General features: G+C 36.9%; 6 protein-coding genes and 1 pseudogene across 11 annotated transcripts in view; 3 read left to right on the forward strand and 4 right to left on the reverse strand.

The window, feature by feature from the left end:
• Positions 1 to 5,622: 5,622 nt before the first annotated feature.
• LOC120414398 (uncharacterized) lies at positions 5,623 to 6,955 on the reverse strand (annotated as a pseudogene).
• LOC120414399 (mitosis initiation protein fs(1)Ya) lies at positions 6,691 to 16,008 on the reverse strand. The gene is made up of 4 exons (XM_052709965.1): positions 15,859 to 16,008; positions 15,581 to 15,802; positions 14,880 to 15,515; positions 6,691 to 8,141 (listed from the first exon to the last, which is right to left on the reverse strand). The coding sequence occupies exons 1-4, from the start codon at positions 15,874 to 15,876 to the stop codon at positions 6,960 to 6,962; spliced, it is 2,058 nt and encodes a 685-aa protein (XP_052565925.1). The 5' UTR covers positions 15,877 to 16,008; the 3' UTR covers positions 6,691 to 6,959.
• LOC120414400 (RNA-binding protein 48) lies at positions 15,913 to 24,133 on the reverse strand. Its single transcript, XM_039575577.1, has 3 exons — positions 24,014 to 24,133; positions 23,794 to 23,944; positions 15,913 to 16,178 (listed from the first exon to the last, which is right to left on the reverse strand). The coding sequence occupies exons 1-3, from the start codon at positions 24,131 to 24,133 to the stop codon at positions 15,913 to 15,915; spliced, it is 537 nt and encodes a 178-aa protein (XP_039431511.1).
• A 4,771-nt stretch (positions 24,134 to 28,904) lies between these two features.
• Positions 28,905 to 39,300, forward strand: LOC120414405 (regulator of chromosome condensation). The gene is made up of 3 exons (XM_039575584.2): positions 28,905 to 29,279; positions 36,358 to 36,734; positions 37,695 to 39,300. The coding sequence occupies exons 1-3, from the start codon at positions 29,195 to 29,197 to the stop codon at positions 38,736 to 38,738; spliced, it is 1,506 nt and encodes a 501-aa protein (XP_039431518.1). The 5' UTR covers positions 28,905 to 29,194; the 3' UTR covers positions 38,739 to 39,300.
• A 7,285-nt stretch (positions 39,301 to 46,585) lies between these two features.
• On the forward strand, positions 46,586 to 58,758 carry LOC120414428 (basic helix-loop-helix transcription factor amos). 4 transcript variants are annotated; one of them, XM_039575609.2, is made up of 6 exons: positions 46,586 to 46,780; positions 47,053 to 47,228; positions 57,650 to 57,797; positions 57,929 to 57,955; positions 58,070 to 58,281; positions 58,345 to 58,758. In XM_039575609.2, exons 1-6 carry the CDS (start codon positions 46,725 to 46,727, stop codon positions 58,479 to 58,481), a joined length of 756 nt encoding a protein of 251 aa, XP_039431543.1. In that variant the 5' UTR covers positions 46,586 to 46,724; the 3' UTR covers positions 58,482 to 58,758. The 4 variants fall into 4 exon arrangements, with proteins under 4 accessions (XP_039431543.1, XP_039431544.1, XP_039431546.1 ...); XM_039575610.2 differs by having other exon boundaries at positions 58,073 to 58,281; XM_039575612.2 differs by lacking the exon at positions 57,929 to 57,955 and having other exon boundaries at positions 58,073 to 58,281; positions 58,345 to 58,756.
• A 4,028-nt stretch (positions 58,759 to 62,786) lies between these two features.
• LOC120414402 (uncharacterized) lies at positions 62,787 to 107,190 on the forward strand. The gene is made up of 5 exons (XM_039575579.2): positions 62,787 to 63,374; positions 79,747 to 80,205; positions 100,880 to 101,310; positions 101,369 to 103,079; positions 106,475 to 107,190. The coding sequence occupies exons 2-5, from the start codon at positions 80,097 to 80,099 to the stop codon at positions 107,149 to 107,151; spliced, it is 2,928 nt and encodes a 975-aa protein (XP_039431513.1). The 5' UTR covers positions 62,787 to 63,374; positions 79,747 to 80,096; the 3' UTR covers positions 107,152 to 107,190.
• A 33,968-nt stretch (positions 107,191 to 141,158) lies between these two features.
• Positions 141,159 to 144,179, reverse strand: part of LOC120414376 (ataxin-2 homolog) — a 60,872-nt gene continuing 57,851 nt past the window's right edge. For all 3 annotated transcript variants that reach the window (XM_039575546.2, XM_039575545.2, XM_039575547.2), the window contains exon 5: positions 141,159 to 142,376. In XM_039575546.2, the coding sequence (XP_039431480.1) occupies positions 141,910 to 142,376 (467 nt within the window). In that variant the 3' untranslated portion in view covers positions 141,159 to 141,909. The remainder of the gene's footprint in view (positions 142,377 to 144,179) is intronic.

Below are 144,179 nucleotides of genomic sequence, written 5' to 3' on the forward strand. Positions count from 1 at the left end.
CGAAAAATTACATGTGGTACCAGCAGCTTAATTAACACGCAAAAGGGTAACCTAGCCTAGAAAATGTTGAAAAACGTTGAATTATAATATATGTCAACTTAAAAATGTCGTGATCGGGGACTTTCTTTTATAACAAAAACACAGATATTTTGCAATGAACAAACAACACGTCTTATTCCACACAAATTAACCACAAAACTGATTTGACAATCTTCATTCTCTCTTTTGCCGGCCGCACGCATCTCGTTGTTTTCTCGCTCGTTGTTCTCTCTCGCAGCTCGCTAGCGCGCTCTCGCACTCAACCCGCAATCTGTCAGCTAACAAGGCAATATTCATGAAGGTGCGCACTTTTTGTTGCGCTCTAAACTCTTATTTATGAATAATTCAATCTTATAATAAATACTCATTTTATAATTTATTACATATTCAATCCCGCAATCCATAATCCCTACAAAAAATAATAATACCATGGAGTTTCTGTTTGTAAATATTATTTTGTTTGATAATTTTTGAGGGTCGTAGCCAAACAAATTATTAATTCTAAATCGATAAAAAAAAGTTTCAAGGTACCGATTTGTTTACATTTGTATGGCACTGCTGCCAAAGTTTATAAATTTTTGTTTGGACTAATGATGCAAAAAGAATTTTTTCACATAATTTCAGCAAAAAAAAAAAAAATCAAAGAACTTGCTAATTCTTGGAAGTATTGTTTTTTTTTTTAATTCACAAAACCTTTTTTTGAAGAAAATTAACGAGCATTTACGTAAATGTTGATAACAATGTATTTTTTGCAAATTAGATGCATTCAAAGCTTCCTTGAGGAATTCAAACTTTGAATCAAATGTATGCGTTGAAAAAGTTTGTTGATACTAACGTTAGCCTAAAAAACATAGTAATTTGGTTTTAAAAAAAAAATCCGCAAAATTCCTTTTGGTGTCGGGAGAAAACCGGGAAATTAAAAATCGAAATCTTGTGGCCACCCTGTTAAATAGAAGGCGCGGCAGTTCAGCCGTTCAGAAGCAACTAACGCTATTGAGGGAGTGGTGTTTATATTTCTAGCAAAGCAATGCCAAAGGGCCGTTGTGGGTTTGTAATTTTATACCAAAACCGTCGGCCGCGCTGCTTCTGTGATTTTCCCCTCTCCTTGGGGAAATCGTTTCATTCTTCGGTGTTTCTTTTTGCTTCGCGAAATTTTGGATTGCCGTATACCCCGTATAGAGCCAAAAAAATGTGATTTCGACGGCAACATTTCTGAAGAAATACCGAATCGAAGAAGCCTGGAATATTTGAAGATTGAAGACAATCGAAGTTACCTTTTAACTATTTGGGAAACGAAATACATTCTGGACTGAACATTCAAACTGAACAGTCGCATTTTAACTACACTCTGCTAAGAGGTTATGGGCCTGCCCTAACCCAGAGATTGAAGAAGTTTCAAGAAGTTTAACGAAGTTCAAGAGATGTCTTTGAGAAGAACTCCGAACCGGGAACTTGAAGACCAGAACGGTGTTGCTGGAAATCAAGCCGGCAGAGGCGGACGAAACTACGGTGGTTCAATCTCGCTTCCTGCAATTGAGAAGTTGCGAGGCCGTGAGAACTACACTACCTGGTCGTTCGCGATGAAGATGTCGCTGATTCGTGAGGGAACCTGGTCCGCGGTCAAGCCGCGGGAAGGTCAAGCTGTAGATGAAGATATGTCTTTGCGTGCGTTGTCAGCAATCTGCCTCAGTCTTGAGACCTACAACTACAGTCATGTGGTGGATGCGGGCACCGCCGCAAAGGCATGGGAGAATCTTGAGAACGCTTTTCAAGATAACGGTTCAACCCGAAGAATCGGTCTGCTGCGACAGTTCACATCCGTGAGACTGGTCAACTGTGCCAGCGTCGAGGCCTACGTCGATGAAGTGATGTCGGCGAGTCAACGTTTGGCGGCGATCGGATTCAAGGTTGACGATTCTTGGCTGGCGGGTATCCTGCTGATGGGGCTGCCGGAGCATTACGAGCCAATGATCATGGGACTCGAGGCGTCCGGGAAGGCGATGTCGGCGGATGCTGTCAAGGCGAAAATCCTTCAGGACGTGAAGGTCGAACGGGGTCCGAGATGCTCGAACGAGGGCGGAGCTTTCTACAGCTCGTCGAGGAATTTCCGGGCCAAGGACGATGCCAGGAAATCGAAAGGATCAAAAGCTTGCTTTAAGTGCAACAAGGTGGGACACTTCGCTAACAAGTGTCCAGAGAACGTGAACCAGAAAGGACGGAAGCAGAAAGGGCTGTGCTGTATTTTTGCCATGGGTGACGTGATGGATGACGAAGGAGTGGTACTTTGACTCGGGTGCAACTAGTCATATGGCACGGTCGGACCAAAATTTTTCGAATGAGGTGCCGATGAACCATGGAGTTGGAACAGCGAACAGCAGCAGTATGATGACCGTAGCGAAAGGGTCGGTTCTACTGAATACAAGCGAAGGTGAGGTCAATGTTGACGAAGTTCTGAAGATCCCGGAACTTGCAACAAATTTGTTGTCGGTAAGCGCAATTTGTAAAAGAGGGAACAAAATGGTGTTCACGGCGGACAAGTGCGAAGTCTGGTCGACGGACGGTGAGCTGGTGGTCACTGGAGTCGAAGACGGTGGGCTGTACCGGTTGGACAGACCGGAGAAATCGTTGCTGGTGAGCAAGATGGAGCTGTGGCACAAACGACTTGGCCATTTGAACGTGGGAAGCCTGCGGAAACTGAAGAAAATGGCTGACGGAATCGAGTTCCAGGACGGCGAGCTGCCAGATTGTGTCCCGTGTCTGGAAGGCAAACAAACTCGACAACCTTTTTCGTGTAACAGTTCAAGGGCCACCGAACTACTGGAGCTGGTTCATTCTGACTTGTGTGGACCGATGGAAGTGTCTTCGCTTGGAGGAAGCCGTTACTTCATGACGTTCTTGGATGACGCTAGCCGGAGGGTCAAGGTCTACTTACTGGAAAGGAAAAGCCAGGCGTTAGATGCGTTCAAGAAATTCAAGGCATTGTCTGAGCGGCAAACGGGTAAGAAGTTGCGTATCTTGCGTACGGACAACGGAAGGGAGTACGTAAACGCAGACTTCCGTAAGGTGCTGGAGCAGTTTGGGATTCGGCATCAAATTACGTGCCCATACACTCCGGAGCGTCGGAGCGGTTCAATCGTTCGGCGGTTGAGAAGGCTCGGTGCATGTTGAACGAGGCCAAGCTGGGCAAGGAGTTCTGGGCGGAGGCAATCTCGACTGCAACTTATCTGATGAATCGATGTCCTACACGAGCACTTGGAAAGATTGTTCCGGAAGAAGCATGGTCTGGAAGAAAGCCGAATCTGAAGCATTTGAAGGTATTTGGCTCTAGTGTCATGGTCCACATCCCTAAGGTGAGACGCCACAAGTTCGATCCAAAATCACGCAAGGGAATTTTCGTCGGATACTGTGAGGACACAAAGGGGTATCGAGTGTACGATCGAGAGACGAACGATTTCTTGATCAGCCGAGATGTCATCGTTGTCGGCGAGGGCGCACCGAGATCGAACGGGACCTGCGAACTCGTGAAAAAACCGGTTGAGTTCATGGAACTGCAGTTTGGACCAATCGAAGTCACAGACGAACCAGTTGCACGGATGGAGTTCGTGCGTGACGATGTGGAAGTTCTAGATGAGAACGCTCCACTGGCGGCACCTGTTGAAGCCTTGGTGGACCACATCGAAGTTGCGCTCCCACCGCAACTAAACAGACCAGCTGTTGAGCAGCAAGAGTCGAGGCGCAGCGGTCGGGAGCGCCATGTCCCAGGCAAGTACCAAGATTTTGAGTGTTACAATACGAATTCTGGCCGTGTTGTTTTCCCTCAGCCTTCCAACAACGTCGCGGAACTGGATAACCCAACCACATACGAGGAGGTGTCAGAAGTTTGGAACTGACTACGACGAGGTATTCGCTCCCGTGGCAAAGCAGACGACGCTTCGAACTCTCCTGACTGTGGCTGCACGTAGGAAGATGGACGTTAAGCAGATCGACATTAAGACGGCATACCTATACGGAGAACTAGACGAGATCATATATATGCGTCAACCGAAGGGCTACGAGAACGGGAATCCTGAGGATGTGTGCCGCTTGAGGAGGAGCCTGTATGGACTGAAACAGGCAGGTAGGATCTGGAACAAGAAAATTACCGAGGTGTTGCAGACACTCGGTTACAAGTCGGCAGTAGCCGATGCATGCCTGTTTGTGCGAGACGATGGTGGAGATCCACGTGTTCGTGTTGAGTGTTCGGTAGCATCTATCGGAGAATTTCAAAGTGACCTGCCTCGGTGACGTGAAGCACTACCTGGGACTACAGGTCGAACGCAACAAGGATGGAACATTTATGTTGAACCAGTCCTGCTACATCAAAAAGATCGCTGACCGTTTTGGTCAACAGAATGCAAAACCGTCTGCAATTCCGATGGATCCTGGGTACCCAAACATGTCGCAAAAGGAGGAGAAACCGATGAAGAACAACGAGAAGTACCATAGTCTCGTAGGTGCTTTGCTCTATGTTGCAGTATGTACCAGGCCGGACATCGCGATCACGACTTCCATACTCGGTCGTAAAGTAAGCAACCCAACAGAAGCTGACTGGACTGAGGCCAAAAGAACTCTGCGGTACCTGATCACAACCACGGAGATGAAATTGAAGCTTGGTGGAGATGGAAATCTGATCGGTTTTGCAGATGCTGACTGGGCTGGCGACAAGTCGGACAGGAAATCCAACTCAGGCTTCATCTTCCAGTTGGGGACTGGAACTATCAGCTGGACGTCACGGAAGCAGCAGTGTGTCACGCTGTCATCAACGGAAGCGGAATACGTGGCACTTGCGGAGGCGTGCAAGGAACTGCAGTGGTTGCTGAAGCTGATGGCTGATGTTGGAGAGGAGGTCAAGGTTCCGGTTGTCATTAACGAAGATAATCAAAGCTGTATCAGCATACTACACAAGGAAGGTGAGAACAGACGAACCAAACACATCGACACCAGATACAACTACGTTCGAGACCTGAATGCCAATGGAACGATTTGTGTACGGTACTGTCCCACGGATTCGATGGTGGCTGATGCGCTGACGAAACCATTAACCCGCGTGAAGCTGGAGAAGCTGAGAGCTGCGTTGGGACTAGGATTCTTCGAGTTCGAGGAGGAGTGAAGAAATACCGAATCGAAGAAGCCTGGAATATTTGAAGATTGAAGACAATCGAAGTTACCTTTTAACTATTTGGGAAACGAAATACATTCTGGACTGAACATTCAAACTGAACAGTCGCATTTTAACTACACTCTGCTAAGAATTTCAAAAGACATCATGTACATTTTGTCACTTTCTGGATTATTGCATATTGTGAAAGTACTCTTAAAAAGCTACCTCTCCACCAAAAATGAGCCAAAGTTACTTCAGTTAAGTCAGTTTAATAATGATTATTGATAAAGTAACATAAACAAATCTCTGGCATCAGCAGTGCCTGTTTATATCGTTTATATAGCCCTGTCAAATAAAAGACTACATGTCGAAAAAAAAGCTTGTTTTTCTTAAATATATTGACGGAAATAATGTTTTATTGAATATAGACGATCAAGTAGCAATAAAAGCAACGTTATTCATCGTTTGTTATCATTGGAACATCTTCTTTTGCTTTTATAATTAAAATAGGAATTGAAAAATGATGCTCAACATTCAAACGCGTTTTTCACAAAACGCATGGTTAGTATTCATGATGCTTTTTGACATGTTGGCGTCGATTTGGCCATATTTCATTTGATTGGCTTGTTTTTTTTTTTTGATTGATTTAATTTTATTGCATTTCACTGTTTCATTTTAATCTGATTCGGCTTCAATCTTGCAATCGTACATATTCAGGTCATCATTATGGCCCCGTGAATACAAGAACAACATTCTGCAACTCCATTCGGCAGCGCAACTTTTGGTCGGGGGTCAGTTTTCTCAAATGCGGTAGAAGGCTTTCGAGGATCGTTTCATCTTCGTCCCGTTCCTTGTGGGTCATTTCCTTCTCCATAAGTTGAAGTTTCTTGTTCTCGATATCTAGAAGTCGTTCAGCATGGTTGTTTTTCGTCGTTTTCTTTTTTTTCTCGGGAGGGCGCGCACTTTCGTCAAACGTCATCAAGGTACTCTTCATTGGTGCTTCCGTCTTCCTGGTGAATCGGTTGAAAGTTGACCGTCCATTTTCTTGGTCGCATTTGATCACGTACAAACGTCATGCGGGCGAAATGGGCCCATGTTGTGAGGTTTTCCTCAGACTCGTTAGCGGCATCTCCAGATCGTTAAACCGGAATTTTCTGCAATTCTCGCCGGTAGGTGTCCCGCAAAGCCTTCCACTTTTTTTATTCGGAAAAGTGCAACAGAATCTTTAAAAAAGATATAGAAAAGTTGTTGTTGTTAGATTAAAAAAAATAAATTCTATCTATATAATTAAACTAACTCATAATTTCGGTTCAAATATAAAACTTAAACAATCAGGTGGGTCTAGGAGGTCAAATTAAGAAGTTATTGATTTTATTGCCTTTCCTCAGTAAGGTGAGAAAGGCAAAATCCCTTATATGTACAGCTTGGGAAAAGAAAGAACCCACTAAATCATCACCAAATAAGCCCAAAATTCGAACTTCTTAAATTGCGACCAAACCAAGACAAATAAATTCTCAATTCGTTAATACGTTTATTCATCAAATATATGGGACACAATATGGCACAGCTTAAAACTACTTACAAAAGATTTACTTTACTTCTTATTAGTTTTGCATTCCTTTCCTTCGATGGTAAAATAAACAATTCAAACGCGATCATCAAAAAACTGAAAGAAAGGAACACTCGTTCACCGTTCATTGCTTCTTCCGCTTCTTCTCCCTAATATTGCCCATTTTCCCGATTCCGTCCACAATCCGTCGTCACCGTCGTTGTCATCCATTCAAAAATCACTCCCACTTTCACTGCGACTTTCATTCCTCATCCGCTCGATCGGCTTCCGTCCCTGAATGCGCTTCCGCTTGGGCAGCGGACTCGAGCTGGTCCGGTACACCGGTGCCACCGTCGGATTGTTTCCACGCGATTCGTACGGCCGCGCCATCGACCGACGTCTCTTGATGCCACCGCTCGGGGATATCGCGGAGAATTCGTCCGATCCGGAGGAGGAGCGCAGGTTCGGGCGGCTCGCTCCGGGGAACTTGTTTTTGAGGAAGCCGGCGAAGGAGGCGGCTTTCTGGGCTAGCGTTGAGGTCAGTTTGGTGGAATCGTTGGTGGTCAGGTCGTCTTGGATGTCTTGGCGAGAGGCCAGCCGGATCACGCTGGACACGATGGTCCACAGCTTGCCGGTGCTGGGCGCGCCCGGGGAGTCTAGATTGAGTTGCTTGCAGGATTTGGACTTGGTCGGGGAAAGTGGGTTGGCTGGCGGAAGGAACACATCGTCGTCGGTTTCCTCCGAACGGCCCAGGTCTTTGAGGGCTGAGCAGCTGAAGCTGCGAGGTGGCGGAATGGCACCGCACGGAGTGGACCAAACGTCGTCGTCACCTTCGTCTTCCGATTCCGGCCGGGGTACGACGCCGAGTCGGGTCACGTCCGGACTCGTGAACGCAATGACCTTCTTGAGCATTCCTCCGGCTACTCTCGGAGTTTCCTGGTAGGAACTCGCCATAGGTTTCAAGAATTGAATCACCACGGGTTCGACCTCCTCCACCTTCTCCAAGTTCTCCTGATCCGCGGTACTGTTCAGCGAGTCCACATTCTGGTGCGTTTCATAATACTCGGAACCCGCCTCAACGCTACGATCCTCCAACGTGCTCGCATTGCTGCTGTCCTCACTTCGCGATTTAACCCCCAGCCGAACCATCTTGGCAGTTCTGTGATGTCCGGAAGATGCGCTCGAGCAGCGCTTCAGCACCGGCGTCGTTCGCAGATCCAACGCACTCCGCGCAGGGCTTCCGCTGATGCTGCTTCCGCCCGTTGAGTTGAAGCTCATCTTGCGTTGCGTTCCCGGTGCCACCAGCTTGGAGTAGCCGTGCTGGGCGATCGCTCGCTGGATGCTCTTGGACATGACCTGGCGCAGCGGAGTGGCGGCCACGGCCTTCGAGCGGCTGCGGATGATGGCGCGGACCTGGGAGTGAGAGAAAAATAGTATTATGTTTTAAAAGACACTGTAAAAACTTCAAATAACAAAAATTCAAATCTAAAGTTCTAAAAAAATACCGAAGGAGTTTGAAAGACATTCAATGTGAAAAATCAATAAAGTTTAAAAATTCAAAACTTATAAGGTTCTATAAAATTTAATTCTTTACATTCAAATTAGAATTAAAATTTCAGTAATTAAAATATGTAAAAACTAAATAATACAAATTTTAAATATTTAAAAATATTTTTCTTTTCATTTTCCTCACGAAAATTTCCTGGCATCACTGACTCACTCCAACAGGCGCTGCTGGTGGCCACCCTTTGTTCTTTATATGCCTTCGCTTCTCGCTCGGTTTTCTTCAGCCTTCGATTGGAATGGGTCGTCAAAAGTCCCGTTTGTTTTTTTGATGGCGCTTGCTAATTATTTACATGTTTCGGGATTATTTTTCAAGTGAGTGACTAAGTAACGGTCAAAAGAACATGTAGCCGGTAGTTGGAAGCAATTTTATATCTTAAAAGCGCTTTGAAATCGTTAGCGCAAATGAAAAGATATTGATGGCGACTTTCGTTAAGCAGTTAACCTCTGATCTTGCGTGTGGATGTGTGTGCCACCAAAATGATGAGAAATGGTCTCGACAAATAGAAATTATGATCAAAGTGCATTAAATTTGATCCTTTTGGTCAGTAAATTGCATAAATTGCGTGCTTACTTGAGGCGGTGCTGTTGCTGGAAGTTTATAGCCTTAATAGTATTTTTGACCTTTGATTGAGCACCAAACTCTTCATATGACGAAGATTAGTGTTTGACTAGAAAGGGTATGTTTCCCCTACAAAAATTCTTAGAAATCAAAATTACAAAACTCAAAAAAAAAATCAGGTATAACAAAATCTTTTTTTTCCAATTTCAAGTTGAAACCATAAACCCATGTTGGAATTCGACTGAAAAGAAAAACAAAAGCTTTGCTAACTCGCCGACTAGGGAGAAAACTTGTAGTCCTTTCCTCTTCTCGCTCGCGCTCTCGCTCTCGCCACGAGGGCCTCGTGCTATCCGTTCGCTGGGACTCGCGGTGAGAACTCGTGAGAGAGGAATTAATCTCGCGAGAGCGCAAGAATTCCAACACTGCTAAAAAAACAAGAATATGAAGTTCTTAAATCAAAATCCTAAAAATAAAAAAATAAAACTGAATAAAAATTAACCTAAAAATTTCATCATTCATTAATAAAACAATTAAAAACATAAGAAATTCAGAATTAAGGAAATGTCAAAACCTTGAAATACATCACTTAGAAAATTCAAAAATTGAAAGAAGAAAAACCAAATTTATTTACATTCTAAAATCCCAAAATTTGCAGGCCAAGGATTGATACCTAAGAGTATGCAATGGCACTGACCTTGTTGCGTGCTCTTCGGTTGACGTCCACGTAAGGAACATCCTGGAAGGAGCGTAACTAACTACATCCGTAGTTCTGTTAGATCATCCGAATTATCTTTATCAGAACAGTATAGCTCTGGTTCCTTGCAAGTGTCCTATTTTCTTACAGTGAGTCAAATATTTGTCCGTACCCCCCCGTACGGGAAATGTTTGTGATATAAAAGTACATAAAATTCGACTAAAGTGCCATGTTTTATACATCAATCGACGCGGCAAAATGTCCTCTTTAAGACATTGTCATTGGATTTGCAAAAATTGTTTACTGAAAAAAGTCAAAAAAAGAGGTCAAATAATTGTCCGTACCCCCTAGTAAAAGTACAAAATCTGATCGATTTAAGTGAATTCATTTATGAAATGTTGTTTCAGTGTCAAATACTAGTACCTTTAGCCAGTTTGTGACAACTTTGAACTTCTGATAAGTTTGTTTAGTTAATTTATATTAAAAATTGGATTAAATTTAGTTTTTTAAAGTAAAACTTATCAAAACATTAGTTTATAAACAACTATTTTTATAAAATTGCTATTTTGTGTTGTAAGAGTCTCTATTGAACAAGTTTCAACAATATTTGTTCAAAATATACATTGTTTTCATCTTTTTTATTGACATTTTTCGACCAAAAATACTGTCGAACCCCTCGGAGGGAAATTTTGTGGTGATCAGATAGAGGACAAAAAAACCCACCTCTTGCAATTTGAAGCATCCAATTTCGTCCACTACAGCCCGATTACGAGTCCCTAGTCTGAAATTTGAAATTTTCACTTTCCGTGCTGAGAATTTCTGTACCGTTCTGGGTCAGAATGTTTTGCTTGGGGAATTTGAAAATTTCAAATTTCAGACTAGGGACTCGTAATCGGGCTGTAGTGGACGAAATTGGATGCTTCAAATTGCAAGAGGTGGGTTTTTTTGTCCTCTATCTGATCACCACAAAATTTCCCTCCGAGGGGTTGAACCGGTTCCGGGACAATCCGGATTGTTTAACGGTATTGTTCCGAAACAGTATTTTTGGTCGAAAAATGTCAATAAAAAAGATGAAATCAATGTATATTTTGAACAAATATTGTTGAAACTTGTTCAATAGAGACTCTTACAACACAAAATAGCAATTTTATAAAAATAGTTGTTTATAAACTAATGTTTTGACAAGTTTTACTTTAAAAAACTAAATTTAATCCAATTTTTAATATAAATTAACTAAACAAACTTATCAGAAGTTCAAAGTTGTCACAAACTGGCTAAAGGTACTAGTATTTGACACTGAAACAACATTTCATAAATGAATTCACTTAAATCGATCAGATTTTGTACTTTTACTAGGGGTACGGACAATTATTTGACCTCTTTTTTTGACTTTTTTCAGTAAACAATTTTTGTATTTTTCAAGAAAAAGTTTTTTGCAAATCCTATGACAGTGTCTTAAAGAGGACATTCTGCCGCGTCGATTGATGTATAAAACATGGCACTTTAGTCGAATTTTATGTACTTTTATATCACAAACATTTCCCGTACGGGGGGGTACGGACAAATATTTGACTCACTGTACCTCCACGTTGGCTTGGTTTTCATGATGACCTAGCTGGTGGCCTGTGGAAACGGATCGTAAACCTTTGACCACCGCGGGTCAGAGTCGAGACGGCTAAAAGAAAGGGGCGCGACAATGTGGGAAAGGGAAGTAATTTGTGATTGTAGACGGTATTGTTTTGATTCGCAGTATGTTGAGTCAACTGCTGTGGATGTACCTGGAACATCGCACAACGGGGTTTCTCTTCTCTTCATTCTCAGCTACCACCTATCTCCTATTTTTATTTTGCTCTTCTGATTCCCAATTCTTCATTGATTCTTCTATTTAATATCCAACATTTGATTTTAATTTTATTAACTTTTGATTCTCTTATCTCTCAAAGCTTTTCCACTCTTTTCTATCAATTGATACTGCTGTAACAAACTTTGTTTTGTTTTTTTTTTCCTTAAAAATATACTTTTCCTTAATGTACTAGTAATATCAAGTCTATTTATCATTCGCCTAATCATTTTTGATTTTATTGCGAATTTATTTATTTGAATAATTCTTTATCTGTCCTATAAATTATCATTACTATAATCTAAGCTTATAAATAAATAAAATAAATAAATAAATACGCTCATCATTCTCTTACTATTGATACTTGATTTTTATAAAATAAATTCTCTTTTACTGTCTATTGTTTTCAATCTTCACCCTTTTTGCCTTCCTCACTTTACTGAGGAAAGGCTATAAAATCACTCGAAAAATGAACTTCTTAATTTGACCTCGTAGACCCACCTTCACGTATACCTATCGACTCAGAATCATGTTCTGAACAAATGTCTGTGTGGATGTGTGTAGGTGGGTGGACAAAAAAATTGTCACTCGATTATCTCCGGACTGGATGAACGGATAATGACCGTATTAGTCTCATTCGATCCGTCTTGGGGTCCCATAGGTATCTATTTAAAATCAGCAAGTTTAGTTAAGTACTTCAAAAGTTATGCTAAAAGGATCAAGGATCTAACAACCCTATTAAAAGTTATTGGCACTTAAGTGTTATTTAAACATTTTTAGAGGTTGGATTTCAGATATTGTGAATATTGTGATAAAAATATTGTCTGAATCTTCCATGCGAACTATCGTTGGATAGGTTTTTTTATCAGACCTTGCCGATGAGCCAGAAATATTGATGGTCTGCGAACCATATCAAAAGAAATGAGTAATAAAGTTGATTTGTTAAACATGTTAAGGGGGAATGTTGCTATTTTTACAGAATGTATTGACTTTATGAATATGAGGAAGGCACCAACCACCTAAAGGTGGATTAAGTAACGTTTTTTCAAACAAGTTAGGTTTGAGCCCTTACTCAATTTATGGAATGGTTAAAGGATTAACACAAATATTACTATTTGATAAACTTTTATAACATGCTCAGGACCAAAAATTGTAACAAAACACCGCGACAAAAGAAATAGCAACAGATAAACAGACTCAACAATAGGGAAGATTTCAGGAGAAAACAATACACAGTAAATAACAATAAGTTTTTGAATTCAAACTAAAAATAAAACAGTGTTTGCTTCAATAAAAGTTGATAGGCACACTTTTAATGGTTAGGCGCTTATTCTTGCATCAAACCCTACGTAATGTACCACCCCCGGCCGAGTTAAAATGCGTAACCGGAAAAGAAGGTGTGCATGCCTGGCACGAACACTCAAAGCGTGTTCTAGCGTGCTGCTCGTACTGACTCAGAGCAAGGGTGAGATGTAGGTGTAAGGGCAGTGCGTGTTCGTCGGGAAACTAGTGCATAAGATCGGTCAAGGCCCGTTCTTACACTGAAAATTGCGAATTGCGAATTCTAAAATCCCAAAATTTCAAAGAATCTAAAATTTCTTTAAAAAACATAAAAGTAACACACCGGAATTACTAAATTTTCAGCTTTAGGCACATACAAATTTGAAAAATGTAGCATTAAAAAAAGGAAACATAATATATTTAAAATTAAATAAATCTTAAAATTTAAGTTTAATTATAGGTTTAAAAATAATTGAATCATCAAATATATAATTTTTGCGCATATTTCAGGATTCCACATTTTTTTAAACTCAATAATAATAAAAAAATAAAAAAAACGAAAATTTTAAATAAATTTAAAACAAATATTCATAAAATTTTTAAAACACAAAATTTAATTTTTTTGATCCTAAAATTTTAAACACCTTAAACCTTAATTGATTCAAAAATAACAAACTTCAAAACACAAAAAAAGTAAGGCCTCGGCAAATATTTTTCAAATTTTATGCCAAGCCTCCCCTCCCTTCAAAATTGCATGGAAAATTATGCAAATAATCTAAATTTTAATAGATATAGAAGACTCGTTTTTGTGAAATTCCGAGTTTTTTTTTTGCGAAAAACATTTTTTTCAATGCTTGGATATTTTAAAAACTAATAATTTCAAAACAACTGGGCAGGTCTAAAATGCATTTTGAAAAACTTTGTTCATTCAAATGTGAATACCATGGCCTGTTATTTAAATTTTAATTTTTTTTTTTATTTTTTGGCAAAAACTTCAAAAAATATTTTCGTCAGTCTAAAAGTCAAAATAAAATTAAAAAAAAAGAAACGCAAAAATATAAATTCAGCAAGTAAAAAGAAATAATTAAACAATTTCTTACCTATAAAATTGACAAAAAGTCCAAATTTTAAAACATTAAAAACAAAACAATCTTGCACCTTGGAATTAAAATATCATACAAAAGTGAGGCAAATTTAAAATATCTAAAAATTTTAAATCTTACTGTAAGAAAAATAGAAAAAAATACGCACACAAATTCTTAAATTTTGGAATACAGAAAAAAATTCTAAAACTCTACAATTGGGTCCTAAAATGAAGCTTAGATTGCTGATATTATTGTTTACAGCGATAAAGCTTATTTTTCTGAGTACAATGACCCTATGGACAACCACAAAGAGTTTAAAATGGATTTTTAAATCAATTTTGAAAAATTCATCTCGCAGTCCTTCTTGACAGAAAAGCTCCTACTTGACAGCTCGTTCCAAGGGGGCCATAGTTAACCCATCGAAAAAATGTTGTCTTGTTAATTTTTGTTGCATTTAAATGAAAAAAGTGATCAGAAATGGTTTTTTATCGTGTTTTTTTTTACCGTTGTACATAAAAATTGACATAGGGCTTTTAAATTAGTACCCAATTGAACAATTAAAAATTTCTAGCATTCTAACATAAAAAACCTAAATTAAAAAAAGAAAATTTTAGGTTTTAAAATAAAAATTATGAAATCCTAAAATTTAAAAAATCTTAAACTCAAAGTTTGAAAATAAATAAGATTAATCATAAATTACAAGAATAAAAAAATTAAAACCTCAAAAAAATTAGGAACTCAAAAAATTCAAAGCACGAAAATCAAAAAAAGAAATGCTCTAAAAATTATAAAAAAAGAACAACAATTTGAAAAATAAAAAAAAATCTCTAATCATGCAATTTAAAAAATCTTAAGTTTTAATCTGCTTTTTAAAATCTAAAAAATAAAATGTGAAAATCATTAGATTTTTTATAATTTTTAAATTCAAAAACTCAAAAATTTAAAATGCAAAATTCTAGTGCTCTAGATTTCTAAAATCCTAAATTCATAATTCCAAATTAAACTTCTAATTCTTGACCGCGTTCCCTTCGAGCTCCGTACACAGCTACAAACAGAAAACAATCGAACAACACTAACCTTATGAATCTCATAATTCGTCGGCGAAGCCGGCGTCGCTGCCACTGGCCCTTGCTGCTAGCTGCTGCTGCTGCTGCTGCTCACTGGTACTGTTCGCGTGAATGCTCGACATCTGTCCCATCGCACTGCTGTACGACTCGTTGTAGCTGGTCATCTTGTGGTGATGGTGATGATGCGGCAAACACCCGTGCATCATCGGCGTCGACGTCGTCCGGACGAGCTTCTTGGCGGGGCTGGACGGGGGGACCAGCATCGCCCCTTCCGAAGCGTTCACCGCCGAGATGTTGTTGGTGGTCGAGAGCATACTGTCGAAGCTTTGGCGACTTTTGCGCTTCCAGCGCAAGTTGATCATCGACAGGGGCGTCAGCATGGCTTCGTTCACGGGTTCGATGTCCTCGGGGGGGTCGGTGATGGCACGTAGTTCTTTGGATATTTGGGGCGTGTTGGCGGCGGTTAGCTTCACCTTGATGGCCGTTTGGGGGGCCGAGTTGTGGGTTGATCGTTCCGAGGAGGTGGCCGAGTTGTTTTCATCAATATTTTCTTTGTTTTCTCCTTCCGCGGCGACATTCTCCAAGATCGTTGGGATGTGCTGGCTGTGCTCGAGGTGGCAGGCTTGATCCGATGCTGGACCGTGTGCGGTGAGGCAGCGAGCGATCGACTTGAAGTCGGCGGCTGTGTGGAAGACCTGCAGGGAGAGAACCACACTTTTATAACCTGCAAAACCTTTTGAGAGTTGACCCGCGAACCTACCTTGGCACACCGATTGCACCGCAGCGGCAAATGTTCCCGCAGGATGTGCTCCACCAGCACGTTACTCCCGCTGATCTTCGTGTCGACTCGCAACGGGAACGGTCTATTGTTGCAGATGTAGCAAATCTGCCGGATCGCCTTCACGTCCTGGTGCTGGACGTCCTCGTGCTTCTGACGACACTTGCCACAGCAAAACACCTGCGCACAGGTACGGCACTGAACCTGCAAACAAAATCCGGTCAAAATCCGTCCAAATTGCTTCAAATAAATGCGCTTACCTCTTTGGGGATCTTCATGTTTGACGCGACGATCACAATGGACGAACGCTGTTGTTAACACTTCTTCACTCTCTTTGGCTGTGGCTCGTCCCCTCTCGCTACCGTAGGCTTCTGCTTCTTTGGAACTCGAAAGGCGACCTCGCGCCGACGTTGCGCTAACTTTTGGCGCAACTCCTCGATGGATTCGCGTTCCGGGGCGTACGACAGGTGCAGGATGCCGCCGTAAAAGTTTTTCGCGTCCAGCAGCTTCTTGGCACGCCGGGCACGCTCGAGCTTTTCGAAGCGCACGTGGAACACGTCGGTGAAGGGTTCGACCTCGACTGGAAAGAGGGGGATGGAATTGGAAATGAGCGGTAGTCGATTAGTTAGGGAGTGATACAGACATCCCACAAATTTAGGAAATAAATTAACCTTCAACCTTCATTTGAAAAAAAAATGCTTGAGATCTTTCTCTTGTTTAAAAGACCAACTGCAAACTTTAAAGTTTTGTATGAAAATTTTGAAGAATAATCTAGCCCCTTTAAATTCACAAGTTCGGGACATTTTTTCTAATCTAATCTAGTCACACCCTAGCGCACAGCACAGTTGCGATTAGTAGGTAACAGCCATTGGTCACCAACGGCGCCCGCCCTGTCAGTTTGTAGATCTCGATGTTAACCCTCTACAACCTAACCAAAAAATATTTTTTGAAAATTTTAGATTTGAAAGTTGAACTTGATTTATGTGACTTTGACAAAGTTTAAAAAGCAATTTTTTTAGAGGTCAACTTTGGCTGTATTTTTTACTAACATTTCCTATATTTTAGGTAAAAAGAAGTATGCAGTAATTTTTGTAGTGTGTATTAGGCCGATGCAAATATTAAAAAAAGTTTTTGTCCCTCGGCCCTGGCCGAGGTCAAGGGGGGGGCAAAAAAATAAAAAAATATAAAAATTTTAATAACAAGCCATAATCTTCACATTTAAATGAAAAAAGTGTTTTAAAATGCATTTTACACTAGTTCAGTTGTTTTGCAATCATTAGTTTTCAAAAAATCTAAAATCTCACAAAAACAAAAATTGTATCGAAAAAAAAGATTTTGCATCGAAAATTTTCAAAAAATCTTAAGATTTTTTAATAAATCCAAACATGCTAAAAATGATTTTAAACGCAGGAGAATGTATTTTAATTTGATTTCAGCTGGTTGCACTTGAATTTTCATTGAAATGTTGAAGTTTATTGTAAAAATATTTTTTTGCCCCCTGATTTTTCGGGCCAATTTTGAAGGGGGGGGTGACAAAAACTTTTAAAAATATTTGTACCAGCCTTATGAAAAAAAAAAATTGTAGCGTCCCAGACTATTCTCTACGAAATCGGTCTTTTTTCTTCAATTTTATTTTTTTTTAATCCGGCTGAAACTTTTTTGGTGCCTTCGGTATGCCCAAAGAAGCCATTTTGCATCATTAGTTTGTCCATATAAATTTTCATACAAATTTGGCAGCTGTCCAGCCAAAAATGATGTATGAAAATTCAAAAATCTGTATCTTTTGAAGGAATTTTTGATCGATTTGGTGTCTTCGGCGATGTTGTAGGTATGGATAAGGACTACACTGGAAAAAAATTATTCACGGTAAAAAAAATTGGTGATTTTTTATTTAACTTTTTGTCACTAAAACTTGATTTGAAAAAAAAAATATATGTTTTGAAGGACATCAAATGCCAACTTTTCAGAAATTTCCAGGTTGTGCAAACAATCTTTGGCCGAGGTATAAATTTTTGAATCAATACTGATTTTTTTTTTTAATCGAAATATTGGTTGCAAACATTTTTCAACTTCATTTTCCGATGTAAAATCAAATTTGCAATCAAAAAGTATTCTAGTGAAATTTTGGTAAAGTGCATCGTTTTCAAGTTAAATCCATTTTTAGGTAACTTTTTTTTTAAATAGTCGCAGTTTTAATTTTTTTAAATTAGTGCACATGTTTGCCCACTTTTGAAAAAAATATTTTTTAAATGCTGAGAATTCTCAGCTCTCTATGTTTTGCTTTTTTGAACTTTGTTTATACGACCCTTAGTTGTTGAGATATTGGCATCTCTCTAATGTGACAATTTTTTAGCAAATTTTCTGAACTTAAAAAAAATATTGCTAGAAATGGTCACTCATAGTCACTATTTTTAAAAATCGAAAAACTGCAAATATGTATTTCGCTAAAATCAAACTTTTGGTGGCTATTCCTTGAAAACGGAGCCCTTCATAAAAAATCTGTGAAGTACCTAATTTTTGATTGAAAATTTAATTTTACGTAAACAAATCGGGTCAATTTTTTTTGTATAAAATTTCGTTTTTTTTCCAAAATCACTATTTATTAAAAAAAACATAACTCGGCGGCAGATTTTTTGACCATCCCCGCTCAAAAGTTGCGGGTTTTTGTTCCCTAAAACATATAAAAAATCTCGAAAATCAAAAAATACTTATTATAGAAAATTAAGTTTTTGTGAAAAAAATTTATTTAAAAAATCGTGAATTTTTTTTCCGTGTACCTATTTTATTCTCAATAGAGCAGTTCTCTAGGATTTCGGTCATTCGATTTTTTTTGTATTTTTTAATCCGACTGAAACTTTTTTGGTGCCTTCGGTATGCCCAAAGAAGCCATTTTGCATCATTAGTTTGTCCATATAATTTTCCATACAAATTTGGCAGCTGTCCATACAAAAATGATGTATGAAAATTCAAGAATCTGTATCTTTTGAAGGAATTTTTTGATCGATTTGGTGTCTTCGGCAAAGTTGTAGGTATGGATACGGACTACACTGAAAAAAAATAATACACGGTAAAAAAAATTTGGTGATTTTTTTATTTAACTTTTTATCACTAAAACTTGATTTACAAAAAAACACTATTTTTAATTTTTTTTATTTTTTGATATGTTTTAGGGGACATAAAATGCCAACTTTTCAGAAATTTCCAGGTTGTGCAAAAAATCATTGACCGAGTTATGAATTTTTTAATCAATACTGATTTTTTCAAAAAATCGAAATTTTGGTCGTAAAAATTTTTCAACTTCATTTTTCGATGTAAAATCAAATTTGCAATAAAAAAGTACTTTAGTGAAATTTTGATAAAGTGCACCGTTTTCAAGTTATAGCCATATTTAAGTGACTTTTTTGAAAATAGTCGCAGTTTTTCATTTTTTAAAATTAGTGCACATGTTTGCCAAGTTTTGAAAAAAATATTTTTGAAAAGCTGAGAAAATTCTCTATATTTTGCTTATTCGGACTTTGTTGATACGACCTTTAGTTGCTGAGATATTGCAATGCAAAGGTTTAAAAACAGGAAAATTGATGTTTTCTAAGTTTCACCCAAACAACCCACCATTTTCTATCTTCAATATCTTAGCAACTTATGGTCCGATTTTCAATGTTAATATATGAAACATTTGTGAAATTTTTCGATCTTTTCGAAAAAAATATTTTCAGAATTTTCAAATCAAGACTAACATTTCACAAAGGCCAAACATTCAATATTACGCCCTTTTAAAATGTTAGTCTTGATTTGAAAATTTTGAAAATATTTTTTTCGAAAAGATCGGAAAATTTCACAAATGTTTCATATATTAACATTGAAAATCGGACCATAAGTTGCTAAGATATTGAAGATAGAAAATGGTGGGTTGTTTGGGTGAAACTTAGAAAACATCAATTTTCCTGTTTTTAAACCTTTGCATTGCAATATCTCAGCAACTAAAGGTCGTATCAACAAAGTCCGAATAAGCAAAATATAGAGAATTTTCACAGCTTTTCAAAAATATTTTTTTCAGAACTGTGCAAACATGTGCACTAATTTTAAAAAATGAAAAACTGCGACTAATTTCAAAAAAGTCACTTAAATATGGCTATAACTTGAAAACGGTGCACTTCATCAAAATTTCACTAAAGTACTTTTTTATTGCAAATTTGATTTTACATCGAAAAATGAAGTTGAAAAATTTTTACGACCAAAATTTCGATTTTTTGAAAAAATCAGTATTGTTTAAAAAATTCATAACTCGGTCAATGATTTTTTGCACAACCTGGAAATTTCTGAAAAGTTGGCATTTTATGTCCCCTAAAACATATCAAAAAATAAAAAAAATTAAAAATAGTGTTTTTTTGTAAATCAAGTTTTAGTGATAAAAAGTTAAATAAAAAAATCACCAAATTTTTTTTACCGTGTATTATTTTTTTTCAGTGTAGTCCGTATCCATACCTACAACTTTGCCGAAGACACCAAATCGATCAAAAAATTCCTTCAAAAGATACAGATTTTTGAATTTTCATACATCATTTTTGTATGGACAGCTGCCAAATTTGTATGGAAAATTATATGGACATACTAATGATGCAAAATGGCTTCTTTGGGCATACCGAAGGCACCAAAAAAGTTTCAGTCGGATTAAAAAATACAAAAATTAAAATTGAAGAAAAAAGACCGATTTCGTAGAGAATTGCTCAATAGTCGTCAACAATACCCACAACTTTGCCGAAGTCACCAAGTTGATCAGAAAATTCACTCTAAAGTTACAGATTTACGTACCATATTTGTATGGACAGCTGCCAAAATTGCATGGAGACTTGTATGGGTGAACCAATGACACAAAATAGCTTCTTTGGTCATAGGGAAGGCCCCCACAAATCAAAAAATACAAATAAAATCCATTTCCGGGTTTGATAGAGAATTGCTCAACAGATTTGTAATGTTATAAATTTGAATCTCTTCGATGGTTGGGATGAAATTGTTTCCCAGACACGAACTATTAAACTCACGAGATTTTAGAAAAACAAATGCATATTACAGAAAATTGAATAAATCCACTAAAAAAATGATTTGTAATCACTCCTGAAAGTTTCATGAATAAAGTTAGTAACGAGACGATTTAAGCTTGACATTTTGCTATGCGCTGAGCGAACTGTCTAACTTTTTGAGCGTTTTTCTCGAAACACCGATTCACTTTACGGGTGCCACGATACCTCAATTTGGGGTTAAGACCGTTAAGACACTCAAGACATATCCCGTGTGCATAACAAAGTTCGGTTTATAAATGTTGTTTTTTTAAATAATACAAAAATCAAAAATTGACGATATTTTGTTTGAAAAACGTTAAAAAAACGCTAATTTTTATCTTTTGTAAAAATTTACTTTTTGACCCCGTTTACTCTTTTAACGAGCCTTCACACAAATTTTGAGCCGATTTGGTCAAGGCAGTATTGAGATATCGTGGCTGGTACCTATCTGAAACTGCTTTCTTAAAATAGATATATCTCGGAAATAGTACAACCAAATGTCTAATAGTTGAACATATACATTTTATTGCCTTGAAAAAAGATTTACTAAAAGCTCAAGTATGTATTATACCAACTCTTTGCATTTTTGCCTCAAGGTGTAGGACTCAGAACTGACAAAATCAGGGTTGTTACGGGAGAGTCCAAAAAAATCCGCGCCAAATCCGCGCCGATCTAAAATCCGAAACCGCGCAAAATCCACGCCATATAAAAAAATATCGCGAAAAACATTTAAGAAATTTTATTTTTTAATGAAGAAAAACTAATTCAGAAAGTATTTGATTTAAAAAAAAACTCGTTTTATGTTTAAAGGCTCCAAAAGAATGAAAGCAATAAATCCATTTAAAAAAAATCCTCAAGAGACGGTCAAGGCAAGGGCCATGCAAAAAAAATCTTCAAAATAGAAAATACAATATTTAAAAACCTAAAAATTTAACTTCAAAAATATAACCTCAAAATTAAATCAAAATCTAAAATTATAATATGATAAAATTTTAAATTTCGAAAGTCTAAATATTCAAAATCTAAGAATTTTTATACAGTTTGTAATCCAAAATCCTCGCTAAAATTTCACTCCGAAAGAAATTTAATTTCCGATATTTAAAATAATGTCTTCTCATAATTTCAAAATCTCTTACATAAAATAGGACTTCAAAAATTGTGGAATTCAAGAATTTAAGAATTTAAGAACTAAGAATTTAAAAATAAAAACATTTAAGAATTTACGAATTTAAGAATTTTAGAATTTAAGAATTTAAGAATTTAAGAATTTAAGAATTTAAGAATTTAAGAATTTAATAATTTAAGAATTTAAGAATTTAAGAATTTAAGAATTTAAGAATTTAAGAATTTAAGAATTTAAGAATTTAAGAATTTAAGAATTTAGGAAATTAAAAATTTAAGAATTTAAGAATTTAAGAATTTAGGAGTTTAAGAATTTAAGAATTTAGGAGTTTAGAATTTAAGAATTTATAAGCTTAAGGATACTGAAATCATTTTAGATTTGAGAATTTTTTTCTATATTGTTTTGAATTTGATATTTGAGACCGGCCCGTGGCTTAATGGCTACGGCTCCCGCCTCATAAGCGGAAGGTTTAGGGTTCGTTTCCCGACCGGTCTCCTTGAAATTTTTGGACAGTAAATGAGTTTTAAGAACAAAAAACGCATAGAATCAGGTGGGATTCGAACTCACACCTTTGGATTGGAAGTCGGATGCTCTAGCGATTCGGCCACCAAGGGATTAATACTCCTTGAGTGAATTAATCCGTAGTGGTGAAATAATGTCACAAGGTCATTTACTACATAATACAACAATCCCTTCCCCAACGATTCCCCTACACACCACACACCAATATAATCTATAAATAACTCGAACCGGTTGGTACGGTATGTCCCCGGCTTCTTCTTCTTCCCCTGATGGTTCTATGACATGTGGGATCCGTTCATAGAATCTGTCTCATGCGGTTAATGCAACGCAGTAGGCCTGGGCCGCTTCAATGAGTGTAATACACTTCGGGGGTTCTCGAAAGTATTGCAATCATTAGTAATGACAAGAAGGAACTTGAGGCGTAATCTAACCATAAGTTCTTCCCGGATGCTTTCTTCGGACTGGCTGCGCTTGTGTTCGATTAGATTAGATTAGATTAGATATTGTTTTGAATTTGATATTTTTTAGTTTTTAAATTTTGACTTTTTAATTTTGATTTCTTTTAAATCTTCAAATTTTGGATTACCCAAATTTTTGGTATTTTGAATTTCAAATTGCTAAAGTTTTGAATTTCGAAATTTCAGATTTTTTAAATTATTTTAATTGAAAATTAATATGTATTTTGATTTATTATTTTTTAGTATTTTTTAACCGATTAAATTCCATTCCAAAATTCGAAAGTGGAGGCCAGTTTCTGTTACGTACAATCAAGCTCATATTTGGCGCACACCAGAACAAGCCCCAATAATAGTTTTTGTTACACATTCTAATTCCTATATCTTCGGAAAGTCATTTCTAAAAACTCAAAAGAAATTAAATATTCAGTGCCGGAGATGTTAAGAAATGACAAGAAACATATAAAAAATAATTTCTACATAATCTTTATTGTCATTCGCGCGAAATCCGCGCCTGAGCAAAATTAGCCAGCAAATCCGCGCCAGATCCGCGCCGTCCGTAACAACCCTGCAAAATGCAAAAATCATCGGTTTTACTTGTAAAATCACATTTGAATTTCCGAGGTGGAGCACCAGTTCCTGCCGTAACCAATCCGTCTCATGTTTAAGGGAAACATGCCCTAAAATAACTTATTTCGTTAAATCCTAATGAAACACTTTTGGGTACTTTGCTAAAATAAATCATAAGGCTACTTTTTAAAGGACCATTCCATTACGTGAAAAACTTTGTTAAAAGGAATAAGGCAAAAAGGATTGTGTTATGTATTAATTGTTTTTTTTGTGATATTTTCCAACATTGCATGAAGTCAAACTGTTACAAATTTTTGGGATCACTGTGTTTTAAAGTAAATTTCCCCCTTACGTTTCTGCAACCACAGACAAAGAGCACCTGATAAAGGCAATAAATAAATAAGACTATTTATTGCACTTATTGCATAAACACCGCACGATAAAGCAGTGCTCCTTCCCTCCACTCACCACTTCCGGTAGCCTTGACCGCTTCGGTCACGTTTTGCACCAGCTGGACCGTGCCGTACCGCCGGAATTCGACCTTGAGCTCCCGGAGCAGATCGATCTGGGGCACTCCGAAGACGAGCAAATGTCGAGACTCGCTGGCAACTGAGTAGGCCTATACCAAAAAGGAGATTAAAATTTCATGACCAATGAAACGCAATTAAAGTAGGCTGGGCACGCTCACCTTGACGGCGGTCTGTTTCCGGGAGGCACGATACGAGGGCCGATTGTGGCAGTACTCGTGGCGAACGTGATGGCTCAAATCGTTGTTGTTTGGTGCGTTTGGTTCCGGATCGCTGCTCATCTTATGGCAACATTCTGGTTTTTTTTATTGCACTAAAAATTTCGATAGCGCGAGACAATCACACGGTGTGCGGCGCCGAAGGACTTTTTTTGTTTACCTTGTTGGTGCGCGTGACACTTGCGCGATTCGTGTGTGTGTGCGGCAGATGGTTGTCATTATGAAGCCCGCCCTGCAAGGGTCAAATTCGGGGGGAACTGACAGCATCTACAGATTTACACAAAAATTGTATATATTTTACAAAGTTTTCAACCTCGGCTGAACTCAAAATGCCGGTCTTACCTCAAAATCAAAATTATCCCTCAAAAAGGGTTTTATCTACACTCAAAGTAAAATGTATCCTTTTTTCAAATCACCCGTCGTCACCCTTTAAAAGGGTATCGAAAATGTACTGAATTTGACATACCCTTTTAAAAGGGTGACGCCGGGTGAACTTTAAAAAGGATAGAAAGTATCCTTTTTGAGGATTGAAAGTACCCTTTTGAGGGATACTTCTGACTTTGAGTGTACCCTTTATCTGCCAACACAAGGAAAACAAATCCTTTTTGAGGGTTACTTCCACTCGACTCGAAGTTATAGGTGTCGGAAGGCTTGAAACGCTGAGGCAATCCAACCCTCTTTTCACACCTAAGCTCCCATCTGCCTCGGAATCCGAAACTTTGGATTGTTAGTCCAATAGCCAACCAGCGGCTCGACCGAGACAGAACCCAGGGAGAAGACTTCTACTACTCTTTTGAGCTAAAGACCTAACCGCTAGGTTAGATCTGGGCAAATATTTACTTCCCCATCCGATGGAAGGCGTAATCAGACCAATTTAGCCTCGAAAAATGCCACCGGGGCCGGCTGGGACCGAACCCAGGTCAACTGGGGTGAAAAGCAACCATGCCACACGAAGAAAAAAAAACTCTAAATTTAAAAAGATCGTTCGTTGGATTAAAAGTTCGCATTGGTAAATATTCGTAGAAAGTTCTAACTTTTTAATTTAAAAGTTGAAAAGTTTTTGATACTACCATGCATTTATGGAACAAAACCATTATATCGGTAAAAGTTTTTTACTTTTGATTGGAAAAGAAACCTTTTATGGCAAAAATAATACATACCATACCAATCAGCATAGCGCACCAGGTATGCGTGCTGGCAAAATGGCAAAAATAAACTACATTTAATACTACAGTGATAATTTCAGAAAAATTTGCTTGATTTTTATATTTATTTTTAAAAGTTTAAAACAGCATGCTAAAAAAACACTTTTTTGTATTTAACGCTTCTGCTCAATGTTGGCCAAAATCATAGTCCAAGCTGTACCGATTCTCACGGTACGCCACCGGTCACTTCCGAAGACCCCAGTCTGGACGGTTCCGGATGGACGTTTCGACGCGCGACAGCAAAGTAGAGAACAGGATGGTCACGTTGCCGGCCTTCATCAGGAGAGTCTTAGAGGAGTTGGCCGTTATTGTTCAGGAAGGCGGATCGACGTTTCCCGACTGGGAAGTGAAGTGCCTGAACGCCATTCAGGTTCCCGATCCTGGAAGCGCATCCGTAACATGGGGTTGATGAGGTCTTCATCCTCCTTCGAGAATGACAGATTTTCCGGCTCGTGGTCCAGGTTCATTCGGCTGGATCTGCGCCATGGGGAAGTGAGCGTTTGTGGGTGGAAAGTTGCTGAAAGAGATGGAAGTAAGTGAAGTTGGCTAATCACTGTACACATTCTCAATACTCACCGTTGTTGTAATACGCCGGCACCAAGTGCAACATCTGCGCTGACCACCTCCGATTATTTCGCTTCTCGTCGTCCTCCTCTTAGTCGGATCTTTCTCCTCACTGTAAATATTAACTTTCTCGTACTTGTCCAAAACCTAACGTTAATCTTCTTCAATGCAACCTCGTTGTTCATGCAACGCTTCGGCAGCGCCATCTCCTCGATAATCTCGCCCCAGTCCTCGCGAGAATTGACCTTTACCACTAAGCCCGGGCCACGCGCACCGAATACAACCGGTGCGGATCCACATTCCTAGCTCCAATCCTACAAAAACAAACAAAATCAATCACAAACCCCCCCCCCCCCCCTCAAACACCCAAGCTACCTTCTTACCCATTCCGGTCCTGGAACAGCTGTAGTTCTTGCAGGAAGCTGGTCTTGTCCTTTTCGAGCACTCGACCCTTGACTCGGCTTTGTCCCGCACCCGCACCACCCTCCTTCGAAGGCGTTCCGCTGCTGCTGTTTGGCTCACAAAAGTTTCCGCGTCGGCTTTGCTTTGCGTCCTAGACTCACCAGTACCACCGCGGTGCACCGGACCCATCAAAGTATTTGTTTACATTTGGGACTTAGGCGTACTCGATTACACGAGAACGTCAAAATGAAAGAAATTATACAGTCGTATTAAAAGTTAGAACTTTTAAATCAGTTGGTAAGGAGATTTCAAAAAACTTTACCAGTAAAAGTTTTAATTTTTAATATAAAAAAAAACTTTCCCTCAAGCTAATTTTAGCAACTTTTTAAATCAAAAATAAGTTACTTTTATCATTACAGTAATATTTTTTTTATACCACTATACCACTGACTCCGAGTATACTTTATGCAAATTTCTTGCAAATTTCTGTGATTGATTGATTAAATTGCGCAAAAAATTGCGTCACAATCGCGTCCCATTGGAATTTTTTTTTCTTAATTTTTCATTACTGACCTCGTTACTGACATTTTTTTTGTCGGCCAGAGAAGTTATCAAATACTTTTGAAGCATTTTTGGGGTCTCTTTTGAGCTAAACGATGAAAAACTCGTGATTCGATTATCCGAAGTGATTTCGTCTGAGGACTTCGAATAATTTCACAGTTTTTATTCAATAAGATAAAGAATTGGGTACTAAACTGCCCATGATCGCATAAATGTCCCATATGCATTTGCATCGATTTTGAGTCATTTATGCAGTTTGGTTCAAAATCGCGAGCTCTTTCAGAAAAGCATATAACATCCAGTACTTTGTTCTAAAAATCAGGTGGAAATCCATTTTTTTTTCGCGAAAACTTAACACGTAGCCTTATATGTGGGACAAACTTGTTTTGCGTTTTTCTCAGCTTATGTCAATTTTAATGTAAAACGGTAAAAACGGCAGTTCGTGGCCGAATGGTTACGCTGTCCGCTTTGTAAGCGGATGATTCTGGGTTCGATTCCCATCTGCTGCAACCTTCCATCGGATGAGGAAGTAAAATGTCGGTCCCGGCCTTGGTTGTTAGGCCGTTAAGTCATTCCAGGTGTATGAGTTGTCTCCATGCGTCACAATCGCGTCCCATTGGAAAATTTATTTTCTCAATTTTTCATTACTGACATTTTTTGGGCGGCTAGAGAAGTTTTCAAATAACCCAAGTAACCAACCAGCACTAAAACAAAAACTTAATCGGCAATACTTCAGCACTCTAGTGCATGTTAGTCATGCACCGGCACGTGTTAATGCAGATCAGCACTAAGATTGTAGCACTCAGTATTGCTGACTAAGTGCTGCTTAAGTGCTGGTGCTGGCAACTGTGTTCATCATTTTTCTCAAAACTGGCAACTAGGCCTTGCCCACGTAGGGAGAGGGAGTGAGATAGCATGTCTTCATGCAGAACTGTCATCATTTGCTCACTTCATTTATTTGGGTTTGCTGACTTTAAGAAATAATGTAAGTACTAAATTCATATATAAAATCTTATCATTTTACTAAAATGCTATGTATTTTCAGAAAACTTCTTCCTGGTTACTCATCTTACTCCCTGACTTGGATCTGGATATGAAGAAAGTACAATCACAGCAGATTCAGCGATGGAAATTAGCATATTTTTCCGGGAGACATGATGACGTCAATGTCGAAATCCGCTTTCTAAAGCCAAAAAAGCCATCATTGGAAAATAAATTAAACTCCAAGTAACCTCCGGAAACTTCCCGTAATTTTCCTCATGGGTTTGTTTCAAGTGCTTGTTATTTCTCGCGTGTTTTTTTTGTGTGAAATAAAAATATGAATAGTTGTTTGATGAACTTTGTTGTTTAATTTATCCGATCTTCAATCAATCCATCAATCAATCAAAATTGCATTCACAAAAAGCATGATGATCGTTCGTGTTGGTGTTAAAATTCAAGTCGATAAGATGCTCCAAAATCACATCAGTGATCCACTTCCAATTTAGGCGAGAGGATACCGGTTCAAGATCCACACCCGGCGATGGCAGCTTGCAACTAATGGTTTCGAATCCCGAACAACTAATTTTCAACAAAAAAAACCAACTCGGTCAGCTGTGTCGGTAATCGAGTATAGAGTAAACAAAACAGCTAAAAATAGCATGGGGAGCTGGAGGAAAGGGAGAGAGAGAGCAATATTTTTGCCTCTCTCAACTTTTTGACATTTTCTGCAGGGTTGGGTAACAACAGTAGGGGCCAGCACTAAACCAGCCGAGTAAAGTCCAAACTCGGCCATTGTTCAGCACTGGAGTAGCTATTAGTGCTGTTGTCAAAGCAGTTTAGCTTTTACTTGGAGCTGTAAATGCGCTGTCAGTGCTAAGCAGTGACCATGTTTAAGTGCTGGATGGTTACTTGGGAACTTTGAAGCATTTTTGGGGTCATTTTTGAGCTAAACGATGAAAAACTCGTGATTCGATTATCCGAAGTGATTTCGTCTGAGGATTTCGAATGATCGAGTCTAACTGTACTTCGAATTTCGAATAAGCACTGGCATCACTTCCACCCTGGCGGGATTTATCATTTTGACTTTGACAGCTAGCAAACTGCCAGCCGGTGCGCTGCATTTGCGGATGTAGTTGAAGAGTCATCATCCATCTCCAAACGGGTCCTCATTAGACCCAGGACTTCCGCGCAAGAAACATCCGTGTCAGTGACCAAAGTTGGTCATCGGTTCCGCTCCCCCACCAAACATCCCCCAGTGCAATTGTGGCCGTATGCTGCGGACATTCCGGTGAACCGATTTGCGGCGCATTTGCTGCATTGAAGTTCTAACCTCACTTTTTTGTGGGAGGTGGAATTTCGCCATCCGGTGACCGAGGAGCTTCATCACACCGTAGAAACCACGCCGCCAAAAATGGGCCGCGGCAGACCAAAGCGGGAAAATCCGGCCAACGGTGACGCGCCGGCTGCGAAAGTCGCCAGGACGTCGTCCACCAAATGTGAGTATGGAAGTTTTGTGTTTAATTTCGATTGATTTTTTTCGTTGGAAAAATAGCTGAGGGGGGTAACATTTTGAAGCGGCGTTTCCGCGCAAAGAAAAGTAACGGTTTTTTTTTCGAATCAGTGACATTTTTTTTGGACGATGTTTTATGCTTTCGAATAGCACAATAATTATTAATAGCTTGTTCAATATCTAGAAACGGATCGGATTTAGTTGTTGATTTTTATAAGAATTTCCTATAATGTCCCAGCTCGAAAGGCACGCCGGCGAGCTTTGGATTGCGAGTTCAAGCGCCATATGAATATGCAAAGCAATTTTTCTTCAAATAAATAACAAATTGTTCCGGACGAAAGATTTTTCAGTAATTCTGTAACATTAGGCTAATCGACTTTCTTTTTTTTTTTTTTTTAAATTCCATTTTTGGTAATTAGGTTTTGTATACAAGGCTCCTTACTAGCCATGCCAGATATAGAGATAAATCTGTATTTTACAGATTTTTCGATCCCAAAAATCTGTATATACAGATTTTTTTTTCAAATGGTTAGATTTGAAAGTTTCAACAATTTAGTAATTAAATTATGCTTTAATATGATTAAAAAGCTTAAATCTGTTGTTAAAATTTTTAAAATATCTTGTATGGCTTCGAATTTATTTTCAAGAAAATACAGATCCTAAAAAAAACTGACAACATTGCTCCTTACAATTTTGCGGACTCATCATAAAAAATGGGCATGTGAATATTCGTAAATCTGTATCCTAAGATGGCTAAAAATCTTTCGAATTCGAACTGACAATATTTTTACGGGGATGTCACGCTAAAATCGGCCAAAATTAAAACTCCCTCCTCCCTTAAACGTGACGTACTCTATGGATGACGCCGAAGATATTTTCTGATCGATTTGGTGTCTTCGGCAAAGTTGTGGGTTATGCTTCAGCAATCGAAAATTTCTTTAAACATTGTTTGATAATTTTTTGACTTCAAACACGAACAAAAGCAGCGGACCGAAGATTGGCAATGACGCTTTGGAATTTTGACAGTTTGGAACGCATCAATTGGGTCTTAAAATGAAGCTTAGATTGCTGATATTATTTTTTACAGCGATAAAGCTTATTTTTCTGAGTACAATGACCCTTTGTACGACCACAAAGAGTTTAAAATGGATTTTTAAATCAATTTTGAAAAATTAACCTTGCGGTCCTTCATGACAGAAAAGCTCCTACTTGACAGCTCGTTCCAAGGGGACCATAGTTGATCCATCGAAAAAATGTTGTCTTGTCAAAAAAAAAATTGCATTAAAATGAAAAAAAAGTGATCAGAAATGGGTTATAATCGTGTTTTTTACCGTTCTACATAAAAATTTACATAGGGCTTTAGTACCCAATTGCCCCATTGTCGGTTTCCCACACGGGTGATGTGGAAATTGTTGTACATGGCTAAAGTTGGAAATTTTGCAACTTATTTAAATTCATGTTAAATTTCAAAATTTTAACACGAATCTACAGCGAATCGATGTGGAAACTAAAGATACACTAAAGGCACGATGATTTGCTGTGCAATCTTGATCAGAATCGCGATAAAAGAGGTTAAAATAGAAAAATAGTAATAAAGCAAATTCTGGTCTAGAATTTAACAAAATTTTGTCTGTTTTGTAAAAAGTAATTTTTTCGGTTCGTCCACAATCAATCTCATTTTTGTAAATAAACGACGCCATATTGCCAATGTTGTTCGGTATCACATATCAGGCCATCGCCTGGGCCCTGGTTTCCATTTCTAGCAAAACGATGCAAAAGGGCAGTTGAAAGTTTGTAAACAAAGAGTGTGTCTTGCTCACGCTAGATGCACACTCAGTTTTTTATGCCGAACTTCGGCAGAATTCTGCCGAAAACAGAACAACTGAGCGCTCGGCAGAGAGTTCGGCAGAAAATTCATCTGCCGAAGTCTCGGCAAAAATAATTTTGACAGCCAGCTTTTTTGTGCCGAAAATCTCGGCATCCCTGAAACGAATTCAACCGAAAATCTCGGCATTTATCATAATAAAATCAAATCGAGATTCTCGCAATTAATTTAAAGCTTTAAAACAATATGCATGCATGCTTTTTTATATTTATTGCTCTTTTTATGTATAATCTAATACAATCTGAACCAGAATGAATCCTATACTTCTACCAAGCACCATCGTCATGCATTTCCTTGGTAAAAGCTGCAAATGAAAGACCCTTTAGATATTATTTTTCCTAACAGATGTTATTAAAAATGTTTTCCTTTCAAGTAGAAATCCAAGCAGAAATCCTGTAGAAATTCAAGTATAAATCCCGATTTATCCAAAGTTCCGGAACTTAGTTCAGTGAGCACTACTCATATCGAAAACAAATATGGCTACCTCAACATCTAACCGAACAGCTCGGCACTTTCTAGCAAATTTGACAGTTGAATTGCCGAACTCGGTAGATTTTGGACATGCCGAGATTTTCGTTAAATTTAACTGACGAACTTCGGCATTTTGCTTAGATCTGCCGAACTATCGGTTAAATTTAACCGAGAATATTGGAACAATGAATTTTCTGCCGAGATTTCGACAGAATATCACTTTGCCGAGCACGTTCGGCAGATATTTCTGCCGAAGTCGAATCTTCATTCTGAGTGTGTGATGTTTGCATCTGGCATGAAAGTGATCAATCTTTGTTTATAAACCCACAACGGCCCTTTTGCACAGTTTTTCTAGATTTTAAGGTTATATTTTTCGTCTTTTCATTTTTTTTTGCTATTTGAAAATGTGTGTTTGAGATAAAGCATTTGGTTTGAGATCGAGCCAAAAATCTCACTGATAACTCTATAACACCCGAAAATGTATTACAAAAATTAAAGGGGCCAGCCCTACTGCGTTGTGTTTACCGCAGAGAGTACTATCTAAAAGGAATGAAATTCACAGAATTTTGCAGGATACTTGGACCACAGACATGCATGGACATACCGTACCAAATGCTCCTCAAATGTTGGGCTAGATTTAAGGTAATAAAAAGTCATATAAAATAATAAAAGTGGATGTTTCTTTGTTCCGTGTGGATGCAGATATGCTTACGGGATTGAAACTCGTCTGAAAAACCTGTATCATTTTCTCATTCGAAACAGTGGCGCCCTGCTGCCCTGTTTATTACACTGTGAAATTATCCATGGCCAATCCAAGGAACCAGAAGGTGACAACAGAAATGTCTGTCCAAAATGGGTGCTGCAAAAAAAACTTATTATTTTTAACAAATTTTCGAACAAATCAGCAACGATTTACAAGTTTGACAGTCGAACTACACTTAAAAGTTGGTTTTGTTATTTGTTTTTGCAAAACCGCATATTTTTAACGAAAATGTCAAAAATATTCGTAATCACTTAGGCTACCAACTGTACGGATTTTTTCCTTACCATACGGATTTTCGAACCTCTTCGCGGATTTTTAACAGTCCGGAATTTTTGTAGGGAATTTTACGCATAATACGGATTTGTACGGAATTTTAACAACTTTTTAATCATTGAATTGCTTTTTTGATTTGGTCGAAGCTTTTGTTAACTAGAAATTTTTGTTTTTTTCTGTGATTTTGATTTAAAAAGGTAGAGTTTTTTTTAGGTTTCCTCAATTCATACTTGATTATCAATAATTCTAGAGTTTTTGAACTATTGTCTTTCATATGTTGATAGGACCTTTTAAAAAAAGCTCTAGAATTGTTCTTTTAGAAATTCCTTAATAAATATATTTATCCCTTTCCAAAGGCTTTCTAAAACTTGTGAAAACATTTGAACATTTGAATTAACAAATCTATAGTTTTTTAAAGGTCTTATAAACTGTTGTGTTTCACATGTTATAGGACCTTTTCAATAAAAAAAACTCTGGAAAAGTGACCATGAAAACACTAAGAATGATTATTCGTAAAAGCAAACTTGACATTTCGTAAACTTTTAAACGTTTAACAAAAAAATTGAAGAAGAACATAATGATTTGATTAGAGCGTCCAATTTCCCGGGGTTACAAATTTCCCGGGAAACGGGAAATTTTTAGTCAATTTCCCGGGAAATCCCGGGAATTCCCGGGAAATTTTAAATTTATTGAAAGTTGTTATGATCTTGGTTTTAATTAATATTATGCAACAAAATTGCATAGGACATCAACATCAATGGTTTAAATAAGTGTGAAGATCAAATAACAGCTTGACTGCATGTAAAAAATCATTCAACTACAAGATTTTGTTTTTTTTTTTAATGAGAAATTTTAAACTTACCTCTGTGACCAGTTTATTGAAATGAGAAAAAAACATGCAGAAATTATGTTTTTAATGGCAAATACTGGTTTCAGCTCTTGAACAAATGGTAAAGCTTTTTAGTGTTGATTTTACTCTAAACAACCCAATGTTTTCAAATATTTGAAGCAAGCTTTGAATATATTTTTGCATTTTTTGAGAACAAACAATAAAAGTAATTCTTCAATTATTTTTTTTTTGTATTATTATGCAACATGATTTAAATTATACGATAAATTAACACCATTCCACAAAAAGTCTTCGATTTTCATCTCATTTGGTCATGGTAAACAAAAACGTAAAAAAATCTCAATTTTTATTTGGAGGTAAGGAGTTAATATTTTTTTGATGAATGATATCAATCTGTTAAAAGCTTACCTAATTGTAATAATTTAATACTCATTAAGCAAGATCTATTCCCAGTTCCTTCAAAAATTAATATTATCAGAAATAATTCTGATATCATAATTTCTTATACAAAAAAATCTGATAAATAAACCAAACAATCCATTTAATTGAACAAAATCATGTTGAGTTTGTTCATTTATTATTTTTTTCAGAGCAATTTCAAAAATAGTTCCAAAATTTAAGAAAATGTATACTTCCGCTTGAATTTCGGGAATTCCCGGGAAATTTACAAATTTCCCGGGAAACGGGAAATATTTTTTTTCGGGAAATCCCGGGATTTCCCGGGATTTTTTTTCCCGGGACGGGAAATTGGACGCTCTAGATTTGATTCAAATCACGGTTTATTTTATGAATACTTTTAAACGTGCAAGTCATAGGCACTCTGATATCATTTTGTGAAATTTGTTAGCTATAAAAACGACACAATGTTATATGTTTATGTCTCAAATTTATTAAATTTAATTCTTCTAAATAATTCATTGACAGTTTTTGTTATACCATGGTGTCAAGTCGGCAAAGTGTAAGGATTTTTGCTCAGCAAGAGTTGGTAGCCTTAGTAATCACCTTTTGCCTCTTGGTGGCGCTTTGTGTTAGTATGTGTGTGGTCTATGTTTGCGGACGTGCACGCAGAACACAGAACAGTGAGAACTAGCGAAAATGCTTCACTTTCTTCTGATACAAGTCGCCATATTGAAATTGCTTGAAGATTCATACCCGTGCTATCTTGTAAGGAGTCTTGATATGAAAAACAACTAATAATGACAGACTCGATTATTCGAAGGTCTCGATCAATTTTACTTCGGATAATCGAATCACGTTATCTTATTTTTGATTATCGAGCTTTTTGATTTAGAATTTTTACATCCAAGAAGGCTGACAAAATGGCGATGATGAAATATTGTAAAAAAATGTTTTGTTATTTAACTGGCAATCAACTAATCAAATTTAACTAAAATGGGGTCGGAGAACTCGAAAATTACAAAATACGAAAATTGTTCGTGATTCGATTATCCGAAGTCCGATACAAAACTTCGGATAACTGAACATCAGATTATCGAAACTTCGGATAATCGAGTCTGGACTGTAGCTAACTTTTTCACGAAACACGATTTGTTTAACACTGAAATTTGCAAAAAAGTTCAGAATGTCAAAATGTTTTTTGCGCTTTTTTCAAATATTGCTCCAGAAAGTTTGAGGATCCGGCACTATCTGCAATTAGAAGAATATTTGATTTTTTTTTTATAAAACTTCTGTATAAATTTGAAGAATGCACCAACTAGGCGAGTGGTGGCGCAATACCTCCGAGGGCAAGTAGTGTCCAGGGCATTTGTACAATGTTCCATCTCAGGGCTCAAACTTAATCCACTTCAACGAACCATCTCTGCGGTTAATTTTAAGCGGTAGGCCTGGCCGCTTCAATGTTTGTGATATTTCAATGACATTAATGGCGCAGTACAAATCTAGAGTTTGCTTTATTCAAGTTTCTACAAATTGTGGTGTTTCTTATGTGTATGTGGCCTTTTCAAATAAATCTTTAGAAATGTTTGTAATTCAAAGCGTTAATCCACCTAAGGCATTCTCCATGATGGCTCGGAAAGATTTACTGCGCTATGGAGTGAATTTGAGTCAATCTCTATTGTTCATTCGAAGAAAATAGATTGCTGAAAAAAAATCATTTTGGAAAGCTTGAGTTTCAACATTCTAATGTTGTCTTACAATCAATACCTCTTCAGAAATATTTGTGCATTCCTAAGTAGTGTTCAAAAACACATAAAAATAGAAGATTAAAAATTTGGTTTATTAAATCTTTTTCAAAATAAAACTGTTAGAGATGAACACTGCCCATGTTCGCATAAATGTCCCATATGCAAAAACAGCAAGCTGAGAAAAACGCATTTGAAGTTTGTCCCATACATAAGTATACGTGTTCAGTTTTCGCGAAAAAACTGAATTTCCTCCTGATTTTTAGAACAAAGTAGGTACTGGATGTTATAGGCTCTTTTGAAAGAGCACACGATTTTGAACCAAACTGCATCAAAAACTCAAAAACGATGAAAATGCATATGGGACATTTATGCGATCAGGGGCAGAACATCTGTGTAAAATCTCTTTAATTAAAACCAAAACTAAATTTATATATTAAATGCCCTTTTTTAACCCTTTTGAAATGTTACCAATCTATTCGACTGAAGCATTAAGATTTACAGCGTGACGTCACGAGCGCACACGCACACACATTTTTGCTGAGACACACTTGCAAAAAATGTAAACAGTGCAGCCAAGCTGTCAAATTTCTAACCTAAAAATTGAGTCGGCGTAAAACCTAATAGTAACCTGTTACAAAACATACTGATTTAACCATTCTTCTCTCTCCCCTTTTCCAGTCGAACTCCCCCTCCCCGCCCTCCCCACGCTCTCCGGCAACGTCCTGTCCTGCGGCCAGGGCGAAGTCGGCCAGCTCGGCCTCGGCGAGGACGTGTTCGAAAAGACGCGGCCGGCGCTCATCCCCAGCCTGCGCGACATCGTGGACATTTCGGCGGGCGGCATGCACAACCTGTGCCTAACCCGCCGGGGGGAGGTTTACTCCTTTGGATGCAACGACGAGGGCGCGCTGGGGCGGGCCACCGCCGACGAGGAGGGCTCGGAGTTTGAACCACGCCGGATTGAGCTGCCGGCGCCTTGTTTGAAAATTTCGGCCGGTGATTCACATTCCGCGTGTCTGCTGAACGATGGCCGCGTGTACGCTTGGGGCTCGTTCCGGGTAAGGCTAACGGTTTTTTTTTTGCTATGTTGGGAACAGCTGTTGCATTTCCTTGTTTGCTGTTCCCAGGCAGTTGGGTGACTGCCGAAAATTTTCGTTTTTTTAAATAAGGGGGAAGAAGCGTAAATTGGCTTCCTTGTTGTGTCTGGGGTTGTCCTTTGTTACCTGAAGAAGTTTGAAAGGGAAGCGAAAAGGGACGTTACCTGGCTAGGGATTTGCTGAGGTTGCCGCCAGGCAAGAAACGTAATTAGCGTTGCAATTGTGATGCATCTGCCCTTCTTGCAACTACCTTTTTTTTTTTTTTGAGATATAAAAGGCTAGAACTTTGAGTTGTGAGAATCAGTTCAAGTAAGAGCGTTCAAGACACGATGTAAGTTTCTGGGTTTAAGGGGAAAGAGCTTCCCACCGGAGAACCACGACTCGAGTAGAACTCCCCAACCAAACTGTCCCCAAGCTAGTGTTAATCTCGCACTTGGAGCACCCACACGAGTACCCGGTTACTCATTACGTCTGCTTCGGGAAGGTCTGAGAGTAAGCATGTGGAAAGGCCTCAGCAAGGTCCCCTCTTGAACTCGGGGGGTGTCGCTACCAGAAAACGTGCGTGGCACGATTTGAAGGGGGCCCGTCCAAAGGTCGTCGTGGCGCTGTCAACCTTACATCGCCTTAGATGATCTTGTTGGAATTACGGTGTATCGGACGTCTTTGGCCAGGTCCTCCTCAATTGAGAAGCGAATTGCTAGCATTTTCAGTACAATCTGCGAGCTGTGGCGATTTGGTTTTGGCCGAACCGCTGCAGAACTCAATTCAGACTAGTCTAACGCTAGCTTACCTCCAACACACAGTTGCGCAGTCTGCAAAGACGGGGAGTTTCGAGTGGTTTCCCCCGGGGGGGAGTCTCAGGGACTGTTTGGGAACGCGACAATTAACGCGCCTTACTTTTTTGTCTCGCCCCCCAAACAGGATTCGCACGGCAACATGGGCCTCACGCTCGAGGGCAACAAGCGGCTCCCGATCGAGGTCATCCCGGGCGTCAAATCGGTGGACATTGCCTCCGGCGGGGATCACCTCGTAATTCTCACCGAGAACGGCCACGTGTACACCGTGGGCTGCGCCGAGCAGGGTCAGCTCGGCCGCATTTCGACCCGGGCCGCCTCCGGTGAGTCCCGCCGGGGCAAAACCGACCTCCTTCAGCCGGGCATCGTCACCCTCAAGGGCAAGAAGGTCCTCGCGGACGCCATCTGGGCCTCCACGTACTGCACCTACTTCAAGGACCGCAACACGGCCAAGATCTTCGCCTTCGGCCTCAACAACTACTGCCAGCTCGGCATCCCGAACCCCAGCGAGAACGTCGTCAAACCAGTATTCGTCCCCGAACTCACCAGCTTCACCGACGTCAAAACCATCGACGGTGGCCAGCATCACACCCTGATCCTGAAAACCGACAACAAAGTGCACGTCATCGGCCGCAAAGAGTACGGCCGGCTCGGCCTCGGCGACGTGTCCGAGGACGCCAAAACCGTCACCCCCGTCCCAGCCCTCGCGGACAAAAAAGTCACCGAGATCTGCTGCGGCGAGAGCACCTCCTTCGCCATCACCGACAAGGGAGAACTCTACGCCTGGGGCATGGGCTCGAACCAGCAGCTCGGAACGGGCAACGAAGAGGACGAACAGACCCCAATTCAAATCGCCAGCAAGCAGGTCCAAGGCAAGCGCATCCTAAAGGTCTCCAGCGGAGGCCAGCACAGCTTGTTCATCGTGGAGGAAGCGCCGACGAAGGAGGCCACCCCCGTCCCGGAACCAAAACCCGCCGCCACCAAATCCAAGAAGGAGGAAGCCACTTCATCCTCGTCCACGACCAAGACGAACGGAACTGCCCCGAAGGAGGCGGCAGCAGCAGTGAACGGTGGCGACGAAGCGTCCGACGACGGCAAGGACGCCACGGTCAGCACCACCACCACCGAGGAAAAGAAGCCGGCCGCGCGGGGACGCAAGCGCAAGTTGTAGATTGGTCGTGGTCGTCGCGAATTGTTTCACAAACCCCAGCCTAGAAATATTCAAATTTAGTTGTTATGGTTAGGCTTAGCTAGTGCAAAGAAACAAAAAAAAAAAACGAATACTTAAAAAGGGATGAGAGCAAGAACTAAGTAAATTAGTTTTCCTTTTTGTTTGGTTGCTGTACGTAAGGAGCGAGCAGGAGTATTTTTTTAAACTGATATTCATAGGCCAACGTCACTCGACAAAACTGTTTATTATTATTTCCCCCCTTCTTTTCTCGTTTGTTCTTATTAAAACTGTTATTTCTGTTTCTCTTAATTGTAATTTTCACCATCGTTGTACAAACGATATCTCTGTAAGGCATCCTGTTTCATTAATTTCAACCCTGTTTAGGATCAAGTTGGTAAATACCTCCCCTGTGAAGGAAGTAGGGTAGGATAAACAAGAAAACGAACTGAACTGACGAAACACAGCCGTTTCAAGTGAGGGTCCGCTACGTTTGGCGCGAAATTAACTTATTTAAAACTTCATTCGAGATCATTCAATAAAAAAACTTCTTAAACAAAATGGTTATTTGGTTGTTTATTTACTGATATCACATTTCATCAAAACATAACAGAAAATTTGAAATGGTAACCAAAATCATGACGAGTCGTACTTTTCTCCATAGAGGGTTTACCGAGTTGGATACGAGTGCTGAAAAATCAAGTTTTGAAACAGGTTGAACACAACATTTTTTTAGCATTTTCGTCGTAAAACGGACATTCTTGAACGACGGAACAGCCAACAAAAATAACAGAATCGAAAAATGAGACTTTTCGATGCAAGAGCTGTTAAGTTATTCTATTCGAATCGAAAAGTAATACCTACTCGTTATTTCACGTTTAATGCAACATTCGTTGATTTTTTACTTGTTTTGATGCTTATTTTTTCAAAATAATGTCTTAATGCAACATATTAACACTACTTTCAAAAATGTTTGTTTTGGTAAGTGACTATTTTTATAAATGTGGTCTAACTTCATGGAAACTATGTTAGAAAGGTCCCCAAAGTCATTTCTTATCTCCCTTCAACGTTGTATTAAACGAAATGGCTTGTTTTCTAAGGTGGACTATTCTGCGCCGCATCCTGGAAAAGTAGTTGAAAAAACATTTATTTTACAGTGACTCAAAAATCATCAACCAAGTATACAACATTGAAGGCAACATTTCAAAGCATAAGCCTACTACACTGAATTCATAAATTTGTATGCTTTTAGATGGTTTTTGGCGCATTTTACTTAGGCGGGCCATTTTGCAACTTGCACGATTGTCTAAAAATCTCTGAAATCCACAATATTGGCTTCATATTGAAGCAATATCAGAAGTAATTTCTGGAGTTTTTTTTTGAAAAGGTCCAATAAACCAAATTTTGAGTTTTTGCTTTTTGGGTGTTTTTTAATAACCCTGACTCAAGGCGGTTTCAAAAACACCCAAAAAGCAAAAACTGGAAATTTGGTTTATTGGACCTTTTCAAAAAAAAAAAAAAAAAAACTCTAGATTTGCCCTTTGACTACCTCCTATCATTACATTTAATCTTTCTAATTTTTCATGTTTTTACAGTAGAGCAATTTCTCTGAGATTGCGGTCATTCGATTTTTTTTGTATTTTTTAATCCGACTGAAACATTTTTGGTGCCTTCGGTATGCCCAAAGAAGCCATTTTGCATCATTAGTTTGTCCATATAATTTTCCATACAAATTTGGCAGCTGTCCATACAAAAATGATATATGAAAATTCAAAAATCTGCATCTTTTGAACGAATTTTGACCGATTTGGTGTCTTCGGGAAAATTGTAGGTATGGAAATGGACTACACTGAAGAAAATGATACACGGTAAAAAAATGGGTGATTTTTAATTAAACTTTTTGTCACTAAAACTTGATTTGCAAAAAAACACTATTTTTATTTTTTTTATATATATGTTTTAGGGGACATAAAATGCCAACTTTTCAGAAATTTCCAGGTTGTGCAAAAAATCTTTGACCGAGTTATGAATTTTCGAATCAACACTATTTTTTTCAAAAAATCGAAATATTGGTCGCAAAAAATTTCAACTTCATTTTTCGATGTAAAATCAAATTTGCAATCAAAAAGTACTCTAGTGAAATTTTCATAAAGTGCACCGTTTTCAAGTTATAGCCATTTTTAGGTAACTTTTTTGAAAATAGTCGCAGTTTTCCATTTTTTAAATTAGTGCACATGTTTGCCCACTTTTGAAAAAAATATTTTTGAAAAGCTGAGAAAATTCTCTATATTTTGCTTTTTTGAACTTTGTTGATACGACCTTTAGTTGCTGAGATATTGCCATGCAAAGGTTTAAAAAGCAGGAAAATTGATGTTTTCATTTTCTAATGTCGATATCTCAGCAACTAATGGTCCAATTTTCAATAATAAAATATGGAACATTCGTGAAATTTTCCGATCTCTTCGAAAAAAGGGTCATATCAACAAAGTTCAAAAGAGCAAAATACAGCAATTCCCCACGAAAACAGCATGATTCGAAAAAAAAGTTCTCCGATCGGGCTCAAAATTTTTCTGGGGGTTCCTTAGCCGAAATATTTAGACCCGTATTTTTTTGTTTGGCCATTAGGGTGACTTACGCCTTGTTAGGGTGGTCCGAAATATGGCCATTTTCGTCGATTTTCGCCAAAACCACTTTTTCGTTTTTGTTTTACGGAGCAAGGTGGGGGACGCGGCCTCAAGTCAATCCAAGTCCGGTTTCTTGTGGAAAAAAGGGTAATGGCCGAACTAGTATTGCATACAAAATGAACACCACCGGAAGATATAGGGGATCGGGAGGGGGAAGGTGAAAGAAAATTAGTGTAGGTGTGAGTAGTAAGAACTTGGATGACTTGAGCAGTTACGGTAATCTAAGTTTAACACTGAATAAAGGAAATCTGAAATTATGATTCAATCAAAAACTAATTTGAGATTTATACAAAGGGAACCTATGATGTATTTCAAATTTAAAGGAAATCAAATGAATTTACTGGAAAATGAAAGATGAAAACTAACTTGTCAAGGGCATTTTTTCTGGGCTTCTTCCTATCGCGTCCGTCAGTAGTCTTGTCGTACATTGCAACTAACTTTAATTAAACTAATAATTTATGTCCAATTATTCATTTCAGAAAACTAACTAACTTGAATCAACAACCTCAACTAAACTGTCTGAAAGTAACTTGAATCTCAAATCACCTAAATTTTAATTAAGAAGCCAAACATTCCTTAACCTATTTTTTAATCCTGTCTTGCTGCTTCCAAAAACAATTAACATTTATGAAACGTTCATATTTTACAAGTTGAACACTCGTTGTTAATACGACTTTTCCGTGCCTTCCATTTTATTAGGGCACACAAGCTTTGCGAACAAGAGTGTATCCCTATCATACCTTATGTAAACTATCATTTGAGTGAAAGAGACACAATCCTGTTCACACCTGTGTGTTCCTTTGAAATGTTAGGCTCTATTTGATCGTCAAAACTCCAGTAGATCCTCGATTCGCAACAATGGTCGATACAACCATAATCCGAAAACCGTTAGTTCATGAGCATGAGCATGGTTGACTGCCAATGAGCTGCTACTCCGTTATTGACAGATCAGCTGAAGTTAAACAATGAATCAAAAATGATCAGTGGGAGCCAACCATCCGTTCACTGTTTAACCCCTGAAGACCCCGACTTTATTAGTCAATACCGGCGCCCTCCCAAGAAGCCTGCAGTTCAACAAAAGGGAGGAATGTTAGTCCGATAGTTGAAGTTGCAGACTCATCAAGCACACAGTTTTTCGCTATATACTTGTTGATACCGCTTGAGACCGTTGAATCCACAGCATCTCCTTCAAGCATCACGTGATTATTATTTTTTTGGGTTAGTAGGATAAGGTATTGGCTTTTCGATGCCTCCCGAGCTACGATGCTATGGGGAGGACTTTCATAACAGACCCGTCGGCGAGCCTTCCGAGCAACGATGCTATGGGAAGGTCTTTTTGGTTAACACACAAAGTCACTCGCACACAATTATTTCACTCCACTATTAATTAATCCAAAATGGCAGTGCGTCTTTCGATCATTATATAGAAATGGCTTTTTCACCATAAAAAATAAAACCTTATTCAAAAAACTATACACAATTTACCCGACGCCGTGCCTTCCGATCAACGATGATATAGGAAGGGCTTTGAAAATCACAAAACAATTAATTAAGATCACCAAAAACAATCACAAAAAACACCAATTACTCAACGAAAATTACGCTCAAGACACAAATAATTCAGTACGTCATGCTATTATTCGATTACCACAATCACTCACCCCAAACGAACAGCGACACAAAAGCACACAAAAAATTAACCTGCATAATCACGACTTCGCGTCCCCACTTCCAGCGCACTAATGATGCTATAGAGTTATCTACGTGCGCATGTATTGCGTGTACGTACACGAAGAGTTTTAAGGTTAAAATTTGTACCCGCCAGCAAAAACAAATGGTAAGCCAGTGTGCGTGAGATCGGGCTTAGATAACTTTATTATTCGATTACCACAATCACTCACCCCATATCAATAGCGACACAACAGCACACAAAAAAAATTACCCTGCATAATCACGACTTCGCGTCCCCCACCCGAACAGCGACACAAAAGAGACGGAAAATAACACGAAAAAAACAGGACTGCGTGTCCACACAGGCACCGCACTACTGATCCCCATAATCCGAAAACCGTTAGTTCAACAGATTAACGAATTTTGTCCGATATCATTTCATTATTGATTGATCGAGACTCTATGGATTTTTTGACAATTCAGAATGGTTAGTATACCACTTGAATTGAAATCAGAGATTCTGATAGCATTACTAAACTGGCTTACACATAACTGGAGTCTGGAATTATCGAGAAATTAAAAAGAGAGATGTGAGCCGGTAACATGGAGTGAAACTTTCGCAGCTGCCATGGTAAACTTCACAGCAGCTTGACAGAAAATTTAACTCCATGTTGTACTTTTAATTTCTCGATAAAACAACATGAAAAAAATTACAAAAACAATTAACTATTCCTCCCTATTATCAAACAGATTAAAACCTGTTCCTAACAGATTTTTCGAACAAGAATATTGAGACTCAAATAAAAAATTTCAATATCTTGCAATTTTACATATTATAAAAGCTGTGATTTCTATCAACACAAGTATATAAATATAAAATAAATGTGTGATATATATCAACATCGGAAACCATCTTTGCAAGTAGCCCTGAAACGACGGCAACGTGTGGCTCCATCTCCAGGGATTTTCGCCAAAACCACTTTTTGAATACGAAATACGCAACTTTTGGTACCCTAACATGTAAAGGTCATCGCTGAAATTTTCAAGTTATCGCAGTTTTAGTGAAAAAAGTCGATTTTTCCTGTTTTCGTCATTTTCCCATTCTTGCGCGTGGCACGTCGAAAAACCTAGTTTTTATTTTCAAAAAATCGTATCTCACAGTATTGAAAACATAACTCCAGCATTTTTTGATATGTCATGTGAAATTTTCCGAGGAAAAAAAAAATATTTCAGACATAGGCTCTTTGGTCCCGAGACCTTCGAAACAGCATATTAAGTTTTCATAGGACCTTTTCAAATGTTAAGCTAGATTTTTAAAACTTCTTACTATTTTTTCCCAAATAGCCAAACTAATCACCTTTCTTTTGCGCCTAGGACAGCTAAAATCGGATGAAATGGCGCGGAGATATGATTTTTTTTAAATGTGGTTTTGGCGAAAATCGACGAAAATTATCATTTTTCGGACCATCCTAACATAACGTAGGTCACCCTAATGGCCAAACAAAAAAAAAATACGGGTCTAATTATTTCGGCCAAGGAACCCCCAGAAAAATTTTGAGCTCGATCGGAGAACTTTTTTTGCGAATCATGCTGTTTTCGTGAGGAATTGCTGAATATAGAAAATTTTCTCAGCTTTTAAATTTTTTTTTTCAAAGCTGGGCAAACATGTGCACTAATTTTTTAAAAATGAAAAAGTGTGACTATTTTCAAAAAAGTTACTTAAAAATGGCCCTAACTTGAAAATGGTGCATTTTATCAAAATTTAACTAAAGTACTTTTTAATTGCAAATTTGATTTTTCGAAAAATGAAGTTGAAAAATTTTTGCGACCAATATATCGATTTTTTGAAAAAATCAGTATTGATTCAGAGATTCATAACTCGGTCAAAGATTTTTTGCACAACCTGGAAATTTCTAAAAAGTTGGCTTTTTATATCCTGTAAAACATAACAAAAAATGAAAAAAAAAAAAAATTAAAAATAGTGTTTTTTTTTGCAAATCAAGTTTTAGTGACAAAAAGTTTAATAAACAATCACCAATTTTTTACCGTGAATCATTTTTTTCTAGTGTAGTCCTCATCCATACCTACAATTTTGCCGAAGACACCAAATAGATCAAAAAATTCCTTCAAAAGATACAGATTTTTGAATTTTCATTTATCATTTTTGTATGAACAGCTGCCAAATTTGTATGGACAAACTGATGATGCAAAATGGCTTATTTGGGCATACCGAAGGCACCATAGAAGTTTCGGTCGGATTAAAAAATATAAAAAAAATCGAATGACCGAAATCTGAGAGAACTGCTCAAATATAATTGAACGTCAAAGTGCTGATATGCAACACTATAGAGGCACGATGGATTTAGATGCTGTTCCCCTAGTTCAGTGTTTCTCAACCTTTTTCGTCTCATTCCCCCCTTGGCTAATTTTCATGAACTCCATTCCCCCCTTAAATTTGGAACAAATTTCATAATTTAAGATTAAATTGTTATCATAAGACTGAAGTTTCAATAAAAAAACAAAAATCTTGCAAAAGATATAAATATGCAGTTTGTGAAATAAACTTCACAATGTAGTCCAAAATTAATAAAACTTTCATTCAGAGAGATTTTTTCACATATAGTTAAAATAATCTGGATGTGAAAGAAACGTTTGAAAAGTTTATAAAAAAAGTATAATTTGAGCAAATTTAAATTAACTGGTTATATTTATGATTTTGAAAAAATATTCCAATTTTAAGCAATAAGTGCAGTTCAGTTATCTTCAACATCTTCTTGAATTTGAATTTTTCTTACTCTTGCTAGTGCCTTAGTTAAAGAAATAATTGTTCCAAAATGGATTATGATGCAACACACAGCTGAAAGGAACTCCAAAACTCTGTTATGCACTCCAAAATAACTCATTGTATCATGATTATTCACCAATAAAACTGAATTGAATTGAATTGAATTTGTTTACAAACCCATTCTATTTTGTAAAAACAGCTAATGTTTGAAAAGGTATAAAAACCCAAAGGACTTTTATTTAAAAAGTTCTAATATTCTTTCCAATTCGATAGATTGATTGAATGTTCTAGACATGGATTATTTTTGCAAGCTCGTTGTTAAAAGGCATTCCATTTCTATTGCATCCCCATTCCCCCCCAAGAATGGCCAAATTCCCCCCAGGGGGGAATTCCTCACCGGTTGAGAAACACTGCCCTAGTTGAACAATTTTAAGAGAAAAAAAAAATTTCAACTTGACATAAAAGTTAAACAAATATCGAAATTATCTTCAAAATCAAATTGAGCCTTCACCCTCCAGAGAACACAACGGCAGCCATTCATGCCGTACCATATCGGTCCACCATTTCTCTTTCCTCCCGAGGAGGGGAGTGGCTTATGATTCTATGCTCATGCGCAGCTCTCACCTTTGGCTGACCAATTTCAATGTTGGGAAATTTATGCTTTCCCTTTTCGGATGCTGCGAATCCTATAAAACCAGCTCGCACCCTCGCCCGGACATTCAGTTATTTCGCCAGCTTCCGGAGTTCGGTCATCATCAGAGTTAATTGAATTGGTTTAGGGAAAAAGGGGTGCAGTTAGTAAGAGTTAGTTGGTGGTTTGTGAGCAATCTGGATCTGCATTTGCATAGGATGGATAAGATTTGTCGCAGTCAGCTGCCGGATTCATCGTCATCTCCCCCACTGAGGTGCCTTTAGAAATTGAATTGTTTTGTCGTGATTTCAAGTGTCCACCTGTGATTTGTGTTCTATGTTAATCAGACGAGTTAATAAAACAACAGAACCCTAAAAAAGCACGATAAATCACTCAATCTGTGTTTCTAGAGAGAGAAAAAAGTGCAAAGTGTCTCTCGGCGAGGAATAATTATTTATATTAAGTTCAATTTATTCAACTCATTTCCTGCATTCCTTGGGCCGGAATCACGATGATGACTATGATGGATACCGTTCCGTACAACAGTGGAATGAATTTCCACAACTTTGACGAGGATCTCATGTCGGATCTGCCGTCGTGTGTCTACGCCAACCACCAGCTGGGCGCGGTGGCGACGGCAACCAGTGGCAATTCCGGGGCGAATCTGCGGTTGAACACCAACAGCCTGCGGCAGATTCAGCACCAGTATTTGCATCACACCGGTGAGTAGTTTGAATATTTGGTTTTTTTAATTAAAAATTAAAAATGTTTGAACATTTACGTTTTGACATAGGACTATGTCTTTACTTACTATATTGGGGGGCCAGTTCAGAAATTCGATCCAAAGCGTCACTTTTAAGCGTTAAAAAAGGGGACATTTTGAACGCTTATATCTTTTTTCCCTGTGAATCAATCCAGATGGTTGGACCACCAATCGAAAGAGGAAGACTTCAGCTATTGTTTAACTACATAGATAGTCTGACTAAACATAGTTAAAGCACTTAAAACATGCAATCAAAATGAGTAATTTTTCAGTACAAATCGGACAGATGACCAATCAGAGCGAGCGTATGCATTCGAGACCGCGCCCCTTTTGTGCCGTTCTCCGGCTGTGCCGCTATTTAAGCAGAAAATTACGCAAAAGCAAATCACTTTGGAACGAGCACTCGAACTGTGCACGTCGGGCCGGCGCGGAGCAGCAGCAGCAGCGGCCAATAGAAGAAGAGGACCAGCAACCAGAAGGAAGAACCACCGGCAGCAGAAGGAGGAAATTCGAGCGAAGCGGACGGCGTGGAAGTCGCTATGATGCGGCGGTTTTCATGAAAAATGGCCAATTCGACAGTGGTGGCCAAAACCAGGAGTGGCCGGTGGCCTCAAAGAAGGTTCCCCCGGGGCCTGGGGGGACATTTACAGAAACATACGAGTTGTGGCAATATGGGTATCAAAATTCATGGTTTTTGATACTGAACATAATAATGGCCATTTCGACAGTAGTGGCCACAACCTGGAGTGGCCGGTGCCCTCAAAGAAGGTTCCCCCGGGGCCTGGGGGGACATTTACAGAAACATACGAGTTGTGGCAATATGGGTATCAAAATTCATGGTTTTTGATACTGAACATAATAATGGCCATTTTGACAGTAGTGGCCACAACCTGGAGTGGCCGGTGCCCTCAAAGAAGGTTCTCCCGGGGCCTGGGGGGACATTTACAGAAACATACGAGTTGTGGCAATATGGGTATCAAAATTCATGGTTTTTTATACTGAACATAATAATGGCCATTTCGACAGTAGTGGCCACAACCTGGAGTGGCCGGTGTCCTCAAAGAAGGTTCCCCCGGGGCCTGGGGGGACATTTACAGAAACATACGAGTTGTGGCAATATGGGTATCAAAATTCATGGTTTTTGATACTGAACATAATAATGGCCATTTTGACAGTAGTGGCCATAACCTGGAGTGGCCGGTGCCCTCAAAGAAGGTTCCCCCGGGGCCTGGGGGGACATTTACAGAAACATACGAGTTGTGGCAATATGGGTATCAAAATTCATGGTTTTTTATACTGAACATAATAATGGCCATTTCGACAGTAGTGGCCACAACCTGGAGTGGCCGGTGCCCTCAAAGAAGGTTCCCCCGGGGCCTGGGGGGACATTTACAGAAACATACGAGTTGTGGCAATATGGGTATCAAAATTCATGGTTTTTGATACTGAACATAATAATGGCCATTTCGACAGTAGTGGCCACAACCTGGAGTGGCCGGTGCCCTCAAAGAAGGTTCCCCCGGGGCCTGGGGGGACATTTACAGAAACATACGAGTTGTGGCAATATGGGTATCAAAATTCATGGTTTTTTATACTGAACATAATAATGGCCATTTCGACAGTAGTGGCCACAACCTGGAGTGGCCGGTGCCCTCAAAGAAGGTTCCCCCGGGGCCTGGGGGGACATTTACAGAAACATACGAGTTGTGGCAATATGGGTATCAAAATTCATGGTTTTTGATACTGAACATAATAATGGCCATTTCGACAGTAGTGGCCACAACCTGGAGTGGCCGGTGCCCTCAAAGAAGGTTCCCCCGGGGCCTGGGGGGACATTTACAGAAACATACGAGTTGTGGCAATATGGGTATCAAAATTCATGGTTTTTGATACTGAACATAATAATGGCCATTTTGACAGTAGTGGCCACAACCTGGAGTGGCCGGTGCCCTCAAAGAAGGTTGTCCCGGGGCCTGGGGGGACATTTACAGAAACATACGAGTTGTGGCAATATGGGTATCAAAATTCATGGTTTTTGATACTGAACATAATAATGGCCATTTCGACAGTAGTGGCCACAACCTGGAGTGGCCGGTGCCCTCAAAGAAGGTTCCCCCGGGGCCTGGGGGGACATTTACAGAAACATACGAGTTGTGGCAATATGGGTATCAAAATTCATGGTTTTTGATACTGAACATAATAATGGCCATTTTGACAGTAGTGGCCACAACCTGGAGTGGCCGGTGCCCTCAAAGAAGGTTGTCCCGGGGCCTGGGGGGACATTTACAGAAACATACGAGTTGTGGCAATATGGGTATCAAAATTCATGGTTTTTTATACTGAACATAATAATGGCCATTTCGACAGTAGTGGCCACAACCTGGAGTGGCCGGTGCCCTCAAAGAAGGTTCCCCCGGGGCCTGGGGGGACATTTACAGAAACATACGAGTTGTGGCAATATGGGTATCAAAATTCATGGTTTTTGATACTGAACATAATAATGGCCATTTTGACAGTAGTGGCCATAACCTGGAGTGGCCGGTGCCCTCAAAGAAGGTTCCCCCGGGGCCTGGGGGGACATTTACAGAAACATACGAGTTGTGGCAATATGGGTATCAAAATTCATGGTTTTTTATACTGAACATAATAATGGCCATTTCGACAGTAGTGGCCACAACCTGGAGTGGCCGGTGCCCTCAAAGAAGGTTCCCCCGGGGCCTGGGGGGGCATTTACAGAAACATACGAGTTGTGGCAATATGGGTATCAAAATTCATGGTTTTTGATACTGAACATAATAATGGCCATTTCGACAGTAGTGGCCACAACCTGGAGTGGCCGGTGCCCTCAAAGAAGGTTCCCCCGGGGCCTGGGGGGACATTTACAGAAACATACGAGTTGTGGCAATATGGGTATCAAAATTCATGGTTTTTGATACTGAACATAATAATGGCCATTTCGACAGTAGTGGCCACAACCTGGAGTGGCCGGTGCCCTCAAAGAAGGTTCCCCCGGGGCCTGGGGGGACATTTACAGAAACATACGAGTTGTGGCAATATGGGTATCAAAATTCATGGTTTTTTATACTGAACATAATAATGGCCATTTCGACAGTAGTGGCCACAACCTGGAGTGGCCGGTGCCCTCAAAGAAGGTTCCCCCGGGGCCTGGGGGGACATTTACAGAAACATACGAGTTGTGGCAATATGGGTATCAAAATTCATGGTTTTTTATACTGAACATAATAATGGCCATTTCGACAGTAGTGGCCACAACCTGGAGTGGCCGGTGCCCTCAAAGAAGGTTCCCCCGGGGCCTGGGGGGACATTTACAGGAACATACGAGTTGTGGCAATATGGGTATCAAAATTCATGGTTTTTGATACTGAACATAATGGCCATTTCGACAGTAGTGGCCACAACCTGGAGTGGCCGGTGCCCTTAAAGCAGGTTCCCCCGGGGCCCGGAGGACTTTTTACAGAACCATACGAGTTGTGGCATATTGGTATCAAAATTCATGGTTTTTGATACTGTACATGAAAATTGACATTCCGACAGTAGTGGCCACAACCTTGAGTGACCGGTGATCTCAAAGCAGGTTTCCCCGGGGCCCGGAGGGTCTTTAACAGAACCATACGAGTTGTAGCAATATGGATATCAAAATTCATGGTTTTTGATACTGAACATGAAAATTGACATTTCGACCGTAGTGGCCACAACCTGGAGTTGCCGGTGCCCTCATAGAAGGTTCACCTTGGGAGAACATTTATGACAATTTTGCCGACAAATCTATGAAACAAAATAAAATAATCTTATTTCAGATTTCACTAGCAATCCAAAAACACATTCAAATTGTTTGGTCCTATGTCTTTCGGTTATGTCTCTGACATACCATCTTGAACTTTTTAAATCCCATTTTTAAAAAGGAATCTTAAGTATACTGAATGTATATTAAATTACAGTTTTTAAAGATATAAAATCCAAAAAAAAATAAATTATATCACTAAATTCTTATTGGAATCAACGGAGATATAGATTAAAATAAGAATCATTATCAAATTTATAAAACAAAGTTAACATCATGTAGCAATCATTGGTTTGGTAAAAATCCAATGCAAAAAAAAAATGTAAAAATCCAGCAAACTATTTTTTTGATTTCAAAGTGAAGCCAAAATGGGGCTTATTCAAAAAGTACCCCAAACTGCATTATTTATTATTACAGTTATACAACCCTATGGGTCATTCCTTCCCAAGTGACCACGCGTCCAACATCGACCTTCACCAAATCTGCTCATATTTGGCATGGGGGTTGTTTTTGCCCCAAAAACAAAGAATCCAAAGTTTGGTGACATTTGGTCCACCCCCGCGCCCGTGGCACCCCCCTCTTTTTCTGAGATTTTTGAAAAACCTCATTTTTAAAATGCATTTTTCTAAGAGAAAAGTTTACAAAAAGTGAACTTTTGGGTATGCATATTTGAAGATTTTTTACCGTAGAATCGAATGGCATACTCAAAATTTACGTACAGTGTTGCCAGATATGAAAATTTTGCGCTTAAAGTTTTAAAATGCATTTTTAACCCTTTGGACGAGCACTTACGGGAAAACTGACAATTCGTCGCCATCGTGCTAACTTGTCGTACGTGCATTTTGGGCCAAATTGAGTTAAGAACGCCATTTTGTGCAGCTCACAATGCCTCACCTTTTGACCTTCACAGATCCCCAAAATTCGATTTCAATCCTGAGATATTCAACAAAAACCGAAAAAACTCCGTGCATTTTTGTCACTTTACATATGAAAGTAGTTTCAATCTTGTCGTGCTATCTTGTCACTCCATGAAAATTGATGTAAGTGCGACAAAAGGCCAAAGGGATTTCAGGCCAGGAAAGTCAGGATGCGTTTGTCGCACGTACAAGCTAGACTACCGTAAACATTTGTAATTATAACTCGGGACTCCAGCAACCAACTTCAACCAAACTTCGGGACAATGCACAGAATGGTCAGCCAAACAAAACGTGTTTGTTATTGTTTACATTGCGTGCTTTCGTTTTTGTTTATTCAAGGTCAAACATTAAAACGCGTTTTTCTCGAAACGTCAAAATGGCGGGTGCGACATGATAGCACGACGACGTCGAATTGCATTCGATTGCTGAGAGTTTTTTACATTAAATTCAATCAAAACCTCAGGGTAAAATGAATATTTCTTAAGATATCACATTTTTAAGTTGGAAAGCTCTGTATTGCACAGCAAATGTTTTACTTAACCATCAATTTTCAACAGTACATTGCGTGAGAGCATAGTAGGCCTTGAAATTTGAATATTGTTTTTTTCAATTTCTTAACGGAAGCAAGTGAATGTCCCTAAATTCAATTTATGTATGTATGTATTGTATGTATGTATTTATGTTTTTATGTATGTATGTATTGTATGTATGCATTTGAACCCCCGTCTTGGCAGGACTTGGCGTGGTTCACGGATATAAGAAAATGACAAAATGTTTAATTTCGAGCGCATCAACAGGAATTTTCTAGTTTTATGGCCCCAGAAGCTAGCCTGATAATATGAGCTCATTTGGTTAAAGTTTATTGGGTCCAGTTTTGACCTGAAGTTAGAATGGAACTTTAATTAATTTACTATGGGGAATTTTCACTTTTAACATCTTCTTCGACAAGTTTCCCTACACGCTATCAAATTTTCTTATTGTCAAAATTCTCAATGATTTTGATCCGGGGAACAACTTTGTGGAACATCGCAAAGCGCTAGGAATTGATCCCGAAAATATATAGGATAATTTTTTGAGCATGTTTTTATATTTTACCAAAAAAAACTCCAAAAATCCTTCAGGTAAAAATTGGACCCACCAACCCTAACCAAATAAGCTCATATTATCAGGCTAGCTTCTGGGCCATAAAACTAGAAAATTCCTGTTGATGCGCTCGAAATTAAACATTTTGTCATTTTCTTATATCCGTGAACCACGCCAAGTCCTGCCAAGACGGGGGTTCAAATGCATACATACAATACATACATACATAAATACATACATACATACAATACATACATACATAAATTCAATTTAGGGACATTCACTTGCTTCCGTTAAGAAATTGAAAAAAACAATATTCAAATTTCAAGGCCTACTATGCTCTCACGCAATGTACTGTTGAAAATTGATGGTTAAGTAAAACATTTGCTGTGCAATACAGAGCTTTCCAACTTAAAAATGTGATATCTTAAGAAATATTCATTTTACCCTGAGGTTTTGATTGAATTTAATGTAAAAAACTCTCAGCAATCGAATGCAATTGTCAGTTTTCCCGTAAGTGCTCGTCCAAAGGGTTAAAAATGCATTTTAAAACTTTAAGCGCAAAATTTTCATATCTGGCAACACTGTACGTAAATTTTGAGTATGCCATTCGATTCTACGGTAAAAAATCTTCAAATATGCATACCCAAAAGTTCACTTTTTGTAAACTTTTCTCTTAGAAAAATGCATTTTAAAAATGAGGTTTTTCAAAAATCTCAGAAAAAGAGGGGGGTGCCACGGGCGCGGGGGTGGACCAAATGTCACCAAACTTTGGATTCTTTGTTTTTGGGGCAAAAACAACCCCCATGCCAAATATGAGCAGATTTGGTGAAGGTCGATGTTGGACGCGTGGTCACTTGGGAAGGAATGACCCCTATACATTTTTTTTGGATAGGCTATTGTGTTTCATATGTTTATAGAATCATTGAATTTACGAAATTATATTTCTCTAAAGTTTTTACTTCTTTAGGGTTATTGAAATTTCACGATTTCGTGGACAGCGTGAAATCCGTAAAATTTTGCTTTTTCCGCGAAATCCCGTGAAATTGTATGTTTGTGTGAAACTGTAACGATATTTCTCAAAGTAATTTATCATACTCAAATAGGAATAAAAATAATCTTAGTAATTACTGCAATGTTAAGCGGTTTAATTTCTAATATTGGGTTAGTGATTTTTGACGATTTCGTGTACGGCTTAAACTTCGTGATATTTATCAATTTTCTCAAATAGTTTTTAAACAACAAAATAATAAATATTTGATTCATAAAGACTATTTAAGTAAATTTTATTTTTTTTTTAATTGAAAAGCTTGATGTGAACCATTTGAAGAATTGTTCAGTTTTTTGTATTTTTTTAGAAACTAACTAAATTTTGTAATATTATCATTAGTTGTAATACACATTTTGCTGCTATTTTATTTGAAATATATTGTTTCAATAGAAATTCAAATAATCCAGCTTTGGTTTATTTGAAGAAAATGAAAAGTTTTTTTTTTATTTTTAAAATTACCTTTTAAAAACATTTCAAATTTTTCTGAGTCCTGTCCTGTAACAATATTTGATTTTTTGGGTAGATGATTCCCGTGAAAGATAAAAAATATACTTTTTTTTAGTTTTCTGTGCTCATTTTGAATTAAAAATTTCGATTTCGTTACAAATCATATTATTTTTGCCTATTGATTTTAAATTAAGTTTTTGATAAGTGAGATGAAAATTTTAAAAAAATATTTTTTAATGGTCTAACTGTCGCAGAAAATTCAAATAATTTTACTCATTTTGGCTGAACAAGATTGTTTAATCTTGAGTTTGATATGAAATTTAATAAAATGCAAATCAGCGAAAACTTTTTATCTTTACTAGTCACGTTCAAATCAAGTGATGTATTTTTTTAGTTTATTGAAGAATAATATATAATGAAGCATAACAAGTAGTTTCTGTGATTTAAACATAAGATTTTCAGAGTTATTTTAACATTTTTCACGTATCGCGAAATTTGCGTGAAATTTGGTGTTTCGAAATTGAGGTCCCCGTGAAATATTCAATTTTCAAGCGTGAAAAATCACTAAGCTTAGTTATTGTGGTCCCAATATTAAACAAATTTAAAAAAGGACTAAAAGCTTGCCTAAAAGTGTATAATTTTATTAAATAAAACACAAATTTTCTACTCCTTAAAATGTTTTACAATTTATTTTAATTAGTTTACAGTTGATTCTACAAGTTTTTTGTTCAATGCAAATTTAATTTTTTACAAAAAAAAAGTTTTTGTCCCTGTTTCTTGAAAAAAAATTAAGGTAACAGATAAAAACATGAAAATAAATTTGCATTGATTAAAATGCTAGATGCAAAATAAAAAAGAATATGCAATTCAATTTTTTTGTTAACTTCTACTTTCATTAAAAATTTGCCAAACATGTTTTTTTTTAGTTTAAACCCATATTTCCGAAAAATGGAAATATATCTATTATAATATTTTTGTAGATTTTGTAGACAGTCCAAAAAGAGTTTACGATAGTTTAATTCTACAATTTTATGGAAAAATAGAAATTCTGTTGTTTAATTTATGTTATGTGAATAGTAAATAAATTTACAAACTTTGTTTGTGTGGTTTATGCCACTACAAATTTTATTTCAAATTTTGCCCCTCTCTTTTAAAAAAATATCCCAAAAAACGGTAAAAAAGGCTGAAAACTATAGCTATTATTGAAAAAAAAAAACGGCTTGAGTCAGGGGTATTAAAAAACACCCAAAAAGCAAAAACTAAAACTTTGGTTTGTTGAACCTTTTCAAAAAAAAAAAAAAAACTCCAGACATGTGTCGTAATCTGGGGAGAAATGGGACAGCAATTTAAACTTTATTAATGCACAATATTTTAATATTTTTGATAAGTTTCGGATAGGACAGACAAATTCAAGCTTTTAAGTACTCTAAAAAAAACTATATTTCAAATTTCATGCCCGGTTTTCAAAATTTTGAAGCAAAAAGTATCAAAAAATGCTTTTTACATTATTACAATTATGCTTCTACGGAAAATTTGCAAAGTATCCATGAATTTATGAAAATATTTGTTTCCAAAAGGGGGGGTTGGGTTGTAAAATTAAATTATGACAAAAAAAAAAAAAACATTTTCGTTCCTAGGCTGGCATTAACAACGAAACTAATATTTCTGGAGTTTTTTTTGAAAAGGTCCTATAAACCAAATTTTAAATTTTTGCTTTTTGGGTGTTTTTAGAACCGCCTTGAGTCAGGGGTATTCAAAAACACCCAAAAAACAAAAAATAAAAATTTGGTTTATAGGACCTTTTCAAAAAAAACTCCAGATTTCTATTTTTTGTCATTTCAGTTAGGCTACAATGCTCTTTCATTAGATTCAACAAAATTTTAGAATAGGGTTTTTGTCCCTATTTTCGGCCTAGTACCTATTTTGGGTCTACCAAACTTAATTCAACGAAATGAGCATTTCACCAAATCTAGCAGGAATCTGTCACTTGATAATGATACGTGCAGTCATTATCTTCATTTTGGTGGCAAGAATAATTTACTTTTTCCTTCTAAATTAGAAATAAAGCAATAAAAATAGCACTCTTCACTTTTTTCTTGGCAAATCGCTAAGCCCATTAGGGCGAAAATTTTCACCACTTTTGCTTACCGCTTGTTGACACTCAGCGCCCGGCTTTCATCGCTCAGCACACGAATGAGAGCCGTCCCCCGAATTTCCAACCACCGGCAATATGTTTTTTTTTGGTTGGTTGCACAATCTCGTTGAAAAAACAATCACCAAACTGCCACCAAATCAATAAAATAACTGATTAATAACTTCGTCCATTTAGGAGAGAATGACTCTATATTCAGTCCATTTGACACTTCTACAAATTGTGACAGTGTGTGTGCGCTTTTCACAAGTTACAGTCTTTCTTGCATATTACGGGCTTGTTGTTTGGCTACGCAACAAATGTTTAATTATGTTTAAAACTCGTAAAGAATGATATAAATCATGTCCAAGCTAATTATGCACGTAATGCAAGTGAAATCAATCGTTCTAATGTTGATTTGTGGCTTAAAACATCACAATGATTGAACATGTTTGTCGACCGAATTTGTGCGGCTGTACTGTACGAGCTGGGGCTGGACCGTACATCAAAAAAGTTCGCCACGTGCTTCGAGATTTCAACCATCAGAAGGTAGGCCGAAAAAATGCACAAAGAAGGTCGTATGCTAGAAGCAATATCCCCAAAATAGGGACAAAAAATGTTTCAGTTTCTCGGGCTTGTACAGAAATATAAAGTATTTTCGAAAAAAATGTGATTAATGTGAGCATTAGCATTAAAAACCAACTTATTCATGCAATAAAAGCAAGGATGCCTATAGCAGCCTTTGAGAATACATCAAATAAAAAGTGCGCTCGGCTGAGTAGGTCCAAAATGGGGACAAATACCGTATTTCCAGAACCCAGAGCTGCCTCATTGCTCCCCATTCTTTTACGCCCATAGGAAACAATGAGACACTTTGATTTTTCTTCAAAAAACTATTCAAAATTTATTGAAATCTTTGTGCTAATTTCCCCTCTTCATCCTCCACCAGACTGTCTGGACTCGCCCAACTCGGTCAGCCCGTCGATGTCCACGTCCATCGGCAGCCATCCGTACAACACGGCCCCGTACAAAATCCAACGTCAGCCGACGTCCAACGTCCGAGAGCGCAAACGCGTCCTGCGATCCGCACCAAATGGGTAAGGTTAATTTTTCGTACAATTCTTAAGAGACTTTTATATCCCTTGGCTAACTACTAGTCTGTTCGTTTTGGTGAAATTTTAACTATAAACTCGAAATTTATCTTTTTTTACTCGATATCTTTGTCTAGAAAAAACTCTGCCAGGGATTCACTTAGGTAAATATTACATCCCTTTGAACGTGACTCGGTTAGCTAAGGGATAACCATTTCACAATTTTCATTAAATTAGTAACAGATTCTAATCCCAAATTTTCTCTAAATTCTTCACAGCAGCATAAACTCAGCGTTTGATGAACTGCGCGTCCACGTGCCCACTTTCCCGTACGAAAAGCGCCTCTCAAAAATCGACACCCTGCGGCTGGCCATCGCATACATTGCCCTGCTCCGGGAGGTCCTGGAAGCGGATTACGACCCGCTGACCTATGTCGAAAAGTGTCTCCGGGGTGAGATCAAAGCAGATCGTGCCCACTGGAATACGAGTGGTAAGTTCTTCTATCTGTTCTGAAAGCCATTAAAAGTCATTAATTTCGATTCCAAATCTTCAGATTTAACCGCCCGGCTGTCCTGGATCAACTGGGAAAATCTGGGCGTCCATCCGGGCCGACGCACGATTCTGACCTCGCTGGCGCTGGGTTCCTCCTCGGAGAGCATGGGCTGTGGCCCGCCGCCACACCTCATTTGAACGGAACCGTTCGAAAGTTGTCCAGCGCCCGGCTGGACCTTTCCGCCATATTGAAGAATAAGAAGAAGCAGAAGAATAAGCAGTCGCTAAGAGCAAGATCAGCCAGTTTTAGATCAGTCAGGAGTTTTGCTCCACTAGAGTGAATTTTTCTAGTCATTGTGAGGTTATTATAGTGTAGATTTAAGATCATTTGCATGTGATATATTATTGCAAGCATTTGTTTTATTTTATTTATTATTATTCGGGTATCTTTTGTTATTTTTTTATAATAAAAAAAAACTAAATATCATATCTCAAATCAAAACACATATAAAAAAGTGTTGATGGTAAATACTAAAGAATAAATACAAGCATATAAACTTAACACAATACAAAGTCAATAATCCGAACATCTAACACCTTCTGCCTTCATTTATCCATGAATTCAGCACGACATGAATCAAAAGAGTTCTGATCAGGCCAAACATTGGCTTTGGGGTTGGCGTTCCTTTCATGTTAGATTCATATTATCGGTGATTTTCGCTACACAAAAAAACTCAGTGCCTGATTTTATTTGTTTTAAAGAATGAGTTGAAAAGTATATTTTGAAGTTATTTTTTAAGAATTTATCGAATTTTTTATTTGTTTTAAGGGGTTACATACATGTAAATCGACAAAAATGGTAAGGGTTGGTATGAGCACATCTTTAAACTTTTTTAAATCGTTAAATATACAATTTCAACTATTAGCAAAATAAATTTGAAGACATTTGGTTTTGCCGCTGTCGAATTATAGTTATTTGAAGTAAGCAATTTAAAGAAAAAAAAACGTGTGCCACGGTATCTCAACACTGCTTTGAACAAATCGCCTCAATATTTTTTGCTGACTAGGGCGTCCAATTTTCCCGGGTTTTGAAATTCCCGGGAAACGGGAAAAATATTTTTCAAGCCCCGGGAATTCCCGGGATCCCGGGAAATTTTTTAAACCGTCATAAAATCTATGTTTTCATTAAATTTGTTCATAGAATTAGCTCAAAACTGTTAATTGGTGATAAGCTTTACTTCAATCTAAACAAGAACAGCAGTTTTTAGTTAGTTTAAAAAAATATTAAAAAAAATGTTTTTTTGTTCTTTGTTATGCTTTGGATTTTTAATGAATCATAATTTTTAATCCAATGTGATTCAAATTATTTCATATTAATAATCATAAAATTCTTATTTATATATTTCTTTTTTTTTATGAAATGACTACAAAAGCTAACGAAACTTCATTGAAACTGTAAAAAAACAAGAAACGAAATCAAATAAAATGAAACCATCCAATGTAAAATTTTAGAAAGTTTAGAATTTCATGTTTTATATAAAACATATTTTACAAACTATCTTTGAGTCACTACCGCCAACTGGGGGAATCGGGACTGCAGACTGAATAGGATTTTAGAGTAATAAAATTGAAAATTGGTGTACTAATTGTTTTGCTAATTAAAAAAATATCAGAGCATTATGATGTCTGCCGATGTCCGATGAAAATAATTAAATATGACTTTTTAAGTTTAAAATCATCATTAAACGTAAATATTAAAAAAATAAATAAAATTTAATGAAAAACATTTAAAGCCCTAGGCATTTTGCGTATCCGTCAATTAAAATTTTAATAATTTGTCCTTATAAGCCAACTACATGTTGGTATATGTCGAATACAGATTTGCTAATGCTTTAAAGTTGTTATCGATTACTAAGTATTCAACTGTTGATCTATTTCTACAAACAAATCTGAGTTCCCAAACCAAAAACTGATTTTTTTTGTTCAATTTCGGGAATTCCTGGGACAAAATATCAAAAATCCCGGGATTCGAGAATTCCCGATTCAGGGGAAATCTCGGGATTTTTGTCCAGGTAATTTCCGTTATGGATGAAGATGAAGATGAAATTACTTTGCGTATTTATATATTTTTTTTGATATTTAGGCCGTTTCAATTGCAAAATATTTTTTGAAGGTGATGTCCCTCGACTCCGGTTGGGGCCGAGGGGGGGGGGGGGGGGGGTCTCCACATTTGAATGAAAAAAGGGTTTTAAAGTGCATTTTACACCTGTCTAGTTGTTTTGCAATTATTAGTTTTCAAAATATCCCAATATCCTCGCCGAAAAAAAAACGGTCCTGTACATTGAAATTCCACATAAAAATAAAAATATTTTTTATCGATTCAGACATGCAAAAAATGGTATTCTTATTGTTTTCAGTTGGTTTTATTTTCTTTAAAATTTTGAAGTTTTTTGAAAAAATATTTTTTGCACCCTGATTTTTAGAACTGTTTTTGAAGGGGGAGAAAAAAAAACCTTATACCGAAGATATGAATCTGTGAACAAATTGTGATTTTGAAACAGAATTTCAAAAATAATTTTACTTTACTCATTGCACCGTTTCCAAGTTATAGGCAATTTAGGGTGATTTTTTTCCTAAATTGCATAAGTTTTTTGCAATTTAAATTTTTTGAAAAGCTTGCTTTTCATTCCAAAAATATTATCGAAAAATTAAGAAAAATCCTACAATTTATGCTTTTAGACATAGATTTTTCAACTGGCGATTTCGTGGAAACTATTGGTTCGATTGCAATGTTAAAAAATAACTTTTGTGATATGTGTTGCTTTTTTAAATAAAAATAGGCCTACATTTTAAGCAATTTCAAAATGATATTTTTGATTTAAATATTTTGGATTTATTTCTATTGAAAAGATCACAATAATTCACTAAAGTTTAATTTTTAAAGTAAAAAAATCAAACCAATAGTTTTCGAGATATCGCGAGTTTAAAAATGAGGGCTATCCTACAACTTTGCCAAAGACACCAAATTGATCAGAAAATTCCTCTCCTTTATACCTCATGATCATGATCTTCCAGAGAACCACTTTGCCAAAAAGTGCAAAGTGATTTGTCGTCTCTGAAGAAAGTTACAGAATTCATAACATCGCCCTTAAAACTCAAACGGTTGCATATATGCTAACAATCCCTAGCATCAAGAGCTGACATTTAAGCTTGAAAATAATGTTGAGTTTTGAAGGTCGATGTTATAAACTCTATAACATACTTCGAAATGAAAGAAACTCTTTGCACTTTTTGGCAAAGTTTTGCACGAACTGTTGAAAAAAAAAAAAATATTGCTATAAATTAAAATTTATATTGAAAATTGAAAACCTTAAAATCGGTTGTAAACTATTTAGGTACATAAAGTAATGTTTATTTTTTACAAATAGAGCATTTTAAAGCTTTTATATTTTTTTTTATTGATGCAACACTTTAGGTGAGACTGTGACGTTACACTAGACTATTTCTTTAATACTAAAGTTCATTCTTTAAATATAGCTTAAAAAGTTTAATGGTTGATAAACTTTACTCATAAATCAAACACGATTCAAGGCTTTCAGAAACAGAGTTTTTGATGATAGATTTAATATGTTCAAAAAACTGTGATGGTGATTTTTATCACTACAGCATTGAAAAAAAAAAATCCAAACGCAACCAGTAAAAAATAAAAACTTGCTCGATTGAATTCCGAATTTTAAAATATTTTTTTTAAACAAAATAACAAAACAACTTTTTGCACTTAAAAATTTCGGACATTTCCCGAATAAACAACACTCTAAAACAAAACAATTTCAATTTTAAATTGATATTTGCAGTTTCCCAACCAAACTCCAACTCAAATTATCTGGCAAGTGATTGCTTAATCTCTATATGAGTTCCTTCTCCATTTTATTGTCTCTTGCCTATTCGCAGACTTGTTATCACACAAACAAAGCATGAGTAGCAAATACTATGTATAGCATACATCTTGACTTGTTTAATCATGAAAGAAACATAAAAGTAAGGAATTTCAATAGAAGACCTCAGTCTGTGAATAGCACGTTGGTGAATGGAGAAACAGAGGGTTCTGAGTAACAAATAACCAAATGAGTCACTGAACGAGTAAAATAAATTAAAAATATCTAAAATTTATAAGCAATAAATAGTCTAACTTTCAACTTTTTATTTTATTATCGAGGGTTTTACTGATAGTAATGAGTTCATTCAAAGATTTATAAATAATATAAAACATTTCTAATCACTCGTCTGCTAATGCCTGTTCAGGACATTGACGAAATTCAATATTCGCCTTAAACTCTGCAAAATCCCAACTCACGCAGCACTCACCTCGGCGCGTCGTTTCAAACCAAATCGACGCTCGGCGTCGCGACGCTTCACGAAACTTACTCATCAACCAGCAGCATGGTCCGTGGCGCCAGAAACAGGTGAATTGGGCTTTGCGCGCAACATTCGTTCAACACGTTCAGTTGCTCGGTTGCGGCCACGGAAAACGCGCGCAAATCTTCCAAAGCAGCTCGCGTATCATCGTCTTCGCGGATTTGGTGTTTGTTTCTTGTTTTACTTCTGGTGTGTAGCGTATACGGCGAGGAAATCATCTTAGTAGTGTCGAAATATACGTAGAGTTCTCGCAAGATTTAATAAGTTGCCGAGGCGAAGAAGAAAAGTGTCGGAAATCTGTTTGAGTTTTTGTTTTAAAGTTCAGTTAAAGTTGGAAACAAGTGCCTTCCAAAATATTTCAAGTACCAGAAATTTCCCCCAAATAGTAACTAGAACAAGTGTCATTCAGAGATAAAAATCCCTCCGACTCTTGAATAATTGTGTACTTATCTCTTATCGTCGAGTGCGAAGTGTCTGCCATTCTGCCTGTTCAGTTTATTGTATAGTTTAGTTGGCACCTGATTTAGACACAAGAGAGAAGATAAATTACCAGAGCCGGCAGAACCGACGCATGACTACCTGGTGATAAAGCAGCGTCATCGTCGCATCAAAGTTGCTACAAGATCAAACTCCAAGTTCATTGCCATAACGCCGGACACGTGGAGTTGAGCCGAGGTGGGTGGTGGTTCGCGTTTTGTTTTGTAATTTAGTGGAGGTTGTGTGAAATTCATGTTTGTTTGTAATCAGCTCTAGAATTTTGATAGGGGAAATATACCCATTTTAATCACACTAAGCCGTTCGACCAATTCTCATCACTTTTGCCTTTTTCATCTATTAAATCAACATTTTAAGATGTATCAACACTGAAGAGTTGCTTGCTCACTTTTATTTGAGCTATTTATTACTTTGAAACAGTCAAAAACACATTATTTAAGCTGTAATTCATGATCAAAGTGCTGATAGGCCGATAATAGAAATAGGCTGAGAAAGGGTATAGTTCCCCTACTTGAATTGTTTTTTTCCCCGTTTTTGGCAACACGTCGAATCACGTCGATTTTTATGTTGACAAAATCTTCAAAAGTGTATTTTGAAGAAAAAACTACTAATATTTGTGTATAGGGGAACTATGCCCTTTCTCAGCCTATTTCTATTATCGGCCTATCAGCACTTTGATCATGAATTACAGCTTTCATAAAGTGTTTTTGACTGTTCCAAAGTAATAAATAGCTCAAATAAAAGTGAGCAAGCAACTCTCCATTGTTGATACATCTGAAAATGTTGATTTTATAGCGGATGATGGCAAAAGTGATGAGAATTGGTCGAACAGCTTAGAGTGATTAAAATGGGTATATCTCCCCTACATCGTGAACTCTTCATAATGACAGGGGTAGAATAAGGGAATATTCATAAATCGGCGAAATAGATGATTTTTCGACTTTCAAAAATTGATTGATTTACGATAAAAGATATTAATAACCTTAAAAAATATTCTTATTTTAAGTGATAATTAATAAATTTATTTTGAAAGTTTTACGAGGCAATATCATAATAAATTTTAGTGTTGCCAAAATTGGATTAATCCCCTAACTCCCAAGCTTGTAAACAAGGTGGAAATATTTTTGGGTGTATTTTTCCGAGAACATTAAGATAAAAATTCGGCAAGTCTGATATTTGGCATCATGAAAAAAGGACTCTTTCCCGACATTTTGCTTGGTCCGGCGAAACATTTCGACGGGGGTCTATAGAGCACCTTTTTTTGAAGATTTTTTTTCGATTTTATAGGATTTTTCTTCAGAAAAGTCTATGGAAATCGATGGGTTCATGTTCATATGCATCAAATTTCTTATGAATGTTCCTCAAGCGACTCTAAATAACATATGGGTCATTCCATCTGAAGCGGAACAGCATTTGAAAATTACCCTCTCCGATCCTGCTCAAATTTGGCAGAGCTGTTGATACTATCAAAACATGCAAGAATCCCAAATTTCATCCAAATCGGACCACCCCCTCCATTTTTGTACCTCCCCAAAAAATCGACTTTTTGGCGATTTTTGACCAAACCTCCTAGTTTCAAACGGCGATAGCTCAGGAACCACAAATCTTAGAAGTTCGGTCTTAGACTCAATTTTGAAGGAAATTGGACGTAGAATCCATTTCCGTGGTCAAAATTTTGATTAATTTATTTTTTCTACCTGTATTGCGCAATTGAAAACTTTAAACGGCCGTATCTCAAAACACCCCAACTTATTTTTTTTATTTGACCTCGCCATCGTGTTCCCCGGCCAATTTTACATAAGAATCACTTATCGACAGAAATGAATATGTTTCGTTCCAGAGATATCGAATTTTAAAGTTGTGTGTTTTCGAGATTGCCTACATGAGCTTCATTCGCTGCATCTGCTAGAAGCACACAGGTGGGCTGATCAATAACTACTACCTGGCCATTTATTGAAATGATATTTCATCATAAATAATTTTTACCAAATTGGGCAAAAATTAACTGTATAACACTGTAGGAAACTGAAGTTTAATCGCGAATGTGTATCTGCTAAAAAAAATATGAAGTGAATTTCTGTGCTAACCCATAGGACAGAGCAATAACGACACACAGTAAAGGGCAGAATTGGATTCCGACGGAGCGAGCAGGAAAATGCAATTAATCTTGTTAGTAACACTGAACAATAAGTGCACGATACTTTATTGAATAAAAAATATGAATTAAAATGAATAAAATTTCTTTATACGTTGTACTCTAGTGAAGGACGATCACAAGGAGTAGGAAAAGGATTTCTGGAAAGTATAAAACTGAAAAATGTAAGAAAATCACAAAGTTTGATCTGCTGCAAAGCGGCAAATTCCCCAAATTTCGAAGCGATGATTTCGACACCCTCCGAACACAATACAACTGCTGTCCTCACGTATAAAGTTTTTTTTGATAAAATGTAACTTGACCAAAATCATCTTTTAATCAAATGAAGCTGGCTCACAAAATAAAAATTGATTTAATATGATCAATCTTATTTGCCATAAATCAGATTTGCCAAATTATGGTAAAGTGTCAATAATTAACTATAATTATAATAATAATAAAGCAGGTTTTGGGGTTTTTGCTGAGTGACACTATTTTGCTACCGCCCATGATAAAGGCCCTAGTCATGGCCTAGGAGGTACTCTAAAACGGTTAGCAACACGTAAAAAACGGTGCATTTAAAATAACCCAATAAATATTCCTTTCACAAAAATAGATTGATCAAGGAAGGGGAACAGCATCTAATTCCAGCGTTCCTCTAATGTTGCCATATCAGCGCTTTGGCATTCATTTACAGCAGATTAAAAGCGTTTTCAACTGAAATCGAGTGATAAATAGCTCAATAAGAAGTTAACAAGCAAGTTCCTATCGAGTTTTGCAAAATTTGTTGTTTACATAGTGAAAATTAGTAAATTGGACGAAACTAGGAGCGAGAACTTAAGCTGCCAAACATACGAGAATTTCTCCTATGAGCCATTTGAATAAATATTTGCGTAAAATTTAAAAAATAAATTAAATCAATCATCTCCCAGCACAAGGTAGCAGTTATTGATCAGCCCACCTGTGTGCTTCTAGCAGATGCGGCAAATGAAGCTGATGTAGATAATCTCGAAAATCCAAAACTTTAAAATTCGATATCTCTGGAACGAAACATATTCATTTCTGTCGATAAGTGATTCTTATGTAAAATTGGCCGGGGAACACGTTGGTGAGGTCAATTAAAAAAAATAAGTTGGGGTGTTTTGAGATACGGCCGTTTAAAGTTTTCAATTGCGCAATACAGGTAGAAAAAATAAATTAATCAAAATTTTGATCACGGAAATGGATTCTACGTCCAATTTTCTTCAAAATTGAGTCTAAGACCGACCTTCTATGATTTGTGGTTCCTGAGCTATCGCCGTTTGAAACTAGAAGGTTTGGTCAAAAATCGCCAAAAAGTCGATTTTTTGGGGAGGTACAAAAATGGAGGGGGTGGTCCGATTTGGATGAAATTTGGGATTCTTGCATGTTTTGATAGTATCAACAGCTCTGCCAAATTTGAGCAGGATCGGAGAGGGTAATTTTCAAATTTGCATTTTTTCGTGCACAGTTGAGATGGAATGACCCTTGATCTCGTATTAAAAGTTTCCAACCCAAACTTATCAGATTTCTAGCATTCTTTAAAAAAAATAAAAAAAACCCAACATCCAAGCTGGAAACGACCAAATAAAAATCATTTCTTCGTACAATTTGTCATGAAACGAACAACACGATGAACACTGCCTACTATAATATTTTAAAGAATGAAAACATTTTTCTAAAACATAAAATGTATATAAAATGTTGATGAAATTTAAATATTGAAATAATTTTATTAAAATCATAAAAAACTCAGTAGGCGGTGTTCGTCCTTTGAATGGGAAATAAATCCAGAAATTTTGGAGGAAGTCACTTTTTTTTTGAAATTAAATATGTCTTTATTGAACATTCTTATAATAATTACATTTCTTTTACATGCTAAGTGGTATGGCCTAATGCTCTTCATCTTTGTTGTATTTTTCGTTTTATTGTTAACTGATCACATTTATTTATTTGCTTCAAATTGTTTTACATTATTGCATTGAATTGAATACATTTGGGAAAAAGAAAAAAAATCAATTTAACGGCTAATCCTAACCTAAAACTAAAAAAATAAATCCATTGAAATATTCAAAATCACTAGAACGAGTAAACAACGAACTGTATTTTAAGATGAATGCTCCAAGAGTTCTTACTTGTTCCTGGCGAGTTTTGCACCCACGCAAAGTTGTTGTCATCTCGATGAAAATGTTCAGAAGTTCTTGTGGTGAAAACAGGTCACTACTGCCTTCACCCGTTGATGTTGGTGGTTTTCCCTCGGTTGCTGACTGAAGCCTGGAGGTGTTGTATGCTCTGCAACTCTTTGCCGCTGATTCAACGGCAATGGCTGCAGATTTGGAACCACTCGAACAGATCCCGCTCCAGGTGACGCCAAAGCAGGAAAATCCACGTCCGTGAAAGTTGGTGGTGTTTTGCGACGATTTGGTTGGTGCCTCGTCGTCGCTTGCTGCCGAATTTTTACAAACTCAGCCCGTTTTGGGCAGCTCCGATTCTTGGTAGAATGGTCGCCGCCGCAATTAAAGCATTTCGCTTCGATGTTCTCGTTGATTGTTTCGCAAGCTTGTGTTTTGTGCTCACCTCCGCAGGTTGCACAACGACTCTTGATGAAACAGTTCCTTGCACCATGTCCAAACTGCAAGCAATTCGAACATTGTGTCACGTCACGGTGCACTGGACGATAACGTTCCCAAGTCACGATGATGTTGAAAATTGCCCGAACTGCTTTCAGCTCAGACGGCGTTGTCGATCCTTTCTCGAGATGAACCAGGTACAGTTGATCACGATACTTGATGTCCTTGTTGTGTCTCGTCATCTTGAAGACTTCAATCACGTTCAACTTAAGAGTTTTGAGCAGGGCCACGGAGGACCTGTTTCATGGGGCGCTTACCTGGATCGTCATGGCTGTAGTATTCAATCTTTGTGTTGTTCAGGAAATCCCGAACGTAGTTGTTATCCTTTCTGGTAGGTAGCAGAATTTTGAGTCCATCAGCACACAAGCGAATGGAAGCTCGTAAAGCACCAGATTTGATAAATCCGGTCAGCCACTTTCGCACCGAATCCGATGACGATGTTTTCACAAAATGGGTGGCAACTTTTCCCGTCGTTCAAATTCTTCCTTCTCGCTCACGTCCACAGGGAGGGTAGCGAACTGGTTTCCAGACGGATTTTGAGCGTCCTTGCTCAAACTGCCTGGCTTTGCAGGTAGCGCTTCGGCATTCTTTAGCTTCTTCAAATCTGCCGATCCTGCTGGTGAGGACCGCCTCTTTTTCTTGCCGTGAGGCATTTTTGCACTTTTTAAGCCCTTTTCAGGAGCTAAAATCCAGGAGTACCTCACTGAATGATGGTCCACAAAGGAATGATGAAGTCACTTTTTATTTTACGAAATTGGTTATATCTCTGCTTATACTGAACCAAAATTGAAACTTTTTTATGGAAATTGTTCAGCAAACTGGTGTCTACAATGTGATTGATTCGAAAATATTTTAAAATATTTTAGTGTTGTATGACCGAGAATTGAAAAAAATAATGTTGGGAACCTTTAGGGTAATAAATAGCTTTTAAATGAAAAACTCTAAGTTTAGCAATGGTTTAAGCTCGAATTTGTATCCGGGCAATCTGTTGCTGTAGTTTCATGCCAAATTGTACAAAGAAAAGATTTTTATTTGGTCGTTTTGAGGTTTCCAGCTTGAATTTTTGTTTTTTTTTTCAAAGAAAGCTAGAAATCTTATAAATTTGGGTTGAAAACTTTTGATTAGAGGTCAAATGTGTAATTAAGAGTCGCTTGAGGATATTCCTAAGAAATTTGATGGATATGGACATGAGCCCATCGATTTCTATCGACTTTTCTGAAGTAAAATCCTATAAAATCGAAAAAAAACCTTCAAAAAAGAAAAAGTTGCTCTAGAACCCCCGACGAAATATTTCGCCGGACCCCGCAAAACCGGGGGGGAAGAGCCCTTCTTTCACGATGCCAAATATCAGACCTGCCGATTTTTTTTTATCTTAAGATTGTTCTAGGAAACACACATTGATATCCAACTTACATCTTAGCTTGGGAGTTTACGTGTTAAAAACTAACAGTATAAATATTTTCAAAATTGTATCAAAATTAAGAAAAAATAAAATTATTGTATGAATGTTTATTGAAACCATTCAATTGTTTATTTTGCAATTCCTTTTAGTCAGGTACTTTAAAAGTTATGATAAAAAACGATTTTGGCTTAAATCAGGAAGATCACCGCTATTTTGATTTTCCAACCCTTTTAGAGCGTTTTTCTGGTCATACTTGAGCTCAACAATCCAAAACAAGTTTTTTTTCGAGTTCTTCGGATAATCGAGTCTGGACTGTATTTGAATGGAAACAGCGTTTTTTTCGATTATTTCCATACAAAATTCACCCTCTATTATCAATGCTGAAAAACTTTGTTAATATTTGGCTCAGAGGCTTCAATCACAGGGAATAATATTCAGCTTGGGGAACAAGGTTTGAGCATGAGCATGAGCATGAGAGACCACCCATGGTTGTCCTTCTCCGTTGCTGAACAGGACCGTAATATCCCATCAGTAGGCTTAGTGATTTTTCACGCTCGAAAATTGCTAATTTCACGGGGTCCTCAATTTCAAAACACAAAATTTCACGCAAATTTCGCGGAACTTGAAAAAATGTTAAAAAGACTCTGAAAATTCTATGTTTTAATCACAGAAACTACTTTTTATGCTTCATTATATATTATTCTTCAATAAACTAAAAGAATCTTCACTAAATTTGAATGCGACACAAAAACACTTCTAATTTTCAAAAAAAAATTCTCCTGGTTTATGGACATATATATTTTGAAACAAAATGTTGGGCACGCGTATTCTCATTTACTGAACTGCTCTTTTAATATTCGACTAATAAAGCTTAAATGATTTCACTAATTTGTTTCTGTTATATCATTTTACATTTTATTGAATTTAATATCGAAGCAAGATTTTAACAATCTTCTCCGGTCAAAATAAGTAAAATAAATTGAATTTTCTGTGATATATAGCCCATTTAACATATTGTTTAGGGGTTTTAGCTCACTTTTCAAAAACTTAATTTGACAAATTGCAAAAATACTATAATTTTTAACAAATTGTTATGAGAAATGAAAACAAAAAAAAACTATTTTTTTTTTACTTTCGCGGGAATCATCCACCCAAATAAACAAATATTGATAAAATTAAACAAACCTTTCAAATGAAAAATTAAAATTAAATTATACCTTTCAAATGAAATAGCAGTAATAAAATTTATACAGTGATGAAAATATTACTAAATTTAGTTAATTAAAAAACTCAAAAATCTGAACATTTCTTCAAATGGCTCATATCAACTTGATATACATATATATTCAAGCTTTTTAATTGAAAACTAATAAAATTTAATGAAAAAGTCTTTTTGGATGAAATATTTATTTTGTTGTTGTTATTTAAAAAAAATGATTTAAGAAAATTGATTAATTTAACGAAATTCTCGCCATCCACGAAATCGTCAAAATCACTAACCCTATATTAGTAATAAATCCAGGGTATTCACTCGCTTAATTCTACAGTAGTTCATAAGATTATTTTTATTCCTTTTTGAGTTTGATAAAAAGAAGAAAAATCGTTGTGAAAATTCACACAAACATAAAATTTCACGGGATTTCGCGAAAAAAGTCAAAGTTCGCGGATTTCACGTTGTCCGCGAAATCGTGAAATTTCACTAACCCTACCCATCAGCACAACTGGTCACACGCTTCAACGATCAAATGATGTTTCCCTTATCAACAGCATGCATGAATGCGCTGAAAAGATAAAACATCACGATCTTCAAAACTAGAGCCGGTGCGAATAGGAAACAGTCGTTGGCCACCAACGGCGCCCGCCATGTCAGTTTGTAGATCTCGAGGGGATGGGACGGGAATGTTAGTTAGCACAGGCTGCTACCAAGGGTGGGTTCTATACGATATCCACAACCCCGCGTGTGCCGGAAAACTACTTCTACTTGGGATTTTGTTAGTGGGGAAGGGTATTGGCCAAGATTCATCATAGAGGATGATGATGTGGCCCAATAATCAATGAATTTTGTTGAATAGGGTGATGTATTATGTATTCTCAAGGCAAACAATCGGATGATGCGGATGAGACCGTTCCCGGTTATTTGGTGTTGAGTTTAACATAAATGATTCAATCTTAGACAGCCGGCTGTGGAAAGATAGAATCAAAATTATGTGTGATTAAAAGGTGAAATATTAAACTCAGCGTAACATATTTACGTAGAGTTGCCCTGAGACTATTTATACTTTTAAATTATTATAAGATGAGCGACCAATTAATGACTAAAGAGTTATGATGTTATCTGAAGGACTTGAACAATCGCGTTGAAACAATATTTGTCAGCGTGATTCGCGGGAAACGAATGGTCGAATTGAATGATAATTTATATTTTGCTGACGCAATTTAAAAAGAATCTTCCCGTGAAACAATTGCAAATAATAGAACAAAGAAATCCGACTGTGATGTGTATCAAATACATGACTAACGAGAAAAACACACCGACGACGATGGACGAAAACGGAACGCGAAAAAAATGCGTCCCGACGGACAGGCACCTCGAAACGAACTGGCTCAGCTCTGCTGTCATCATGACAACCAGAGCTAGCCGCACCTTCACACACACACGCACGAACTCACCCGAAATACACACCGACGACGATCGACGAAAACGGAACGCGAAAAAAATGCGTCCCGACGGACAGGCACCGCGAAACGAACTCAATTCAGCTTGGGGAACAAGGTTTTGAACAAAAGTGCCATATTCTGGACACCCTAGGGGTTGTTCAAATTTTACTTCCAGATAATTTTTAGATTTCAGACAAACAGACTGAATAATTGATTTTTTAAACAACATGAATGATTACTAGGGTGCCTTGAATAAGGGACTTTTTTTCAAAACCTCGCTCCACAACCCAGTCACGAAATATTCTAGCAGAGCTGGTTCTACCAGAATCCTGCTAGAACGGTGGAACGTTTCTGCTAGAATGCTGTAAGAATATCCAGCTCTGTGAGAACTCTGCTAGAATCCTGCTAGAACGTCGTGACTGGGAAGCTGAATATTGTTCCTTGACCTATTTTAGGGCTCTGGGCCAAATATGAGTAAAATCGGTCATCGTTTACCCATTGATACTCGAAGGTGAAGCTTGTATGGGAAAAAAACCGAAAAAATGTATGGAAAACCCCAGTTTCTTACGGTTTGGTCTGCACGGTACGCTACTTGCATCCAAATATTCCCAAAAGTGAGATTCTTATTGAAAATTTAATGCTCTACAACTTTGTAGAACATACCAATACTGTAAAACTCGATCCTGAAAAGTTATTTGCGATTTAAAAAAGTCCTTTTTATATGAAAAACATTTTTTTCACCAACTTTAGGCCCGGGTATCAATGGGTTAATCTCATCCAATTTCGCTCAAAATTTACACAGATGCTTAAAATAACCCAAAAAACCGTTTTCCGCTTGTGGAGCAAGGGGTCATTTTTTCTGGGCACCCTAATGCTTACAGTTACTGTCATGTGTGTGTTATTGAGCTGTGGTAAATTGTTAATTTCCGTGGTGAGATTCCAATCTTTCAAACATATCGTTACATTATTGAACGATTGATTTTATAGAGATTTATGTTTGTTTGTCTATGGTAAGGGGTTAAAAGACCTCTTAGGAGATTTTCTGATCTTGTTGACAAATTATGTAAGAATATTTAATGTAAGAATTTAATGTAAGAAAATGTAATGTTGGAAAATAGATAGAATTTAAATTAACAAAGAATAATACATTACAAAGGTTCTTTATCGATTTTATCATTTGCTAATAGATACAAAAAATGAAGCCAAGTGTTGTTTTGGCGTTATTTACCAAAATTCCAAAAAATCGGAATTTAAGTGAAATATTCGCATATATCAGGTGATTATTCTCTAGACATACCAAGGCGCTGCAGACGTTGGTGCAAAATTGTGACTATTCGATGCCAATCTTAATTTCAATTCATGGCCTATCTACAATCACTTAGTTTAGAAAATTTCACTTAGCTTAGGAATTTGAATCAATGGAAATTTAGCCGAGCTTCTACAATGGAAAAGTAATCAAATTAGAAACTGACGTATGGTTTGAAAAATTTCAAAATCTACGGTAAGTTGACGTTTCAATATCAAAGGTAAACAAACAACTGCATAGCAACGTATATCAGCCCAGCAAAATTTCTAAGTTGATTGTGGATGACGGCCGTAAGTTGCGTACTTTCCTAAGTAACTACTTTACTTAGATGTTCTAAGCTAAGTGATTGTAGATAGCCCATCAGAGGGAAAAAATCAACAAGTTTCTGAGACGAAACCTTGTTGAACTGGGCCAAAAACTCTTAAAATATTGTGGTTATGGATCTTTGCAAACCCATACTTTAACACATTTTTAGCTGACCAAATTTAATGTTGAATTTTATCATAAATTTTAATTTTAAAACAGAAACTTAATTGTTTTATGCCTTAAAAAAGTTTTTTTTTCTTTTACGTGAGTCATGTTTAATTCTCGAGGATTTGCCACTATTCAAGAAAATAAAATTCAAATCGTGTACACCTACAGTCCTCGAACAGCGCGGGCCATTGTAGGAGTTGACCTCATAATCGCGGGTCGGATGTGAATTTTAAATTCTTATTTGTGAAAATTTTAGATCGGTAAAATACTTTTTTACAACTTTATTATTTGATTTGATTGATGAACTATAATAAATAAACTTCCCAAATCAATTGAAAAAATATTCGAAATATTCGTTACTTTTACTCTTCGACGTTGACGTGCGTTTTGACGTTGCGAGAAAAAATGCGTTTTAATGATTGTTTTTGAATAAACCAAAAAAAGAACACGCAATGTAAACAATAACAAACACGTTTTATATCGTTGACCATTCTATGCATTGTCTCGAAGTTTGATTGAATTTGGTTGCCGGAGTCCCGAGTTGAAATTACAAATGTTTACGGTAGTCGGGCATGTACGTGTGCCAAACGCGTTCTGATCTGAAATCGCTTTGGCCAGTTAACGCACTTTCAGGGTGAGTCAAGATAGGACGACAAAGTTGATACTTTTTTCATATGGAGAGTGACAACAATGCATACACTTTTTTTGGTTTTTAATGAATATTTCAGGATTGAAATCTTTTTTTTTTTTAGACATGAGGTGGGTCAGGTGAGGTGAGGTGTTTGGTTGACAGATGTAATTTTATAACAAGCTTGCGGGCCGCAGTATGATGACCCCTGATGTAAATCGTGAAGCCCACTCGGCAAACCCTCCTAATGACTCCTGTTACGATAACAAAGCTATATTCAGAAGTTCCGATAATTAATAAAAAGACCGAGGAATTTAACCGTTACCAATCGTCAGACTTCTTTCCCCCTTAATTTCGAATGAAAATCGATTCTACCCTGACGGTTGATAGCGTTCGTTCCGCCAAATCATGGTGATTTCTCATCAATTAATTGAGTGATAAACCTCGAAAAACACGATCTGAATGGCGCCACCGTTTTACCTTTTGTTGGCGCCTTTTCAACACACATTCTGCTATCAGTCGCTGCTGGTTTCGCCTAGTGGCTTGGATTTACAAGATCGGGTTTTTCTTTTTCATTCAATTCAACACGTGGAATCCAATGCACAGGGGGGGAACAAGTTTTGTTTCTTGTGTGGCTATTTACCAATCGATTTGCTGTGATGATTGGTGGCACACTTGGCCGTCGCAGCATTTCAAAATTGACTTGCATTTTTTAAGGTCTAATTTTGGACTTGATAGTACACTTTTCATGGGACTGGAGTGGGTTGTTGGGGTAGGTTCTCGGGTCTGGTTTTATTTTTAAATCGTTGTTGATAGATGTGTGTTGTGAAAGTATTAGTTAACAGTAGAGATTCTAAACCTTGTTTGCCTCATTATTTCTCCAGAAGATATATTAACGAGAACCGAGCCTTGTGATTTTTAATGTGTTTTTCGAAAGTAATAGCACAATGGTCTCACAGACCTCAATGTTTCTCCAAGTGAGCTAGATATCTCGACTCAAGTGGTACTCAATAGCCACTTGATACGAAAACCCTCAAGTTGCAAATATTATTTCGAGGCTTTCCTGAACACAATGACAAAGCAAGATAATTAGTAAATTTTATATTCCTCCCACTCAGGTGACCGAATAGAAAGATAAGGCACCATTTCGTCAATATTGTGTTCAATGGAATATCTCGCGGAACAACACGTTTTCCAATTAAGATAAACATCAGACTGCTGACTAAAACTGCAAAGCAACGAACCGCGTGGAGAAACGGTTGCGTTTTATCTGCAAATTTGACACTTCAGAACCGAAAGCGAACTTCTTCTGTGAAGGTCGTGTGAAAATATTTATTCATCATATTTAAACTGGAATGGTTTGCTCGGGGCAAACGCGCTCCTCGTGTTTACTGACGAAGCAATAGACAAATATGTTTTGAATAGCTACTTCTTCATCGCGGTTGAGCCAACGCCCTCTTGCGCGGTTTCGTTCCGCGGAGAAGCTTTGTTCTACAAGCTAATTAACCTCTCGGAGTTTGCTTCCTGGCCGACGCAGCCAAATCAGCTGGAGCTTTAAGCAATTTGAATTGGCGGATGCTTTGGGCGGAACCGTAAACGAGCTCTGCGATATCAATTTCAGCTGTGAATTTTCCGCGCCGTTGGTGGTCTGAGACCTTGAACGTGAAAAGGAACAATTGCCGCAATTGCTTGATGTCGAGGACTGAACTTGGAGTGGGTATTTTGGTATCATTTTTTTTAACCATTAAGGTTTGAGTTGGCCAACAAGGCCGACAAGGAACCTTCCACTCCAGGGTTCGAACTGACGACCATTGGATTGCAAGTCCAACCGCCGCCAGCGATTCCACCGAAGCGGGCTTGGTTTGCGGTGTTGTTTATCTTTATAGCTATACTCCCGACCATACGATGGAAGGTTGAAGTAGATGGGAATCGAACCCTTGTTATCCGCTCACAAAGCGGACAGCATAACCATTCGGCTAAGCCTGCTGCTATTATAATTGTTATTTAAAGCTTTTTCCTCATCCCTGATTGGGATTTATCTTTTTTTTCTAAATTTTGAAGCAAACAATCAGAGCCGTACCTTGGGTCCACGGCACCCTTGGTAGAGCATTAATTTGGGGCCCTCCTTAGTATTCTAACATTTGAATAAATTGATGTTATTTTTTAGCGATTTGCGTAAGATTGCTTCAAAGAATTCTGATTTAATAATTCCAATTGGAGTATACTGCCCTGATCGCATAAATGTCCCATATTCATTTTCAGCGATTTTGAGTTTTTTTATGCAGTTTGGTTCCAAATCGTGTGCTCTTTCAAAAGAGCCTATAACATCCAGTACTTTGTTCTAGAAATCAGGAGGAAATCCAGTTTTTTCGCGAAAACTTAACACGTAGCCTTATGTATGGGACAAACTTCAAATGAGTTTTTCTCAGCTTGCTGTTTTTGCATATGGGACATTTATGCGAACATGGGCAGTATAGCTAGTTTTATTGAAATGTGCTAAAACCAGTAAACTGTTTGCAGTAAATTCAAATCATTTATATAAATATGTATAATGAATATATAATGAAATTTAAATGCAACAATAAGAGGGTGCTAATGATGATAAGATTAATATGATATGATTGAGATGATACTCGAAATTTCCATATTTCGTCGTCGTCCATACTAAGTGGTCGTTGTCACAAGACAGCTCACAACAGACGATTTTTTTTAATGGCCAGGAAATCACTAAAATTCAATTCTGTCGATTGTAGCGTGTTCGAAACTGAAGCCTTTGCTGACACCAAATTTTTTTTAGTTCTATTGTAATTAATTTTCTGCCTTTGCTAATTACATGAAAAAAAAAAAAATAAAGATCTGTTTTTTTTCACTTAAACTGCGATAACTTGAAAATTTCATCGATGACCTATACATGTTTGGGTACCAAAAGTTGCGTCTTTTAATTACAAAAAAATGGTACCCAATGTGTAGGTCATCGCTGAAATTATCAAGTTATCGCAGTTTAAGTGAAAAAAGCAATTTTTTACCTGTTTTCTTATTTTTTTCGTTTTTGCGCGTGGCTTTGAAAAATCCAGTTTTTATGTTCATGTATGTACGGATATTCGCAATTTTTGGATATGTAATGTAAAATATTACAAGAAATATTTTCAGATATGAGCTCTTTGGTCCCGAGACTTTCAAATTAGCAAAGCGCCTTAAAATATTGAAAAAGTGCTTTTAGCGAAAATTGACGAAAAATGCTATTTTTTGGACCACCCTATTTTGGATAGGAGCACCCTAATCGCCAAACAAAAAAAATACGGGTCTAATTATGTGGGTCAAAGAACCCCCACTCCACATTTGAGCCAAATCGGAGCACTTTTGATTTCGAGACTTCCTGTTTGACGTAGAATGGCTGTATTGTCAAAACTTTGATGAAAATATTTGTTTGTTTAAATTTTTTACTATCACTGAATCTCAAATTTCGAATGAAATAGAAAAAACTGAAAAATAACGTAAAAATATCCCAAAATCTGAAATTCACGTAAAAATTTAAAATTTTATGTGGGCAATTGGTATTTTTTCCATACCGGTATAACTAATAAAACCGGGTTTTTCGGACACCGGGTTTCCTAGGGAAATTCATTACATAAATCACAAAAAAGCACTTAAATGCCCCTTCTCTTCAACTCGAGATATTCTCATTTTGTGGTTTCAGAATTTTAATGGAAAACTGTATATTTCAATGTTAAAACTAATCATATTTTTCCAGAGAAACACAAGAAATAACCATAAATCAATATATTGTCAATTTCTTTTTTCTGAGAGTAGATTGAGATTTATCGGACAAAATAACAATTTTTGACACTTGGGTGCCTCTTTTGGACAAAAATAATAGTAGTAAATATTTATTTACATAAACATAACAGTAGCGAATGGAATGTGACATTTTGCTATCATTTCATTAAAAATAATTTCAAAATTTATGTTTTTTCCCAATTTCATAGTTTAGACCAAATTATAATTTATTTTTTGATATATATTTATTCAAAAGATCAGAAAAATTGGCAAGAGTTTCAATGTTTAACATTGAAAAGGGTATGTTTCCCGTAGTTGAGTATTCAGAATATACCAAAAAATAATAAAAATCAAAAATGCTGAAAATTTGAAATAAATAAAAAAAAAGATTTATCTCTTGTTTCTTCCAAATAAAAATTGAAACGGAATTTCATCTTTTGAAATGTGATTATACTGGAATTATTTTTTTCTAATAGTCTTCTTTTTTCAAAACTGTTTCAAAACAAAAAAAAACTAATTTAATCCACCTACGTGGTTAGTGCCTTCCTCACTATTTTCCAACAATGATATCATCCATTGGGTTTGGAAACAAATTTATTTTGAATTTTGTTAGACCCTGTATCAGACCGAGCCACGTAGCCCAGTGGTAATTCTTCCGCCTCGTAAGCGGTAGATCGGGGTTTAAATCCCGGCTCGCACCAACACAACTGGTGATCTTTTCCCTTCTGGAATCGATTACTTAGTAAAGGGAAGGTAGTGCATCTTCACAAACTGGACCTTATCACGACACCTTAGGGAGGCGACCTATGGAATGTTAACATTAACCTTAACATGTTGACATTATGTTGAGAATGGAACTGCCACTGAATCCGCTTTGTAAATGCCGGCCCCGATCTCTTCAAGGGTGTTCCCTTCAGGAACTGGGAATCAGGGTTGCCAGATCTTCAATATTTGGGACTCTTTTGAAAGATCTTTCGATTACGATGGGTCGCATGATGGATCCGGACATAGTTTACATACAGATAATTGAGAAAAAGTACATAAATATCACTTAAGTGAGACAGGGTTGCCAGATGTTTTGAACTCTTTGGTAAGGTCTTTCAATTATCCATCCAACGATGTGTAACATTTGAATCAATTACTGACCATTTATCTTAAATCCGGATGCATAACTTTTTAACTACTTATCGAAACTTTCCATTTTGTATAAAATTCGATCTAGCCAGTGCCGAGAATCATGAGCTAGTCTATTGGTCACATACATACATTTACACACAGACATTTGTTATATTTTCGATTCTGAGTCGATATGTACACATGAAGGTGGGTCTTCTTACCTCAGTGAGTAATGCAAAACGCAGGACTGAAAAAAAGTCAGGATCTTTTGTTCCTTACCAAATTAAATGTATTTGAAGAGGTGGATCCTTTCTTGAATAGGTGTAATCATGATGATATATTGGTTATGAAATAAGCACAAAGATCAAACAAAACTAACAACATGTATCACGAATCTTCTCACTTACAGAGCCTTGGCAGCCATAAAGAAGGAACCTTCATAGATTCGTACAGAAGAACAAAAAATCCTAACCGGGCCTGGCACCCCGATACAATGTGATGAGACAACATGACTGGGCATTTCTAAGCACTGCAACAACCCACTCCTTCAATTGCGGACCAAGACCAAGTGAACCCTGAAGGCATCTCTGAAGAACTTGAAGAAACTTTGCAAGTCTACACAAGTAGTTACTGTCACCGACAGTCGTTAAATAGATGCGACCCGATATTCGCCGGGGACAGTTGAGTGCTTGACACGCGTGTTAATTCGCGAATAAAGGTTGTGAAGATTAGCTCGAACTTAATCGAGCAGAGCTTAAGATGGTGATGATCAGCAGTAGCCGGTGGCGATTTGCGGCATTCGTCATGGCCTTGGGCGTCGGGTTGACCTCGGTGATGAGTACCGTTCACGGTCAATTAGTTAGTTCAGGTGAGTGAAGATGAATGGGTTTTACTGATGAAATCATGTGTGGCAAAGGGCATCAGCTATGTGGTGGGGTATTCAAATGAAGGAGCTTTTAAGTAGCTGTGATCAAAACACGTTAGTGTCATAAAATAGCTTTATGGCACATAGCATCTCTTTTTTGTCATAAATTCAATTTGTTTCGTTGCTTGTTTTGAACATTATCTCTAGGCTTAGTGATTTTTCACGCTCAAAAATAGCAAATTTCACGGGGACCTTAATTTCAAAACACCAAACTTCACGCAAATTTCGCGGAACGTGAAAAATGTTTTAAAAAAATCTGAAAATGTTTTGTTTTTTGAAACAGAAACATCTTTTTATGCTTAATTATATATTATTCTTCAACAAAAAAAAAACTTTCTAAATTTGACACAAAAAAAATCTCATAATTTTCATAAAAGTTTCCACCTGGTTTATGGATGAGCTCTATTTATATTTTGAAACAAAATGTAGGGCATGCGTATAATCATTTATTGAACTACTTTTCAAATATTCGACTAATAAAGAAAAAAACGTTTTCGCTGATTTGCTTCTGTTTTTGCTAACATTTTATTGAATTTCATATCAAAGCAAGGTACAACAATCTTGTCCAGCCAAAATGAGTAAAATAGTTTGAATTTTCTGCGATATTTAGCTCATTCAAAATATTTTTTAATATTTTATCTATCTTTTCAAAAACTAAATTTAAAGTTAATAGGTAAAAATAATATACTTAAACTTCATCATCCCGGTACGAGAATCGAACTCACGACCTCTGGATTGGAAACCCAGCACGCCGCTAGTCGAAACCCATCCCCTACCGGTCAGTATTCCCAGTGAGTAGAATTACTCTTTGAAGGGATCTGACTTTGCCGAGCCAGACAGGAATCGAACCCATCACCTTCCGCTTACAAGGCGAAACCCGTAACCTCACGGCCACAGAAGCTCGGTTATATACTTTGTAACGAAATCACGAAAAATAGTATACTTTGTTTCAAAATGAGAACAGAAAACAAAAAAATTGTGGCATTTTTTAACTTTCACGGGAATTATCCACCAAAATAATCAAAAATCGTTAAAATTAAACAGGACTTAGAAAAAAATCTGAAATGTTTTTAAAAGGTGTTTTCAAAGATAAAAAAAACTCTTCATTTAATTTTGGATAAGGGTAATTCTCCGCCAACTCACACAGCAGTTGCCCCGACCCCTCTTCGATTTGCGTGAAACTTTGTCCTATGGGGTAACTTTTGTCCCTTTTCAATTGAAAACTTTTAAAATTTACGTTAATTGAGAAGAAAAAAATGATTTGAGAAAATTTATAAATTTAAAGAATTTCACAAAATTCGCGAAATCATCAAAATTCACGAACCCTATATTAGTAATTGTACAAGGGTATTCACTCGCTTAATTCTACAGTAGTTCTTTAAATTATTTTTATTCCTATTTGAGTTTGATAAAATATTTTGAGAAAAATCGTTACACTTTCACACAAACATAAAATTTCACGGGATTTCGCGGAAGAAGAAAAATTTCACGGATTTCACGCTGTCCGCGAAATCGTGAAATTTCACTAACCCTAATTATCTCTTTCTTATAAAATAATTTGAAAAAAAATCTGTCATGTGGTCAAAACTGAGCAAGATACAATTTCAAATAAAATGAAATACCCAACTTGATCATAACAAATTGGTGTCAATATAAAATAAGCTGGATCACCTCGCGGCCATCATTTTCGCTAATAAAATATTCACGTGCGATTATTGATGCGTGTTTCACACGCGATTACGATCGTGCTGAATAGCGCAATATCCACTTAAGCAACAACAAATCTCTACACACTGAGAAATTGATAACGTTGGCTTACATTGACCTAGGTTAAGATTCTTGCGGTGACCAAAGTTTTAGGAAAGTTTCAATCCAATTTATCCTCGCGATGCGATGAGATCAGATCAAATTGTAAACAATGCAAAAAATGACAAAACTCACCTGGTAACCCTACCGATAGTCGCACTGTCAGTGCGAAATAATTATGCAATTTCAATCCGCTTTTAGCACATCTTCCATACCTTGGGAAGAACCGGTACAATCTCGACAGCCCCGTAGTTGGTCGTTCATTTAGATTTCATACTCGTCATCTCCCTCGCTCGCCCGAGGGGATAATGGCAACCTTATCGTGAAATAGTTTTGCAAATCAATTATAAGCGAGCAGGCATACACACATGAGCGAGCAGTTTGGTAGTTACTTCTGGCATTGTTCAGGGAGGGTGAGATTTACGTTTCGTTCATTCATGATATTCCCGATTGATGCACCGTAACACCGAGATTATCGCTAATTGCTAATGTAAATATGTTCATATTTAAACTGAATGAGCTATTAGCGAAGCGGATTCTCATCAATGCTGTTTCATTATTGGAGAAATTCCATTGTTATATGAATGGAAGGTTTTATGAAAATTTTGTACTCAAGAACAGTGCCGTTATGATATTTGTGTAACGTCATGATTCATGATTCGACACATAGTAGCATATCATTTTTGTTATAGCTGGCAAAAAATCATGTAATAAGTTGGAAATGTAGAAAATATCATAAGGATGTAGTATAAACAGCCCGTTTCAAGAAAATGCATGCAAAATATGTCTTTTCTAACAATTTTTCATCAAAATTTGAAAATTAAAATGACTTGTTGTGCTTCGAATCCCGGACACTGATAAAAGCTGATTCGAAATCCGGACACTTTTGCTTCGAATTCCGGACACTCGATTTCACTTATGAATCGCACAAATTTGGACTGAAATGTAAGTGAATGGCATTCTTCAGGTCTCAAATAAGCTGTTAACATCGAAACAATCGATATTTTATATAAAAATTTGCTAGAATTTAAGGAAATCAAAACCATAAATGTCTGCTTTGCCTTCCCGGTGCTTCGGACGCCCATGAAATATTTCACGTGAAATGTTTCGCATTTTTGGTAATCTTATAATTTTATTTTATTTAATTGTTTTGACATTAACTAAAGCTTTCAAACAAACTTTAAATGAAAGTTGATGTTAGAATTCATCAAATAACCCAATTTAGACATTTATAATGCGAACTTATATCCAAATAATTGATAAAACAAGATGAGCTGTCCGGGTTTCGAAGCGTCCGGGAATTCGAATCATGACGTTGTCAAGCAGTGTTTGATTTATGGCCTGATTGAAGTGGTAAAATTCCACTCAATTTTTTAAATATCACGATCGTCTTTAGAAGGAGTAACGATTTTTTTATTTTTCCCGTGTCCAGGAGGTCATTTTGAGCAACTTTTGTTGTACAAAAAACTTTACTTCTCTTGTTTTATGTTTTTCTTGTTTTATTTTTAGTATTTTAATTTGCATTTAGTTTATGTTTGTTTTAGGTAGTATTTTGCCTATTATACACCCTTCTATCATTACATTTTCTTTTATCTATTTTTTCATGTTTTTACATATGCTTTTTAAATTATTTGCTTGTTTTCACATTTTCTGCTATAAGATGGCATCATTATTATTTCAATTGTAAAAAAATAAAAATACGTAGAGGCAAAGTCTGGAGCACTACAAAAAATACTGCATGCTTCTTTTTACTTAAAATATAGTAAATGTTAGTGTACCGTTTTTATTTGGCTGTGTAAGCGCCAATGTATATTATTTGTTTAAAAGCAACGATATTAAAGTATTACAACAACTGCTAATAATGTTTCAGAGATGGCGAAAAAGATTCCACTTGGTGCAGGTGGGATTTGAACCCACAACTGATCAACGGTACTGATCCGCGTTACCAATTATGCTACTGCGACCGGTGACAAATTTGTTGTCTATTGGTGTACAGCACAATCGAATGTCGCGTATTGGATTTCAAAGCTTTCCCATACCAATTGTTTCTCTTTCTATCCTTCTCTTCCACACTACCGTCGTTGCTACTGTATCTCAAATTCTCGCTGAGAAGAGTCTATTTATAGAACTAACTTTGTATTCTACCCCTTCGACAGGAGGACATATAGCTTCTCAGCCGATGGTTAGAATGTGTTAGCAATCGCCGGCTCTCCCGGTGGCCGATTTGTTAGGGTTACCCTAAATTTTCTTTTCTTAATGTACCGTTTTTATTTGGCTGTGTAAGCGCCAATGTATATTATTTGTTTAAAAGCAACGATATTAAAGTATTACAACAACTGCTAATAATGTTTCAGAGATGGCGAAAAAGATTCCACTTGGTGCAGGTGGGATTTGAACCCACAACTGATCAACGGTACTGATCCGCGTTACCAATTATGCTACTGCGACCGGTGACAAATTTGTTGTCTATTGGTGTACAGCACAATCGAATGTCGCGTATTGGATTTCAAAGCTTTCCCATACCAATTGTTTCTCTTTCTATCCTTCTCTTCCACACTACCGTCGTTGCTATTGTATCTCAAATTCTCGCTGAGAAGAGTCTATTTATAGAACTAACTTTGTATTCTACCCCTTCGACAGGAGGACATATAGCTTCTCAGCCGATGGTTAGAATGTGTTAGCAATCGCCGTAAAAAAAATCGTAGTAAAAAATAAAGTCACATAAAATAAGTAAAACTTTCAACCAAAAAATTTCTAAAATTTTAAGAGTTCTTCTTTCTAATGCTTTCTTAAGATCAAAAATTGGTTAAAAAAATGATTTTTTGCGATTTTAAAAATCGATTTTAATTCTCGTACCGGGATGATGAAGTTTAACATCATCCCGGTACGAGAATTGAACTCACGATCTCTGGATTGGAAATCCAGCACGCCGCTAGTCGAAACCCATCCCCTACCGGTCAGGATTCCCAGTGAGTAGAATAACTCTTCGAAGGGATCTGACTTTGCCGAGCCAGACAGGAATCGAACCCGTCACCTTCCGCTTACAAGACGAAATCCGTAACATCACGGCCACGGAAGCTCGGCAAATTACTTCAAAAAGGCTGTTATTTATTACAATTAAGTTCAAATTTGACTATAAAAAAACGAGCATGTTTGTTTTTTAAATCGTAATATGTGCCCCGAAATAGTTAAAAAAAACTGATGTTTAAAGGTTTGCTCAAACGAACCACCCTAATTTTCAACCAAACCCAAAGTTGCCTCTTCCCATTTACAAGAACTCTTTTGAAGACACCAAAGTTTCAGAAATGCATAATTTTTAGGAATGTCCGTTTTGCCCTTAATTTGGCGATCTGGACCACTGTGCAATGTCCGACCTAGCGAGCCTGGAGCTTATTAGAGAACGGCCATTCACTAACACCCGTTTATATCTTCCGGTTTCTATAAAGAATCGTTTGTTTATTATAACTTTTAAAGTATTTTATTTAGACTTTTATTTAGACCGTTGCAAATATTTTTTTAAGTTTATGTCCCTCGACTCTGACCGTAGTCGAAGGGGGGGGGGTCAAAGTTTTAACATATAAATGAAAAAAAGTAGGTTATGCAACAGGTTACAAAAAGAATATTTACTCGGTAAACCTCGTTGGATAAATGTACGACTTGTCCAAAAATCAAGTTTTGCAACGAGTTACTTACAACATTTTTTGCATTTCCGAAAAACGCCTTTTGAGAGGAATTTTCTGTCAAACATTCATGTGTTTAATAAATTAACCGTTCAAAACAAAACAATATTGAAAAATGTTACTTTTCGATACAAGTGTTGAAAAGTTCAACTTTTCAGCACCCATTTCAGTGCTAAAACTCACAATCCAAAGGTCGTCAGTTCGAATCCCGGGGTGGATGGAAGCTGAGGTGTAAAAAGAGGTTTGCAATTGCCTCAACAATCAAGCCTTCGGACACCTAGTTTCAAGTAGGAATCTCGCAATTGAGAACGCCAAGGCAATGCTGTAGAGCTAATAATTTGATTTGATTTTTTTGATTTTCAAATCTGTTATTTTTGGTAGTGGGATTGTGTATCAAACATAACTTTTTTTTCAGAGAAGTGCTGATAAATGTTGTTTTAAAATCTATTTGGAATTTTGTGGAATAAAGAAACGTTTTGCATTTTGTTAATATTCTAATAAACAATATTTTCAATAAATATTTGTAAATCTGATATGAAAAACTTTTTTATTTGTAAGGCCGTTGCAAATATTTTTCAAAGTTCAAAGTCACCTACAGGGTGACGATTTTCGAGATTTTCACTTTTCGGGAATCGAGAGTTGAATTCGGCTATTTCCCGATAATTATTAGATATGTTGCCAATAATTTGCAGTTATTGGCATTTTTTAACAATTGGAAGATGCATTGGTTAAACATAAAAAAGTTTTATTTTTTTTTGTAGGGATTGAGTTGAACTCATTTAATTTCGCTTATTGGCTTTATATTATGTTGTTTATGTTGTTCACAGTAATTTAAAGGTGTCGAAATTCCCGGGAATCTTGACCATATTCCCCAGGAATCGAGGGGCTAAACACTAGCTTTTTTGCCTTTCTTACTATTTTAATGTAAAAATGGCTCTGTACATAATAACATTTCAATTTGATGGCTTAATTTATTTTTGTTTGTTTTTTTTTTTATTATTCAGCCATTCCACGTCAAACAGGAAGTCTCCAAATCAAAAGTGCTCCGATTTGGCTCAAATTTGGAGTGGGGGTTCTTTGGCCCAAAGAATTAGACCCGTATTTTTTTGTTTGGCGATTATCCGAAATAGGGTGGTCAAAAAAATGGAATTTTTCGTCGATTTTCGCAAAAACCACATTTTTCAAAAATTATATCTCCGGAACTGCTGAACCAATTTTAGAGCGTCACAATTCAAAAGAAAGGTTATTAGTTCGGCTTTTAAAGAAAAATATGTTGAGGTCCAAAAAAACTAGATGAATATTTGAAAAGGTCCTATGAAAATTTCATTTGCCGTTTTCAAGGTCTTGGGACCAAAGAGCTCATGTCTGAAAATATTTTTCCCTGATTCCTTGTTATATTTTTTATAACATATCAAAAAATTGCGGATATCCATTAACACGTTTCGGAGATATGATTTTTTAACATAAAAACTGGGTTTCTCGACGCGCCGCGCGTAAAAATGGGAAAATGACGAAAACGGGTAAAAATAAACTTTTTTCACTAAAACTGCGATAACTTGAAAATTTCAGCGATGTCAGGGTACCAAAATTTTCATAATTGAAAGACGCAACTTTTGGTACCCAGACATGTATAGGTCATCGCTGAAATTTTCAAGTTATCGCAGTTTTAGTGAAAAAAGTTGATTTTTACCCGTTTTCGTCATTTTTCCATTTTTGCGCGCGGCGCGTCGAAAAACCCAGTTTTTATGTTAAAAAAATCATATCTCCGAAACGTGTTAATGGATATCCGCAATTTTTTGATATGTTATGTAAAATATTACAAGGAATCAGGGAAAAATATTTTCAGACATGGGCTCTTTGGTCCCGAGACCTTGAAAACGGCAAATGAAATTTTCATAGGACCTTTTCAAATATTCATCTAGTTTTTTTGGACCTCAACATATTTTTCTTTAAAAGCCGAACTAATAACCTTTCTTTTGAATTGTGGCGCTCTAAAATTGGTTCAGCCGTTCCGGAGATATGATTTTTTGAAAAATGTGGTTTTTGCGAAAATCGACGAAAAATGCCATTTTTTGGACCACCCTATTTCGGATAGGACCACCCTAATCGCCAAACAAAAAAATACGGGTCTAATTATTTGGGCCAAAGAACACCCACTCCAAATTTGAGGCAAATCGGAGCACTTTTGGTTTGGAGACTTCCTTTTTGACGTGGAATGGCTGTATTCTTTGAAAAGTTGCTGGTTTTGATTTAGAAAAAAATATACAGTCATCCCACATATTCGGAACGGTTTCCAGATCGGCCAATGTTCAAAAAATCATAGCAAATCGATAATTGAACTTAATGATTCGCTTTTACCTTCATTTGACAGCTTTTCTTGCGATCTTTCGAATGCTGTATCGTACATCTGCAAAGTTTAACTTTTATATGAAGCTTTTGAAGAATTACTTTAACCCTTGAAATCCACAAATTCGGAACACTTTTTTCTTACGAAGGTAAACAAACTTTGGATCTCTCTAGGAGTACATAGTAATTACCAAATAATGACTTCTCACACTGCAACCAGTGAAACTCAAGCTTAGTGATGTTTTATCCATGGTCTGATAACTTTTTTTGTGAAAATATCTGTAAAATTCAGGTGTTCCACAATAGTGGGAGGCACAATAACATCCCACAATTATGAAACAGGCCAATTGGAGGCAGTGTTTTGCTACTCTGGACAAAATAGTCATGGAATAAAGTTTTTTGTTCAAAAAGTACTACTATTACTAGTGAAATAGCAAGATAATGTCCAAATGAAGGTTCTAAAAATAGTAAGGTCGACAGAAAAGCTACTTTTGGCATGCTATTGACAAATTATCATCAAAGTGTTCCGAATATGTGGGTGTTCCGAATATGTGGGATGACTGTAACAAATATGATAACAATATAAACGCGATGGACACTCTCTAGAAGAAACGATTGTGTATCAAACATAACGTAAAACAAATGACATCTAATGCTTGATGTTGTAAAATGATGCAACGCCTGATAAAATGTATAAACTTTCGGGCTAAAGCTTAAGTATAAGTATGAGCTATTGGCCGAAATTTGAGTAACAATTAAATCCTTGATTTGTTTTTAATTGACGCCGCCGAATGACTCCATTTTTTTTAATATTTAATTTTATCATGAGTATGATCTAATCTGATGCTTTACATACACGTAATTAATAATAATGTATCAACACGTTTCCATCAATTACTGTCCCTCCCCCTGATGAAGCTTCTGTTCTGACCACAATTAATCAACCGTCGACCGTTCGTTCCGCATGCTCGCACGCGTTCGAGTTCGGGCGCGCAAATCACATGCGCATAAATTAATCGTTCTAATAGCCGCTACAACCAGCCGGATATCGGGCCAGAAAGTGAGGATCGTTAGTCCAACCCTTCCTTTCAGTTTTGTGAGTGGAGTGGCAACAATCCTTTTATTTTTATTTTTCAAAGCGTTCTACTTAGTAATCCACCCGCGAGACTTGACTCGACTTCAAGTGGATACTTGTTGGTTGTCCAGTAAATTGCTACAATGTTTCGGAAGGAATGCCTTGGATGACACACGTCTTATTACAGTCTTAATGGGTTAAACAATGAAGTAGATTAAATTTTAAACTTTTGTGATTTTGTACATTGAATATCCAATGTGAAGGTGACTAACCTGACTCAAAAATTCCCGGTGACCTGATTTCTTGACGGAAATTTGCCAACGTTCCGGGAATTCTCACTTGTTTGAAACTTGATCCTGTGGTGAATCCCCCCGAAGTCTCAACAAAAGATACAAACGCTCAGACGATGTTGTTTTGTTGTCGCATCTTTGATTCCCAATAATTATCGCCCAGCTGGTACCCAGTGATTCATCTTGAATATCCCGCTGTTTGCCGAGCTGGATCGAACCGGTATATACTCTCATTTGAGACGCTTTGCAACATAAGTCCACACGATAAATTAGAGGATGTCAAGTTGGGAATCGCCACTGGCAAAGAACCAGTTCTTTGCGTTCTGGCTGCGAGTAAAATTAGTATGGCGAGACATCAATAAATTTTCCGACAGAGAGCCATAAACAAAATATTGAAAATAAGAATAAACATTAAAAAAAGAAAACTAAAAAATATTGTCAGCAGACGGTCGAGAGTAAAATTGCCATAATTTTTTTTTTCAAAAGAGCGAACCGCTCAAAGCGCCGGTTCACTGAAAAGAGTAGAGCGTCCAATTACAAAATTCCCGGGAAACGGGAAATTTTCAACAAATTTCCCGGGAAATCCCGGGAATTCCCGGGAAATTTGAAATTTAACGAAAATTATTCTAATCCTGTTTCTGATTAATCTTTTGCAAAGAAATTGTATAGAACAGCAACTTTAATGGTCAAAATGAGTGTGAGGATCAATTAATGGTTTGACTGCTTGTTAAAAATCATGCAACTTTGAGAAAATATATAAACTTTCTAATTATTAAATCTTTCAAATCGTTCCAAATGATAGAAAACATTATTAGTATTTTTGTTGAGAAGGATTTATTTAAATCAAAGTGTTTGGATAGTGAAAATCTATGCTCCACAACCATAAAATTGCTTTTAAATTTGTCTCTTGCTAAAATAAAAAAAAAAACAAAAAATTCAAGTTGTGAATAAATAAATAATCTTTAAAAATCTAATTCCTATCGCTTTTTAACTTGAAACACTATTTCATGAAATCACAACTCAAAGTTTTCAAATATTTGGAGCGAGTTTTTGAAATAAAGTTCCATTCTTTGAGTAAATTTCATATGATATGAAGTTGTTTTTAAAGGTTTTTCATGGTTTTATGATATAATTTTAGTTATATGGTATTAAGTCTAATAAATTAATTAGATTAAAATAATTTTGAGTATTTAAAGGTGGTTGAAATTCAACGATATTTTTTTTACGCCCTTGGTAGCTCACGTGCTTCATAAATTTATAACTTCAATCTGCAATTTCTCGAATACTTAGAAACGAATTCTTCTCACACAATTTTTTTTAAATTTTATTATATCAGTTCAATTTCCATTCAACATGTTCAAGGTAAAAAAAAGTCAAGCAAATCTCAATGTTGATCTTGGTCAGAAGATGTAAATATCTTATTTTCAAAAGATATGAGCATGAGCATGAGCATGAGAGATCACCCATGGTTGCCCCTCCGTTGCTGAACAGAACCGTAATATCCTTTCAGCACTACTGATTATAGGCTTCGACGATCTAGTGGTGTTTCCCTTATCAACAGCATGTATGAATGCGCTGAAAAGATAAAACACCATGATTGCTAAAGCTAGATCAGTTGCGAATAGGTAACAGTCATTAGCCACCAACGGCGCCCGCCATGTCAGTTTGTAGACCTCGATTTTAAGGGACGGGAATGTTAGTTAGCGCAGGTTGCTACTAGGGCAGCTGATTTACTCTGTGCTTACACCCCACGAGCGCCAGGAACCTGAAAACTTGTTAGTAGGATAGGGTGTTTGGTCAGGATTCATCATAGAAGATGATGATGCGACCCAAAATCATAGTGTTTGTTGAACGGTATTTTGTATTATTCTCAAGGCAAGCAATCGGAGGCTGCGGATGAGACATTTCCCGTTTATCTGTTGTTAAATTTTAAATGAAATGGTCTAGTCTTAGACAGCCGGCTGTGGAAAGATAGAACCAAAATCATTTGTAATTAAAACTGAAGGGTTAAACAGTGTAATTTTTAACTTGAGATGATTTCACGAGTTTTGAATGATTGATGTTTAGTGAGGTACTGATTAACTTTGCGAACGACGAGTTACGATGTATCGAGATGAAATGGTATGATAGGGTTTTGTTGTTGTTGCACATCGACAACGGACGCGAAAAATTTACCGACCCGACGAAAAGGCATCGCAAATCGAACTGACTGTCATCGGGACAGTCAAAGCCAGCCGCACCTTCACACGCACACACGCACGCGAAAAAAAAACGAAAAACACACTGCGACGGACGCGAAAAATTTTGCGACCCAACGAAAAGGCATCGCAAATCGAACTCATAAATATCTTATTTTCAAAAGATATTACAAAAAAAAAAAACATTAAAAAAGGTTGTCAAAAATAAAATAGTTTATATTCATTCCATAACAGCGTAAGTTTTGTGGTCCAACATAAAAGCAAACAATATTCCTAGTGATGAATGCTTCAGAAATAAATATTATCTGAATTAAACCTTGACATGAAATTTACAGACAAGCTGATTAGTTCAATATGAACAGTAGATGGAAATAAATAAAATCAAATCAGGTTCTCCAATTATTATTTTTTGTTTAATTTCAAAACATTGAAACCAAAAAGGTAGGAAAATGTAAACTTCTGCTTGTATTTCGGGAATTCCCGGGAAATTTACAAATTTCCCGGGAAACGGGAAATATTTTTTTCCGGGAAATCCCGGGAATTCCCGGGAATTTTTTTCCCGGGACGGGAAATTGGACGCTCTAGAAAAGAGTGAACGAACCGTGGCTCACAAAAAAAAAAGAACCGCGGTTCTTTTTTAAACTCCGGTATTTTGTAAGAACCGTTTCAATATGGCATGATTTTTGTTATAAATATAATTCATTGAATTTCCTAAAAATGTAGTATTAAATTTATTTTTGAGAATTTAAAATGCAATTTCAAAAATTTCAATGCTTCTAAAAATTAATTCCGAAAGTAAATGATTTTCTAAACAAAATGAAATAAACTTTCGGGCCAGGCTTGGCCCCACAAAAACGACGGCGTTGGCACCACCCGATTCTTCGGTGTGCCGGTGCAGAAAGCGACGGTGGACACTTTCGGCGGACTGTGAACTGTTGGACGTAGTCGTGGGCGAAGAAAGAAAACACTACAGTTACTTAACTAACTAACTTTAATCAAACTAAAATTGGTTTCGCAAAGACATTTTGCGCCGACTGGTGAAAACCGACTCTTGACGGAACTTGCTCTGCGCGGGCCTTTTCTCTCTCTGGTTCTGTCGTTGATCGTACACCCTTACCAAAAATCATGATTTTTTGAGTTCCAAATCCCACTTTTCATACGAATTTTTCAGTTCAACCCATATAACCATTTTTATGGTTGTAGTACCTGAACTCAAAAAATCGTATGAAAAGTGGGATTTGGAACTAAAAAAATCATGATTTTTGGTAAGGGTGTAGCAACCGCCGATGTGCGCAGGGTCGCTCAGATTGCAGCCAACTGTCAAAATGGCGTTGACCAGTGTTGCCGATATTTCTTAAACGTTGGGGCTCCAACAGGGATCGATCAAAAGTATTTTGATTTTTGGTGAAATTCCGTTGCACAGTACCTAATGCAAAAGTTTATTTTTCGGTTTAAAAAAAAAGTTCATCAATACTTCGATCCTCGTTGCTCTTCTGATTCACGAAATTCCACCCACTTTTTACACAATTTTTCATCACGTGGAAAACAAAAAAGGCCTCATTTGGCCACGATGGGCACTTAATTTTTCATCGAACTCATCAACATCAACAGATCCAAAATGTTTCATAATAATTCACTTCAGCAGCAAAAAATATGTCACGCTTGAGCTTGAACATAGCCTTCAACTTTGTTTATGTTTACAGCTGTAGTGCAGTTGTATTAGTGGGGAGCAGTGGGGAGCTTTCGAAAATCACGTTACGCATTCTGTCTTTTCAGCACCCAGGTTATGTCTTGCTATTATTTTTTATTTGCGAATTGGGCCAGAGTTGAGGGACATAAATTTCAAAAAATATTTGGTACGGCCAAATTTATAAAAGTCCAATGTGAAATGACTTATAAAATGACGCAATTCTTGAAAAAACCCTATTCATTCAAATTTTGAAAAAGAGCGAAAGAGCCGTTCAAAAGAGCGGTTCTTTTAAAAGAGCGAACGAAAATGAGCGGCTCCTAAAAAAGAGCGGTTTTGCCCACCTCTAATTCTTCACCCAGCATCTTAAAGTCGATCGATTCTCGCTATTCAGTTTTTTTTAACTTAATTTGACGTTTGAGTCGTTTTAAATTGAAATCAAGTAATAAGTAAAAGTTGGTCAGAAAGAAAGTCAGAAATTTTTAAAACAGAGATCTTTTTTTGAACAACTTAAAATTTTGTTTTGTACTCAAACAAAGTAATAAGTTGACAGGTTGATTAAAAATCCTTGTGTTCATATATAAATTTATTATATTTTGTAGAAAACACTCATGTTTGTCCACTTTTGCTCAGCTAGTACAACTTTGTAGTAATTATCAGATGCTCGCAACAAATGACTTAAAACGAACCTCAAATTCCTCAAATCACGGAACGAATTCTTGAACGTAAGCCGATAACAACGAAATAAGGGAAACCTCGGTCAGGCAATCCAGATAATCTGCATCGTATTCACCCCCACATTAGATGCAAATTGCGCGCGGTTGCAGCCGCTCACACTCATATGTGGTGCACACACACACCTGGCAACACCCCGACCAATGCCATCAGCTGGGGAGCTGCTGTTGACGGAACAGGTGTGATGCATTTTAAAAAACAGGTCCACTTGCGGAGATGATAATGACGGCAGGTGATGGAATTTCAACCGGCAATCGAATGTCTCCATCAAACGGTCAAACTAACGGTGACATATTAAGATTACAGGGTTGAAGCTAGTTTTTTTTTTAATTTGTTAATTATAAACTAAAGAGTAATTAGCTTAAAAAAACTTTTAAATTATAAAATATGAATAAGTATGATAACGAAAACGTTGAGTAATGAAATCGAGATACAAATATCAAAAAAATATATTTGTCACCAGCTGACGATAGTTTGTTTGAATCAAACAAACTAATGTAAGCTTTATTTTATTCAAATACTAAGACGACACCAAACTGTTAATTGAATAAATTCAGATTAGGAAGACAAACTCGGTTTTGAGCAAACAAAGTTGAGACATTTATAGTGCCGTTTGATTAACGCTTCCTTTCGGTTTCAACCAAGCAAACCCAACTTTTAACGATCTTTTGTGATGACTTATGTTTAATTTATCATTTGCAAAATATGAACGGTCAACGAATTCGTTACGGTTGCTGCTGGGTGAAGGTCTCCCGGTTTGGAACACTGACCGATTTCAAGAAGACTCTAATTAAGATTTTATGGCACTTAAAAATTGGCGAGTGGACTATTTACCCATATTTGAGACGTTTTACTTCGGTGGTTTTTTTTTAAAGGGGTAGAATGGTTCAAAGCAGCAACGCCTAAGGGGTCAACGATCGTTATACATTATGCGGTTCAAGAAACTTTAAACAAAGTTTACAAAGTTTAGAAATGTTTGTTTTGATTTAAATTTTTTGAAAAAAATGTTTTCGAAAAGACCGAAAAATTTCACGAATGTTGCATATTTTAACATTGTAAATCGGACACCTAGTTGATGAGATATCGACATTAGAAAATGAGAACATCAATTTTCAAGATTTAAAACCTTTGTATGGCAATATCTCAGCAATTAAGGGTCGTATCAACAAAGTTTAAAAAAGCAAAATATAGAAAAGCAATTCCATGTCAAATAGGGAATCGGTTTTACCGGACCCTCTCCGATTTCAATGAAACTTTGTAGCTAATTTTGTAAGCTAATTACATTGCTCATAAATGAAAACATAATATTTTTTCAGTGTTATATAGTAACCTAGATAGTAAATTAGCTTATATCTGTAAGCCCATGCATCCAATTGAAATGTGGTCAAAGATAAACTTGTGTGAAATTGGACGAGCTTTCCGGTAAAAATATTTTCGAGACTGGAAAATCAAGTCTGTCATATAGAAATCGCTAAAAAATATCAAAAATCCTATTTTTTCAACATTTTGATTTTAAAACCGCTGTAACATCACAAGGATTGGACTTAGGACAATGGTCAATATTAAGACTTGTATGTACAATTGTCTATAAAATCGACTCTTGTGTTCGGTTTTTGAAAATTTTGGCGTTTAGAGCACTTTTCAAAAAAAAAAAACAGCTTCAGTAAATAATTTTTGTATTTTTTTAGGTGAGTTGCTCCACCCTGCATTTTTCGTGAGTCTTTCTGTAACATCTTAGGCTATCTTCACAAAAAATTTGAACGAAAAAAAAATTCGTGGGCTCACCTTCAAATTTGACTTTTAAACTTTAAAATCAAAAAGTCTCATAAAAGTAGAGAGTGTTTTTTTCTTTCAGTGTATTTTTTTCGGAAAGCCTGTCAAATTTCCTACAAGTTTGTCTTTGACCACTTTTTGATACGATGCAACGGCTTCGAGATACAGCAATATTTAAATTGCGAAACACAAAAATATTTAAAACACTTACGCCCTTCTCAAATGTCATTATCGAGTTTCTACAAAGTTTCATTGAAATCGGATAGGGTCGAGAAAAATGTACCTAAAAAAATCTTGTTTTGGGCTGGAATTGCTCAGAGAATTTTCTCAGCATTTCACAATTTTTTTTCAAAGGTGGGCAAACATGGGCACAAATTAAAAAAAAACTGCGACTATTTTAAAAAAATCAAAAAATGGCTATAGCTTGAAAACGGTGCACTTTATCAAAATTTCTCGGTCAAAGATTTTTTGCCCATTCTGGAAATTTCTGAAAAGTTGGAATTTGATGTCCCCTAAAACATATCACAACATAAAAAAATAAAAATAGTGTTTATTTGCAAATCAAGTTTTAGTGACAAAAAGTTAAATAAAAAATCGCTAAATTTTGTTTTACCGTGTGTCATATTTTTCCTACAACGTCTTTGCCAAATCGATCGAAAATTTCCTTCAAAAGATACAGATTTTTGAATTTTCATATATCATTTTAGTATGGGCAGATGCCAAATTTGTATGGAAAATTATATGAACAAACTAATTATGCAAAATGGCTTCTTTGGGTATATCGAAGTCACCCATGCAATTTTTTTTAATTTTGGTCTAATGTAAAATGCATTTTAAAACACTTTTTTCATGCAAATGTCTAAAGTTTAGCTTGTAATAACTGTCGAGAGCAGGAGCTACCAAATTAAAGAACGAAAAATCAAAGCAATCTGGGTAATTCTCCGCCAACTCACACAGCAGTTGCCCCGACCCCTCTTCGATTTGCGTGAAACTTTGTCCTAAGGGGTAACTTTTGTCCCTGATCACGAATCCAAGGTCCGTTTTTTGATATCTCGTGACGGAGGGGCGGTACGACCCCTTCCATTTTTGAACATGTGAAAAAAGAGGTGTTTTTCAACAATTTGCAGCCTGAAACGGTGATGAGATAGAAATTTGGTTTAAAAGGGACTTTTATGTAAAATTAGACGCCCGATTTGATGGCGTACTCAGAATTCCGAATAAACGTATTTTTCATCGAAAAACACACTAAAAAAGTTTTAAAAATTCTCCCATTTTCCGTTACTCGACTGTAAAAAATTTTGGAGCACCGTCAACTGGGGTGAATTGGGACACATGGGGCGAATTGGGACAGCAGTTTCAACCATGTTAGAGCACAATATTTTGATTTTTCTGGTTGGTTTCGGATAGAACAGACTCAGACCAACAAAATGTGTACATCCATTTCCAAATTTAAAACCTTTAAGTACTCTAAACACTGCTGTCCCTATTCAGACTGTAGTCCCGATTCACCCCAGATGACGGCATGTCATTTTATGGGAAATTAAATGTACTTTTCGAATCTACATTGTCCCAGAAGGGTCATTTTTTCATTTAGAACAAAATTTTTCATTTTAAAATTTCGTGTTTTTTCTAACTTTGCAGGGTTATTTTTTAGAGTGTAACAATGTTCTACAAAGTTGTAGAGCAGACAATTACAAAAATTTTGATATATAGACATAAGGGGTTTGCTTGTAAACATCACGAGTTATCGCGATTTTACGAAAAAAAGTTTTGAAAAAGTTGGTCGTCATCGATCATGGTCACCCGCGACAAACACGGACGACGAAACAAAGAGAAACGCAAAAAGTAACTTTTTCAAAACTTTTTTTTCGTAAAATCGCGATAACTCGTGATGTTTATAAGCAAACCCCTCTAGCTCTATAACTTTGTACAACATTGTTATACTCTAAAGAATAACCCTGCAAAGTTAGAAAAAACACGAAATTTTAAAATGAAAAATTTTGTTCTTAATAAAAAAATGACCCTTCTGGGTCAATGTTGATTCGAAAAGTACATTAAATTTCCCATAAAATGACATGCTCCAAAATTTTTTACAGTCGAGTAACGGAAAATGGGAGAATTTTTAAAACTTTTTTAGTGTTTTTTTCGATGAAAAATACGTTTATTCGGAATTCTGAGTACGCCATCAAATCGGGCGTCTAATTTTACATAAAAGTTCCTTTGACACCAAATTTCTATCTCATCACCGTTTCAGGCTGCAAATTGTTGAAAAACACCTCTTTTTTCGCATGTTCAAAAATGGAAGGGGTCGTACCGCCCCTCCGTCACGAGATATCAAAAAACGGACCTCGGTTTCGTGATCAGGGACAAAAGTTACCCCTTAGGACAAAGTTTCACGCAAATCGAAGAGGGGTCGGGGCAACTTTTCCCGATTTCGTGTGAGTTGGTAGAGAATTACCCATCTATTTGAAGGGACTGAAATATTTATTGACAGCTGGAGCAATATTGATATCGAGATGATCGACAGTCAGAGAGTCCACTGTATTTCAAACGAGTCCAACCATGCTAAAAAAATTATATGAAAATGCATTTCGAATTGCTTTCTGTTGATTGAACTTCTAAATTCATGCTTTGAATTTCCGTGTAGCATTGTTAAACTTACAATTTTGGTGGATTTGGACTCTTCGAAACCCGGACTTCTCATCTTGTTTTATCATTTATTTGGATATTGATTTGCATAATAATTGTCAAAACTTTTCTATTTAATGAATTTTTACACCAACTTTCACCTAATTTTTTTTGGAGGCTGAAGTCTATGCAATGTGAAACATTTCACTGAAACATTTCACAGGCGTTCTAAGCAACGGGAAATCAAAGCAGAAATTTATGGATCTGATCTTCTCAAATCCTAGCAAAAAATATCCATTCTTCTGACATGAATTTTTAATTTATTTTTTAAGACCTAAAGAATGCCAAACAAATAATAGTCAAAATTTGTGTGTTATAACAGGTAATCTAAAGCAGTATTGTTAAACCGATTTCGATGGATCGTGGTAGATTGAAATAATTCGAACTGTCAAAAATCCACCAAAGCATCTACCGGTGGATACTTTTCTACCACAGTTTTTTGTGTGATCAATGTGGTAGATGCTTTGGTGGATTTTTGACAGTTCGAATTATTTCAAGAAAATCCACCGCGGTTAACCAAAATCAAATTAACAATACAATGTTGGTGTCTTCAGAAGAGTTGTTGTAAATGTGAAGGGGCAACCAACTTTAGAGAAAGCATCTGAGCGAACCTTCAAAAATCAGTTTTTTAACGTAGGGTGAAGTTTTAGAGAAAAGTGATTTTCGGGGCACTTGTAAAGATCTAAAAAACAAACTTTTTTTGACATGTCAACTTGAACTTCAAAAATTACAGCCATTTTAAGGTTATAAAGATTTAAATTGAAAACTTAAATATCATGAAAAAGCAAAATTTAAAGCGCCATATTGCATTCGAAAGGGCATTCAATACTACAAACGCTGAAAAAATCTCGGGGGTATTTTTCTTTAAACTCGAGATATCTTCATTTGAAAATATCTAATTTTCACAGGAAAAGTGTATGGGACCACCCTAACAAAATTCAAAAATTGTCCAACTATATGTTTTTCTATTTAATTTTGCCTGCTGAATCCGAATCTGCCCTCAGAATTTACCCAAATTGTCAAAATATCGATTTTTGGTCATATTTTAAGTTTGTAAAATTATAATATAAACCCAAAAGAGAGCGGCCGTGGCTGACTGGTTACGGTGTTCGCTTTGTAAGCGAATGGTTCTGGGTTCGATTCCCATCTGCTCCCAACGAGAAAGTTAAGAACATAGAAATCTGAAATGATGATGAAAAATCAAAGTCGAAGCGGGGTTCGGTCCTCCGTCCTTTGGATTGGTAAGCAAAAATGCTAACCACAAGGCCATGACGACTTGATGAGCGTGGACTGGAATTAGGAATACTGTTACAGAGAGCGAGTTGTGGCGCTATAACCACGGCAAATAGTGTCCAGGGCATTCGTGGAAATACAATGTCTCATCCCAGAGGGTCCCGGAGTACCAAACCTTCTTAGCATGGTGCTCCCAACGAATACAACCAAATCTCGGAGCGTATGGTGGTGTGTCCCCACGCTTCTTCCTCCCCTGTCGATTCAGAATTGTGTTGTTGTTCGAACACTCAGTGCTCAAACTCAACCCAATTACGAGTCATCTCTGCGATACGGCTATACGCAGTAGGCCTGGCCGCTTTAACGCTTGTGATGTTTCAATGCATTCTAGTGCAATGGCGCACTACAAATGTTAATAAATGACAAGAAGAGTGCTAGGCGTCATCTAACCTAAGGCACTCTCCAGGATCCCTTCGAAAGATTGGCCATATCCATATTTCTAACACAACAAATCCATCAATCAAACGGTCTTCTGATTACCCGTAAAGGCTGACCAACGAACCTTTGCATACCTTGGCGGAGGCGCAGCAGCAACGCGTTCACGTGCTTCCCTCAAAACATGTCCACGGCACAACATAAAAGCACGTGCCGCGGCTATCGATTGTCGATCATTGATTAAACATTTCCTTGATACATCACCGTCGACCGTGCCAATAAAATACCAAACGAAATTCAATACTAGTAACAAATCAGCTGATCGATTTGCTCCTCAACCACTGCACGGCTGTCTGCCTTTTGTTTGCCGACTTGTTTAACACTCTTGTTGAGGTCTGTTACATGAAAAATTGCATGCGCCAAGGTCGGAAACACTTTGCACGAACCAAAGTTTCGAGGCGTATCATCATCGTCGTCGTCGGCTACGTTGACGAACGTCGGTGAAGTGGACTTGAACTTGGCCGTTCTGTTAAGGGCGGTGTGGTGTGATTAGAGTTACAGTTCTGTTTTGATGGTTAAAGAGAATTGAAACATAAGCACTTTTAATTTTAACAAGATTTCATGATCACTATTCACTGCATAACGACTTCCATTTCTCCCCTTTTCATCCCCAGACTGCGATCCGTCCAAGTGCCCACCCGCAGTCGACATACCGGAGACTTTGCTGCAGGTGGGCGAACGAACCGGCAAAGAGATCGTCAACTGTTGCGAGGTGACGCGCATTCACTGCGACTATCAGGCGTGTCCGGAACCGGTCCAGTTCTGTGACGCGGCGCGAACCATCCGAGCGCGGATCGTCCAAGGCCGGTGCTGCACCACGTACGAGTGTGACGATCGCGTCCAGCAAGAGGTGCAAGAACAGCAAGACCAGTGCGAGGTGGAGATCAACGGAACGATCACGCGGAAGCGCATCGGTGAGAAGTGGTTCAGCATGGTCAACCGGACGACCTGTATGAACTACGAGTGTCTGCGCAGTGGTGGCGAGTCTTCGTCGGAACTGTTTGTCAACTCGATCGGGATCACGTGCAACGCGAGTTGTCCGCAGGTTAGTTGGTCATCTGGGTTGTTAGACATGGTCATGACGAGATCTTTTTCGATTTCAGGGCTTTGCGTTGCAGTACTCGGATCGACACTGCTGTCCGCAGTGTGTTCAGGCCATGTGTCGGTTCAACGATCGGTTCTATGGGGAGGGTGAATCGTGGCCAAGCGGGGATGGGTGTCTGAGGTATCGCTGTGTCAAGGAAGGAGGTCTGCTGTCGATCATGTCCAGTCGCAAGGAGTGTCCCATGATGATGGACTGTCCAGCGGAGAATGTTGTGGAGCAGGATTGCTGCAGCGTGTGCAACACGACGCGGGTTGATCCGGTAACGCCGATTCCACGTAGAGGAATCGAGTATTATGACGAGTTGGATTACAGCAATCATAAGTGTAATAGGGAGTGCCTGAGAGGCAGGAAGCCGATGACCTGTTACTACAAGTTCCGTATGGAATGGTATCAAACGATGAGCAAGGCTTGTTACGAGTGTCCGTACAACTCAACCGACTGTAATCGACCGCATTGCATCGCAGCGGATGGAGTCAAGCGGAGCGTCATGGTCATCAACCGGATGATGCCGGGACCCGCGATCGAGGTTTGCGAGAACGACATCATTGTGGTGGACGTGGAAAACAACTTGATGGGAGAAAGCACTACAATTCACTGGCACGGGCTGCACATGAAGAAGACTCCATACATGGACGGCGTTCCACACATCTCGCAGTGTCCGATCAGTCCAGAAACTACCTTCCGGTACACCTTCAAGGCGGACAACCCGGGAACTCACTTTTGGCACTCACACACCGGAATGCAGCGAGGTGACGGCGCGTTTGGAGCACTGATCGTCCGCCGAGACAACGATCCCCAACAGATCATGTACGATCACGATCTTCCAGAGCACGTGATCACCATCCAAGACTGGGGCCACGAAGCCGGAGTGCAGATGTTCGTCGCTCACCACCACTCCACCGGAGACAACAAACCACCAAACATCCTGATCAACGGTCGGGGAAAGTACTTCAAGCGATTCCCAAAAGTCCCAATAACAACCACCGCCAAACCCCTCGACCTCCCAACCACCACCGCCACCTCCAACAACCTGGACGACGCCGAACCCATTCAAACCTCCAGCAATCGCAGCTTCAAACTGCTGACCCGCAACAAGCGCCAGTCCCGTACGATCGACTTCAACGCCAAGATCTTCCCCGAGTCCCAGCACATCCCCCTGAAAGTCTTCCACGTGGAGCCCAAGAAACGCTACCGCTTCCGCCTCATCAACGCCGAGTTCCTCAACTGCCCGGTAGAGCTCTCGATCGAAAACCACAACCTGACGGTGATCTCGTCCGACAGCTTCGACATCAACCCGATCGAGGATCTGGCGTCGTTTGTCAGCTACGCCGGCGAGCGGTTCGACTTTATCGTGCGTGCGAACCAACCCGTTGGGAACTACCTGATCAGGTTCCGGGGGTTGATGGATTGTGACGAGAGGTTCACCTCGGCTTATCAAGTTGCGGTGTTGAGATATCGTGGAGCGCCGGAAGTGGAGTACGAACGCTGGCCGAGCTATGATTTTCCGCTGGAGGGAATGCAGCTGAACTCGTTGAATAAGGGAACGGGTAATGTGGACACGTTGTCGATCGCGGAGGCTACCTCGAGGGATCAGGAGGATTTGCTGCTGTTGCGGGAGAAGACTGACTTTAAGTTTTACGTGTATTATGATTTTTACGCCAAGGATAATCCGCACTTTCACGTGCCGGATTTGTACGGGTTTAAGGATGGTAAGTTTTACTATTGAATAATACAAATATTTGAAGCCATTTATTTTCTTTCCGCGAAAAAATATTGAAACGCAAAGAGAGAAGAATTCTTAAATTGAAAATTTACACCCAAAAACTAATTACGAATTTCAATCAAGTGAAAAGTAACTTCAACAAGATTCAATCTTAATTTTTTTCTATTCAATTAAATATTTTTTCTGAGCTATTAAAAAAAATCGCATGATCAACTTACGGCTTATGTGTGGTTATTATTTTAAAAAAATGTATGATTTTCGCAAAAGTTATACTTTGAGTAAATTCGTTAGGGAAACGATACACTTTACCAAAATGTATGTAAAAAACGGTTTGATTCAAACATTTAATTTTACATCGATGACGCGCAAACAAAAAATTGTTGAAAACAAATTCGTTTTCAATTCCGAATACACCTTTCAAATTGAATTTTCTTAGTGAAACTTTTGTTTCGCCGTAAGAATGTTTGCCATCAAGTTGATTGTGTAAAACTCCAATACAGAATCAGAAAGCATTACTTTTCGATACAAGTTCAGGTTAGTTGAACTTTTCAGCACTCAAATGGATACTGAATAGTACTTTTCAGTACAGTTATTTTCGGTAATGAAAAGTAGGCCGTATCGTTATTCGTAAATGACAGTCGTGAAATTATTTACTTTTCCTGCCCTTCTCGAGTGTCGAAACGGCCTACTTTTCTCTACCAAAAGTAACAGAATGGAAAATTAATACCTTTCATTACACATTAGCACTGAAACGGGTGCTGAAAAGTTAAACTTTTCAGCATTAGTATCAAAAAGTATCATTTTTCAATATTTTTCGGTTTTGAACGGTGACTTCACTTAGCACATGGAAAATTCCTTTCAAAAAGCTTTTTTGAGTATTGCAAAAAATGTTATAAGCAACTCGTTGCAAAACTTGATTCTTTCAGCACTCGTCGTTGGATAACTCAATAAACCTCGTTGAATAAATGTACGACTCGTGCTGATTTTTTTTGTCTTCTTGCAACTTGTTGCATACACTATTTCGTCATAAGATCATCACCATCTTTTTTGGCCATTGAGCAATTCTCTACCAAAACCGGAAATGGATTTTATTTGTATTTTTTGATTTGGCTCAAACTTTTGTGTGATTGGTTCATCCATACAAGTCTCCATACAATTTTGGCTGCTGTGTACCTATTTTTTCTCAAAAGTCCTTTACAATACCTACAACTTTGCCGAAGGCACCAAATTGATCAGACAATTCACTCAAAAGTTACAGCTGTTTGAATATTTACATACCATTTTTGTATGGACAGCAGCCAAAATTGTATGGAGACTTGTATGGGTGAACCAATGACGCAAAATAGCTTATTTGGTCATAGGGAAGGCCCCCACAAAGTTTAAGTCAAATCAAAAAATACAAACAATAAAAATGGTCGAAATCGGCCGATTTCGTAGAGAGTTGCTCCATTGGTTTTTTCATACAAGTCTCAAACTCTCCATACAATTTTAAGGGTGGTCATATAAAATGGGTAATTAAATGTGAGATATTCTGTATCACGAGAAGGGATTTTCTGATCGATTTGGTGTCTTCGCAAAAATAGATACATGGAAATCAGATCATTTCAATAAAAATACTTTTTTTAAATAAAGCTTTGCTTTGACAAGATATACAATTAATTTTCCTAATTTCATAATTTAGACCTAACTATCTTATGTATTTTTCATTGAATAGTCAGAAAATTTCGCAACTTGTTTGTTGCAAAAAAGTTTCACATAATGCAATCAATATTACAAATGGAATTCAGTTTTCGGGTCGTTATGCAAAATTTTGTAATAAATTTTGTTATGCTCAAAGAAGAGTTTTTTTTGTCATTTTTAGTAAATTGTTTTTGAAATTCTTGCCATACAATTTACTGAATTTGGAAAGAATTGAACCGTCAATTCTTGGATAGTCTGAGTCTGAGTAAAACTTTGAATTTAGTTATTTGAGACAGATTTTAGGTCAAAGTAAGTATTTTCAATTCTTTCTTTTAAATCATAAAAATCGTTTTGGGAATGAAAAAGTTTAAAAATGTTAAAATATCAATCAAATTAATTTGTTAGCAATAGTAACTAAAATAACATTATTTTTGTGATAAACTTATCTTTCTTGTGTGTTTTTGGAGAAATACGAATTAAATTATATTGCGTTTTTTTTGGAATTTACAGAAATTACATGTTTTTAGCTTGAATTCTCAAAATGATCAAGATATTTTCTATTTGTTATTTCCAAGAATCGATTTTTGATTCAATTGTTTTAAAACATTTTAAAATGTTTAAAGACATGCCCAATATCTGATCTAGAGTTGGAATTGTGCTTTGGTGCATATTTACAACTTATTTCGCAAGGTACATGCACAAAAATCAAATTACTAATGAGCAATTCCATCTCAAATCAGGAATTTTTTAGGTACTTTTGTACTCGACCCTCTCCAAATTCAATGAAATTTTGTAGACATTTTATCCTAGGTTTATATAAGTCATTTTTGTGTATATGGAGCCAATTGTACTTGAAAACAAACATTTGAGAAGGGCGTATGTTATTAAAATATTTTTGTGTTTTGTGATTAAAAAATAACTGTTTTTTGAAGCCGTTGCATCGTATCAAAAAGTAGTCAAAGACAATCTTGTAGGAAATTGGACGATCTTTCCGGTAAAAATATTTACGAGACTGAAAAATAAAGTCTGTCACATAGAAATTGCCGAAAACCACTAAAAAAAACGTTTTTTTTTTAACAAACAGTTTTATTAAATGATTTTTGTATTTTTTTAGGAGAGACATCCTGCATTTTTCGTCAATCTTTTTGTAATATCTTAGGCTATTTCCTCAAAAATTATGAACGGAAAAAAAATCTTGGCGTCACCTTAAAATTTAACTTCTAAACTATGAAATTGGAAAATCTCATAGAAGTGACGTGTATTTTTCTTTCAGTATTTTTTTTTCAAAAGGCCCCTCCAATTTCCTACAAGTTTATCTTTGACTACTTTTTGATACGATGCAATGGCTTCCAGATACAGTATTTTTTAAATTACAAAATATAAAAATATTTAAATAACTTAAGCCCTTCTCAAATGTTATTTTCGAGTACAATTGGCTCCATATACACAAAAATAGCTTATAAAGACCTAGGATAACATGTCTAATAAGTTTCATTAGAATCGCAGAGGGTCGGGTACAAAAGTACCAGAAAAATTCCCAATTAGAGCTGGAATTGCTCTAATGCTGAAAGATTCCAGAATTCGAATCCAATCAATGATTTCTCGAACTTAAAAGTGATTTCGGACCTTCGCTGATTTTTATTTTAAATTTTTAGTTTTGTTTTAAAGGTTTTTAACTATTTTCCCTTCCTTCCCCACCAGTGATCAACAACACCAACCGCTTGTACACGCCCCAGCTGAACCACATCTCGATGCGGATGCCCAAGATCCCGCTGATGCCCGGCAAGGACCTGCTGGACGAGAGTCAGATCTGCAACGCCAGCTCGCTGCGGGAACAGGGCATCAACTGTCGGGAGCAGTTTTGCCAGTGCCCGCACGTGCTGCAAATTCCGTTGAACTCGACCGTCGAGATGGTGCTGATCGACGAGGGCTTCACCTTTGACGCCAACCATCCGTTTCATCTGCACGGGCACGCGTTCCGGGTCGTCGGGATGGAGCGACTGGGGGGAAACGTAACGGCCGAGGAGGTCAAACGGTTGGACGAGGAGGGCAAGTTGCCGCGACGGTTGAGGGGTGCCCCGATCAAGGACACCGTTACCATTCCGGACGGGGGATACACGATCATCCGGTTCATCGCGAACAATCCGGGCTATTGGCTGTTCCACTGCCACATTGAGTTCCACGCCGAGATTGGGATGTCGTTGGTGCTGAAGGTGGGGGATCGGTCGGAGATGCTGTCGGTGCCGGCCAACTTTCCCACGTGTTCGGACTTTACGCCGGATTACGGGAGGCTGCAGAATTCCGGAATTGATAGAGCAAGTGCCTTACAAGTATTGGTCATGGTGGCCGCAGTGATGACCACGTGGCTTCGATTGTGAGAATGAGATTTTGCGTGTTTGTGATATTTATTTTGTAAAAAGTTGGTTTTTATTAAATAGTTAATAGATGAAATGGACAGTGTTTTGAGTACAAAACGGATTAAATACAAACGTTTAAAAGTCTGCGAGTGTGAATCATTGAACCGAAATGCCCTAATGAAGCTCCACCCTCTACTGTGAGAATGAAATCGTTAAATCGTTGGGAAACTTTTGAAGTGGGATTGTCTGGCGGTGAATTACTGGCATATCTTCTGCAAATGATGGAAAATCGATGGACTGCAGATTTGCAAGCTATGCGCATGCGTTGAAATTAAAATACAGAAATCATGAGATTTACTCGCTTCTAAATTTTAAATGCTCATATCGTTTTCAAGCAGGATTTCCTCATTCAATCTTTTTTTTTCATTTTGAGTTTAAGCAACTGAAAAATTTATTGCTTCTTTCAGCAATTTCTAGAGTTTTGTGTTAATCATGCTTGGCCTAGATTTCTTTACCACATACATATAAACAATCTCGAGAATAAATAAATGAACATTTAGTAATTAAAAATAAAATAAAAAAATCCGTGTGCCGCAGAAAAAATATTTTTAAGGCCGTTGCTAATATTTTTCAAAGTTTTTGTCGAGACCGTGATCTGTAACTTCAATTTTATAACTCGAGTCCGGTGCTCCATTATTCGGTTCAGTTTATCTTGTAACTTGAAACATTCCTTCTCTGCATATTGAAAATTGATATAAAGACAGAAAAACACTTTCAAATGTTAATTTTGATTGTTATTTGTCACAAAGGAAAAAATCACAGTCTTCAAAAGTTAAAATTAAGCATACACATAAATATCAAAAATATAGGAAAAATAATTCAGTCAGGTACAGTTCTAGTCTCAAAATGTTCAGATTCGGAAAGTTTTTGCCTTCCTCACCATACTGAGGAAAGGCTATAAAATCACTCGAAAAATGAACTTCTTAATTCGACCTCGTAGACCTACCTTCACGTATAAATATCGACTCAAAATCAAATTCTGAGCAAATGTCTGTGCGTGTGTATGTCTGTAAGTCCGTGCACCGAAAAAAATGCACTCGATTATCTCCGGACTGGCTGAACCGATTTGGGCCGTTCTGGTCTCATTCGATCCGTCTTAGGGTCTCACATGACCTATATTAACTATCATGAAGTTTTGTTAAGTATTTCAAAAGTTATGCTAAAAAAACGATTCTGGCTAAAGTTTGAAAGATTGTAAAAGGATGGTTTTTATAAGAAAACCCGTCTGATCATACATTTTTAGAAAGGTATTTGAAAGTCCTTTCTAATGAGCCCAAAACATTGAAGATCTGATAACCCTATCAAAAGTTACGAGCACTTTAGTGTCATTTGTACACATTTTAGAGGCCGGATCTCAAATATGTTGATGAAAAAGTTGTCCGGATCTATCATGCGACCCATCGTTGGATAGGTAATCAAAAGACCTTTCCAACAAGCACAAAACATTGAAGATCTGATAACCCTATCAAAAGTTATGAGCACTTAAGTGCCATTTGTACTCCTTTTAGAGGCCGGAACTCAAATATGTTGATGAAAAAGTTGTCCGGATCTATCATGCGACCCATCGTTGGATAGGTAATCAAAAGACCTTTCCAACAAGCACAAAACATTGAAGATCTGATAACCCTATCAAAAGTTATGAGCACTTAAGTGCCATTTGTACTCCTTTTAGAGGCCGGAACTCAAATATGTTGATGAAAAAGTTGTCCGGATCTATCATGCGACCCATCGTTGGATAGGTAATCAAAAGATCTTTCCAACAAGCACAAAACATTGAAGATCTGATAACCCTATCAAAAGTTATGAGCACTTTAGTGTCATTTGTACACATTTTAGAGGCCGGATCTCAAATATGTTGATGAAAAAGTTGTCCGGATCTATCATGCGACCCATCGTTGGATAGGTAATCAAAAGACCTTTCCAACAAGCCCAAAAGATTGCAGATCTGAGATCCCTATCAAAAGTTATGAGCACCTAAGTGTCATTTGTACATATTTCAGAGGCCGGATCTCAAATATTTTGATGAAAAAGTTGTTCGGATCTATCCGGAGATCTGGCTCCCGGGATTTTGATGATTTGAAACTCCCGGGAAAAATGAACAGATATATTTTTTTACTGCCTTAAGGCTTAAAAAACTTTCAAGTAATATAACTTTAAGTAATATAACAATTTTCATGAAAAAGCCCCGTAGGTGTTGTTCTAATATTACGTCCAATGATTTTTGGGATTCTAGACCCCATACTCCATGTAGATATGTTGTAAGAAGTAAAATTTAGATAAAATTTGTAGGTTTGACATTCTTACTACAGAAACAAATATGTACATAATTGTGAGGAAGGCACCAACCACCATCGGTGGATTAAGTAACGTTTTTTTCGATAACTTTGAAAGCAATGGAAATCTTGATATGGTACTAACATTAAGGCCATGGCAAATTTTATTTTAAATTTTTGTCCCCTTCCTCTTCAAATTCCTCAAAAAACGGGGGCAGAAAATATATTTCTAAAGGATCAAATTTTCATTGAAAACTGATTGTAGTTCTTACAGCAAAAAAGTCGATGGTAAAATCGCATGCACATCACCTTCGTCAAAAAAGACACTTAATATCACACACTGCATGTACAATTTTTGTAAACACAAAAAAAATTGCACCCGACGGGATTCAAACCAAGCACATACAGTAAGGATTGGCGCCTTAGCCCGCTCGGCCATCAGACCGATGATAAATGGAAAGGATAATTGCATATTGATTGCATTTCGATCAAGTAGGTTTCCCATACTGAAGAGCTACATATTTCAGGGTGTAATATTACACGGAAATTTATAAAATAATGCAAAATTTATGTAACCCCCAGGCCTTTTACACACAGCTGGATTACTACTTTTTTTTGCTGTGTATTACAAATACATTGTATAACGTTAATTTTTGTAGATTCACTGATATTTTGCAAATTTTCGGTAGTAAATTGGTTTTCTACAACTTTGCAAATCGAGTTTACATTGTTTCTTTTTTTATTTGGATGGAACTTTGTCCCTATGTCAAAAGAAGCCATTTTGCATCATTAGTGTTTCCATAAAAGTCTCCATACAATGTTGAGCGCTGGTCATACAAAATGGGTATGTAAATGTTTGAAAATCTGTATCTTGAGAAGGGATTTTCTGATCGATTTGGTGTCTTTGGCAAAGTTGTAGTTATATTAAGGACTTTTCGGAACAAATTTCAAACGAAAAAAAAACATTTTTCAATTTTTATATTTAAGTATATACTTAAATATAAAAATTGAAAAATGTTTTTTTCCGTTTGTATATATTACTAAAAGTTCAATTCCCAACATAGGTATTTCATAATTTTTTAACTGTTGTTGTATCTTTAAGGGGACTTAAAAGACCTCTTCTGGCTATAAAGCGTGAAGAAAAGTACTTTACAATTTCACAGTTAAAATGTAACCTTTTCAATCTATAGCTAAAATACTTCTTGAAAGAAAACAAACACTGAAAAAATATTTTTGCAATGCTGAGAAAATCTTCTGAAAATCTAACTTTTTGAGAATTTTTCTGATCTCAAAAAAAAAAAAATATTTTAAAGATTTTACTATGCATGCTTTACTTTTGAAAAGGTCTATCAACAGAAATTTTCCTAATTTTGTTTTTCAGACCAAATTTCAAGATTTTTAAAATATTGTCATTGAAAAGATCAGAAAATTTCGCAAAAGTTTCATATTTTAACATTGAAAAATGGACCAATAGTTTTCGAAATATTATCAGTTGAAAATTGCAGGCTAGGTGACACTTCTAAAAAAACCATTTCGAATTCTTTGTGAGGCTGTATCTCAGAAACTTCAATGTCCCAGGGAGAAAATTGTAGGAACTTATCTCAGATTTTCAAAAATATTTTTTCAGGAGTGCTTTTCTTTCAATAAGATTTACATTTTTTAAATGATTTTTAAAAGAATTTAAAAATTATTCATGCAATAAACGAAAAAATCGAAAATTTATATCCAAACAAATCTATAACTTGAAAACGGTACATTTTATCAAAATTGTACACAGAAAAAAAACATGGTAATATTACATCTGGGAAGGGGTACATCTTTTATGTCAGAAATAAGGTGTAATTTTACCTCTGGAAATGTGTTATTTTACCACTTTTCTAGTGTAATACCACTTTTTCAGTCTAAATTGAGGTAAAATTACATCATAAAAGAGGTAATAATCAACCTTCCAAAATTAAAGCTTCCAAATTTACATTATTTTGTACTGTGTAGGGTAGAGTAGTCATCAATGGGACACGGGGAACAATGATAAAATGGCTCTCACAAGTCGTAGTTTCAACCAATCAGGCTCATATTTGGGGGAAAGGTGTGTCTACTGGATACACGTCTGCCATTATAGTGGCTTTGGTTATGGACGCTCCCTTGAAAAGTTATTCATTAATGTTTGATTCTGGGGTTTAAAAGTAAATTATGGATAAAAATTGCATTTTCGCTCGTAGGCTGCCATTAACACCAAAACTAATATTTCTTCAAATTTCTTTCGACGTTCCATAGGGATTGAGTTGGGCTACAATGTCCTTTCATTAGGTTTGGCCAAAATTTAGAATATACCCAGTATCCAGGACTGTCTCATTGTTCCCCACTCATTTCAGCTCATGGGTAACAATGAGACACTTTGATTTTTCTTCATTAAACTTTTCAATATCTATGGAAATCTTTCAAAACATGAATTAAAAGTGATTTTTGGCATATTTATAGAGTTTTAACTTCATTTAATCAAAAATACAAAGTTATTTGGTATAAATATACGAATTTTACAAAATTTTAATACTTTTTAGTATAACTTTTGTTAATTAAAGTTTCATGTTGGCAAAATTGCTCTAAAATGTTCAAGGCAAGTTACCTGCAATGGAACAATACAAAAACATGATGTTTTACTAGAAAAATCTTGATTTTCGTAGTGTGTCTCATTGTTCCCCAGCTGTCTCATTGTTCCTGCCAAGTGCGTCTACAATGAGACAGTTGAATAACTCTGGCTGTAGACGTCAGATCGATCTCATATTTTGGTCAATGTTAGAACACATTAAAAGAAAGAAAATGCAACAAAAAGCTCATTAAAAAATGATGCTGAAAAAATGAGAAAAATCTTTGAAAGTTGAAAACCAAAAGTGTCTCATTGATGACTACCCTACCCTACAGTACTTTTCAATTGCAAATTTGATTTTGCTTAATTTTTTTTTTATTTTTTTTTTGTTTAGGTTTTTGACATAAAAAAAAACACATTTTGGGAATTTAACTTTAGGAATTTAACTTTTTCATCTTCAAACATGCTTAAAATCGTTAATCTTAGGGCGTTCAAATTTCCCGGGAAACGGGAAAAATATTTTTGGAATTTTTTTCAAACAGTTATATAACCGGAATTTTTTTTAACGGTCATATAACTTATGTTTTCATTATATTTGTTATGTTTTTCAAGCATAAATCCTAGAATAGGGGAAAGTGGGGCAAGTGTAACAAGCTAAGGAAATGCTCGTTATAACCCATCAAAAACGTTAAAAAATCTGTCGGATTTTTCATAATCATCTTATTCCAGGTCTTGACTAAGACTTTGATAGAAAATGTGGTGCTCCACTAAGTATTCTGATCGGGTAATTATCATAGTAGAATTCTGGTCGGGTTATCATCTGGGATTTTCAGTGACGGGTAGTGCCAGAGCGGGAGAGACAGGGAACGGACAGTCAGTCAGTGAGGAGAGGCCGGAGAAGTAGAAGTGCGGTGAAGGACCGGAACGGAGATTGCGGGAACCATTGTGGCCCCGACCCGGCCAGTGTACCACAAATGGCGACGAGGATGGGATCACCCATCGTGTCAACTTCAGAGGATTCAGTGTTTGGCCGAAAGTGTTGGAAAGGCTTCCGTGGCAGAAAAAGTATGTCGGAGTGGAGATGAAAAGTGGTGATTGACCGCAAAAAGAAACCCGATGAAAATGTGGGATCTATGACATTTCCCCGAAACCCATATTACCGAAGGGACATTTCCCCGAATGCCACTTCCCCGAAAAGACACTTCCCCTAATAGTCATTTCCCCGAATTCCATTTACCCGAATTTTCCATTTCCCCTAATCGTCCACATCCCCGAATGCCATTTTCCCGAATGGGCCACAATCCCGAATGCCACTTACCCGATTAGTCGTATCCCTGAATAGTCATTTCCGCTTGACCGCGTTCGGGGAAATAGCATTTTTTAAGAAAAAAAATTGATGGCAATTTTTAACACATCAAACTACTTATAATATTTCTTGAAAGGTTCGTATTGGCCTTGAATGATCAACTTTCTTTTTGGCTTCATTCAGAACAGACGTAGCATTTTAGGGGGAAGGGGTGTTGAAAGGTTTGATAATATTCATTCAAATACAATGAATATTGTTACAGACTTTTTTTTATATATTCTCAAAACAAATACTTTTTTCTTATAGACATGATAATAACAATGCAATAGAAGTTTTGTTTTCTTTTATGATTCAAAAAACATACCGTGCGATTTTCGTAGTACAGAACCCCGTTCACACTGATCATTTTATTCACATTGCTGGTTTGGGATTTGGCGAAGAGTATAATCATCATAAACTCTAAATAAAATTTGTACCAGCCTTATGCACGGAGAAAAAAGAGTTCCCAAAATCGTGAACAAGCGTTCATGAAAATGGGAACCTCGAACAAAGTGTTCAAATTCCATGGTACGATTTTGAAAAACGTACCATGAAATTTGAACACTTTGTTCGAGGTTCCCATTTTCATGAACGCTTGTTCACGATTTTGGGAACTCTTTTTTCTTCGTGTGTACCTATTTGTTCGATTTTTGGGTTCTTGAACAAAATTCGAAAAAAAGACAAATTTCTCAAAAACAACATCTAGGGGAAATATACTCATTTTAATCACTCTAAGCCGTTCGACCAATTATCATCACTTTTGCCATTTTCCGCTATTAAATCAACATTTTCAGATGTACCAACAATGGAGAGTTGCTTGCTCACTTTTATTTGAGCTATTTATTACTTTGAAACAGTCAAAAACACTTTATGAAAGCTGTAATTCATGATCAAAGTGCTGATAGGCCGATAATAGAAATAGGCTGAGAAAGGGTATAGTTCCCCTAATTATGCGGTTGAATACAAATGTTAATTGAACAAAAAAAAATCTAGTACAGTCCAGACTCGATTATCCGAAGGCCTCGGAAAAAATTCACTTAGGATAATCGAAACTTCGGATTAAAACTTTTAAATCCAAGATGGCGGCCAATATGGCGGTGTTGAAATATTGAAAAAATGCATTTTATTATTTAATAGGCAATCAACTATTCAAATTTGACTAAAATGGGGTTGCAGAACTCAAATTTGATGTTTAAAACAAGAAAAAGAAAAAAACAAAAAAATGTTGTTCGTAATTCGATTATCCGAAGTCCCATACAAACCTTCGGATAATCGAACTTCGGATATTCGAAACTTCGGATAATCGAATCTGGACTGTAATTGGGTCCTAAAATGAAAATTAAATTTGTGATATTATTGTTCACAACGATAAAGCTTTTTTTCTAAGTACAATGACCCTTTGAACGACCGCAAAGGATTTAAAATGGATTTTTAATTCAATTTAAAAAAAAATCACTTCACGGCCCTTCTTGGTAGAAAAGCTCCTACTTGACAGCTCGTTCCAAGGGGACCATAGTTGATCCATCGAAAAAATGTTGTCTTGTCAATAACTTTTTTTTCATAAAAATAAAAAAAAACGTTATCAGAAATGGTTTTTAATCGTGTTTACCGTTGTTCATAAAAAATTACAAAGGGCTTTACTACCCAATTTACAACATTTAATCAACAGCATACCCGAAAAAGCTGTTTGTTCGGTAAAATCGAGAAAGAAAATAACTGTTAGTCATGGAAAAAGGGTTGAGCGAAAATGATGATTAGGATTAGGATGATATGAAAAATCGGCAAAATTTAAATTTAAATAAACAGCAACTGGCGTAAGTGTCACTTCGGGGAAACGGCATTCGGGGAAATGGCCGATTAGGGGAAATGGCATTCGGGGATATAGCCGATTAGGGGAAATGATATTCGGGGAAATGGCATTCGGGGATGTGGCTGATTAGGGGAAGTGGTATTCGGGAATGTGGTCAATTAGGGGATATGATTTTCGGGGAAATGGCATTCGGGGAAATGTCATTCGGGGAAATGAGCTAGACCCGAAAATGTGCCCTACTTTTTGGGTTGCACTGTCGGGCAGTTAAATTAAAATCTAAATACCAAAAATCAGTAGTGTTGACAAACAATGAAACTGCCGCAAAGCAATGAAATTATGAGCTTCGAGCTCGGGATTGGGCTTCGAGCCCGGGATTGAGCTTCGAGCTCGGGATTGAGCTTCGAGCTCGGGATATTGAGCTCCGAGCTCGAGATTGGGCTTCGAGCCCGGGATTGAAAAAATTCCGAGCTTCGAGCTCTTAAGGAATGTGAGCTTCGAGCTCGTTAAAGAAATAAACTCCGAGTTTCGAACTCTTCAGGAGTGTGAGCCTCAAGCTCGTTAAAATAAAAAAAAAATCCGAGATTCGAGCGTTTAAGGAATGTGAGCTTCGAGCTCGTTACAAAAAAAAATACGAAACTTCAAGCTTCGAGCTCTTTAGAAGCCTGCGCTACGAGCTCTTAAAAAAAGAAATCTGCGCTTCGAGCTTTAAAAAAAAGAAGATCTGAGCATCGAGAAAAAAGGAGCTCTTAGTTACAAGCACGTCAATTTACTGAGCCATGAGCCCGTAAAAAAAACGTACAAGAAACAATCTTGAATTGATCCTCTAGCTTGAAAAATAAAGCCACGAGATCTAAAAAAAAAAAAAGAAAAATAAGGAAAAAGAGTTACAGCCTAGCACAATAAATAATAAATAAATGCATGAGCTCTGAAATAAGCCTTATGCTTTGAAACATGAGCTCGAAATCATAAGCTCCAAGCTAGACAAATAAACATGCTTCATTTATAACAGAGTTTCGAGCTCATTGAAAAGGACAGAGCCCCGAGCTCGATACAATTAAGTAAGATCTACTTCGAGTTTGTTTAATACTAAGCTTATAGCTAGTAAATTAGAGCCTCAATCTAGTAAAAAGTCCATGGAAAAAACAGCTCTTAACTCAAAATAGTCTTAAGCTCGATAAAACAAAGTCCTGAGCTGGGAAATAGTTCATTTAAAAATTCTAACACGTACCAAAATAAGTTTCAATTCAATTTTAATTGCTGAGCAAGGGGTTAAGTTTCGAGTAATGCTGAAAAAAAAAACAAAATGGTGAACTAGACTTAAAATCAAATGAAGAAAAAACAATAACAAAATGAAGAGGTTAAGAGCCCACGATTCACTTCCAGTTGATTATCGACTAAACCAAAGATGGATTTCGAGTCCGCGTGTAACTCCATTAGCAATTCATTAGAGAATCTGATACTAAAATTATTTATATGGGGCACAAGGACAAAATCCTACATTAAACTCGAGTTCAAATATATACATGATGAAAAATGACATACTTCTTGGCCCTGATAAAAAATGGTAAACTAATAAGATAATGTCAAGTCACTCATATCATGAAAACGTTAGAGTGGTGTAATGTACATCTCTAGTTGGTCAATGACTAAATAATTGTTCAGACAGATTTTTAGAATAATAAATTCAAAATGCAGAGAAACGGTAAATACATTCGCAAGCCTCTTAAGACACGGCCTGGGAATTTCTAAAATTGTTATAAGTCTTATCAGTTTGTTATATTTCTGGTCACTTTCCAAGTCACTTCCCATATCCAATCGCAAAGTGTATCTTGCTACGTTGTCGCAATAATGTTGGTCCATTTGGTCAACATGACACAACAAATAGCGAGCGAAACAACCATAATCGATGGCTGACTTAAAACTCTCGGAAGTTTTCATGTAATGAAGAAATCATCTGTCTGTAGGAAAAACGAGATGTGGTGCTCCACTAAGTATTCTGATCGGGTAATTATCATAGTAGAATTCTGGTCGGGTTATCATCTGGGATTTTCAGTGACGGGTAGTGCCAGAGCGGGAGAGACAGGGAACGGACAGTCAGTCAGTGAGGAGAGGCCGGAGAAGTAGAAGTGCGGTGAAGGACCGGAACGGAGATTGCGGGAACCATTGTGGCCCCGACCCGGCCAGTGTACCACAGAAAAAGTTCTAAAAAAATCCTGTTTTTTAATGTAAAAAAAATATTTTAAAAATTTTGATTTTCCGTAAGTTCTTCTCAACTAGTGGGGCAAGACGAACAACCCGTTGGGGCAAGAGGAACAATTCATGTAACAACATGTCAATTCGCTAACAAGTGAACTGCTATCACTTAGATACATCAGATTAGAATGTATTTGAATCGTTTCTTTTATTTTTAGATTAAATAATAATATTTTACTAAAAAATGGATCGTTTTTACAAAAAAAAAATTAATCAGCTGAAAAAAAGGAAATTTTAAAAATATCACTATATTTTGCATGGAAATTTTTTTTAAACAATTGTTTATCAGTTTTTAAGTATTTTTATGTATTTTTTACCCAATAAAATATGTTGTTGCAGCAATTCGTATTTTTTTCCATAATAAAAATCCATATGGTACACTTGCCCCACCTGAACAAGATGTTTTAAAAACTCTCAAGAAAAATAACTAAAAGTTAAATCATACTTTATAAAAGGTGCAAGTCATTGCTAGGGACACTGCTGAACTAGGAAAAATAGCATTTTGATAAAATGAGCCTTAAAACGAACCCTAAGCCTTATTTTGTACTTCCCAAATATTATAAGAAAACAAAGGTTTAGAGAAAAACTTAATTAAATCTTACGCCCCGTGGCGTGTACGTCGTTTTGGCGGATATGTGGTAGTAGAATCAGTTAATTGCATTGCTAGCAACAATTCCTCATACTGGAAATAATCAAAATTGTAAAAATTACGGCCTTTCGAGCGAGTGTTCCTCTTGCCCCATATGGTCGTCTTGCCCCACCTTCCCCTAAGCTCAATCATATTAATTGGTGATAATCTACACTTCAATTTAAACAAGGACGACATTTTTTAAATAGCTTAAATGAAATTAAAAAAAGTTATTTTTTTGTTCTTTTTTGTGCTTTGGATTTTAAAGTCTCGAATCATAAATATACGTAGATATTTCAATCTTTTAAAAATAGATAAAATCGAATAGGAAATGTTTAAAGCGCTAGGCATTTTGCAATTCGCTAAACTAAAATTTTAACGTAATAAACCAAATTAACGCTTTTGTATGCCAAATACAAACTAAAATAAAAATAAAATTATTCTCTCTACAGCATTGCCTTGGCGTTCTCGATTGCGAGATTCCTACTCGAAACTAGGTGTCCGAAGGCTTGATTGTTGAGGCAATTGCAATCCTCTTTTTACACCTTAGCTTCCATCCACTCCGGGATTTTGTTAAAAAAAATTTCCATGCAAAATATAGTGATATTTTTAAAATTTCCTTTTTTTCAGCTGATTAATTTTTTTTTTGTAAAAACGATCCATTTTTTAGTAAAATATTATTATTTAATCTAAAAATAAAAGAAACGATTCAAATACATTCTAATCTGATGTATCTAAGGGATAACAGTTCACTTGTTAGCGAATTGACATGTTGTTACATGAATTGTTCCTCTTGCCCCAACGGGTTGTTCGTCTTGCCCCACTAGTTGAGAAGAACTTACGGAAAATCAAAATTTTTAAAATATTTTTTTTACATTAAAAAACAGGATTTTTTTAAAACATTTTCTATCAAAGTCTTAGTCAAGACCTGGAATAAGATGATTATGAAAAATCCGACAGATTTTTTAACGTTTTGATCGCATGCAAAAGCATGCACATCACCTTTGTGAGCAAAAGCATGTAATATTGTATGTGAAAACGTGTACACAAAAAGCATGTACAAAAGAAAAATAAATAAATTTTGCACACCCCAAAAATAATTTATTTATTTTTCTTTTGTACATGCTTTTTGTGTACACGTTTTCACATACAATATTACATGCTTTTGCTCACAAAGGTGATGTGCATGCTTTTGCATGCGATTTTACCATCGGATTTTTTGCTGTGTACGCTTATACAAACTATAATGCTTTTAAATTATTTTCGATTAAGAGGTATTACACTGTTCATCTATTTCCACAACCAAATCTGAAATTCTAGACCAATTTTTTTTTAAAGGAATCAAATAAGTTTCGGAGGTCGTTATGGCTATGCAACCTAACCAGATGTATAGAAAATTTATGAATTCTAGAGTTTTTTTTATGAAAAGGTCCTATAACCTATTGTGTTTCATATGTTTGTAGGTTTATAGGATTTCGATCTTACCAGTAGAAACCTAACCCTAATGAACTCACCCAAATAACCCACCTTCCATTCCGCAGAAATTCTTCTGTTCCGTGGAATTCATGCTGGTCCATTGAATCGAATCCTGACTCCAGGGGTCCTCCCTCCAAATTCCAGAAATTCAAAACTGTCACCCACAGGAAAAACAAACATCGAAAAGGGGGAAGGCAACGCAAGCAACGTCTGCAACACTGCTGCCAGAAACATCCCACCCAAACACCCTTCCAGCCAGACAGGAGCAGAACAACCACGTGGTGTGTGCGGCGGCGTGTGGAATGTTTAAATGCTATTGACATTGCTAATTTCTCAAGTGCCCTATATAATTTATAAACGAGATCGACGACGGTGATGACGAGTGGCCGAGCGACGTTCACCGGAACAGGAAAAAAATATTATCAAAGTTAAACGAAGGGGAAATCGAAAATTGCAGCCGGTTGGTGGAAACAAGGTGAATTTGCTGGACGGAAACAGAGGGAGGAGAAATGGTCCTTAAAATTTGTTGCGCTCTATTATGGTGATGTTTTGATGTGTGTGCACTCTGACACTGGTAGCATAAGTGGCTGGTTTGTGCGATGACAAATTGTGATTAATTTGGGCTTTGCCACTATCGTGCAATTAGTTACAGTTTGGAAATGTTCTCGTGGGAATTTAAAATTAAACGATGCGAACGTTGGAGGATAGATCCCACCAACCATTTTAAAGAAAAGCAGTTCTGTAGAATTTCTGAAAAATTGAAACCATCGACTCCTTAGGGGTCAGATAGGTAAGCATTTGTGTATCTTTTGTTTCTTTATTCAAGTCCCCATACAAATTTAGGGGAGGACAAACATAGCACTTTTGTAAATAGGGGGAGAGGGGGTAATATACACCCCCTAAGGGAAAACTGTGATTTCTCAACCATTACAGATTACTGTGGAAGAATTTTGTTCGATGTTCTAAAACAACTAATATTCTTCGTCATCCATGTGAAGAAAGTCTTAAAAAACCTCAAAATTGTTCGAAAATATCAAATTTCTAAAAACATTAATGATTCATTTCAAACAACCATGTGGGGCAATATGCACCGCAACAATGGGGCAAAATGCCTTACAAGAACGGGACAAAATGCACCAAAACATGGGGCAAAATGCACCGCGTAAAAGCAGTTTTCACTAGTCACCACTAGATGACACCGCTGTTTTTACAAAGGAACTTCACAGCGGTGCATTTTGCCCCGACCACGATTTTTGCAGAAAATTTAATTAAAAATGCATTTTTTGATGTTTTTGGACTCATCTATCTACAGAATAGTGAAGATTATGGCAAAAACTATATACCTCAATACTTACATTAACAATAAATGCTTTTTATATTGTCCTACGATGCCCACATTTTTCCAGCATGGTTTAGCAATGTTAAGCTGCCAATTTCTATGAGTTTTTCCCCGGAAAATTCTTTCAAATACCGAGAAAAGCAGGGGGTGCATTTTGCCCCGGGGTGCATATTACCCCCTCTCCTCCTAATCAAAAATCTGTATCTTGAGGTGGGATTTTTCGATCACCAATCAGCAAAGATGTAGGTTATGATTAGGACTAGGGGAAATATACCCATTTTAATCACTCTAAGCCGTTCGACCGATTCTCATCACTTTTGCCGTTTTCTGCTATTAAATCAACAGATGTATCAACAATAGAGAGTTGCTTGCTCACTTTTATTTGAGCTATTTATTACTTTGGAACAGTCAAAACATTTCATAAAAGCTGTAATTCATGATAGGCCGATAATAGAAATAGGCTGAGAAAGGGTATAGTTCCCCTATTTCGAAAAACAGGTTCACGGAAAAAACATAATTTTTTTTAAATAAACTTTGTATCATAAAAACTTGATTTGGACAAAACTTCAATTTTAACTTTCTTTAATTTTGTTTCACATAGGGCACGTTAAATACTTAATGTTTTGCAAAGCTTTTTTTTTTAAATAGTGATTTTTGGAAACTATTAAAAACTTATTCGAAAAAGCTCAAAAATCTTTTTCTTCAAATTGAAGCCATTTTTATGACAGAATTTTCTGCATTTTAGTTATTTAGTTTAAAAAAACCCGTCCATCTCTGACGAAAATATATTAGAAAAGCCGAGAAAAATTCTCTATAATTTTCTTCTTTTGGATATTGTTGACCATTTGTTGCTGAGATATGGTCAAATTACGAAATAGTAGTTTTTGCAATTCCGTCGTGAAACTACTTACATTTCCTGCAATTCTTGAACGACGAAATAGCCTACTTATCTGTACCAAAAATAACAGAATCGAATAGCAACACGAGATTCAAACCACATTTTTTGTAATTTCGAATAACACCCTTTGAATGGAATTGTAGGTCAAATGTCCATGTATTTCAACATTTGTTTTGAAAAGTGTTTCTATTCGATTCTGATGTTTTTGGTAGAGAAAAGTAGGATGTTTCGTCGTTTGAGAATGACGGGAAAAGTTGGTAATTTCATGACGGAATTATAACAGACACATTCTCCGGCAATGTACACCTTAGGATGAAATTTTGAAAAGCGTGTATGAGCTATTTGGATATTTTTCCTCGATTCTAGACTATTTGAAGCTTAAAAAATCATGGTTTTTATTAATTGAACTTTTGAATATCATTATGTACAAGTTGGTTAAGTTATGCAACAATTCGTGATAAAATCAGCGTTTTAAAACATTTTTCTAAAAACTCCTGGTTTTCAGCGAAATAACATGGTGGGGGGGGGGGGGGTATAACATGGGCGGGCCAATCAATTCACATGTCCTTGTACTGTCTATTAATGTCTTATAATAAAATCATAACCTACAGTTGCACAAACTAACAAAAACTATGATTTATTTTGAAACTAAAATTTCGTAACGTTGTAACGCAACGAAAACCCCTGTTTTCAAAAATAGTGCGCCCTCAGTTCAATTCAAAAATGTCTAATATTTTTCAATCTTTTTAAAATAATATCTTTAGATTTTTTTGATCTTTAGATTTTTAGAATCACGACAAAGATTTCAAAGGGATCAAATTGTTCGATTTAACCCTTAAGAACACTTAGAAAACGTTACTTAATCCACCTTAAGGTGGTTGGTGCCTTTCTCACATTCATGTTGTCTTTTAGGTTCTACTTACAAATAAATTTAAGAGCTTTTTTAATTTTTTAAATTTTTTTTGTTTAATTTTTTATTATTATTTTTTTTTTATTATTGTTTTTACCAGAACAGCAATTTTCAAATCTTTTTTTACCAACTCTCCAAAATAAAGGAGAAAGGGGGGGCTGTAATTGAATTTAAAAGTGCTGATATGCCAACAATAGGTGCACGATGGAAATGCATCCTGTCCCCCTAGTCTATGTAAACAATGTCTTATGAGTTGTATATTTCAGTAAAAAGTTCGTGTAAATACTGACTTTTTCCAGAAGAGACGCAGACACTGCTTGAGCAATGTGGCAACCGGGCGATATGCATGCTGCGCGACTCGCGCGCGTAACCAAAAAGACCCGGTCTTTGAGGTTATGCATAAATCACCCTTTTTAGTAGCTACAAAAAAACTTTTTCATGGCAAAACTTTAAAAGTACTTCACTAAACAGAATAAAATTTAATAGGGTCTTAGGGGATCCCAAAACGAACAGAATAAGGCGGATCCGGCCAAAATCGGTTCAGCCAGTTCTGAGATAATCGTGTGGAAAAAAAATCATGTCTACACACATCCCCACAGACATGTGTTCAGAATTTGATTCTGAGTCGATAGGTATACGTGCAGGTAATTCTAGGAGTCGTATTTAAGAAATTCATTTTTCGAGTGATTTTATAGCCTCGCCTCAGTGAGGTGAGGAAGGCAAAACTCATTGTTTTTAATTCTTTGCATGGCCATATCTCAGCAACCAAAGGTCTGATAAACAATGTCCAAAACAGAAAATCATAGAGATTTTATTCTCATTTTGTTTTCTAAATATTTGGGTTTAGAAATCTCAGAGGATGCACACAAATTAATGAATAAAAATATAAGGATTTTACCTGCACATTTTATAAACATAAAAATGGCTTTACATCGAAAATGGTGGCTTTTATCGAAAAATCATAATCCCACATCCAAATGCCGTAAAACACTGTTGAACATGATTTTTTTGTGAAACATTCATTTCAGGTTTTTATTTGGCGTCCGCGTGCTTGGCTAGAAAGTTTAACTTTTCACTCTATGGGTCATTCCTTCCCAAGTGACCACGCGTCCAACATCGACCTTCACCAAATCTGCTCATGTTTGGCATGGGGGTTGTTTTTGCCCCAAATACAAAGAATCCAAAGTTTGGTGACATTTGGTCCACCCCCGCGCCCGTGGCATTTTTTCTGAGATTTTTGAAAAACCTCATTTTTAAAATGGATTTTGCTAAGAGAAAAGTTTACAAAAAGTGAACTTTTGGGTATGCACATTTGAAGATTTTTTGATGTAGAATCGAATGGCGTACTCAAAATTTACGTACAGTGTTGCCAGACATGAAAATTTTTCGCTTTAAGTTTTAAAATGCATTTTTAACCCTTTGGACGAGCACTTACAGGAAAACTGACAATTGCATTCGATTGCTGAGAGTTTTGTACATTAAATTCAATCAAAACCTCAAGGTAAAATGAATATTTCTTGAGATATCACATTTTTAAGTTGGAAAGCTCTGTATTGCACAGCAAATGTTTTACATAACCATCAATTTTCAACAGTACATTGCGTGAGAGCATAGTAGGCCTTGAAATTTGAATATTCTTTTTTTTTCAATATCTAAACGGAAGCAAGTGAATGTCCCTAAATTGAATTTATGTATGTATATATTTATGTATGTATGTATTGTATGTATGCATTTGAACCTTCGTCTTGGCAGGACTTGGCGTGGTTCACGGATATAAAAAAAATGACAAAATGTTTAATTTCGAGTGAATCAACCGGAATTTTCTAGTTTTATGGCCCCAAAAGCTAGCCTGAAAATGTGAGCTTAGGAGAAGGTGGGGCAAGACGACCATATGGGGCAAGAGGAACAATTGCTCGTACGGCAGTAATTTTTACAATTTTGATTATTTCCAGTATGAGGAATTGTTGTTAGCAATGCAATTAGCTGATTCTACTACCACATATCCGCCAAAACGACGTAAACGCCACGGGGCATAAGATTTAGTGAAGTTTTTTTCAAAACCTTTGTTTTCTTATAATATTTGGAAAGTGCAAAATAAGGCTTAGGGTTCGTTTTAAGGCTCATTTTATCAAAATGCTATTTTTCCTAGATCAGTAGTGTCCCTACCAATGACATGCACCTATTACGAAGTATGATTTAACTTTTGGTTATTTTTGTTGAGAGCTTTTAAAAAATCTTGTTCAGGTGGGGCAAGTGTACCATATGGATTTTTAGTATAGAAAAAAATACGAATTGCTGCAACAACATATTTAATTGGGAAATAAATACTTGATAGTACTTAAAAATTGTGAACAATTGTTAATAAAAATGTTCATACAAAATAAAGTGATATTATGAAAATTTACTATTTATCATCTTAGTAATATTTTTTTTTCGTAAAAACGATAAAATTCTTAGTAAAATATTATTATTTAATCTAAAAATGGAAGAAACCTTTCAAATACATTCTAATCTGATGTATCTAAGTGATAACAGTTCAATTGTTAGCAAATTAACATGTTTTTTCATGCATTGTTCCTCTTGCCCCAACGGGTTGTTCGTCTTGCCCCACTAGTTGAGTAGAACGTACGGAAAATCAAAAATTTTAAAATCAATTTTTTACATTAAAAAACTGGATTTTTTAAAAACTGTTTCTTACAAAGTCTTAGTCAAGACCTAGAAAAAGATGATTATAATAAAATCCGACAGATTTTTTAACTTTTTAATGGGTTATAACGAGCATTTCCTTAGCTTGTTACACTTGCCCCACATTCCCCTATTTGGTTAGGGTTGGTGGGTCCAATTTTTACCTGAAGGATTTTTGGAGTTTTTTTTTGCAAAATTAAAAACATGCTCAAAAAATTAACCTATTTCTTTTCGGGATCAATTCCTAGCGCTTTGCGATGTTCTACAAAGTTGTTCCCGGATCAAAATCTTTGAGAATTTTGACAATAAGAAAATTTGATAGCGTTTTGGGAAACTTTGTCGAAGAAGATGTTAAAAGTGAAAATTCCCCATAGTAAATTAATTAAAGTTCAATTCTAACTTCAGGTCAAAAGTGGACCCACTAAACATTAACCAAATGGGCTCATATTATCAGGCTAGCTTCTGGGGCTATAAAACTAGAAAATTCCGGTTGATGCGCTCGAAATTAAACATTTTGTCATTTTCTTATATCCGTGAACCACGCCAAGTCCTGCCAAGACGAAGGTTCAAATGCATACATACAATACATACATACATAAATACATACATACATAAATTCAATTTAGGGACATTCACTTGCTTCCGTTTAGATATTGAAAAAAAAGAATATTCAAATTTCAAGGCCTACTATGCTCTCACGCAATGTACTGTTGAAAATTGATGGTTATGTAAAACATTTGCTGTGCAATACAGAGCTTTCCAACTTAAAAATGTGATATCTCAAGAAATATTCATTTTACCTTGAGGTTTTGATTGAATTTAATGTAAAAAACTCTCAGCAATCGATTCTACGTAAAAAAATCTTCAAATATGCATACCCAAAAGTTCACTTTTTGTAAACTTTTCTCTTAGCAAAATGCATTTTAAAAATGAGGTTTTTCAAAAATCTCAGAAAAAGAGGGGGGTGCCACGGGCGCGGGGGTGGACCAAATGTCACCAAACTTTGGATTCTTTGTATTTGGGGCAAAAACAACCCCCATGCCAAATATGAGCAGATTTGGTGAAGGTCGATGTTGGACGCGTGGTCACTTGGGAAGGAATGACCCCTATACATTATTTTAGTTATGGTACTGTCAATAATTTGTATAATTTCAATGAATTTATAAAAATATTCTTTAATTTAGAGATTTAAATCTTTTTTACTATTAAAAGAGCTTCAAAGTGTCGTATTCGATAAGAAATACACAAATAAATGTTTTGCAATATATTCTAAATAGTTTTAAATCGATTTAAAAAATATTAAAGCGATTTTTTCAATGATACGCAACCCTGTGCAATACTGTGATCTGGTTTAAAGCATTCTTTCTTTATATCGCCTTTGCTTTGCAATTTATTCAGATTTTTTTCACATTTTTTTCCTACTCTTGGTAAACTCTTAGTTAATAGCAATTATTGTTCAACTCCGTAATACACTTCCAAAGAACTTCTTGTAACAAATAGGGATTTGTCTGGTACACAGAAAAAATCAATTCTCGTAATCGTGAATTAAGATCACGAATGTGAGAACCACGAAGGAATTTATTCATGAGTATTTGCACTATAAACGTGAATATATTCCTTCGTGGTTCTCGCATTCGTGAATTTAATTCACGATATTGAGAATCGGGTTTTTTTTTAGTGTAAATAGCGGTCATTAATTAGTTATAGTGTGAAATTTGCTCTAAAGTCATGGCATTTTATTCACGTTTACGTGAGTGGTCTTCTGTGCGTGGAAAACGACTTGATAGATGTAGCTTCAATGTTTATACTAAATAAAAATAATTCCGTACAATTTATTTTCAGATTGCATTGAATGGATATGACATAATAAGCAAGAATATCTTAAAAAATAATAAATTATATAAAATTATTAAAAAATCCCTACGAAATTTAAAAAAAACTCTTATCATATCGTCATATAATATCAGATAAACAAAATATGTTTTGCTTTTTTTATGCTTTCAACTCTTGTTTCACACTTGAACTGATTTATCCACTTTTTTTTGGTATAACATCAATCGTGTGTCAACAACACACCGACCAGCTCTCTGAAATCAAAGCAAATAAAATGCAGACCCATCCAGAGCCAGCTGGTCCTTCCAGATCCTGACATAATTCTAAAGTGGTCACGTGGCGTGGGAAACGCACGCGTGACCTTGTGCACGCACACGCTCGCGTGAAATTGTTCTATTTACGCTCGAGGCGATAAAATTTACATTGTAATGCCTCGGGTGAAGGATTTCCCCTTATTTGATCGGATGTGCTGCACAAATCATATCAACGATTGGTGAGAAGGTAACAACAACCGGAAGGAATAATTATAGGGACGATGATTACCCAGGAAGAACTTTACATTGGTTAGGGTTGCAGGACAAATTGTGGTCATTTTTCAATTTGTCTATGAAATAAATTTTCTATGCATTATTTTCAATAAAAAATAGACGTTCATGTTAACAAAAAAAAAAAGATTTGATCTAATTTTCAAAGAAAAACTTTGCCAACAAATTTAAATATTTGCATTTCCAAACATTGAACAGCATACCCTAAAGCGAGTCCTATTCCCACTCTTAACAATTCCACATTTTCTGAATTGGATTAGGATTTGTTTTTATTTGCGTTTAATATTATATTTATGATGTTTTTCCAGTGGTGGTAAATCAGGCAAATCGCGAAGGGTTGCCGAGGAGGACGGGAGGGTGCGCGCGCTTAAATTAGGGTGCATCGATGCTCATCGGGCGAAAGTGACGAAAGCATATGTCCTTGCCATCCCTGTTTTATCCTTCCAGGTCCTAGGTTAGGGTCCGTTGATAATGATGTTTGCGTGAAAATGCAATCGAAAAGGGACGTTGGCCGAAAAGTGTGCCCTTTGTTGATGTGCGTGTGGGAAACGCATGTTTCCGGTGGATTAGCTTTGAAAACTTTTCAATTGGTTTGACATTTCCGCGTAAAAGGATTTGCCCTCAATCGCTCTCTATGCTATCTCTGGTTTTTTTTTGTGGTTTTAATAGCTTGGAGTGAGTAGATTAATGGTCCGGTTTGATGGCATGGTTTGTGGGTGCTCGAGCTTTGATTTGTTGTTCCGTGGGAAACACAAACAACGGATCTGCTTTGATAATTTCAATCGCATGAGAAAATCAAAAAGACATTTAAAACATACTTGTTTTGAAATAAACACTAATCATTAAAAATGACGACGGTATGAAACAGAAATCATTTTTTTATTTTATTTTTTTTTCTGCAAAATTTATTTCAAGCCAAAAAAAGTTGACTCAAATTTCAAGAAAAGTGTGATTGAAATTTGATGTTACGTAACTTTTCCCGTACTATGTGCAGATTTTCCGGAATCGTTTCCAGAGTTGCTAAAGTTGCATTTTTTGGCGTAAGAACCTTCCCTGGACTTATCTTTATCCTACAATACTTCAAAGTATTCAGGAAATGTGCAATTCAAGATGGCGAAGCTAGAATATTGGAAATTTTCGACCAATTTTCGATTTCTAAGAAGCATTCTAAAGGTTTTTTTCAATACGAAGAGAATCCGAAGCATTATGAAAATCCAACTTCACGAACCATTGCAAACTAAACAATTGTAATTTTTCGTGACGGGACAACGCTTCCATATACAGTAGTTGTTCGGTAACTGGGCGTTGTTTAACTGGGCTGCTTTTTAACTGGGCGCTCGATAACTGGGCCGTAGCCCGGTTAAAAAGCAGACAAACGTCAAAAAACCAAAACAAACCAAAATGACAGAGGGGTTAATGGATGCAAAAATCATATTCAATACTTTTTTCAAACTTTTGTTTAATTTCACAATTAAAGAAATATGAAAAGTTAGCATTGTAAATAAATTTGAGTAACTTTTATTTTTATATTTCATCTGGAAAATATTATGCATCGGTGGTCCCCTCGTTATTTTTTGTTCAGCCCAGTTAACGAGCAACATTCGGTGACTGGGCTACGTTCCCAGCCTAGTTACCGAACAACTACTGTTAAAAATAGGAACATTGGTGTGGAACTACGATTTTCGTGTGCGCCGGCCACGACCAGTGGTAAGATCACAGGGAAGTGGATAGGAATTTTAGTCCGATACTAGAGTGATGAAGACCGCTAAATCGGCTGCGTCTTCGACAAAGTATCACTACCACGTGAGATTTGAGGGGGTTAGTAAGTAACGAGTATGCAACCGAGTAAGTTCTTGATTTCAATTTTGCATTCAATATTGTATTGTCCTGTTCTTAGGTTCACAGATTCCAATCAAGTTTCTTGGATTCTTATGGCATTCTTAATCCTTTTAGTCAACTAATCCTCGATGGTCTGGTGGCTAGCATTTTTGTCTGCTGACCCAAAGGACGGGGGATCGAACCCGGCCGCGAGCTAATGAATTTTTCGTTCATATTCAAGCGTTACATCGTGCTGCCAACTGGTTTTTTAAAGTGCAAGAGTCGAAAAGTGCTGAGTTATCGTATAAAAATAGACGGCGTGAGGGAACTATACCCTTTCTCAGCCTATTTCTATTATCGGCCTATCAGCACTTTGATCATTAATTACAGCTTAAATAAAGTGTTTTTGACTGCTCCAAAGTAATAAATAGCTCAAATGAAAGTGAGCAAGCAACTAATCATTGCAAAAGTCATGAGAATTGGTCGAACGGCTTAGTGTGATTAAAATGGATATATTTCCCCAACTATCTCGCTCAGCAAAATGAAATCGATAAAGTAGTCGGTTTCGATGAAGAAAAAGTGGAAAACGTGGTCTAAAAATAGCGACGCCATCTCTTTATAGGGGGACTTGCACTTAAAAAAACTAGATGGCAGCACAATGTAACGCCACGTCCCTATTCCTTCCTTCCAAAATTTCTCGATAGGAGCAGATGGGAATGGAACCCAGAACCTTCCGCCTACAAAGCGAAAGGCGTAACCACCTTTTTGAATAGTAGGAACCAATCATCACCACTTCGCAAACTATCAAATGTCTCTAGGCATCATCCATAAAGTATGTCGCACAAAAATCGGCTGCGTCTTCAATGTAGGGTCCTACGCGATGCAAATCATCTGACTTTTATTTATATTTCACCACACCTTGCATGCATATCGCGTTTGCACCACACCTTGCGTGCAACTCTTTGTGATCCATTCTGACAAAAGAGCGCGTGGTTATTTAGTCAAGAGAAAGCCACCGGCCAGAGCGGATGGCATTGTTCGGAGTTCGGTCTTGAGTCTGGACAGGGAACGACAGAATGAACCGATGGTTAGCGGGCGGACGGGTGGAAGGCCATCGGTGACGATCGGAGTGCATACAGGATATTTAAGGACTCTACATTCAATACGATACTTGTGTGGTTTAAATAGTTGCAAAACATGAATTATCAGATCCATCCAAAGTTCAACTTGAAAAATGACTGCTTGGTAAACAAGTGCTAAGAAACGGTCCAAGTTTTCGACATTTAAAAAAAAAAACACCAGATTTTGCACCATCTTTTTTAAGTGAGTCTCCTATAAAAAAAAAAAAAACAAATATTTTCGCAATTCGCAATTTTCAGTGTAAGAACGGGCCTTGACCGATCTTATGCACTAGGTTCCCGACGAACACGCACTGCCCTTACACCTACATCTCACCCTTGCTCTGAGTCAGTACGAGCAGCACGCTAGAACACGCTTTGAGTGTTCGTGCCAGGCATGCACACCTTATTTTCCGGTTACGCATTTTAACTCGGCCGGGTGTGGTACATTACGTAGGGTTTAATGTAAGTATAAGCGCCTAACCATTTAAAGTGTGCCTATCAACTTTCATTTAAGCAAAAACTGTTTTATTTTTAGTTTGAATTTAAAAACTAATTGTTATTTACTGTGTATTGTTTTCTTCTGAAATCTTCCCTATTGTTGAGTCTGTTTATCTGTTGCTATTTCTTTTGTCGCGGTGTTTTGTTACAATTTTTGGTCCTAAGCATGTTATAAAAGTTTACCAAAAATACAATAGTAATATTTGTGTTAATCCTTTAACCATTCCATAAATTGAGTAAGGGCTCGAACCTCACTTGCTTAAGAAAAAGGTGAAGTTTCAAAACAATGGACAGTGAAGGAAATATACTATGTAAAGAATCAATAGTAAAAGGAAGATAGTAATTTATGAAGTTGATATAGAAATTAACAATAGTTAATAAAAAGAGGTAACAAACAAGCTTAGATTGTATTGAGGGCAATTTACAGGGAAGATGAGAAATTATTCAAATAGATAAATAAAGAAAAGACACATCTGGAGTTTTTTTTTGAAAAGGTCCAATAAACCAAATTTCCAGTTTTTGCTTTTTGGGTGTTTTTAGAACCGCCTTGAGTCAGGGGTATTGAAAAACACCTAAAAAGCAAAAACAGAAAATTTGGTTTATTGGTCCTTTTCAAAAAAAAACTCCAGACATGATAAACAAAATTGACATCGCTGCCAAATTAAGGGAAAGCAGACAGTTTGTTACAGCAGCATCAATTGGTAAAATAGAGTGGAAAAGCGTTGAGAAATAAGAGAATCAAATGAGTAAAATCGAAATCAAATGGAGGATAGTAAACAGAAGCCGCGTTAGAAAATCAGTGAAACAAAATAAACAGAAGATAGGTGGTAGCTGAGAATGAAGAGAAGAGAAACCCCGTTGTGCGATGTTTCAGGTACATCCACAGCAGTTGACTCAACATACTGCGAATCAAAACAATACCGTCTACAATCACAAATTACTTCCCTTTCCCACATTGTCGCGCCCCTTTCTTCTAGCCGTCTCTACTCTGACCCTCGCTGGTCAAAGGTTTACGAGTCGTTTCCACAGGCCACCAGCTAGGTTACACCTTGTCATCATGATGACTAAACCAAGCCAACGTGGAGGTAAGAAAATAGGACACTTGCAAGGAACCAGAGCCATGCTGTTTTGTCCATACAGCACTACGGATGTAGTTGGGCTCTTCCGGGATGTTCCTCGCCTAGGTGTGTCAACCGACGAGTATCATCAGTATCATGCACCCTTGGCCTGCAAATTGCAAAAGTTGTAAAATATTACCAACAATCTACTGAATAGTTTAGGGATTTTGGAAAAAAATTAGTTCTATTCATGCAGTTTTTCCAGCTTCCCTAGATTTAAGTTTGGATGCCAATCAATTACTCGAATGTTTAGGTTCGAGTAGAAATTTTGGCAAAGATACCACCAAGACCTATGGTTTTCAAGGGAATCTTCTCGTTTTCAGTTTTAATTATTTTATCAAATAGTTTATAAAACTCCAATGTGAAATAGCTTATAAAATGACACGATTCTTTAAAAAAAACCTTTTCATCCAAATTTTGAAAAGAGCGAAAGAGCCGTTCAAAAGAGCGGCTCTTTTTAATGAGCGAACGAAAATGAGCGGCTCCTAAAAAAGAGCGGTTTTACCCACCTCTAGATCCATCCAAAATTCAACTTGAAATAATGACTGCTTGATAAACAAGTGCTAAGAAACGGTCCAAGTTTTCGATATTTTCAAAAAAAAGTAGATTTTCAACCATCTTTTTTAAGTCAGTCTCCTATAAAAAACTAATATTTTGAAAATAAAAAGTACGTATTTTTGGAATTCAAAACATTAAATACGAAATTCGGATTTTTTTCCGTGTACAGCAATGCTGTTAATCGTTGAAATCAACGGCGTTTATATCATCGATAGGGTTAGTGAATTTTCACGATTTCGCGGACAGCGTGAAATTCGTGAAATTTGAAGATTTCCGTGAAATCCCGTGAAATTTATCAATTTTTCTCAGACCAATTCTTTAAAATAATAATATAAACAAAATTTCATTCATAGAAGACTTAAATTTTATTGGTTTTCAATTGAAAAAATGTGACATGAAAAAATAATAATATAATATAAATTTCATTCATAAAAGACTTAAATTTTAGTAGTTTTCAATTTAAATATGTGATATGAACCATTTAAAAAAATGTTAGCAAAACCAACATTAACATGAAGTTGATACAACATTTACTAAGAAGTGAATGCTGCGAAAACTTAAACGATGTTAACAAAAATCAGTCAAAGAAAAAAAATATTCATATTTTTTTACAAACTCTGTCTTTTGCAATCGAAACATGTTTAATTCGATTAAACAAGTGAATTGTGATATTTTTTTTAAGATTGCACAGTTTTTTTCTTTAAATTTTATTGATTTTTTTAGAAATCAATTAAAAGCAAACATTTTTTTTTTAAAGTAACATTCAGTGAAAGAAGTCGTCTTTCCCTTTTCCTCCGATCAATGAGTAAACGGAGGAGCAAAAAAAAAAACAGATAGAAAAATTCTAATTCATCAGAGCAAAGAAACATATTGAGAAAATAGATTGCTCTTTATTTGATGCTCTAAAAAATGTTTCATAAATTTTACTTAGGAAACTTAATTAATTTAGCAATATTTTCATTATTTTGAAAGATGTTAAAAGATTCATGCTTGGTTATTCAACATTAAATTAATATTTATTAGTTGGTTGGTTATTTAACCTGTTTAATTTTCACGATATTTTAATACTTGGGTGGATGGCTCCCGTGGAAATTAAAAAAAAATGTTTGTTTTCTGTTCGGATTTTGAAGAAAATTTTGAAGATTTCGTTACAGATTAAATTACTTTTGCCTATCGATTTTAAATTTAGTTATGAAAACTCTAAAAATATGTTCAACTGGGCAAAATGCCATAAAAAAGTTAAAGTTGTTTTGTTGAATTTGGCTTTGATATGAATTTCAATAAAATGTAAAGGATTAAATAGTAGCAAATCAGCGAAAACTGTTTAGCCATATTAGTCGAACATTAAAAAAGCAGCTCAATTAATGATAATTTGCATGCCCTACATTTTAGTTTCAAAGTAGATATAGAGCCCAACCATAAACCAAGTGGATTTTTTTTAAATTACTAAAAGTTTTTTTTAGTGCCACGTTGAACGTTAGGAATTTTTATTTTTATTGAAAACAATTTATAATTAAGCAAAAAATTTAGTTTCTGTATGTTTAACATAAGATTTTGATAGTTATTTTAACATTTTTCACGTTCCGCGAAATTTCCGTGAAATTTGGTGTTTTAAAATTAAGGTCCCCGTGAAATTAGCAATTTTTTAGCGTGAAAAATCACTAAGCCTAATCATCGATGTCGATGATCGTTGATTTAAACGTAATCGTAATCGCAGCCATCGTTGATTTAATCGTCAACGTCAACGGACTCGTTGATTTAAACGGCGTTGATCAACGCGTTGATTATCGATAATCAACGAGTTGATCAACGGCGTTCTTTTATAGTTTTGTAGAGTTTTATGAGGAAAGAACGATTTTTTAATAAATGTTTTGATTGGGAAACATTCTCAAATTGATGTGGCATGGTTGTTCGGGTATCCGGGTGTACCAAGAGGACCGAAGTGACCGGATTTTAAACGTAATTTAAGCCCTAGCTAATCGCTGGTCACTTCCATCTCCATTTTGGTTCCCAAGTCCAACAAGGATTTTCTTGTGTAAATGACACCGAGAACGGACAATGGAGAACCGAGATATTGTCGGATTTTCACCGGAATTATTGTTCCGGCGGGTTCAGTAAGAGTCTCGCGTGGCTAAATATCGACACAATTTGTTTATCTATGATACAATACTGAATTGACCACATGACCCATGTTCCAGAACCCAGATTAAGATTGGCCAAGATGTCAAACTTCGTGACAGACCGGAGTAGCCTACTGTGTGTGATCAATGAGTTTTGATCGAATCCCAAGACATAAATCTTTCGCGTGGTGTCGAAAACCAATCGCAGTAGGTCATAAATATTTTGTTTACTTATTGATCAATAACAGTAGGCACAAAAAAAAGTTTTCAAACCAATGTGGGATGACTGTACCTATTATTCCGAAAAGACCTAATTATAACCCACAACTTTGCCGAAGACATCAAATCGGTCAGAAAATCCCATTTTCGTCTCACTAACATTAATAGGGTTATCAGAACTTCAATCTTTTCCCCATTGAGGTGAAGAATGCAACAAAGAAATTATGTTTTATTTACTCACCTTATATTTAGAATCGATAATGCTTTAAAAAATACACCTTATTTAAGGGCACGTAACAGTTCATCCAAACCCTAATCCCATTTGTCAACGATGAGATGATTCCGGTTGCCACCATAAGCAAATTGAGGATTGACCCGATTTCAAGCGGCAAAGGGGGAAAGACCGGATGACTACCGCATCATCAGAGGGGTCGTCTGTCATTATAGCTAAATGTTTAATTTTATTTATATCTATTTCCCGATTCTCTCCCTTCCCACTTCACCCTAGTTATATCGTTCTGTAAACGCTAACGTTGCCAAATGTATCAAAAATCCCACGCGCCACAATAAGACTTGCCGCTAATGAGCACGCGTCCCGCCAAGTACCATTAATCTATGCGGTTCGGCCGCAATTTGTCACTCTCTCTTGGTGGGAAATTTTCGGCTTGTTAGAAATTCAGGAAGAGACAAAAAGTCCACTTGTGTTCGGTTTTGTTCAGCTTTTTTTTTTGTTTATTTTTTTAGATTTTTTTTCTATTTCACTTAAAATAATGATCTTTTAATCATAAAAACAATAATTTTCCGGCTCCTCGCATCCCTCTATTTCTCTCTCTTTATTTGCCTGATTTTCTTTCTCACTTGATCATTTCCACACTTCAGAAGCCGGTCTGTCCCGAGAGGGGAACCGCGAGGAACGTCTTTTGGGCAAAGAAAAGAAAAACAGAATAACAAAAAAAATCTTCTCTCCCCTTTCGTTACAACTTCACTTTAGCTCTCAACTGTTGTTCTTATTTCTCTTTTGCTTTTGTTTTTTTAATGATGTTTTATGATTTTTGCTTCGCAGATGATGTTAAGGCGCAGAAATTTCAAAATTTTATGATTTGCAGAGTTTTTATTATTTTTTTGCTCAAATCAATCGCAACAAAAATTTTAGAAAATTGCTGATGGAAAGCATTTTTAGATTATGCAGAGTTTTTAGCTTCTCAGATTTTTTTTACTCAAAAGTTTCTGAGTTGTTGCATTTTCAATTTCACGTTTGAGTCATTCTTTGCTTTTGTTTGTAGTTCTCTGTCTTTTTCAGTGAAACGGCTTTTTCGTATGGGAAAACGAAAAAGATTTTCTCGTTTTAATTTTGTTTTTATTTGGGAATCGCACTTTGCTCAAGGAAAAGTTTGACAATTTTTAAGAGGTTAGAATTCAAGATCTATCAAAATGTTTGGCAAAAGTTCACGTTTAGAAATTTGGTTACTTTGATGAAAATTGGGTGATTGGACGAGAAAATTAACGAAAGTTTGACAGATAAATGTGTTTACACGATTACGAAAAAATAGTTAAAATAAGGTTAAATTTCATCCAGTTTAAATTGAAAAGCGAAAGTAAAAGGTTAGTTTTCAAAAATTTGTTGAGTTTGATACTCAAAACATAATACATAATTTTGAAAAAGGTCAAACAATAATCCAATTGGAAATTGTCAAACTTGCTCCCAATTTCCCACTCGACTTCCCAGTTGCTCTCACGCAACTTATTCTCTCACCACTACTCACCTTTTGTAAGCTTACTCCGCTTAGCTTCGTTTCTCACTTATTCTCCTATTTTGATTAACATGTTTAACATGTTACGTGTGGTTCACTATCTCTTTCTCTCACTTACTTCTTTTGGTTTTGCTTGCTTTTTTAATCTTCTCTTTTCTCTCCATCTTTTCATCACTTCTCTTTCTCCACGTGACTCACAGTAGTTTAGCACCGTTTTACTGTGTCAATATGATTCGCCTCGTTTCATTTCTCTTTCTTCTACGCGATTTCCGTTCTCGTTTTCTCCACTTTCTTTTCACGACTTTTTTCCGTGTTTATTTCATAGGTTCCTACGTCCGAGTTTTTTTTTTGCGATTTCTTATTTTGTGTGTGTTCCTTTTGCTAGTTTTTTGTTTTGTTTGTTTCAATAAGTTACATTTGTTTATTGGCTAAATTTATTCGATTCTCCGCTTCCGTATTTTTCTTCTCCTTCCTACTCTCACTTTCTCTCTGCCGCACGTCTCATTGATTTCTCGTTTCTACGTTTTATTTCCTTGTCTACTCTACACGCAGTCGCACTCATCATTTTCATCTTTCATACTGTTATTTTTTCATCGCTCTAGCATTAATCTGGGAACTTTTCCGTCAGTCAGGAAAGTTAGTAATCGCTCGATTTCTCACTCACATTCACGCTCGCATTTTTTTCACTCTTTCGCGCACAAAACCAACGCAATGCAATGCTTCTTGGTTTGCCTTGGTTTGCTTCATCTTCTTCGTCAAATTAATTTACCTAAACGGAGTAACGGACCTTCGACCATCTTCTCTCATTACGCTTTGAGTCAATATTTTACAAATTTATTTGCGTCTCCTTTCTTCACTTCTAATCTTGCTTTTTGCAACTTTCGGTTGAAGCGGTTGCTGGTCGCGTTTATTTCTATTTCTTCAGTACCGTCAGCAGGACATTGACATTGGGTCTGATGGGGTGAGATTGGGTCATGCAAAAATGTTGACATTTAAATGACCCAATCTCACCCCCCAAACCTTATGTCACTCCTGATGACGGTACTACGGCATTGAGGGAAAATTGTGTTATGTACAACCTCAACGTTTACTTCCAGAACCAGTTTTGCTGGTTGGCGCGGGGCAAACTTGGACAAGAGTAAGAATATTTGGATTTTTCTCCATCTCTATACTTTTTCAAACTTTTCAAGAAATTGTCCGATTTAAGTTCAAATTATAGCGAACATTAAAATGATTCTGTTTGTTCATAAAAAGGTTTGATTTTGAAGAAAACTCGGAGAATGTAATTTGAAACATCGTCAAGTCCGTAAACTCAAAATTGAAAAAGACCTTTAATGACTAAAATTTATCCATTTTCAGCTTTACCCCGCCGCAAACATTAACAAACTATTTAGCTAGAACAACAAAAAGTCATCGAATGACTAGAGTTGATCTATTTCCGAGTAAAATTGAAAAAAAAAATGTTTGGAAAAATTATTACCTAGATTTTATTGCAAACTTAAAATAAAATTAAGTATAATTCCGAAAATCTGACATTTGAACAGTTCGTTTTTATAACAATTTTACTTACTGGTTGCGAGTGGAGATTTCGTCAAAACATCCAATTGCTTTTTGCAAGCAGTGGCATAACCAAACTTTCCAGCACCCTCCGCAAACGTCAAACCAGTTCAACAGTATTTATACCCAGACTTAGTGTCAAACTTTACACTCATATCTGAAGAAGCTATTACACTACGGCAAACAAACAAACTTTTTGACAGTTTGCCTGCTTTGTTTGTTTGCCTGGATTTGTCTGTACAAACTTCAGCCAGCATACATTTCCCTTGTTGGCGAGTTTGGCAAACTGCAAACACAAAAATGTGCGAGTTTGTTTGGTTGTTTGCGGTAGTACAATAGCACCTTGAGTAGGTTCGATTTGGAGGAAATCTGTATGTTTGCTTGGGGTTAATTTTGAACAAAATTGATTGAATTTTTTCCTAAATTTCTGATTTGGTTGTAATTTCACGAAATAAGTTAGTTATATGAACAAAAACGTGGCTATTAAGTGATCGGCAAGCAGTGAAAAATGTAGGTCCGATGCGGGTCTGATCGCCATAACCTGGGTAGCGTGGAGAAAATCTTCTGTATCTCATGAAGGAGCTATTAGACTATGGAAAACAAACAAACAATTCGCACTATTTTGTGTTTGACAGTTTGCCAAACTCGCAATCAAATCCAAATGTATGCGGGTTTCTGCAAACAAGCTGTCAACAAGTTTTTTTTGCCATAATCTAATAGCTTCTTGAGTGTTTATTTTGCTCGTAAAAATGCAAGCTTAGCATCCGATCCACATCGGCCCTACGTTTTTTTCTTACTGGTAATGCCGATTTATCCACTTTACACGATCATCAAATCTTACGCAATTCAGACTAATTTCATTTAAATTTCGTTAAAGCCAGAGCCCCGGCGTCGAGCTGATGAACGCTACCGAACAACACGGCGTCGTTTATTTACCAACAAAAAAATGAAGGAGAATTGAAAAAAAGTTAGCCACACAATAATTTCTTTAAAATTTTCTATATTTTTCCAATATTTGGAATCGATTTTGTTCACAAAAAGTGTAAAATTCTGCAAAAAAAAAAAAAAAAAGATTTATTGCACATTTTCCAACCAAAGACATGTGCAACAATATCCACTTTACCCTTGAGGGAGCACGATAAAGGAGTAATTCATCCGTGTCAGACTGTTAAAATTCCAAAGCGTCACTGCTTATCTCCGGTTCGCAGCTTTTTTCGTGGACTCGGGAATTTTGAGTGAAATATCATAAAATTTGGAAAAACAAAAAATACCCTCACATATAATCCGAATCGAAACTACTCAGAAATGAGTATTACATTCAACATTTATTTTCATAAAGATTTTTGAAGGTTTCTTTTTATTCATTTTTGAGTGAATTCACTCAAGTTTTGGCATTGACATAATTCAGCTTTAAAGTGGATTAAACTAACCCAAAAGTAAGCGAAAGAAATCATTTAAAGTTCGAGTTTGTTGAAATAACAGTGAAATCACTCAGTTTTCGTCAATACCGAACCTACTCAGAAAGGAGTAAATTGGGCATCTATCAGATTTGAGTGAATTTTACTCAAAATTCAACGAAAATTGAGTGAAATTTATTCAAATCTCTTCCTGCTAGTCGAATGCATAATTGTTTAAAAAAAAATCACAGATTTTGTGGTAATCAATTTTTTTACCAATCAAATTATTTCTTTTTTTATTCCAGCTGTTGTCAGTAAAATATCATGAAAGAATAAGTTGACGATGAATTAGTTTCAATTTTATATTTGCCTCACCAAACTCTCGTTTTGACAAATGTACCATCAAATTATTGAAATTTACGCAATTACAAATGAACCCAACTAAAACTGAGTAAATATTTACCCATCTAAAAGATCAATTTTCTTTTTTTAAAGCCTTAAAATGGTTTTCACTCCCCTTTGCACTTATCGCGCTAAAACGTAAACGTAACCTTGCACCAAAGTTCTCCTACTCGAAGGTAGGTGGCGAATCGAGTATTTAGCTTTGGTTTTGGGGGCCTATTCCAGAGTTATTTCGGTGTTGACAAAATCCAAGTGAAAATAACTCAGAAATGGTGAAGTTGAAATGAGCGTACTAATGAAGTTAATACCAATTTTAGTTCAGTTTTTTCCTCAAATTTATCTAGTCCAAAAATAAAAAAATGTTAACATTCTTCTGTAAATTCGAGCCATCTGTCAAAAATCTTCAAAAATAATTTTTATTCAGCATTATTATTTTTTTATCAGTCGGTACTGTTATGTGAATAAATAAATTAAAATTGTTTCAAAATATTTCACAGCAAAATAATGTTCACTTTGATTTATTTGTTCTAGTTTATTCAAGGAACTCCAACTTTATGAAATTTGTCAAACTCTCACGTTTGGAGGAAATATTTCGACGTTGTTTTGTGATAGAAGCGAATCACAGAATCAGTCCAACTTACAAGTTTAGTTGTTTAATTATTGTTCCGGTCAGCAAGATGATTATTGAAAGTACCGAGAGTCAGTTCAGTTACTTGTCTTGTATTTTTCAGTATAACAATTTCTTACTCTTGTCAAAATTTACCCACTACTTCATTTACTTTTTTAAGTTTGTTTTAAGAAATTCCCGCTGTTTCATCGTCTCACAAGAATAAATTAAACAAATAACTATATTTTTTTTCTTCAAACCAGTAAAAACGAGATAACAAATATGTCTGTTACGAGACACCCTTCGCGTCTCCGTCGACCCTTTCCTTCCCAAACAACCGCCTCGTCTCTCTCATTTCACGTGGTCCTATTTGCGTTCATTTCCTATTGTTTTCTCCCAAGTAACAGTGTTTTGCTTTCTTTACGCTTAACCTAAGCCGCTTGGTTTTTGCGCTCTCCTCACTAATCTACTCTTCTCGTACGCGGCGACGCCCCAAAAAGTGAAACAAAATGCATCCTCTTTTCTACCTTGCTCAAATGCGCACCCCGCGGCAGCAACACTTCAATACTATTTTACACAATTTTGCGCGCCGCAAAACAATTAAACAACTGAAAAATAGTACCACCACGACCAGCAGCAGCCGCAGCAACGACAACGCCATCAACTCTCTATCAGTTCTTGATCGGCTTACCGCGGCCGTAACCACCGTGATGATGTCCGCCGCCGCCATGCTGTCCTCCGGTGGCCGCTCCTCCGTGATGTGGATGCGGCGTGTGCGGATGATGATGGTGCTGGTGCTGGTGATGGTGCGGCACGTGATGGGCGGCATGATGGGCGGTGGTGTGACCATGCTGCTGTTGTTGTTGCTGTTGCTGGGCCGCCGCGGCATTGCTAGTGACGCTGCTGTTGACGTGGTGGTTGTGGGTGTTGCTGATGCTGCTGCTGCTGGTGCTATTGGTAGCGTTGAATTTATGCTACTGGGCGGGATGCTGCTGGACGTGCATCACGTGCAGATTCTGCTGGTGGTGGTTCTGGAGGGGCGCCGCCTGGGCCATGTTCTGGTACGCGGCCGGAACCATCTGCGGGGCGACGCACATCATCTGGTAGTGCGGCGGCTGCTGCTGGTGGGCCGGAGCGTACGTCGGAGGTCCGGCGGAAGCTGGCGAGGGTTGCGGGCCCGGGTGGTACTGCTGGTGGGGCTGGCCGGGCGAGGGCGTCGTCGAGGGTGGGGTGGCCGCCGCCAGGTACTGGATCTGCGTTGGCTGGGGCGTTTCGTAGATGCGGTACGGCTGGAATGAGGGCGCCGCCTGGAAGTGCTGGTGGTGGAGCGTGGGCGGGTACGGCGGGAACATCGGGATCGGGCCGGGCGTCAGCAGGGGCTGACCGGTGGCGGCCGCTGCCATCTGGGAGGCGGCCATCTGCGAGGGGGGAACCACCGACACTGGAAGAGAAGGGATGGGGGATTAGTAACATATCACAACATCTGTGCTCTACAACTTTCCCGAAGAGAGTATAGTGTTAACCTGCTTCTAAAAAAAAGAAAATTTTTGAAATATCAAAATGAAAAAAAAATGGTTTCCCCATACAAACTTATATGGAAAACTGAATCGCTTTCCGCAAAATGGGCACATAACCAATCGTAACGCTGCTAACACATCTCACACCGGTATAAGTATGATGGAGCGTGTTTCGTACGGTATGTCCACGCATCCTTTCTCCTTTGTTGATTCTGTGAAACTGTGCTCTGATTTCAGATTCAGTATCTGCGGTTAATGCTGCTTTAACAGTTTCAGGCCAGAATTAAAAAATTTATGGTAAAATGATTCTTAGGCTGGTACCAATTTTAATTAAAGTTTTTGTCTCCCCCCCCTTCTATGTTGGCCTGAAAAATGAAAGAGAAATTTTTTTTTCAAAAAACATCATAATTTCAATGGAAATTTAAGTACAATTAGCTGAAATCAATTTAAATACGTTTTCCTGCGTTTAGAATCACTTTAAGCAAGTTTGAGTTCATTTTCATCTGGGCTGAACAAAAAATAACGAGGGGAACACCATAAAATTTCACTCAGTGTGTGTTTTTTGGAATTGCAAAAAATGTTGTATGGAACTCGTTGCAAAATTTGATTTTTCAGCACTCTTCGTATTTATCCAACTCGGTGAACCTCGTTGGATAAAAGTACGACTCGTGCTGAAAAAATCCTCTTTTTGCAACTTGTTGCATAAACTACAATTTTATTTATTGAATATGATTTTTGCATCCATTAACCCCTCGGTCATTTTGGTTTGTTTTGTTTTTTAGACGTTTGTCTGCTTTTTAACTGGGCTACGGCCCAGTTATCGAGCGCCCAGTTAAAAAGCAGCCCAGTTGAACAACGCCCAGTTACCGAACATCTACTGTATTTAGTAAATTCACCGTTCAAAACAGAAACATATTGAAAAATGTTACTTTTCGATACTAGTGTTGAAAAGCTCAACTTTTCAGCACCGGTATTGAAAGGTATTCATTTGCCATTCTGTTATTTTTGGTAGGGAAAAGTAGGCCGATTCGTTTCTCCAGAAGGACAGGACAAGTTGACAGATTCACAGCGGAATTGCTAAAAGATTTTTAAGATGCAAACACAAATTCGCAATCGAAAATAACTTAATTACTTTTTGATAATGTGCACAGTTTCATGTTAAAGGTATTTTGTGCCCAAAAATGTTCAAGAGCAATTCCATCTCAAATCAGGAATTTTTCTGGTAATTTTGTACCCGACCCTCTCCGATTTCAATTTTTGTGTATATGGAGCCAACTGTAAAAGCTGTTAAAGGCAAACTTATGGGAAATTGGACGAGCTTTCTGGTAAAAATATTTTCGAGACTGAAAAATCAAGTCTGTCATATAGAAAATGCCAAAAACCACAAAAAAGCTGTTTTTCAGCATTTTAATTTTTTAAACCGCTGTAACTTTGCAAGGATTGGACTTGGGACAATGGTCAATATGGAGATATGTCTGGATAATCGATTCCCACTAGGGGATTGTGGGGTAATTTGGACACCCTAAGGAAATTGCTCTGCCACGGGCTGTATGGATATTTCAAAGGAATGTGGATGACACCAGAGGATAAAAGAGACCATATTTTTTAGAAAAATGTAATTTATTTAGATAAATTTTGATGAAAAACCCATTTTTATCGCAAAAATTAAAAGGTGTCCAAATTACCCCCACATTTTTTTGTGGGGGTAATATGAACACCCCTATGGG

The sequence above is a fragment of the Culex pipiens genome, chromosome 3 (assembly GCF_016801865.2).
Source record: "Culex pipiens pallens isolate TS chromosome 3, TS_CPP_V2, whole genome shotgun sequence".
In the NCBI taxonomy this organism is placed as follows: domain Eukaryota; kingdom Metazoa; phylum Arthropoda; class Insecta; order Diptera; family Culicidae; genus Culex; species Culex pipiens.

Bases quoted from the DNA above. Each gene is read 5' to 3' on its own strand.
- LOC120414399 (XM_052709965.1), bottom strand. The intron at 15,516-15,580 runs GTAGGTTCGCGG...CTCTCCCTGCAG, and splicing joins GGTGCAATCGGTGTGCCAAG to GTCTTCCACACAGCCGCCGA. The intron at 8,142-14,879 runs GCCAGTGGCAGC...TCTCACTCCCAG, and splicing joins AGCAGCAGCTAGCAGCAAGG to GTCCGCGCCATCATCCGCAG.
- LOC120414400 (XM_039575577.1), bottom strand. From the start codon at position 24,133: ATGAGCAGCGATCCGGAACCAAACGCACCAAACAACAACGATTTGAGC. The intron at 23,945-24,013 runs GTGAGCGTGCCC...TTTTTGGTATAG, and splicing joins GGAAACAGACCGCCGTCAAG to GCCTACTCAGTTGCCAGCGA. The intron at 16,179-23,793 runs GTGAGTGGAGGG...CCCTCTTTCCAG, and splicing joins GGTCAAGGCTACCGGAAGTG to TCGAGGTCGAACCCTTCACC.
- LOC120414405 (XM_039575584.2), top strand. From the start codon at position 29,195: ATGGGCCGCGGCAGACCAAAGCGGGAAAATCCGGCCAACGGTGACGCG. The intron at 29,280-36,357 runs GTGAGTATGGAA...CCCCTTTTCCAG, and splicing joins CAGGACGTCGTCCACCAAAT to TCGAACTCCCCCTCCCCGCC. The intron at 36,735-37,694 runs GTAAGGCTAACG...CCCCCCAAACAG, and splicing joins ACGCTTGGGGCTCGTTCCGG to GATTCGCACGGCAACATGGG.
- LOC120414428 (XM_039575609.2), top strand. From the start codon at position 46,725: ATGGATAAGATTTGTCGCAGTCAGCTGCCGGATTCATCGTCATCTCCC. The intron at 47,229-57,649 runs GTGAGTAGTTTG...ATCCTCCACCAG, and splicing joins CCAGTATTTGCATCACACCG to ACTGTCTGGACTCGCCCAAC. The intron at 57,956-58,069 runs GTAAATATTACA...AATTCTTCACAG, and splicing joins TCTGCCAGGGATTCACTTAG to CAGCATAAACTCAGCGTTTG.
- LOC120414402 (XM_039575579.2), top strand. From the start codon at position 80,097: ATGGTGATGATCAGCAGTAGCCGGTGGCGATTTGCGGCATTCGTCATG. The intron at 101,311-101,368 runs GTTAGTTGGTCA...TTTCGATTTCAG, and splicing joins GCAACGCGAGTTGTCCGCAG to GGCTTTGCGTTGCAGTACTC. The intron at 103,080-106,474 runs GTAAGTTTTACT...CTTCCCCACCAG, and splicing joins TTTGTACGGGTTTAAGGATG to TGATCAACAACACCAACCGC.